The 137,537-nt window shown below is 57.0% G+C and overlaps 4 protein-coding genes and 1 non-coding gene across 20 annotated transcripts; 3 read left to right on the top strand and 2 right to left on the bottom strand.

The window, feature by feature from the left end:
* The first annotated feature begins 26,590 nt into the window (after nt 1–26,590).
* Nucleotides 26,591–46,826, top strand: RBFOX3 (RNA binding fox-1 homolog 3). 5 transcript variants are annotated; one of them, XM_068529978.1, is made up of 11 exons: nt 26,591–26,845; nt 33,759–33,896; nt 35,885–35,938; nt 36,755–36,847; nt 38,460–38,520; nt 41,783–41,902; nt 42,128–42,260; nt 42,876–42,915; nt 43,822–43,883; nt 44,851–44,929; nt 46,782–46,826. In XM_068529978.1, the coding sequence occupies exons 1-11, from the start codon at nt 26,630–26,632 to the stop codon at nt 46,824–46,826; spliced, it is 1,041 nt and encodes a 346-aa protein (XP_068386079.1). In that variant the 5' UTR covers nt 26,591–26,629. The 5 variants fall into 5 exon arrangements, with proteins under 5 accessions (XP_068386079.1, XP_068386078.1, XP_068386076.1 ...); XM_068529977.1 differs by having other exon boundaries at nt 26,630–26,851; nt 33,762–33,896; nt 41,783–41,836; XM_068529975.1 differs by having other exon boundaries at nt 26,630–26,851; nt 33,762–33,896; nt 41,783–41,836; nt 42,735–42,915.
* A 717-nt stretch (nt 46,827–47,543) lies between these two features.
* Nucleotides 47,544–66,289, bottom strand: ENGASE (endo-beta-N-acetylglucosaminidase). Of its 8 annotated transcripts, none has more exons than XM_068529966.1 (17): nt 66,145–66,289; nt 63,794–64,177; nt 61,084–61,641; nt 60,342–60,409; nt 59,996–60,197; nt 58,846–58,994; nt 58,102–58,259; nt 57,423–57,571; nt 56,963–57,128; nt 55,916–56,019; nt 55,487–55,595; nt 55,116–55,306; nt 54,599–54,747; nt 54,036–54,144; nt 53,648–53,762; nt 48,429–48,610; nt 47,544–47,964 (listed from the first exon to the last, which is right to left on the bottom strand). In XM_068529966.1, exons 3-17 carry the CDS (start codon nt 61,203–61,205, stop codon nt 47,616–47,618), a joined length of 2,322 nt encoding a protein of 773 aa, XP_068386067.1. In that variant the 5' UTR covers nt 61,206–61,641; nt 63,794–64,177; nt 66,145–66,289; the 3' UTR covers nt 47,544–47,615. The 8 variants fall into 8 exon arrangements, with proteins under 8 accessions (XP_068386067.1, XP_068386070.1, XP_068386068.1 ...); XM_068529969.1 differs by having other exon boundaries at nt 54,036–54,141; XM_068529967.1 differs by having other exon boundaries at nt 63,860–64,177.
* Nucleotides 66,290–73,327: 7,038 nt separating this feature from the next.
* Nucleotides 73,328–95,519, bottom strand: C1QTNF1 (C1q and TNF related 1). Of its 2 annotated transcripts, none has more exons than XM_068530242.1 (4): nt 95,304–95,519; nt 78,580–78,736; nt 76,121–76,260; nt 73,328–75,534 (listed from the first exon to the last, which is right to left on the bottom strand). In XM_068530242.1, the coding sequence occupies exons 2-4, from the start codon at nt 78,717–78,719 to the stop codon at nt 74,984–74,986; spliced, it is 831 nt and encodes a 276-aa protein (XP_068386343.1). In that variant the 5' UTR covers nt 78,720–78,736; nt 95,304–95,519; the 3' UTR covers nt 73,328–74,983. The 2 variants fall into 2 exon arrangements, with proteins under 2 accessions (XP_068386343.1, XP_068386344.1); XM_068530243.1 differs by having other exon boundaries at nt 78,580–78,733; nt 95,304–95,394.
* On the top strand, nt 88,276–88,382 carry LOC137755711 (U6 spliceosomal RNA). The gene has a single exon (XR_011072094.1). It is a non-coding gene; the product is annotated as a U6 spliceosomal RNA (small nuclear RNA).
* A 29-nt stretch (nt 95,520–95,548) lies between the features above and the next one.
* Nucleotides 95,549–137,129, top strand: LOC137754509 (soluble calcium-activated nucleotidase 1). 4 transcript variants are annotated; one of them, XM_068530241.1, is made up of 7 exons: nt 112,732–113,384; nt 113,429–113,433; nt 128,096–128,165; nt 129,237–129,428; nt 129,901–130,032; nt 132,312–132,564; nt 135,772–137,129. In XM_068530241.1, the coding sequence occupies exons 1-7, from the start codon at nt 112,754–112,756 to the stop codon at nt 136,802–136,804; spliced, it is 2,316 nt and encodes a 771-aa protein (XP_068386342.1). In that variant the 5' UTR covers nt 112,732–112,753; the 3' UTR covers nt 136,805–137,129. The 4 variants fall into 4 exon arrangements, with proteins under 4 accessions (XP_068386340.1, XP_068386341.1, XP_068386342.1 ...); XM_068530238.1 differs by lacking the exons at nt 112,732–113,384; nt 113,429–113,433 and adding an exon at nt 125,947–126,109 and having other exon boundaries at nt 128,090–128,165; XM_068530239.1 differs by lacking the exons at nt 113,429–113,433; nt 128,096–128,165; nt 129,237–129,428; ... (1 more) ...; nt 132,312–132,564; nt 135,772–137,129 and adding exons at nt 95,549–95,631; nt 115,219–115,422; nt 116,270–118,572.
* The last annotated feature ends 408 nt before the right edge of the window (nt 137,130–137,537 follow it).

The raw sequence follows: 137,537 nt of genomic DNA, 5'->3' as shown, positions 1-137,537 counted from the left end.
GAGAACGAGGCAAAGTCCAGAAATGGGACCTGTTCTCTTGCTCGGAAGCGGTTGGGATGAGCCCCCAGCGCCTCTGCCCCCTGTGCCTCGCTCCTCTCTCGTTACTGGATAGTTTCCGCTGCTCCTTCTGCAGTCCTCCCTGCCTCACCTCTGCTCTGGCGCACTCTCAATCCCTCTCCGTCTCTGGCTCGGATGTCCCACTTTTCCTTCCCCTTCCTCCCCCTCCATCTCCTTCCGGGGTCCCCCGGCCTCTCTATCTGGCGGTAGCTCCTCCTCATGACAGGCCTCACCCTGTCCCTTGTGTGCAGCCTGCCGCCCTGTGCAGGGGTGCAGGCCCTCCCTCCCAAGTTGGCGGTGGTCCCCTGCCCAGCTGGAAAGTGCCCTCTCTGCCTTGGCCACCCCTAAGAAAGTCACTTCCCCGCCATCTATCACTGGCCAGTGCCCCACTCCTGCAGCTTCCTGGGCCATCTCCTCCTCACTGGCCAGCTGTTGGCGCAGCACCTTGATTTATCTGGAGGCAGCGTCTGTATTTGCTGGACAGAATCAGCAGCTGCTCAGCTTCAGTGTGGCTGAAATGGGGGTGCCTGGGAGGAGTCTCCCCGGGGGTGTCCAGGCCCAGTGGGGCCCTGCAGGGACAGAGCCCTCTGGGTCTGGGGTCCCCACAGTCCCATGGCCCGCCACCCCGAACCCTGTGGGCACCCCCAGACTTCCAGCTGAGACCAGCTGTAGCCCGCCAGATGTTCGGGGGAAGATGCCCCAGATTCAGGGGCTGGTGGGTGCGAACCCCAGCTTCCAGCTTCCTCCCAGCTTCTCCACCCCCTCCACCCCTCTGCATCCCCGTTTCCGCATCAGCTCCGCTTGTTCTCGCCTCCCCTCTCCCCTCCTGGTGCCTGTGCTCTCTGCCAGGAAGACCCTCCCCCAACTTTCCGTGACTCTGAGTCCCACCTCTGCCCACCAGCCTTTTCTGACTGCCCGTCCCTCTGGGGTGGTGCCCCTGGTGGGCTTCCAGTGCCCCAGTCTTGTTACTCTCCCTGGGGTGCATGACTTGTCTATCTCCATGTCCCCCTGAGCCCTCCCAGGGCAGGAGGTGAGTGGGCAGCCCAGGGCTCTGCTGCCCCCAGTCTGCTCACCCCAGTTTCCTTGTCTGCGTTACTGGGAGAGCAAGGTCTGCCTATGTGGGGGCGGCGAGAGGAGCAGATCCAGACCCGTGCGGGGTGACCTCATGGTTGCCGCACCCCACTCCCCGTCAAGGCTGTATTTTTGTCCTGAGTATCCAGGTGCCCAGCCAAGCAGAGGGACGAGCGGGGCCACAAGGGGGTGGCAGTGAGTCCTGGCAGTGGCCAGGCACTTTGCAGGGACAGGTCTCCCTGGGGGGGGGGGGGGGGGGAGAGCGGGCCACATGGGAAGTGAGCCTTTGTTCTCCCCACTCTGCAGACGGGGACACTGAGACTCAGTGGGAGTGCTGTGCCCAAAGTCCCACAGCTACTCGGAGAGTCCATCCGTCTCCGGGGCTCTTCTCTGCCGTCACCTGTGCTCTGGAAGGTTGGGGGCTGGCTGAGAACGCCGGGCAGGTGGGGGATTGATGGGAAGTGAGGACGGGGAGGTGAGTCTCTGTTGCCCCAGGCTCCCATGGGTCCTGGTCCTGCCCCAGGAGGTGGCCAGCTGTCCTGAATTCATTGGTGGCTCTGGACCTCGCCAGCCCCACAGCCCTCAGCTGGCCTGGCCACCCCAGGGGTGTGAAGTCAGGAGGACCAGCTGCCTCCCGTCCCAGGCAGTGCACCTGACTCAAGGGTGTCATTGAGGCACTGCCGTCGGGCTGGGGGAGCCGACCTCGGGCTATGCGGGTGCAGATGGAGCAAGCTGGGGTTGGTGCCGTGTGGCCCAGTGGAGAGAGCCAGGCCCAGCAGGCATCATTTCTTCCTTAACCCACCCCCCTGCTCAGACCCCCCCCCCTCCGAGTTCTGAACCACTTCCTGCCTTGGAACAGCTGGGCTCCACTGCCTCCTCTCCCTGCCCCACCCCCAGGCTTCTCCTTCCCTCACATCCCCCCCTCTACCCCCGCCCCTAACCCCCTGGCTTGTGTCCTTGATACCCAGGTGTGTGGAGCCACAGCAGTTCATTCTGTCCGTCTGCAGACCTCGTGCCTCGGTGTCCCTGGTGTACGGCTGCTACTCCAAGTTATGTCCAGCAGACGGGGTGCCCGCTGCTTCCCACCGTGCTGCAGACTTCTTTATCCTGACCGTACGGGCTGGTCCTGGCCACCTCTGTTTTAGGTGACACCAGGCTTCCGAGAGCCCCTCCTTGTCTGCCCCCAAATAAATGCACCCTGTCCTCCACCCCCAGGACATAGTGTGAATCCCTAACACGGGTACGGACAGTCTGCGTGCAATGCCCGTCCATCCCGGTGAGGAGGGGGCTGGCTGCCCATCTCTGTCCACTAGCCCTGGCCTACGAAGATGCATAATGGAAGCTCAGTGCAGTGACAAAAGACGGCAGCCAGCCTGCCCCATTACCCTGCGGGACTGGCCTGTCCCGGAGGGCTGCAGGGCCCTTTGTCAGCATCCCAGGAGGGAGCTGGAGTTGGGGATGCAGCAAAGTGGGAGAAGGCTCAAGCGAGTACACAGGCCACGCCCAGCCCGCTGGAGTGCATTGGGGTGTCCAGCTTCCAGGCAGGTGGCCAGCAGGGAAGGAGGCCAGTGTGTGGTCCTGCAGGAGGAATTTTCCATAGACTCCCCCACGGCATGCTTCCCAGTGTCTCACACGCCTGGCTGCCTCGAGCTTCTCCGTGCAGCCAGCCTAAGTCCCTCTTACTGCCATCCAAGCCCTTGTCCTCTTGTCCAACCCCCTGCCTCCCCCAGGACAACTCCTCCCATCTCCAGACTGAACTAGCCCTCCATGTAGCCTCCGTGTAGCCACCAGGAGGGCGTCGGGGCCTGGGCTGGGGTCTGCTTCCTTCTCCCCTCCCATATCCCCCCACCAACCAAGCATCCTGGCTCCCTACAGCTGGTCAGTGCCAGGGGACGCGCCTCCCGTGCTCTACTAATCCCCAGATGGATGTCTCCACCTCCTCCCTGGCATTTGCTAATTTGGAAGCACTATCCCCAGCGTAACCCCGGCAATAATAACAGAGCCATCACATGCCCCAGCAGCCGGCTGGGGTCTCTCTCCGGGGGCTGCAGGAGCCTTGAGCCCCTAGAGGGTTTCTTTTGGCATCTTAAGCCTTAGGATGACCTGTCATCGGTTGGTGGCTTCAGGCTGGGTGTTTGGGCCCCACCCACCCAAAGCTCAGGGCAGGTTGGGGTTTATTGTTACTGTTTCTTGGGTGAATCCTTTTCCAGCCCCTTGACATTCCCGGGAAAAGCCCCAGACTGTTCTCCTCCACCCACCATGATCTTACAAACTCAGGAGCCGATTTAATGCCAAGAAGGGTGGTCCCAGCCTTTCCTATCCTCTGGAGAGTTCAACCTTAGCTGCCCTGGCCCAGCCCTGGTAGGCCCTCGGAGGGTGCCAGGATCACCCGTGGGGTCCTGAGTCTGAGCATCCAGAACAGTCTCCCATGAATAATTGCTTCCAGCTGGCTGACTCCTTGTTCACGTCGGGCACTGTGTTTAGATTTTGTGTCTTATTTCACCCTCAGCCATCTACCAGGTAGCCCTGGTTGTTAGCCTTGTTTTGGGACTAGGAAGCGATAGTCCAGAGAGGTTAAAAGCCTGAGGGAGGTGTCCAGCAGCCAAAGGGCAGAGGCAGGATTTGAACCACAGCCCTGCTGCGGGGTACACGCTCCTTTCCCCTCCCCTGGCTCGACGCCATCTTGACATTGGGTCTGTAGCGTTAGCCCTGCCCCCCTTCTCCCACCATCCCCCGGGCCATAGCACTGGAGAGCAGGGCAGCATGAACTTCTAGAAACATCTAGACCCAGACTCACCCAAGCCTGGGAAAGAACTTCTGAGTGAGGCCCAAGTGAGGCAGCTGTGAGGCTTGGGAGGGACGCTGGCCGGAAACTGGACTCCAGATCTGGAGCTGGGACGTTCAGGAGATGCCGGGTGGCCACTCCAGGCACACAGGGCAAAAAGTGTCGGCTGTCACCACTCCCCAGACCCAGAGCAGCTACGATGACTTCAAGTCCCGTCCTTGGGCCCCCATCTTTTTCGGTGCTCAGGATGAGCCCTGGGGTCTCGGGTGAGGAAGTGGATCTAGGTCACAGCCTGGAGGTGCAAGAGCCGGGCAGAGCGCTGAGCCCGGCGCCTCCCGGGCCCCAGACTCACGCCCAGGCCGGCCCCCGGTGTCCATGTCCACCCAGAGCCCGCCGAGCTCCTGGCTGTGCCGCAGCGGCGGCTGCTTTGTATGGATGGTGCAGCATTTTGGGTAATGAAATATTCACAGGTCAGTGATTCCGTGAGAAATGATGGGGATCAGTCAATTCCTTTTCAGGGAGTAATTTTCTTCCCCTTCACAGCCTCTGTTTCATGTTGACAGTCATTAGCATGAGAGAGAGGCCGGATCGAAGGGGTTTGTCAGAGCTCAGGATGAGCTGCCGCCTAGTCGAGGGTGGCCCGCCCGGATTCCTGGACGAGGGGGCACAGAGCCCAGCCAGGAGGAGCATGTGGGGTGGGAGGCAGGGCCAGGGGTATAGAGGGCTGGCTGGTGGCCCTGAGCGCCCTGCTCTCCTGGGTCTTGCCAGCCTTCCTCCCTCTTGGTCAGGGAGCACGGCGGCCCCCAGGATACTCAGCTTGGGGGTCTTCCTGCCTCTTACAGCCACTTCCAGCGCTTTGGGCTCAAATCCCAGCTCTGCCATTCCCAAGTTACTTATTGTCTCTGCACCTCGTTTTCCCCGTCTGTAAAATGGGCTGCACAGGCTGAGTAGGGCTGTGAATTCACTTAAAGCATCCGCAGAAGGGGCCACTGGACCGGTGTCCTTCTTTCCCTGGAAGGCCACGCACTGCCCTGCCCCTTGTGGCCCACAAAGCACTTCATTGTTTCCACCAAACCCACAGCCACCACCGCTGCCACCCCCTTCCCATGACCACAGCTCCTGCTGACGTGGGGCCTTCCTGCCTCTGAGGATGGAAACGTGGCCAGGGCCTTGGTTCAGGTTGGACGGGTGCCGGCACCAGTGTCCACAGTCACACAGCAGGCCAGAGCCCACCTCTGGGTGCTGGGCCCGTGGTGACCACACTCATGTGCCGGTTTTTATTTTGTCTTGTTTTCTCTGGAGGATCAGAAACAAAGGATCTGGCCCCCTGGGTGTGTCCAGCAACCAGGATTTTGACTGTGCTCTGCTTAAGCCAGAGGGGGCAGGGACAGGGCTGCTGACACCCTGCCCGATGGCTGGCAGCAGGGGGCTTCCAACTCTCCCGAGGCACTTGCCCACCTGCCCCCTTCCACGGGACGGGATTGAGCCTGAAGAGGGGGCAAGACAGCTGCCTCAGGGATGCATCCAGCAGGCTGACCCGCCTCACCAGCAGGCGGCAGGCCCCTTAGAACAAGTTTTCCCAGGCCTTAGGCAGGGACCGGGAGTGCCCCCTCAGATCCAAGGGGGCTGTGAACCTTCACCAGGAGGGGCTGGGATTTGGGGACGAGCTGTACCCGGCCCTGTTCACATGCTGAGGTGCCCCAGTGTGACACTGGATGCTGTCACACACAAGCCACCCCCAGGTGGAGTGAGAACGGGCACCCCGTGTGCAGCCCAGCCCAAGCAGTGGGCCAGTGCTGGGATTGCTGCCCCTCGTGACCAGGGGAGTGGGGCCTGAGGATAACAGTGACACGCTGGTGGGAGGGGGCGGGGAGAGCCCTCCGCTGCTTCCCCGGTTGGGCCAGAGACATGCCAGTCTGTCCTGCAAACACCTGGGAACCAAAGGGCTCTGCTCGGAAGCAGGCAGCCGTGTAAAGTCTCGTAGGGGCGTGGTTTTGGAGCCAGAACAACTTGGAGAAGAGAAGAGTAGGGGCTAAGCCTGAGCCTAAAGCAGGTCGGGGCACAGACCCTGGATCCTGAGTTTACGTCCGAGCAGTGCCAATGATGCCTGAGTCACTGGTGTCCCCAGATGCGGTTTGATGTGACTGAGATGGGGGGACTGACTCACCGGGTGCCTTAGCTGAGGGGTCGTGGAGAAAAGACTGCATTAGCCTGGAATCCACGTGCCTACCCAGTGCATCTCTCTTCCTACACTGAGCGGTTCCTGTCCAGAGAGAGCGCTCATCTCCTCACGGCCAGTGCTGGGCCCTGTCACTTAGATGTGTCCTTCTCTGCAGGGGGTATCATGGGCAGAGCTAGCCACAGGGAGCCTGCTGTCCTTCCCCCGGCGTGGGCCGAGCAGGCCCCGCACCTCGAGGGCTGCCTTGTGGTCCAGCCTCCCCTCATGGACCGTCCTTGAGTGGAACGATGGGGCAGGCAGGGGCTTTGCGTTTGCGCAGGTTGCTGGACAGTTAAACAAGGACGGGGTGCCGGCAGGAGCGTCCTCACAGTGAGCACGGGAGCCCTGTATCCGGGCTCCTTGTAGACTAAGAATAGAGAGGGGGTCTTCATAACAGCGCTTCCTGCAGGAGGGCCTCAGAGGGCCACTGCCTTCCAACCGAAAGCATGCCCAGCCCTTGGGTGCAAAACTGGCCATAGCTTTCAGGCCAGGGGGCTTCTGCTGGAGGGTGACTAGCCCCCATTTCCCATCCCTGGTGAGCCCCACACATGGGTTTGAGTCGGCTGACAGGCTAAGTGGGTCACCTGTGGGCCAGAGCAGAGGTCTCCCTGGTGGGAGGGAACCCTGGCTCTGGCAGCTGAGGCCCAGCCTGGGTCTGCAAACCACCCCACGTGGCCCAGGGTGGCGGCATGCCTGGCAGGAGACCCCCATGCTGTGGCTGAGCCTACCCGGGGGTGTTGGGGGCCTCAGGAAGTAGAGGGAAACATGTGAGGTAAAGAGGGTCGAAGGTGAGGGTCCCTGGGGGAGGTCAAGGAGACACCTGAAAGCCAATTTGTACCCACCCCCAGGACAACACAGCTGAAGGCCAGCATCCTGGTTACCCAGGTGCTGTACCCGCGAGCTGGGATGACCCCTGGGTAGCCTGTGCAGGAAGGAGGCCGGCGAGGGCAGAGAACAGGGTGAGCTTCCAGCGAGCTGACCCAGCAAAGGTCAGCACCGGTCCCCTCTCCCGGGTGTGCGACTCTCCAAGACGCAGGCACAGAGACCCACGTTCCTGGGGCTTGAGTCCATCTCAGATCCAGCCAGCTCCCCTACAAGAGAAAGATGAAAGGATCACATCCTGTCAGCCAGTCCTCAGAGGCACACGGGGAAGTGGCAGGCGGAGGTGCAGAGCCAAAGACCTTGGCTCCTGGTCTCCCCTTGGCCCCCGCCCAAGTCCCTCACCTTGTTTTCTTGTCCCAAGGCCTAGGACAAGGGTGTAGGGGAGAGGGCCTGCAGGGCTGGGGGAGGGAGCAGCGCTCCCTGGGACCCTCTTGTCCCCTGGCCTTGGCCTTGGCCTTGCCCCTTGGTAAGGATCCGGAGGCAGAACAGAACCCCACTTTGTGAAAGCCTTGCCCCTCTCCCCACTTTGTGAGAGCCCCAGGCTGGGTCAAGAAGCAGCAGCTCTTGGCCTGTTCAAAAGACCCCAGGCAAGCCTCCTGCCCACTACCGGCCGGTCTGCCCGGAGACAGCTGGCTCTCCACCAGCTCTCACCCCTTCCCACGCACACGAGCCTCAGAGGGGTGGTCTCGACCACCTTGCCCTCGGAAGCCCACGGGCTGAGTCAGGTTGCTGCCTCAGTCGGGGGTGATCCACGGGCTTGGTCAGTCCTGCAGGGGTCAGCAGGGTGAGGAGGGGGCGTCCACAGAGAAGGGGCAGCTTAGAATGGAAATTCCATTAGTGCTCAGCCATGGGCAACAGGGCTTGTTCAAAGAATACATTCAATTAAAAATTGATTTTTCAGTTTAATCTCAATCATAATGAACCACATTCAGACCCCTTCCACCTCCCCGGACAGTGTGGCTGTCACCTGCCCGGCCCAGCCCTGCAGGCTCCCTGGCCTCCTCCCCGTCCTTCGGGGGGAGATGATAGAGTGAGGGGCCGGGGCTGGGGGCCATCCTCCATCGAGTTTGGGAATAATTACAAATGAGGTGCACAGGGGGTTTTGTTAAATGAAAGCGTCATGGTGGTAAATCGTATTTTTATTTACTGCGAGGTTGTGTTTTCAGTGTGGCTCTAGTTAAAAGCTGCAATATTTAATTTCCCTTGATCCAGATGGTATTTCAAAAGCATCATAAAACGAAAACAGCTCCAACTTTTTCCCTCCCTCTCTTCCCACAAACTCAAAGACACCAGGCAAGAACCCCACACCTGGGCCTGCAAAGCCGGCTCCCTTCTCAGGAGTGCCTCCCCTTCTCACTCACCTGTTTCTCTTTCTTCCCCTGAGATCAGGTAGGGGAGGCCAGGTTCTCCAAAGCTCCCTGGGGTGTCTGGGCAGCAGAACTATTAGAAATACGCTCATTTTTGTCAGCATTGCTCAGTTTGGGGCACTTAACTGGGCATGGCTCTGCTATCCGCTTACCTGCATGAACACCTCCTGTCTCATACAGCCGCCCAAGTGGGCTCTGTTCTCATACCTGCCTTACAGATGAGAAAACAGAGCTGCGGTGAAGTGAGGGATTTGCCAAGGAACTCTCAGCTAAGCAGGAGTGGAGCTCAGACCTGCTTGTCCCGGGTACATGGCTGCGGTTCTGCTGTATTTGGACCTCAGAATGCCCAGCCCCACCCTACTCGCCTCCCGACCCTCACCTGCGGATTTGCTGTGTGACCTCAGGTCCCATAATCACCCTGTCTGCGTCTCTGTAAAAAAAGGAAGTCCAGCCCCGGCCGCTTGTGATATAACTGCAAGTTCAGAATCAGATGCTCAGGAGACACCCTCCGGCCCCCGAGACAGGTCCTTTGCCTTCTGCCTGCCAGCTCTGCGGTCCCCTCTGCTCTGGTCTCCAGGTGACTCCTAGTGGCAGATGGAGCTCCGCTGGCCATGAACACAGTTTTCCTGTACTCTAAGCATTCACTGGACCTGACTCCAGCTTCCTGTTTTTTGGGGTTTTTCACTGATTCCAGTTACACTAAGAGTACATCCATTCATTCTTATTTATTACAGAAAGGACAAGGTGTCTTTTGACCCCTCTCAGTCCCACCCCCAGCCTGCAGTGGTCAGCAGTCTGGGGACTCTCTCTTGTCCTCTCTGGCCTGGCATCCTGTTTTTGCTTGTGTTCACAGCTGCTTTGAACCATGCTGCTGGGCCCTGGGGTTCCCCCCGCACCCACCCCCAGTACAGAGCTTCGTCTCCAGTGGGTCCTTAGGAACTGGTCACTGCATGCAGTGTCCAGGACCTGACCCTGGGAAGCCAGCCACTCCAAAGCCTCTTCCTTCACTGCTTTGGTCCCCACCCTGTGCCCTCTTGGCCGTCAGCTCCCGGTCGGAGGTGCAGAGGAGGGGCAGCCCCCAGCTCCACTCCCGGGGACGTGAGACCTTTCAGCAAGGGCGCTCAGCATGGCGTCTCCCAGCAGCGGCCAACTGCCCCCGAACCCCCACCCAGCATGGTGTCTGCCTCTGTTTCCCAAAGATCTCAGCTTCTGGTAGACCTTAGACAGAAAAAAAAAAAAAAAGGAATTCTGGGTCTGAGAAGTTTGGGAAACAACATTAAACACATCTTTCCTGCAGAACTTCTCAGGGCCTTTTCTAGAACATTCCAGAAGACTAGAGTTCTACAGCACATGCCTTGGGAAGTGCTGGTCCAGGGAAAATGGCCTGGACTGCAGGTGGGCTGGGATCTAACTCACTGTGCCTCTCTGAGCTGTGGGACCTTAGCCCGATCTCTTTGAGCTTCAGTTTCCCCATCTGCAAAAACAAGGACTCATACTCCCAGGGCCGTCGTGTGCTTTGCAGCTAATGTAGGGGACAGTGCCAGGGCCTGGTAGGTGCTCAGCACACGTCAGGTCGCCATTCCACCCCGCTGGCCCACATGGGCATCCAGAGACGCACATGTGCATCTGGCACCCGGCTGGCAGTGGCACCTTGGCTCTGGGGCTCCCTGGAGCTGCCCTGGCAAGGGCTGGGCATTGCTGAGGCTTCACCCTCCAGGGCCAGCTCTTGGGGCGCAGATACTGGGAGCTCTGTCACGGACGAGCTGTGTGATTCCGGGCAAGTTCTCCGAGCCTGTTTCCTTCTCTGTAAAATGGAGACAACAGCACGTGCCTCTCAGGTGTGGGGAGGAGCCTATGAAGAGAAGGGGCAGGAAGCTTATGGTAAATGGACGTGTGGCCATCGGAGCTGGGTAAGCAGGGCTGCCCTCGGAGGTGGAGCAGCCCATCAGGGGCGTGGAACCAGGGAGGGTGGGCAGGGGAACCAGGCAGAGCTGTGCTCAGAGCCGGCCCCATCACTGGCTGGTAGCGAGACCACGAGACTCTTCCTCTGCTTCTCTCGGCCACAGTTTCCCCGTCGATACTATGGGGATAATGACAGCCACTTCATCCGACGGATGACAAGTTGGCGGGACGTCCCAGCGGGACACAGGCAGTGTGACTGTCCCTCCCTCTGGTGTCGTTACTGCAGAGCACTCCGTTGTGCCCTGGCCACGGCCTCTCCAGGCCGTCTCCTGCTGCCAGAAGGTCCCATTTCTGCCCTGCAGGAAGGAGGCTCTGCTTCTTTCACCTGGGTGTCAGGGCCAAGCCCTAGTCCTAAAGAATTGTCCCATCCTGTCCTACCCACAGGGGAGTCAAGAGGGCAGCTCGTCCCCCTCCTTGGCTGCAGAGCAGTGACCCCTGACTGCCCAGCCTCATGGGTACAGAGCCCCGTGTCCTCGTCAGCAGCAGAAGATAAATGTTTTTAATTCAGGGAGCTTTTCATGAGCCAATGAAAGGGAGTAAATCATCCTTCCAGGCCCTGGAGCCCAGAGCTGGCGCCCGGTCACAGCAGGGCGGGCAGCCACTGGAGCCGGGTGGCAGCCAAGCAGGGTCACTGGACTGCAGGGGGACCTGGGGACGGTGTGGCCTGGCGTGCCAGTGTCCCCTGCAAGCTCTTCTTCTGGGGCAGGGGTGGGCGGGCAGGCGGGCAGGGTCTGCCTGACTCTGGTTGTTTCCCAGGCACTCCCGGCCTAGACTGGCTCTGAGTGTCCCGGGGTGCGTGCACGTGCGAGGGCCGAGTGTGGACACGGGTGTGAGCGCGCGTGTGCCGGTGTGTCGCCTTGCACACGCTCTGCCCTGTGTACCTCTGGGCGCCCCGGCAATGCTCTGGGTGTACACAGAGCATGCATGTGCCCGGCTGGGACGGTGGCAGCAGGGGTGCCAGGGCCGTGCCCCTGTGTGTGTGCGCGAGCACGCATGGGCACGTGGCTTCTGGAGAAGAAATGTTTAAAAATGGAGTTGTCAGCCCCGAGTTGACAGGCGCAATCGGCAAAGTGCAGCGTCGGCAGGAACGGCCGCGGCTCCCTCAATTACCCGGGAGGAGACGGCCCGCTTTATGCTGAGGAGGCACAGTGTGACTGGAATAAAGCAAGTGGAGCAGACCCCAAAACTCCATTAATTAAAGAAACTCATTAATGAGGGACATTTACTCAGCTGAAGATTAGATCCACGCTTGCCTCTTCCAGGAGCCAGGCGCCGACCGGGGCCCGGAGCCGGCCTGCCCGCGCAGCCAGGCCAGGCGCCAGGGCCCCGGCAGGGAGAGGCGGTGCTCCCGGGCCAGCCGTGCGAGGCCACGTGGACGCACGTTCTGGTGACCAGGAAGGGTAGGGGCGTCTGGGTCAAAGGTGCTCGACTGAGGCTGATTCTGTCCCCGCCTGGGGACACGTGGCAGTGTCAGGAGACATTGCTCGTCATCACACCTCGGGAGGGTGTTGCTGTTGGCATCCAGTGGGCAGGGCCCAGGGACGCTGCCGCACACCCTACGGCGCCCAGGACGGCCCCACGGGAGAACGAGCGGCCCCAAACGTCATTAGTGCCGGGGCTGAGATACCTGCACCAGGCTGTGTGTGTGAACGCTCCTGGGGGATGGGGTGAGTGCGTGGCATGTGAATAAAGTGTGTGTGTGCACAGGGGAGTGTGTGTGCGTGGGGAATGCATGTGCGTGAGCCTGTGTGCACGCGGAGTGTGTGTGTGACCGTGGGCGTGTGTCAGGGTGCCTCCCCGTGGGCTGACCGCTGGGCGTTGAGAGCAGAACACAGAGCACCTCTGGTGAGGTGTGGGGAGACCCCGTTAGAGGAGGCCCGACAGGCGAGCTCAGAGGCCTGTTGCTGCGTGTGCCATCCCTGGGCCCCTGGGAGGACCCCGCTTTTATGTGTGCTTAGAGAATTGTCCGTGTGGGGTTTAAGGCTGTGAGGAGAAGGGCCCCCGCCCAGGACAGGCTGTCTGAGGGCACACCCGTCGCGTGGGCCACCGCCCCACACCCGTGGTCCTCACTGCACGTGCAGGGCCCCGGCTGGGGGTGCCGCCCTCAGGCCACGGCGCTGTGGGGTCCACCAGGCTGCCTGGCACCTTCCCTGCCTTCTGCTGCCTGGGCAGTGCTCTGCCTGGCTGCCCCAGTGGACAGAGCTTGGGTGAGAGACGGAGGCCTGAGTGCCTGGAAAGTTCGGTCACGGTGGCACAGGGTGGGCCCGTCTCCTCGGTGCAGGTCGTGCCCCTCTGACCGAGAGGTCTGCCAGCCGGGGGCTCCCCTCCCACCCTGCCCTCCTCCCTCCAGCCCCTCCCAGTGCAGGGGTGCAGTGGACTCCCCCGCTGTGCCAAGACGGCTCCCCACCAGGGAGAGTCAGGGGACTCTCCTGGAGACACTGCCCCCAGCTCACAAATGTCCCCACAAAAGAAGGGCCACCCAACCAACGAATTAATTAACAGTTCTCAACCCAGATCCCCCAGCAGGTGTTTGACTGTGGGGCGCATTATGTAATCTTTGTTGCCAGGAAATTTACCTTCCTAATTACATTTCGCGAATTTTCATTTGAGTCTGCCTTCCCAGGGCTCACAGTAACAAGGAGAAGGGCACCGTGGTGGTGGCGGTGGTGGGGACATCTGGGAGCTGAGGCTGCTGGGCGCAGATGTCGGGCTGCACCCAAGGGTGGGTCCAGCCTACCCCCCGCCCGCCATTCCCACCCCCGCCTGCCCATGTCATGTCGTGCTAATATTTCTTAATGAATATGCAGGAAACACATACGAGGTTGCCAGTGTGGACGCAAGGGGGCTCATCCTGGGGATGCAGAGGCAGCTGCCCCAGACCCTTGGGGGAGAGTGGCCTGCACGCTGCTCTCTAATATTTGTGGTCGGAATGAGTGGGTTCTGTGTGGCGCTCCTCCTTGTGGGATCACCTTGACGCTGTCCTGTAGCTTTGTTCTCACGCCCTGGGAGGGAGCTTCCTCTCCATCCCACTGAGTAGGAGGAGCCTGGTGTCCGCTGGTCCACTCTCAGGTGTACACAAAGATGCCACATGTGCTCGCCCACTTATAAATTCACAGCAGCATCTCAGCAAGCATCTCAGGGAAGGATAGAGGAGGGACTGAGCAAAATAGAGGTCACAGGGGGTGGGAATAACCTGGAAGGCTTCCCAGAGGAGGTGTCTGAACATTTCCAGGGCAGGGATAAGGTTGCAGGAGGGAAGAGGCCTGGGTCACAGCAGAGAATCTCTGCACAAAGCCTGTCCTTGAGCACAGCACTGGGGTGGTGTTTTTCACTTTGGCATCTCCAGACCTAGGAGGTGCTCAGCAAACTTAGGAAGTGCTCAGCAAACAGTTATCGACTGAGTGAGTTGGGCGGTGAAGGTACGGGTCAGAATGAGCTGTGTGGGAGCTGCAGTGGGCGCTGCTAGGAGTTGGCAAGTGACTGTGGTTGGCAGGCTGGGCCGGGGCCCTCCTCAGGGACCCTACCCTCTTGCCTTCTCCCTCCTCCCTAAGGCTTCCCCAACAGTGTCCTCTGGCTTCTCCCTCCAACCTTGCCCTTGGTAGCCTACAGGCATCTCAGAACCTTTGCTCCCCAGCCCCCAGGGCCCGGGCAGATGGCTCAGCTGTCCCGAGCTTCCTTCTGGTTGAGCCCAGGGCTCCTGGGGGCAGGGGTACAAGACCGCCATGAGCTCCTCCTCTTCCCAGAGGCAGACGGGCTACGAGGGTGAGAAGGGGGCCTTGGGTTGCCCACGCTGGGGCCGGAGCCCTACCTGCGAGGCCCCAGGCAAGGTGCTCGACCCCCAGGAGCTTCACTGTACTCATCTGTGAGGTGGGGGAAGCAGGTGGATGGGCTTGTCCCCGGACACAGCACCTCCGAGGGGCCAGCACGCTGCCTCCCAGCCCTTCTTGCTCTCACTTCCCACCTGGTTTGAAGAGGGTCCAGAAGGGGTTTGCTTTCCCAAGCACCTCCCTTGCCTCTCGGAGCTGAGGATGTCTCCTCCCAGCGCTCCTGACTTCCCTTGTCAGGAGGCCTGCGAGCAGCAGTTGAGAGACGCTTGGGGGCAACTGGGCAGCCACTGACTCCCCCCACCCAGTGCTCCAGCGGGGAGCAGGGAGAAGAGGGTGTGGCCTCCAGACTCGGCGAAGGGGCCCATCAGGTGACAGACAGTGTCCCACCCCCAGTTCTGACCCCACCGGCTCCCACATCCCTGGACAGCCACCGTTTCCTGTTAACCGCGGCCCCATCTGTCCCCAGAGGGGAGCAGCCCAGGGCCTGGTGCTGGGTCTTCATGGTGCCTGCACACACATGTGTGGACACACACGTACACACACACAGGGCTACAGATTCAGGGCCGGGCAGCACCCAAGGGGGTTTGTGGAGTGGGGTGAGGACCCCACTCATCGAGGGGCAGCGACCGGCCCCAGCTCCCTCAGCTCCCCTGTGACACCCAGCGCCGTGCTTGTCCCCCTACCTCCCGCCCTCCTGCAGAGACGCGGCCCCGGGGGTCCCTGCCTGGCCCAGCAGCCTCAAGCTCGGCAGGGCCCCCGGGAGTCGGGACCTGTTGGGGGTCTTGATTGACAGCACCCTCACCCCACCCCTGCTTTCCTGGACCCTCACCTGCCAGATGGCGGCTGCCGGCTCCTCGCTGATTTCCCCAGGCAGGACGGACGGCGGGGTGGAGGTGAAGCTGATGGGAGAAGGAGATTTATGGGGCCACGCTGTTTATGATTTGTATGCAGTGAGCTTGGAGGGAATTATGGTTTAATCTTGCAAAAATCCGTCCCCTCCCCTGAGGCTTTTCAGCTGAGATCTGGGCCCAACTTGATGCAGGAAGAGGATGAGCCTGGGCTGAGGGACCAGCGGTGGGCTCTGGCGGATGGCCGGGCTCCATTCTGGGGGATGGGGTGGCACCTCAGTCAGTAGAGCGGGAGGGCCCCTGGGGTCCATTGGGTGGAGGTTCTTACCCTTTCTTGTGCCTTGAACCCCCTTAGCATCTGTTGAAGCACATGGACCCCTTCTCAAAAAATGATCTTCAATGCATAAAATACATAGGATTACAAAAGAAACCATTTTATTGAAATACACTTTCCGAAAGAGAGAGAACATTTAAAATCGTAAGCTGTGGCTTCTTTACAAACGTGTGAAAGAGCCAGGCGCAGGGTCGGGTCTGCTCACACCCTAGTTTTGGAGTTGGGGTGAGTGTAAAGCACAGCACGGTAGGAAGGACCTGCAGTTTGTGTTGGTGACGGGGTCTCGGGTGGTACTCATGCCCTGGGTTTGTGGCCACGTTCATGGGTGCTGACATTTCAGTTGGAGGATGATAAGATGGAGATGTAGGGTGTTTTTCGGTCCAGGACCACAGGTGCCCTGAGTTCTTTCCCCAAATAGCACAGAAGCACACACGAAGTACACAGAGCACACGTAGAGCACGACCGCGCTGCTTCCAGGCTCTGGGCCAAGTCGGTGCATTTTGTTCTGGAGCCACGGTGGCTCTGGGTCGGCACTGTCGGCCTTCGTGGTGCAGATGGTGGAAACCAGGCCCACCGGCAGGGAGACTCGAGAGAGAGTGTGGCAGGGCTCCCCCACCCTTGTGCCAAGCCTGGGCGGAGGGCTGGGTGACCAGGGCACCCCAGAGAGCCGTGTCAGGAGACTGGCCCCAGTGCTGGGGGCTAAGTGGGAGGCCAGGCTCGGGCCCCACGTGTGCTCCGTGTGGAGGGGCTCCACCATCAGGACTCGCTGTTTGCCAGGATGACCCGGCCCATTACCCACCCGGCAGCCGCCAGGAGGGGCATGAGGCCCTACTGGAAAATGAGGGTCTTTGGACCAGAGGGAAAGGAGACATAAAGCATGAGAGACCCAGGATTCTGGAGGGAAGGTGGCAGGGGCAGTGGGAACCCAGCCCGGGCCCGCCCGTCTTTGCCATTGCTGCCAGGAACGGCAGAACACAGGGCCGCAGCGTCAGATTATAAACTTACCGAGCGATGCAGGGTCTTAGGGGCTTACCTCTAGGGGCTCTGCTTGGATTTCTCCTGAAGTCCCTCTAGGTCTCAGGGGTGGGAGCAGACATGCAAGGCACCCTGTGCTCTCTGGAGTATCCCGTCTGCCAGACTCTCCCACATCACCCCGCCCGGAGAAGGAGGGAGGGAGAGAGCCGGCGGCTGCAGAATACACAACCCAGTGGGTCCTGAATGAAGCAGTACAGGGTGTGATGGGCCTTCCCACAGCCCTAATTAATAAAAGATATTAAACTGGCTGCCGGGGGACAGAATGGGCTGGATGGGGCAGAAGGAGTGATCGCTCAGGTGGATTCTCACCCCCGGCCTTGGAGCCTCTGCATCTCCCTCCCAGCAAGCCCTCCCGGCTGTCTTCTGGGGGTCCCTGGTCTCCCCTCCATCCCCGTGCAGCCCTGCCCCAGCCTCCCCCAGAGTCCCCTCACGCCTACCACCGGCATTGCTGGCCTTCCCTGACCTCCAGTTGCCTGGATGAGGAAAGGTGAATTGGAACCCGGCTGGGGCCGGCGCCCCCTCTCCCCAGGGGTGTGCTGGAGTCCTTCATATGAGCCCTGGATTGTGTACATCCCTTCCCAGCTCCACGTTCAGTGACTCCGAGCTGGTAGCTTGAAATCAGCGGAGTGGGCGTATTTACACCACGGAAATCTGCAGCCACCACAAGGCAGGACTTTCCCCCAACAGAACCCTAGTCAGACATTTAACTCTCTCCCCCTCTGGTGGGGAGGGGAGGGGAGCCCAGGTCAGCCTGTCTTCTGAACACTGGAGGAGAGCGTCAGGCCCAGAGGTGGGCATCTATGGGCTCAGGAAACCCTGGTTGGCCGCCGGGTTAGAAGGAATTCTGTGAAGCCGGGAGACCCTGCTCAGCAGAGCCCTGGGGTCTTTGGGAAGGGGAGTGAGGGCGTGGGGCTGCCGCTGACCCTCCCCCTGGGGCCGTGGGTGGAGGCCCACCCTCTTCTACTCCCATTTGGACAAGAGTCCATAGCCGTCACGCAGCATCCGCTGGTTCCAGAGTCAGACAAGTGTGGGTTCACGTCCCAGGACTGCCATGTGCCGGCTGTGTGCTCAAGGGCAAGTGACTTCTTGCTCTGAGTTTCTCTCCTCACACAGAGAACGCCAGTTCACGGGTTGTTTGACGATTACGTGAACTAACACCTTTTTATTGCTTAACACAGTGGTGAGCTCTGAAAAGCCCTCAACCAATGGCTGTCACTCCTGCAGTCAGCATTATTCAGCATATACTGAGCACCCGCTATATCCCTGGGCTGTGTCAGGTGTTGGGGACTCAGTGGTGAGCCCTCACCCTCGGGGGTCTCCACCCTCCACTATTGAGGTTCTGAAATGTTCCGGTGGCCTCAGGTGCTAAGGCATTGCCCTTCCCACTCGAGTTCCCTGCACCATGATGGCAGCCCTGCTCTGCCCTGAGGCATTTGTACCAGCGCTCCGGCTTGCAAAGACCATGCCCCAAAGTCTCTGCCTTGAAGTACTGGCCTGCAGGGATCCACCCACCCTGCACGCCTCTGGAACGACATCTTGAAGCACTCTAGGAAGGGAGGTGTGAGATTCCAGGAGGGGGATATTCCTGCCGTGCATCTGGGGTGGCAGGCTGGAAGGGGCAGGAGGGGTCTCGAAAGGAGATGGGCACTGGGCCTCCGGGTCTCACCCTCCACAGGCTAGGACCTGGCTTTCTTCGGGTGCCTGGGCTGTTTGGGCCCTCTGTTCCTGTCTGGCAGGGCCACTCTCCCACGAAATTTGGGGGCAGGAGCCCGTGAGCCATGGAGGTGGCCTGTTTCTGGGCTGAGGAAGCAACTGAGTCCGAGGCAAGAAAGAACCTGGTGAGGGAGAGGGCTGTGGCCAGGCCGTGTGCTGTGGCTGCCCCGGCCCCCCTGCTGCCCTCTCACGTGTGACATCTATCCCAGGGCAGCCCCAGCTGAATCCTGGATCCGCCCTTCCTTTCGCTCTGGGTCTTGGCAGGTCCTGGAAATCTCAGTTGTAACTGTTTATTTCCGTATCGGTGCTCCCAGCAAAACGAGCTCCCTCCCCTCCATGAGTTACACAGGAAACACTCAGAGGCAACGGAGGTGCCCAGCCCGCGCACGCTTCCGCCAGGCCCCTGCTGTCACTTGGCCGCCCAGGAAATTGGAATGTTAGCGTGAGCCAAACACAGTGGCGAGGTTAATTGGTTGTCCCCCGAAAGTCACGTCGTGCATTTCAGATTTAGCTGATGCTCACGGGGCCTCCCCGGGGTGTCCACTCCCAGAAGCAGGGCACACCCCAGCACCTAGAACCTGGCCTAGTGGGTGCTTGGTGTGTATTCAGCGAGCGAGTTCACGCACTCCCGCTGGCGTGGATGTGGGAACACCAGCCCTGCCTGCGCTCAGCAGCAGGTGACCCTGGACAAATCAGCCTCCCAGGGTGCTGATTCCTCCTCAACTGAGTGGACAGAACCTTCTCGGTCTCGGAGGTCCCTCTCTGGGATCCCGGTTGTCCTGGGTCTCCTTGGAGAAAGTCAGAGGACCCATGCTATTTCTGCTCGCGCGCCTTGAGTCACAGCGGGACATCTTGCCAAAACCAGCCAAACTCACCCACACGTGTCAGCAGGAATGTGAGCAGGCCCTGATGTGTGGGCCAGCACGGACAGGAGTCAGGGGGTCTCTGGCCCCTTCCCTTGATATCGTCATGTGTCCCAGCTTCATCTTCACTCCTTTTCGATAATCTCATCATCTCTTTTTCCCCAAAACTTCACTTTCCTGTGATCAGCACATTAAGAAAATAGGAATATCACCTCCAAGAAAACAACCAAATGTGTTAGTCTCGTGACTCCCCTTCTCTCCTGTTCCTCGTATTCTCCCCCTCCCCCCGGCCCTTTCCCCTTTCCCCTCTGTGAGCACCGATCCGCCCCTCTGTTACCATCACGTTATCGCCGGTGGCCCTCTCGCTCCACGAAACTCCGTCCCTCTGCTCCTGAACCAACCTCCCTGGGCAGCCACAGCCAGAGGGAGCCTCCCTCTGAGCAGGTGGGTGTCGACCAGGCCCTCGGCCCCTGGGAAAGGAAAGGTGCGGCGGTCGCGGGGACAAGCGGAACGCAGCCTGGATTCGGATTCACACGGAGCCGTGGACCTGCGTTTCCTCACCTGTAAGATGGGAACAACCATCCCACGTATTCCTGGAGCTGCACCAAGGAACAACCAAGACGGGTACAGTGTTGTGGATTCTTCGTGCCCTCAGAGGGTCAGCGAGTGGAGGACAGGTCCACAGACTGCAGTAGTACAGACATGGGGTGGAAGTTTCCAGAAGGCAGATTTCAGCTCTGCGTGTGGAAGAGCTTCCCAGCAGAGCTGCTCTGAGAGGGAAGGAGCCGCCACACTGGTAGTGAATGTGCATCGCTAGGCTCGCTCAAGCAGAGCCAGGCGGGATGCCGGTGAGAGCACAGAGATGAAAGTCACTTTGTCTGGCAGGCCGGGTCTGGTGTCACCTGCAGTCACCTCCTGTCTGAGACTCGGGGATTGAAGGAGTCTCGGGTTTGCTCGGGTTGCAGACTCCCCAGTGTTCAGAGATCTGGGGCAAGGCCTCACTCGTGCATGCCCTGGGATGGGGAGGGCAGGACCATCCTGCTTCCAGGCTGAGAGGTCAGAGCCGTGAGGTCCCCTGGCTCAGCCATCACTGGGGACTTGAACCCACACGTCCTGCCTGCCAGCAGTCAGCCCCTAGGTCAGCTGCCTCCCCTTCCGACACTGATCGGCACGGAACAGGGGAGGCCTAGAGGCCAGGCCAGGGTTGCTCACAGAGGGCCCTCTGAACCAGCCTCTTCTGGAAACTGACCCGCCCATTCTCCTGGTCCTGTGAATTGTCACACATGGCATGAAGGCTCTGGCCTGGCCCCTGCTCCAGGCTTAGGAAGTTGACATCTGTCCCTCCTGTCCTGGGAGCATGGGCGGTGCATCTCCAAGACCCAGTCCCAGGTCCCTCCTCCCCACAGCCCTCCACCATGGCTGTGTAAGGACCCTGTCCGTGCTGTGAACATAGCGGGGTGTGGTCAGGAATACCCTGGGGGCGGCTTTCCTGCTCACTCTCCGCATGGCCATGGCCTCCGTACCCCCTCCGTGAAATGCAGCTCGTGACACCTGCCTCTTCAAGTCACCCGGAGGATTAAGTGGCCAAGTTCGCAGAGTACCGATGGCAGGCCCTGCTCACACGGGCACTGTGTAAATCCAGCCTGTTCACCTCCTGTGTGTCCCCGGTGCCAGGCAGCAGAGGCTCAACAGACGCCAATGACTTGGGTACAGCTCAGTATTTGCGGGGTGGCTGTGAGGGTGGAGGTCTGCTCCCCTCTCAGGGCAGGTGAGCCTTGTCCAGAGCGAAACAGGCAGATCACACACCTAACAGCTTGGTCCTCAGGCCTGGTGGTCATGCTGTGCTCCCCTCCTCCACCCTGTCTAGAAGCTGGCTTTGCCCAGAGGGGGTGGAGAAATGGCTTGGTGCCCAGCCTTTGCCGCCAGCCTCCCTTCCCTCTGCAGCCTGGCCTGCGGACCAGGGGCCTACGGTGCCCTCCCTCCTCGGGTGAGGAGTCTGGGAAGCAATTAGCCTAATTGTCGTGGCGGGGCTGTGCGCAGAGGGATCCCCAGGGGACTGCACAGCGAGGGGCTGGGAGGGGCGCTGTCTGCTGCCACTTCCGCTCTTCCCTTCCCCCCAGCACCCTGCCCCCTGAGCATCCCGCCCAGCACACCACACACACAGGGGACCCTCACCCCGAAAGATGGGAGCTCACTGGCCGAGGCCTGAGTGTAGGAATTTCCATTGGGCGAGTGATGTGGGCAGAGACACTTGGGAGGCTCTTAGCTCTAGATCTTGAAGGTGGAAGGTCCTCCCGCCCAGCCTCTGCCTCTAGGCGGATGGGTCACCGTCCCCTTTCCACGGGCTAAGAGGTTGGGCTGTGCCCAGGGCCACCTAGAAGTGGACGCATTGAGTCTGCGCTCAGGGTCTGGTACCAAAGGCAATGCCACCCCAGATGCAGGAGCAGAGACAAGGCCGTTAGCCACAGGGCCTCCCTGAGAGGCTGGCCGGGCCCTCCCTGGTCAGAGCCCCTCCCTACCCGTACCTCGGGCTAGACAAGCCCTCCCATCCCACGTCGCCACGTCATCAGGATCCAGCAGGGAGCAGGTGGCTCGCTGGCTCTAGGATAACATGAGATTATTTACAAGGAGACTCTTTGCAGAGGTGTCTGGAGGATGGGCAGAGGGGCACCACCAGGAACAGTGCAGGACCCCAGAGCTGGTGGTGACAGACCTGTTACCACCCCAGGCCTAACGGTCAGAGGAGGAAGCAGCAACTGGAACTGAGAAGGAGGGAGGGTCCTGGAGCAGCCCCTCGAGAGGGGGTCTAGGTCCCCCTTGGTCTGGGACAGAGATGGCCTCCCAGGGAGAGAGTAGGGGAATAAATACCCCAGACTCACTCCCCTGCTCTGGAAGCCAGAGGACAGAGCCCTAGCCCCACCCTCACGGCCAGCCACACACCCTCCCCCGACATCTTCTTTCCTCCCGAATCGGTCCACCCTCTGGGTCCGTTGCCCTCAGTTCCCCTTTGCCAGATGAAAAAACTTTGATCTCTCTAGAACTTACTGCCTTCCAACCACCGTTACTGTCGGCTTAGAGTGGTCAGTTCCTGCTGGGCCAGAAACTCCTCCAGGGCAATAAAGAGAGTGGTGAGTAGGGACCAAGAAAAGAGAGCGCGTCTGGAGAGAGACTAGGGAGTCGGCACAGTTAGCGCAGCTGAGGGGTCAAGTCGGATAAGGAGTGGGCGCTGACCATTAGACTGTCAGACGGCAGAGGTGGGAAACTTGCCCAAGGCAGTTTCAGGGGATGGTGCCGGGGAGAACCGGCTTGGGGTGGGATTACGAGGGAACGGGAATAAAGGAGTTGCAGCTGCAGGTCTAGGCAACTCATTCAAGAGACTTTGCTCTGTCGGGAAGCAGTGCACGGGCTTTGTAGTTGACAGAGCCGTGTGGTCAAGGAAGGTTTTCTCTTCCTATCGTGGCAGAGAGTCAACGAATTGCCAGAGCTGTGAGCACGTGCTGGTGAGAAAGACTGGATACCAGTGTGCACTGAAGTGATTGGTCATAGACAGGAGCGGGGACGGGAGGGAAGGCCGAGGGTAGGACCACGGGCAGGGAGGTGAGCAGGTGGGCATGGGTGTCATCTTCCATTTGCCACAGGAAATAAGAAGCAGGGTCATCGCAGAGAGTGAGACTAGTGGAGCGTGGTTGGCGGGTTGAGGAGGGAGAGTGAAACGGTCATGGAGAGTGAGGGGCAGTGCCAGGCAGAGGGAAGTGATCTAAGGAAATCAGGGTGATTTGGTGCTTTTCTCCAGTTGTGGGCCACGGAGTGGAGTGGGCAGAGGTGATCTTACTGGTTTGCCAGGCCAATGTGATGACAGGAGAGAGGAACAGATTTGCAGAGGGAGTGGGGATAAGTGACCTGACCGTAGTCTTTAAGCTTTAACGCGTCTGTCCATCTACTCATCCATTCACTCTTCATCCGTCTTTCCATCCATCCTTTTATCCATCCATCTATCCACCCATCCACCCCTCTGTCCATCCATCATTCCATTCATCCATCCATCCACTCATCCTTCCATCCATCCACCCACCCAGTGTGCATTGAAACTCTTCCGAGTACCGCAGTGTTGTGCTGAGTACAGGGATGTGGGGATGGAGGTTGAGTGAGTGGCCCCCATTCTCTGGGAATTCACGATCCCCTGGGGAGCCAGACAAGTTCACAAGCTGCTCTGAGATCATCTGAAACCATGAGGCTATCTGAGATGAGCCCCATGGCCTGGCAGGGGGACTCTGTGCAGCTCATGCCGCCAAGCCCAACCCCTCCCTCATTGTGGCCCCAACAGACCAGGGAAGAAGGAAGAAAAGGAAAGTGACAAACACTCACTGTTGCGACCCTCTGTGTGCCAGGCAACTAGACAGCCTCTCAGGATGAACCTGATTACTCACTGCCTTTCCATCCTAGTCTGGTCTGGCGGCTCTCAGCCCAGGCTACACTTCAGAACCTCATGGGAAAGTTTGGTTGTAAAGTTTGGCTGCCCTGGGGTGGGGCCCAGGCATGCGTGTGCAGCCAAGGTGAAGGCCACTCATGGACGACAGCCACCATGCCTGGGCGTGGAGGACACCCAGGGCGGGGGTATCGAGAATTGCCCAGGACCCACCGAATCACGCCAGAGATGACAAACGGTGACCTGGGGCCACTCGGTGGCCAAGAGGGGGGATTGGAGCCCTCCCTGTGCTGTTGAGGGTCTAGACTGTCACTAGGATGTGGAACCTCACCTCCCTCCAGCCCCCGCCGCCCCAGGAAGGGCCACAGTTCTGCACGAGGAGCAGAGGGCCAGGTTTTGGAGCCGGTGGCCAGTGCCAAGTCACTTTGCCCCGTACCTCCACTTTATTAGCTGTGACATGGGGAGATAATGTCTACCTTGTAGGCTGGAGGGAATTCGATGAGTTCATGTCCGCAGAGCAGGGAACACCATGTGCTCAGATGTGCTGACTTCATTATGTCGCAAATGTCCCTCGATGTCCCCGTCCCACAGCTGCTTCCTGCCCACCCCAGACCCCTCCAGACCCTGGCACTCAGGACCCCAAACACACCTCCCAGCGTCCCCACTGGGTCGAAGCTTCCCCTGACAGTCTGGGCTCCGGGCTCCTGCCCGGGAACCATGCAGTGGGAGTGATCGGTGGCTGGCCCTCTGCCAGGACGGGACCCGGGGAAGAGGGCACTGGGGAGAGTTATGGGTGGGGTGGTAAGGACGCAGACGGGAGAGGAGCCCGCCTTTCCTGGAGCCTTGGAGGAGGTGGGGAAGAGGGGGCACTGGGAAGATGTAAGTTAGTGAAGGTTCTAATCAAATATTTATCAGTTAATTGATATCCGGAGGCTGCTGACAGCACCCTCTCCCTCACCCTGGCCTGTCCACACTCCTCCCCTGGCTCTCCGGCCTCCCGCTTCCCTTGGCTCCTTGCCCTCGCCCCCCTCCCTCCCAGTCCTCACCATCCTGGAGCCTGGGTGCTCCTCCGCCTCTGCCAGCCTCCCTCCTGCCTTGCTGGCCCCCTCCTCCCTCATCCTGAACCCACCCCTTCTCCCTCGGGCCGGGAGCCGGGGACGTTGCCAGCACATTGGCCGACTGGGTAATGGGGCTTTTCGGCTACTTGGGATCAATGAGGTGGGACCCGCCAGTGAGGAGCGGGCCCTCATGGGTGTGTGCACGTGTGTACACGCGTGTTTCCCTCCACTTGTAAGGGGCGTGATCTCTGCCCCAGTTTCTGCAGAGAGAGGGGAGGGACGTGGGGGCTTCACCAAGGAGGACGAAGAGGACGGGACTTCTCATTAGGCGTCGGGTCACCCCAGAAGTGAGGGGTGTCGGCTGCGAGGCAGTGAAGGCTGGCACTGGGGCCTGGGGAGCAGGGCAGGGCTGGGCCCCGGGCAGAGAGTTGGGGGCCTCAGGCCTCCGGCTAGAAGGGAGGTGAGCAGGCAGACAGTGGAGGGGCAGGGCTCTAGCCTGAAGGCAGAACTCCAGGTCTCATGCTCAATCTCCATTGCCCTCGTGTGGCCCGTCCCCTCAGGCCACCTCCCACCCTAACAATTGATTCAGCATCTGGGTAGTTGGATTTACTCTCCCACTGGATAGCAGACCCCACCAGGGCAGGGGCTGCCCATCCTGCTCCCCACCGGAGCCACAAGCCTGGCACCCCCAGCTGCCCACTGAACAGTTTTGGGTGAATAAATAGTCACCAATTGAATAGCATCGAGCAAGCCGGCCTGCTCGCTGGAAGAAGCACCTGTCTCGCGGGGGAGATGGACACGGAGACAGACACTGAAACTGAGGTCAAAACACGCAGAGGTTGATGGGGGAGCGCGGGAGCACGCACGAGGTCCCAGGGCATCGGGAAAGCAGTCACAAGCGTCAGCCGTCCCCGTGTGTGCAAGGGTCCTTCCACGCTGGGAGGCTACTCCAGTGAGAGGTGGCCCCTGTCCTTCCAGGTGGTGAGGCACCCTCTTCCCTGGAGACACCCTCAGAAGGCCAGGGGCCGCCTCCCCTGCTCCCCAGTGTGTGTCACAGCAAGGGACAGCCGGAACCCTGCTCCACCCCTACCTCCCCTGGCACCACGAGGGACCCTAGTCCCTTCTCTGGGGCTGAGGCACCTTCTACCAGGGCTGCTCTTTATGCCTGATGTCAGTGGCTCTCACAAGCCCCCCCAGTTGCAGGAGGAGGTCTGGGGTGGGGCCGAGAATCTGCCTTGCTACCTGCTCCCAGGTGATGCCCTTGCTGCAGGTCCTGGCACCCCATTTGGAGAACCACTGCCCTGGGGTGTTTCCGGGCCCTGCTAAGGGTCAGGGCTTCTAAGAGCCCCCGCACGGCTGGGGTCAACGTCGAGGGAGCACTTTCCCTCCTGGGGCAGCAGGCCTTCAAGAGGGTGGGAGAGGTCTTTGGGACATCTCCGGGATCCTCAAGACAGAGGCGGGGACCCTACTTGCCCCCCTGATAGCACCTCACCCGGTGGCCACCGTGAGGCCGAGCTGTACCAGGCTCCATGTCTGCACGATCAACTCCAGTCCTCTTCCCTGCAGGCTGTGAATCGTGTTCCCTCACGCCTGCTTTACTGATGAGAAAACCGAGACTTAAAAGCCTTTCTAAGGTGGGAGGGAGAGGGTGTGGCTATCAAGGGCCACAAGAGGGATTCTGGTGCTGCTGGGATGTTTTGTATCTTGACTGGACCCATGTCACTCTCCTAGTGGGGAAGGTTTCACAAGATGTCACCACTGGGGAACACTGGGTAGAGAGTACACAGGATCACGTTGAGATATTTCTTACAACTGTTGTGTCTACAGTTATCTCAAAATATTTATTTTTTTTAAATTAGGTGGATTAAAAAAAAAAAAATCTTCAGTGTACTCAGGCCTGACGAGTTTGCACAAGCGGCCTCAAACACAAAGGTGTCTCACCCCAGACGTGGGCTCCCCAGAATTCCCCCTGCAGCCCGGCTCTGAGCTGGTGCCCCATGCTGGGAGAGCCCCCCTCCTAGGGGGCATGGAAGATGCTGCGGAAAGTACAGCAGTTGGAGACCACAGGGCCTTCTGGAGAGGGGGCAGTGAAAGGGGGCAGTGTCCAGGCCGCACGGAGGTCTAACCAGCCTTGCTCTCTCCTTCCCCAGGGCAATCAGGACGCCACGGCTCCGCCTGAAGCGATGGCCCAGTCCTACCCCCCGGCCCAGTACCCGCCTCCACCACAGAACGGCATCCCCGCCGAGTACGCCCCGCCGCCACCGCACCCCACGCCGGACTACTCGGGCCAGACCCCGGTCCCCCCGGAGCACGGCATGACCCTGTACACACCAGCACAGACCCACCCGGAGCAGCCGAGCAGTGAGACCAGCACACAGCCCATTGCAGGGGCCCAGACAGTGCCGGTAAGGGCCCCCCACCTTCAGAACTTCAGGGGGAGTGCCGGTGGGGAAGGGGCCTGGGGGCCTGTCTGGCCCATAGCAGGGCTCCCCGCCCCCAGGAAGGAGCTCCTAGCCTCCAAGCTCATCGCCATCCGACCCCAAGGATCTTTCTGGTGGGCAGGTGCCACGGCGGGGCAGCCAGGCCCACCGCCTCTAGCTGCCCCCCACCCTGGTCTCCCCGAGCCGCAACTTCAGGCCAACTCTCACCTCATCTGGGAGACGGAGCGTGTCCTCAGCGGTCAGTGACCTGTTAATGGGAAGTGAGAGAAATGGGCGAGGCCGGTGGCCTGGGCTTGCTCGGCCCAGCGGCATCACGGGGGCAAGCAGGGGGCGGTGGCGGGGGTGGGGGCGGCTGGCGGCAGCAAGGAGAGGCCCAGGGCCCCTCAGGGCTGTCTCGGGTTGCAGGCACTCCTATCATTGCTAATCACTTGTAATCTACCTGCTTGGCTGCCCTCCAATCAGATAGCTTCAATTATGTGGTTGTAATGCAACCCCAAGGAGAAAGTGCTGAGCCTGGCACTTCTCGGAGATTTCCTGATAGCAAGGATCACATCCAGGAGTGGCCGCCGCCCCTGGCCAACCTGGGGTGGGCGCCCTGTGAAGGTAGCCCCTCTGGAGACCAGGCTGCTGCATCCCCCTCCCTGACCTCCTCCGCTGCATTCTCCATGGGCCTACGCCCCGCCGAGCTCTGGGGCTTTGCGCTCATCCAGTTGGCCCTGCTGCCTCTGTCCCATTGCTGGCTGGCGGGGCCTGGCAGGAGGCCGGCACGCCCTGTGCTGACTGGGAGCTGCACCACCCATCTGATGGGTGCCCCCCTCTGTGTGCTCCCTCTGCGCCCTAACCCAACCTGGCTCCCACGGTGTTCCCCTGGATCCAAATATCACCTACCCTCCCTGTGTAGGCAACATCATCCAAGCTCTGGGGAGACAGCACCCCAAGCTGCCCCCTGGGCTGGACCAGACCCCAGCCAGTGCCCTTCCTGCCTGCTGGAAGCACTGCCCAGCCTGAGTCAGCACCAAAGCCACCAGGCTTTTCCATTATCCCAGTGTCTCTGGTACAGGGTGTCTGCCATAGACGCCCCCAGGGTTCCACGGATGAGAAGGGCAGCGCCCACGGGCCTTAGAATGGGGAGCCAAACCATACTTCCCTGGTTTAGCTTTTCCACCTCAGAAAAGAGAGGTGAGCACGGGAGCCAGAGGGGCTCCCTGTGAACAGGTCACTGCCGGCCAACTGGTCTCTTTCTGACGGACAACAGCAGACGGGGTGTATCTGGAAAAACCTCTCACAACCTCCTTGTGAACAAATACTGACCCCCAGAGGTTTGCCCTGGGAGCAAACCTGGGAGACAAGAGGATCAGACTTGCAGCTGACACAGAGGGGGCCGAGACCGACAGCTAACACCCTCTAACACCTCGACGGCACACACAGAGGCCTCCTGGACCCCCTGACACAGCCTCACCATGACAAATTCAAAGTCGTCCTCCTTCGGGGCTTCCCTGGTGGCGCAGTGGTTAAGAATCTGCCTGCCAACGCAGGGCATACGGGTTTGAGCCCTGGTCCAGGAGGATCCCACATGCCGCGGAGCAACTAAGCCCTTGCGCCACAACTACTGAGCCTGCGCTCTAGAGCCCGCGAGCCACAACTACTGAGCCCACGTGCCACAACTACTGAAGCCTGCACGCCTAGAGCCCGTGCTCCGCAACAAGAGAAGCCCCCGCTCGCCACAACCAGAGAAAGCCCATGCACAGCAACAAAGATCCAACACAGCCAAAAATAAATAAATAATTAATTTTTTTAAAAAAAGTCGTCTTCCTTCGGCAGACATCTGCGGGGACCTGCTTGTGCCAGGCGCTGAGCCAGCACTGGCGACACACGGGAGAAATGACCGGCCCTGCCCCGCGGGAGCCGTCGCTTCCCACCAATCAGGGACATAAAGTGGAAGGGGGCCAGTGTTGACCTCCGTGCCTGTGAGAATCCACGGCCCCGGAGAGGACCCAGGAGTCTCGGAGAGAAGCCAACTAAGACATGAGAGTCTCCCTGCTCAGCTGAGCACCTCCCCAGGAAAGTGCCTGGGCCAGAGAGGGAGCCACTGAGCCCGTGAACGGGCAGCCTCGACCTTCCTTTCTTTACCTGAGGCTCTTCAGGTCCTGCAAGGGGGTCGGAGTCTGCTGCTCGACCATCGGGATCCGGAGACGGAGGCCCCACGGGTGAAAGTTGCTGGATTAGCAGGTGACCTCGAAGACACCCAGAGCTGCCCGGCAAAGATTTTGGCGTGAGTGCTCTGACTGGGAGTGTTTCTTCAAGCAGGGGCTTCCCACCTTGGGAGGAGCTGGGGAGGGTGGCCGCCGGCCGTCCTGCGCTAAGATTCCAGGAGCCACTTCTACTAAAGTAACTGCTGGCACTCCCAGCCCTGCTGCCCAGATGTCTTACGTCCCTCCTGTGTCAGGCCTCCGTCACTCCTCTGACTCTCCTCTTGGCCTTCCCCGGGCAGCCTGACGTTAGAATCAGGAGGTGCGGGGCAGCAGGTGGTGCGGGCTCCAGCTTTTGTCCAGACCTGCCCTCTCCTGTCTGTGGATTCCGTTTGTCATCACGGTGTCACCTACATTCTTTTGCCAAAAGGCAGCAGGGGGAGCAGAGCGATTGGGGCTGTGGATGGAGCAGGCCCACCTCACTACCCTGCAGGGCCCCCCAGGGGTGCGAGTTGGGGACCACCTCCCTGGAGCACTCATTCACTCAAGGTCATGCGGGTCCCCTGCAGGTGTCCTCCCCACCCACCCTCCATCGTGGGACAGCCAGAGGGACCTCCTCTCAGAAGCTCCTCCCCTTCTCCCAAATCTTCCTCTGGGGGGCCACCTCACCTTTGCACCATGGGCCTCACACGGCCTGCCGCATGGCTGTCTCTCCTCCCCCACCAGCAAGCGCTGCAGCAGCAGAAACTCCACCTGGAGTTTGGTCGGCGGCCTTTGGTCCCCTGTGCTCTTGGCTCTCGGGGCTTAAGAAAAGGGAAAGGGGCAGCCCGTGGTGGGAGTGCACCACCGCAGGGTGAGACTCAGCCGCGTGCCGCCTCCACGCAGGCATGGTGCGAGCAGACGGCACCATCAGCGCCAATGCAACAAGCGCAGCGGCCGGCAGAGAGTTCCTGGAGCGTGGCATCATTCACAGAGTCCAAAGCGGACACACAGCTCCACTCAAGGGTCTGAAGAAGACTTCATGAGTGAACGGCTTGAGGCCACACGCGGAGAACGCCTCCTCCAAGGCTGGCTCACCGCCCGCCAGGGGCGAGCCATGTCTGGCAGGCAGCTGACAGTCACTGCACGAGTGCCCAGGAGGTCTTGGAGGACCAAAGATGAGGAGAGATGGGGCTGTAGAGAAAGGGCATTTCCAAGAGTCTCCTGTGCGGCGTCAGCAAGCCTTGACTCCATCCCAGTGACGGCCACCAGGTCCTGGCCTGCTGCCTGTGGCCCTGCCAGACCTAATGACCCCTGCCCAGGGCCCTCTTGGCCTCTCCCTGTGCTGGGCTTGGGGAGGCCCAGGGGAAGAGAGCTGCAGGCTCCTCGGAGGGTGCGAGGGTGGGAGATATGCTGTCCCACCCAGAGGGGCCGGCTGCTGCCTTGAAAGGTGGAGGGGGACCCATGACGGCTAAGGTGACACAGAGATGGGGAGGACGCAGAAGCAAAGCGGCCGAGAGCAGTTGTGGGAGGGAAGGGAGCGTTGCTGTGGCTGTTTCTCTTTTCCCTGCATTTGAGAATCAAAGGCAAAGATTGCTTTAAAAAAGAAAAAGGAAGTAAACTCCCTTGGAAGGCGGTGCAGGCTGCCTGGACCGCTGTGATAAATGGTGGGAAGGCCTCCATCTCGCCTCGGGGCAGCCAGTGTGCTGTTACACTCGGAGGTTTCTCTGCACATCTTACAATTTCACAGTCATTGAACCCATTTATCTGCCTCTGTCTGCAGCTGCGCTTGGGGTCAAGGGGGGCTCTTTTCTTACTTGTGTCCTGCCCCCATCACCCCATTTCTCCCACCTGACCCTCAGCTGCTCCCCTAAGGGCCTCTGGGGTGGGATGCAGAGGCAGGAGGACCCTGGATCTTGGAGACACACAGTGGGCTCAGTTCTGCTATTAGGAGGGGCCCAAGGCGGGGCAGAAAGGACAGCCCAGCCCAGCCCCAGATGCCCCAGCTTTGTCAGCACCCTCCCGTGGTGCCCCCACAACCCCTGCCCCGCCCAGGGCTCCCCATCTCCTGTGAGCGCGAGCTGGGCCTTTCCTGTGGCCCTGGCCGCTAGGTCGCGCTGACCGCTGCCCTCTGCTGGCCCAGAGTCAGCATTGCACGCCCCTCTCCCACTAGTTTTCCAAGTCTGGGGTGAGTCCATTAGTCACCTGTACCCAGCAGCAGCTGAGGGCACAGGTCTGTGGGAGGCACGGGGTGGAGGGGGGGTGACAGGGGGCACCGGGCCCACCCTTACCACTGCACGGAAGAGCCACAGCTTGTTGTAGCCAGAGGGCGGGACTCAGACTTAAGAAGAATCAGCAGATGCACTGCCGGTTCTGCCTTGATTCAGGGGCACAGACGGGCCCTCTGAAGGTGAGGCACAGGCTTATTTTCTGCAAGGAAGAGTGGGACCAAGGGAGGAGGAGGACAGCAGGACAGCTGGGGAGGGGGCTGAGCTGTTGGGCATCTCCAGGTCCCGGGCTTGGGGGGAGGAGCCCACAAGTGTCCCCAAAAAGCCCAAAGGCAGCTGCCCCATGTTGCCCATCAGGAATGAGGTCATGTGCAGGCCAGACCAGGATTCTCAGAGACTTGCTACCTCACTCCCACCCCACCAGCTGTTCCTCCTCAGACGCCTCCCTGCTAAAGGTGGGCTCCTGGGAGCGGGGGGGTCGGTACTTGTTGGCAAACCCCCAGGAACAGGCTCAGGACCCACACTTGGGCTCAGAGAACACACGCTCGTCAGAACTGGGCCTGCCACGCATGGGATGGCCAACCTGCTGAGCCCCAGGTCACGCATGTCCCCAGGCACACGAGACGATGGTAGCTTCAAACCCACAAATGGGTTCTGACACCCTGTGCTTCCTCTCAACACAGGAACAGAGCTGAGTCTAAGGGGCCTTTGAACAAGATGCTCCCGTGCTCCTGCAGCCCTCCCCAGGCCCCCTGCCAGCTCACCACCTGGAAGTGTGCCCAGGAGCTGGTGACATCCTTTCCCCTCCCCTATGGCATCCGCTGAGCGCAGGAGTTGGGGGAGCGGCCCTTTCCTTCCAGAAAGGATGACGAGGGTGGCCATCAAGGGCAGGCACTCAGGAGTCCAGAGACATCTCCAGCCACTGGCCTTGGTGAGGCTCTGCTCCTCGGGGTCCACTCCTCAGCCGCAGCACGAGGCCTCGGTCACAGTGACCTCGCCCTGCTCACTGCCCTGGCTCCAGGAGGCTTGTGGTACTGGTCAGCACTCCTCTGGTGGACAGAACCCACCAGAAGCAAATGGGCAGTTCCTGGGGACCCATGGAAAGTGCTCTCCGGCAGCTCTCCTCTCAGCTGTCCTCGTAGCATGTCTCTGCGGCCCAGCCTCTCGCCGCCGGCCAGCTGCCTCTGCACCTCCAGCCACGTGGGAGACCACAGCCACTGGGACTTCCATTTGTGCAAAGTCTAACCCAGGCCTCGAGGACCCTGCCCTCCCCGCTTCACTCTCTGTAGGCCCCCAGGCCGTCGTCTGGAGTCCTGTCCCGGAAGCAGACCCCCAGACAAAGATTCAAATTCAAGCAGTGTATTGGGCTGGTGATCCCAGAAGACCCGGGAGGAGAGCCGGGACTTGAGACAGGAAAAGGAAAGAAGCAATAAAAGGTGTTTCTCGGCCCGTTATGCCCACAAGGGGCAGAGGCACGAGGGGTCAGAGGAGCCCCACGGGAGGGAGCCGGCGTCTGTCCACCCACCCCATCCGTCACTGGCTCTGCTCTTGGATACTAATGCTGAGCAGCACGCAGAGGGCCATGGGTGCCAGCCCCCAGGTCACGATGAGCCCACCAGGCCCCTCGGTCAGTCCTCCCCGCACTCACCACGCCCAGCCTGCCTTTGGCTCCGGGGATTCAGCAGGGACCAACCAGGCTGAAGGGCAGCCTGGCTGTGAGCTGGTGGCCCGTCCCTGTTGAAGTCCCCAGGGAGGAACCTCGCGCACGCCACCAGCCCAACCTGCTTGTTGCACTGCACCACCTCGGGGCCTCTTCACGGCCTTGACCTCTTGGGCAGCTGGTGGGAGAGGGGGGTCCTTGCTTTGTGGCAGCTTTGTTCCCTGAGACCCGAGTCTTTCAGAGTCCTTCTGTTGACCAACATTTGGGTCCAAAATAAGGACCAGCTCTGAAGCACTGGACGTGGCCACCCCTGAGCCTTGGAAGATGCAGAGCCCCAGAGCAGGGTTAGAAGAAGAGGCAGGCAGCCCCGGGGTGGCCTCCCTGGGGGGCAGCACCGCCATGGGTATGTGTGCCACGGTGGCTTCTGAAACTTCTCCACTTTCCCATCAGGCTGGAAACCCCAAATGGCGCCCGTGGTCCCAGAACTCGGGCTGTCAGGGAAGCTGTGCGCTCATGACCTCAAGGACCGTGTTAGCCAAGGGACCGCTGAGGTCAGGCCTCAGTGGACAGGCCGAGCCACGGTGGGAGGACGCACCGGGCCAGGGAGACCTGGCCCTGTGACGATGTTGCAGACACAGCCCGGGGAAAGGCCCAGAAGTGGGACCTGAGGCTGAGGTTCTGCTGTGCCACGTCTCCTGCGAGTCCCAGGATGGGGACGTCCAAGGGGCTTGGGGAAGACCTGGCGCTTAGATCGTCCCCTGCTGTGGGATGGGAGCTGAAGGGGGCACCTCCCAGCCCGGGTCCTCTTCCCGCAGCAGACAGACGAGGCGGCACAGACGGACAGCCAGCCGCTCCATCCCTCCGACCCCACAGAGAAGCAGCAGCCCAAGCGGCTACACGTCTCCAACATCCCCTTCCGGTTCAGGGACCCCGACCTGCGGCAAATGTTCGGGGTGAGTGTGTGTGGCCCCCCCATCTGCGCTCCCACCCCCAGCGCACAGCCCAGGTGTCAGAGAGGCCCCCTGGGTTTCCTGACTCCCCTTGCCCTCTGGGTCCAGCCCTGCTCTGACCCGAGCCTGTGGGGTAGGAGGGAGGAGGAGGGATGCAGGCTTGGGGTAGAGAGACCTGCGTGGCTGCCACCTCCACCACCTGCCCCTCAGGCCCAGGCCAGTGCCAGTCAGGTTATCACTCTGCTGGCCCCTCCTTCTGATGAGGGCTCCAGGGACCCCTGTGCCCCCAGAGGGCACCCAGAGTGGCAGCCCAGCCTCCTGGCCTCACACCCAGCAGCCCTGCCTGTCCTGTGTGCCTGGGGCCCAGGCACTCAACCTCTCTGGGCATCCTCCAGGCCCCAGGGGTGGGGCGACAGGAGAGCACACGATGGGAAGCACGTGCGCGTTCCGTTCCTGGATTCTCCCTGTCTGTTCCTAGACTTTGCTCTGTAGGATTTCAGCCAGTTGCAGGGTTACTGTGAGATCCTGCAGGGAGGCCCCTAAGTCCCGTGGTGACTTTATTCTGTCACTTGATTTGAACACCTAGCAGGTGCTGACACCCACCGGGTGCCAGGGCTGCCCCGTGGGCAGGTGAGGGGGCAGCAGCCAGGGTTCAGCCCCGGCCACAGAGGACACATGCGCCTGGCCCGTGTTCCCTCCCTTTCTTCCCTCTCCCACCCCAAACTCTCCTCCCCCGCCTGCCCTGTGCCCACTCCCCACTTCTGCCGCAAGTCAGGCAGGCTCTGGGCCCTGAACCCCAGCCCTCCCCTCATGCCACCCACCACCCCAGATGGGATTTGTCAGGCAAACAGGAGGTGGCCTCGGGATGGACTCAGCACCCACATTTGCCCTTGCCCCAGATATCCACTTCCCTTCCTGGGGCCCAGGCCCCATTGGATTTGGGGTTACACCCAGTAGGGTGCAGGCAGGATTTAGAATCATCAGAAGATGAGAATTCTGCCCCCTCTTGGCCCTGGGCCTGGGCAGCTGCCAAACCTCTCTGAGCCCGGGGCCCCCACTCAAAGCGGCTGGTATTACGATGTTATTAGGTCAGTTCACTTGGACGCCCTTCCAGTCCCTACAGGCCGCCCAGGGGCACCCATGGTCCCTGCAGGATGCCCATGAGCTCACTCGCCCCTGCAGCACAGCAGCACCACCCTCCCTCTCCAGTACTTGGCAGGGTTGGCATTGCCTCACTGTCTGGTTCCACGTCCCTCCTGGCCCACGTGACACCCACCTCCCGAATGTTACAGGGTGAAGGGGAAACTCATCAATTGTATGCACTGGAGACCTCAGGACAGGCCCCTCGGGACCTCAGCTGGGATTTTAGGGGACCTGGTTCACAGGTTCCTGGTCTCACGTGCCAGTGAGGGAGACAAGGCTGTCCCTTGGGAGTTCCAGGCCAGCGATGGGGCAGGAAGGGGGCAGCCAGAGCATCTGGGCCCAGCTGACTGGTATGTCCTGGTCAGGCAGAGGGGCCTGGGGTCACTGCACCCTGCCCCACACACAGCCCAGCCCCAAACAGCACAGGCAGCAGGCAGTGTAGGGTCCCTCCCTAGCGCTTTGTCTCTTCCAGGGGCTCCTCTCCCCGCCAGCACCCCACCTTTTGGGAAGGACTTACCCAGAACCCATGTGTGTGAATTAGGGCTGGCTGTCAGCAACTTGTGGCAAAGTCCCAGCAGGGAGAGGAGAGGAATGCTGATGATACCGCAGATGGGACCAGTGTCCTGGCAGGAAAAGCTCTCTGCACGGGAAGGTGGGGAGGGATGCGCCCCCCCCGCGCCAGGCTACCCAAGAGTACCTTCATGTCCCTGCAGGAGGCGGAAAGGGGGCCGGGGGCAGAGGACCAGACGCAGGCAGTGGGCAAGGGTCCCATGGGGAGCAGGCGAGCCGGGCCAGCAGTCTTAACACACCCTCTCCTGTCTCCCCCACCCCCATCTCTGTCTCTGCAGCAATTCGGAAAAATTTTAGACGTGGAGATCATTTTTAACGAGCGGGGCTCCAAGGTGGGTGCCGCCCAGAGGCCGCCACCATTACAGCGCCCGGCTGTAGGTCCCGCCAGGCTAACGTGTGAAATGTGCGTTTCCTTCCTGGAGAGCTCCGAGCCTGAGGACCCCTGAGCGACACGGGTGCTTGTACTCCCCGCTCCTCCGCCCGCCCCACCCTCCCCACCCCGCTGTCTGTGTTGTCGCCGCTGCTGAGGCTTCCTTCTCTCTAAGTCGCCAGGACCTCTCTGTCTGCACTCGGAGCCCCGGCCCCTGGGCCTGGGTCCCCAGCCTTCGAGCCGCTCCCCCGGGGCCACCGGCCTTCCTGGAGCTGCCCGGAGACTCAGTGGAGGGCCTGCAGGGGGCAGGCGGGAGGGTGCCCGCTCCTGGACGGGAAGACACCCCCCCCCCGCACTTGGGGCTCCTGGGGTGACGATGGGTGAGGCTGCCCCCACTCTGGGTCCAGAAGCCCAGCCTTGGCCCCCCAGGTGGGGTGAGGGCAACAGTCCTGGCCCCTGCTCAGGTCAGCATCTCTCTTATAGCTCTGGCCTGTCCCCTCAAGTGCCAGGCGGTCAGCTCAGGTCAGGCTCAGGCCAGGCCAGCAGCTGCCCCACCCCCGGGGCCGTACGTCTCCCGGGCGACCTGCCAGTGGCACCAGGACAGACCTCTGGGCTGCCCGAGTCTCTCCTTCAAGTCACCTGACTCAACCCCTCTCTCTCTCTCTCTCTCTCCCCGCCCCCCATTGCCCTGCCCCCCCCCCCACTCCCCACGCCTCCTTTGTTTTCCTTTTTCTCATCCTATGTCTTTCTCTCCATGTCTGTCCTTCTCCGCTCACAGGGTTTTGGGTTTGTAACTTTTGAAACTAGCTCAGATGCTGACCGAGCCCGGGAGAAGCTGAATGGGACGATCGTAGAGGGACGGAAAATTGAGGTGCTCAGATAAGTGTGTTGCGGCAGGGACGCCCTTGAGAGCCGCCTCCGGTCACCCTGGGCCCCCGACCCAGCCCCGCTGCTGCCATGCAGAGAGCCGGGCCAGGGCCCCATGGCAGGGCCAAGCTGAGACCGGAGCTGAGCCCACCACCTGCCACCTCTTTTGGGTCTAGACCTCAGGCTCACCCAAGGGCCCCCCACCCTGCCCCCTCCCTCTCATTCCTGGAAAAGGTCCCCAGCTGTGGGGCTCAGCCAGACACTGGGAGGACCCCAGACGTCACGTCTCTGAGGCTTGGCGGCTCCAAGGACCTCAACCAGCCCAGTCTGCCCGTAGTTGGGAGGAGGTCATTAATCTCACCAAGGAGCGGCAGCTGCCCCGTTCCCCCCTCCCCATGCTGCTGCATCCTGCAGTTTGCCCCTTGCCTTTATCCCCCAGAGGGTGGGCAGCAGTACGCGGCCAGAGCCGAGAAAGGGATCCAGCCCAGAGGCGCAGAGGGGAGAGAAGGCGAGGGGTCCCCCGACACTCCCCCCTCCACCACCCCTTCCCGGGGGGCTGCGTGTGCCCTGCTCAGTGCTGAGGCTCTGGTGTCTGGGAGCTGGGCTTCCCCAGCAGGGCGGGCAGCGAGGGTGGCCAGGGAGGGAGGGGTCAACGGCTGGTGCAGAGCCCCTGGAAGAGCGGTGGAAGGACCTGAGGGAGGGTTTCCAGAAGCAGGAGTGCCAGAGGCACCGACCTCAGCCAGGCTCCAGCCCAGCCTCCAGCAGCACAGGCTGCGGCCCCAGGCCCCAGGGGCTCACACTGACAGGGGGGGAGGCAGTACAGCCCAGACCCCTCCCTCGAGGTCCACACCTGCCCTGTTTTCTGCTCCCTCCGCCGAGGCCCTCCTCCTTCCTACACCCCAGCCCAGTCCTCTGGGCAGCCTGACCACGGCCTTAGATGTCTGCACAGTAGGACCCACTCCCCTGGCACCCACCTGCTCCTCCCCCATCGGCCTTGCCCCACCACCACGGGCACGTGTGCTCCCCGCCCCCACAGAAAGCTCTCTGCTGGCCTCAAGGGAAAGGGGTGCTGCCCCCACGGGGAGGGGTGACCATCCTGGTGCCCACAACCAGGAGGGCCTCAGCAGCCACCCACGGCAGAGAAGTCTTGGGGGCCATTCTGTTAGCTGCGCTGAGAGCACTTTGGGGAAAGTCCACCAGCCAGCTGCTCCAGTGGCCTTGGGTCGCCAGAGAGAGGCTGGGCTCGGTTTGTGGGAACAATCCTGTGAACGGCAAGAGCCAGTGGGACTGGACACAATGCTTCAGCCGAGGGCCCGGGGCCTGGGCCAGGCTGGGCACCAGCCAGTTCTGGGAACAGTGATGGCCCAGGTTCTCAGCCGGCGGGTGAGGGGGCGGGCAGCACTCGGAGACAGGAGGCCAGGGAGGAGGGCAGGCCATGGTGGGGGGCCAGGCGAGCAGTGGAGGCGGTCCTGTGCCTCGCCTGGGTGTCCCAGGGCCTCCTCCCCAGCCCCCAGCCCCCTCCGAGGCGGCCACGGAGAAGTTCAGAGCAGGACCAGGCAGCCCGTGGCCTACAGGCTAATGTTCCCCTCAGCCTCTCCCTCCCTCTCTCTGGGCAGGTCAATAACGCCACAGCCCGAGTCATGACCAACAAGAAGACTGCCAACCCCTATACCAACGGTAAGCGGCCCAAGACCCCAGGGAGGCTTCAGGGGCCACCAGTGGGGACAGGGTCCAGGAGGAGCCCAGGCTGCTGGAGGCCAGCCTCCCTGGATGCTGAGTGCCCCCTCATGTCCCGGCTCTGCCGCGGTCAGAAGGGGGTGGGTCAGTGAGGCAGGAGGAGACCTGGGGCCACCCGCCTCCACCCACACAGCTGGTGAGACCCCCGTGCTTTCCCAAGCGTGGCCGCACCCAGTGGCCGAGGACAGGCTTCAGGCGCAGGGGGAAAGTGGCCACTTCTGGATCATTCCTTATTTTCTGAGTGCCGAGGCTAGAGGCGCTCAGTATTTAATGAGTACGATGACAGTTAGAGGGACAGCCCCCCGCCGCCCACCCCTGGGCCTTGGAAACACGGAAAGGTTGAGGGCCCGCTGGCCATAGTGTGCGTCAGCTGAGCAGTGTGCCCGTGTGCACCTGGACCTGGCTGTAAGCAGAGGTGGCCAGTCTTCTCTGCAACAAAACTGCTGACGCTAAATGCTGGCTGCAGGGAGGAGCGGAGGGACGGCTCTCAGCCGCTGTGTGACTTGACTCCACCAGGCAAGGATTGGTGCGGGGACTGGTTTGAGTGTAGCTGGGAACTCTTTGGGGCCTTTTTGACTTTGTTCCTCTAGCCAGGAAGCAGCAGCCCTGCTCCATCAGGACAAGCCTCCTGGCGGGGCGTGGGCTTTGCTTCCCACCCCCCCTAGCAGGGAAGAGTGGACTGAGCCACCCCCAGACTCTCTTGTCCCGGTCTGATCAGATATACATGGAGTCAGGGGACCGGCCAGCACAGAAAACCTAGGGCAGGACAGTGGGCGGATCTGCCGCCTGACTCACCAGCCGGACCCCCCAATCTGTCCTCCTGGGGCAGGGCTGGGGCACTGGCCAGACCCCATTTAGACTAGATTATTGTCGCTCCCATCCTGCTTTTTCGAGGACTATCAAAGCTCAAATTCTTTCTAAAAATCTGGGGGCTCCCCGGCTTTGCGCCTGTCCTGAGCACACGCTGTGTATGACTTCAGTGGCCTGGCGCTCAGCACAGGAAGGGAAGAGGTAGACGTTTTTACAGGGCCAGGGTGATCCTGGGGGCTGCACAGCCTCTCCCGAGAGCCACACGCCCCTGCTTTCTGGGCAGACCTGAGGATGTTGAGGAACATGGGATTCAGAAGAGAATCCATCCCTGAACAACTGCACCCTTGGCTCGGAATGGGCACAGAACCGAGGCCGGTTGAACGACGGGGAGTGGAGAGAGGGAGAAACCTCTGCCCACTTCGGTGGCAAACATGGTTTCATTTAAACATCTTAGTTGGCCTGGGCAAGAGTGACAAGGGCTGCAGTGGGCCGGCCCTGGGTTCCCTGCAGGTGGCAGTGAAGCCCAGTTCATGGGCTCTGTTGACTGAGGCTTGACTCTGCTCAACGCTCCAGAGGACTCAAATTCATCAGTCAGTCAGAGGGGCAGAAATTTCCGCTTCAGGAAACAGACTCACCAGGTTTGACCAGGTGTTACTATTTGCAGAAGAAACAAAGGATCTACCCAGGTGGGTCTCAGACTGCCTCTGTAATCTGGGGTCCCAGACAGTGAATTGGGGCCAGAGCAACAGGTGGAGGCACCCAGGATTCCAGAATTGGCAGAGGGAGGTGCCAGGGCCATCCGAAGCAGAAGTGCAGCCTCTCAGACTGCACCCAGAAGAGCTGCCAGATGGGACCTAAGGGAGGTGGGCTTGGGTCACTGGCTCAGGACTCTGCTCCATCGTGGATTTTTACTAAGAAGACTCAGTTCTTGGGACTGGAGGTCTTCCCAGAAGATGAAGCGTTTCTTCCCTCCTGACCTGGTATTTATAGAAGATTCCAGAGGCCTAGCAGTAACGTTCAGATGCAAACGTCTGTGCTGGTCGTGTGACGGTGGACCAGGGATGGAAGGCGACCCACAGTCTCATGGAGAGTGTGGAGAACAGGCCCCCAGGAGGAACAAGGCCCCAGAAACTCTGTCCTGGACACCTCCCGGCCAACCCAGCAGTGGGGCTGTTAGAATCTGGGCTTGAGACGTGGAGCTGGGCTGGGGGTGTGCTGCAAAGATAAGACCCTGATAAGCTGAGGGGCCAGGGGCTGGGCCTGGTCAGGTGAGCTGACCCCACTCTCACTTCCTGACCACCTGGAGCTGGTACAGGCTCAGCTGGTTGGTTTCTACCCCCAGAGCCTCAGGTGGGAGCAGGCCTTCACCCGTGCACCTGGGTCTCTGGTGGGAGAGGATGACCAGCCTGCCCACCTGCAGAGAGGGAGAGGCCGGGGGCCAGGGAGTGGCCAGGAACGTGGGTCTGGCATCCCACAGCTGGTCTGGCTCTGCCACTCTCCAGCCCTGTGATTCAAGGCTGCCGCCCCTCCCTGAGCCTCCATTTGCTCATCTGTAAGATGGGAGGGCGTGACACCTTCCTCGTTGGATGGGTCTAGGACAGTGTGGCATATGGTAAAGTGGTCAGGGGATGCTAGCTGTCCTTCTCATTATCCCTAATCCCAAGGCCCCTCCTCCCCACCTCCTCCCCCGGCAGCCCTCCCACCGGCTGCTTTGGGGGAAAACAGACACAGGATGGCAAAAGCAGGACTCAGCACTGAGAAAGGGAGCCCCTCGGGAGCCCCGACCCAGGACAGAGACGGGCAGGAGGTGAAGGAGGTCGCCGTGGCTGAGGCCAAGCACCTTTACGGCAGCCTCTGACCCTCCTGGAAGGCAGCCAGGTGCCCACATGAGACAGCTCCCATGAGATTGGGCTGTCAGGGACTAAAGTACCCAGGCCACCAGCAGCCCCCATCCCAGCTGGGGGCCTACAGACGTTGCATAATAATGCGTTCCACTTTCCCTCCTAATGCTCTTCTGCAGACACTGCAGACCCCAAGCTGCTGGGGCCCGTGCCCCAGGACAGGGAGGGCCTGGGGCAGGCTGGGGAAGGCCGAAATGTGAAAAGAATCAGGACACCAGGCGGATCGTCCGGAGTGACTGGGTCTCTGTTAGGAAGCAGAAGGCACTCAGCCAGTGAGGCTGCAGCATCCCACGAGGGGCCCAGGGACTGTGCCCCGCCTAATCCATCTACCCCGACTGCAGAGGGAGGGGTCCCGCCCGTCCTCTGCAGTGGCCACGGCCTCGGAATGTCCCAGTGGGGCTCATCCTGGAGTCTCTGGGGTTCCCAAGCATAGTGTGAGGTGGGGAGACAATGGGGAAGACAATGATTGGGTTTCTTTGCTTCTCTTCTAGGCTGGAAGCTAAACCCGGTGGTAGGGGCAGTCTACGGACCAGAATTCTATGCAGGTAAAGGCTGGAGCTGCGGCGCGGGGCTGGGGCGGGCCTGGCCGGGTATTGGGCGGTCATTGGCCAGTCGTCCTGGGTGGGAGGACGTGGCCAGGGGCGTGGCTAGGCGGGGACGGGTTTTTCGGGGGGCGTGGCCAGGCCGAGGCGTGGTGGGGCGTGGCCATGTGGGTGCGGCCAGGCGGGATGTGTGGCCAGATGCGGCCGTGGTCAGGCCCCCTAGCCCTCCTGCCTCCCCTCCTTCCCTTAGCCTTCCCTCTCACACTGTCTCCTCTCCGACGCCCTTTCCTGCAGTGACGGGGTTCCCGTACCCCACCACCGGCACAGCCGTTGCCTACAGGGGCGCGCACCTACGGGGCCGGGGCCGGGCTGTGTACAACACGTTTCGGGCTGCGCCGCCCCCGCCCCCCATCCCTACTTACGGAGCGTGAGTACCTGGGGCGCACGGGGAGGGAGGCTTGGAGAACGGCCCCGGGGGCGTGGGGAGGGGAGCGTGGTGCAGCCAGAGGGGCTAGGCAGCCTTTCCAGCACTGTGGCGCGGGGGTGGGGGGCGGTGGGAACTCCAACCTTCACACTGCAGTCGCTTCCGTATCAATACACCCACCTCCGCCCTGCCACCGAATCTCAGGGTCGCTGGCATGTGAGGGACGCTTAGAGCCCCAGCACCTTGCCCAATGTTTTAATGGGTGGTGGTCGGCCCTGGGGCTCAGTGGGCCTTCGCTAAGCCCTCCCTGGTCCGTTCCCCGGGGCCCGGTGCCCTCCAACCCTAATGGGGGGGGGGGATACAGCTGCCTGGGGTGGAGCAGGGGAAGGGTAAGCAAGGTGGGCCGATGGGTCCCTGGGTTTGTGGGAGAAAGGAGCTGACCAGCAAGGGTGTTACTCTATTGTTATACCAAAACAGGGCACTGGAGCAAACGCTTGTTAAAATGCCAGTCCCATGGGCAGGGCTGGCACCCTGCCCCCTCCCTCCTCAGCAGACACCGGAGCCGGCCTACCCCACCTCTCCAGCGTTCCCACCACTTTCTTGTCCGTTTGCTTCCAGGGTCGTGTATCAGGATGGCTTTTATGGTGCTGAGATTTATGTAAGTGCAGCCCCGGGGGAGGGAGGGTGGAATCTGGCATTTCATATGTCTCAGTGAACAGTGTCTCCCACTCCCTGCCCCGCTCCCCCCACCCCCTCCCGTCCTGGGAGCCCAGGGGGCGACCTCAGCACAGGTAAACCTGGGTTATCTGTGCTCAGGGTGTGAGTAGCAATGGATCCCCCAGCAGCCCGATGAGCCAGGCATGTCTTTTCCGTTTCGCAAGGTGTCAGTTGTATGATGGGGGCAGTGGGTGAATCTTCCATATCCCTAACAGCATTGGGGTCACTGAGTGAGCCCGCATAGGCACCCTGTGTCCATTGCAGAGGCCAGAGAGAGACCAGGAGGTAGAGGTTCCAGGGCAGACCCCTTGATGGGGTCCTGTCTCCTCTCTTCTTTCATGGGGCTGCACTTACTGCTTCCTCTAGCTCGGAGCCCTTGCTGACGACCCCCACCCCCCACCCCACACAAGACCTCATTTCCATCCTGGGTGGTCGCCTGTAATTCAGCAATCCATTGGTCAGGGCTAAGACGTGGTCTGAGTTAATGCCCTTTGCCCTTGTCCCATCCCAGTGTCCAGGATAGCACCGAGTCTCTATACCCGTCAGCATCAAAGTCAGGGTCACGCTGGCCTGGTGGCAACTCTGTGAGCACCTACCGTGTGCCAAAGCTTTGAACACAGCCAGACATAGCATTGATGCTCAGCCGTGTGTGTTGAACGCACAAATGGACGCATCAATGAATGAATGAATGAGGTGAACAGAAACCCCACCTTGAACCATGCCACGAAACCAGAAGCCAGGTGCCCCCAGGCCTGCACCAGCTACCCCTCACCTGGCCAAGATGAAGGTTGAAATGCTGTGTCCAGCCCACTAAGCCCGTGTGCCGTGTCCTCCCCTTACCCCGCAGGGAGGCTATGCCGCCTACAGATACGCTCAGCCCGCAGCAGCCGCGGCCGCCTACAGCGACAGGTACCCGCGGTGGGCGGGGGCGGGGAGAAGATGGATGGGCCGTCAGGCCGGGCTGGGACAGACAGGAGCCTTCACCCACAACACTCAGGGCCTGGGGGTGCCTCCCCTTGGTGGACACAGGGTCTGGACAAAGGAGACTAGCAGGTCCACGTGAGCTTGGAGACCCCAAGCCAGCAAGCCCCAAACTTCTGTAATCACTTCCTGCCTGCACTAGAGGGGAGCCTTGGGACCCCCCCGGTTCTCGGGTAGCGGACAGCTCCTCTGATGCCCAGCCCTGGAGGCCTAACCCCCGTCCCCAAGCTCTGGAGGCCCGAGTGAGAAAGGTAATTAGGAGCCTTTGCTTCTGCTCAGGCACGCCTCTGACGCCTCTCAGCGCTCCCAGGCCTGAAACCCTTCAACCCCGAGACGGAGAGGCAGAGCGTGTGCACCTTGGGAGCAGAGGTCTCTGCGCACCTGAGAGCACACCCAGGGGCCCAGGGGGGGTTCTCTTTTGTTTTGAGGGCAGGTCTTTGGGGGGGTGGGCTGGCCTGTCACCTTTCCCTGTGGGCACTCGGCCTGTTGGCTGCAGAGCTGCAGGTTGGGGAAGCGTGCGGGCTCCAGTACCGGCCAGGCGGTGGGCACTTCGTGGAGGGCAGCCATTGCGTGCCGGCTCTGGCCTGGGAACTGCCCAGCCCTCCCTCTCAGGGGCAGGCGGCACCCTTGGACCCACACCTTCCTCGCAGCCTCACACTGCGTCTCGGCCCGTGGGTCTTGTCGGGGGCACAGCAGGCCAGCGCTCGGGGTCAGCGCTCGCTGGACGTGTTCAGAGGGGGACCAGCTGTGTTCCCTCCAAACAGGCAGGAAGAAGAAGGGGGCGTGCAGGGGAGGGAGGGGCCTTGGGGCACCGTCTGGGAGGAGGCAGGAGACCTGCTGCCTCCCCTCACCTGCCCCGTTGCCCACACCCCACTCCCTGTGCTCACCTCCCCAGTTATGGCAGAGTCTACGCAGCTGCTGACCCCTACCATCACACCATCGGCCCCGCGGCGACCTACAGCATCGGAACCATGGTAAGGAGGCTGGGGCCCGGCTGCCCTGAGCCGGGACGAGACGGCTGGCGCCGCAGCCGGGTTGGGGGGCGAGCGGGCAGGCCCTTAGGGGAATGACCCAGCCCTCGGCCTGGTGCCTGGAAGACAGAGGCCTGGATTTGAGTTGGGGGAGGACTTGCCCCTTTGTGCCCTCGTGGTATTAGAGGGAGGCAGGTCTGCCCAGACAGTCGGCTGCCCGGTAATGACGTCTGGTCGTCTGGGAAGCATTCTGGTGTGGCCCAGTTTTCTGAGCCCTGTAACAAAAGTCCCGTCCGGGCCTTCCATTCCCCTCACCAGGAAAACCAAACAAAACCCTCCGGCAGAGGCTCCAGAGGCAGGCAGGGCCTCCACTTCCCCTCATGTGGGTGTGTCTGTGCAATGGTCCCTCTGTGTTCTGTCACCCCCTTTGCTGTACCTTTTCGCACATCGAGGTGGGGAACAAGGGCTACCTTCTGTTTCTCACCCAAGTCCCTGCTCCGTGGACCCTCCGTGGCTCCGGCTGAGTCTGCAGGCCCTGTCCTGGGGAGAGGGGGCCTCTGACCACAGGCCTGGGGTGGGGCGGAAGGGGCGCACTCCTGATGGGCTTGCTGAGGCCGGAGGTGTGTGGGCCGGTGTGTCCGTGTGTGTGTGTATGTATGGCCAGCTGTCGACACATACAGCCCAGCTCACTCTGTACCCCCAGATCTGCTTGCAGTGGACACCTACCTCCCAGGCCCATCCCACCCCCAACCCCAGGGGGTGTTAATGTCGGTTTTTAGCTAGCTTGGCATCCAGCATCAAAGATGAAAACATTTTTGCGGGGCTAAAGAGGGACGAGGTCCAGAGACAATATGGAATTTTTTTCATCTCCCTTGTTTTTGATTACTCCCTCCCAATTTTTGTTTTGTCTTTTTTGATTTTTAACGAGCCTCAGACATCCCAAGCAGCCTGCAGTGGCTGCTGGCAGCCATGGGGCCCTGGCCTCTGGGTGGGGGGCCCACACCCACTCCTGGATGGAGGCCCCGAAACCGTGGCTTGCAGGCCCCTTGGCTCCAGGATCGCCCGGCCCTCTGCAAAGCTGCTAGCTAAAAGGGTTAGTTAATTCACAGAGGGTTCCCTCTTACATTTTCTTTTATTGATTTTTTTTTTAAGATTTTCTGTTTTTTCCCCCAACTTTTCTTCTCTGGCACTTGCCATTTTCTTCCTTTTTCTGGGGAAACTGATGGGTAGGGCAGGAGGTTCCTGTGCAGGCCTCCCTGACCCAGGGGAGCCCAGGGGCACCGGAGAGCAAGAGTGCCAAAGGCCTGCCCTCCCAGCAGGATGGAGGAGGCGCAGGGACCCCAGAAGGCCCCACGGAGCTGGGTGAGCAGACGCAGCCCCTCCTGGTAGAGCCAAGGCCCTGGGAACCCTGACAAGAGGTCCCTCCACCCTCCCGTGCCTGGAGGGGCTGAGTCCTGCCCCCGGCAGCCCCGATGGGCGCTGAGGAGGTGGGGCTCTTGCTCAGACCTGCCCCCCAGATTACAGATGACAGAGAAAGCGGGCAGGGAAGGGCCAGGCCTGAGCCAAGAGAGTGGCCGAAAGACATCTCAAGCCTCGTTATCCAGAAGCACTGTGGCTGGTCACCCCAGCACCTCCCTGACCCCAAGACCACCACATCGGAAATAGGCCCAGGGCCCCTCCTGCTGCCATGACAACCAGCGCCCATTCTCCCCAAGGCAGACCATAAGGGGGGCAGAAAACGGGATTTAGCTATTTCTCTTTTTGTTTTTCCTTATTTTTTTTTTTTCTTTTTGCTTTTTCCCCCCTCTCCCGAAAGGCGGTACTGATTGGCTGTTTTTCATCTTTGATGTTGCAGGCTAGCCTCTGCCGAGGAGGGTACAGCCGCTTCACCCCCTACTAGCAAGAGGCCCAGCCCCTAACAGCATTCACACTGACTGCCTAGTACACACCAAACCCAGCAGTCCAAAACCAGGCACAGCCACCAGGAGGACAGTGCGCCCCTCCCGGTCAGCGACACGCGCCGCTGACCTCTGCGACTCTAAGTCCATAGGTTTTACCTCCGGCCAACTGGTCTCCCCCCCCACGATGGCGTGTGTGTCTTTGACCCTGGTCACCCCCGTATGTCTGAAACCTTGGTTCCTATTTTGACTCTGTTGACGTTGTGCCCCCCCAAGCCATTTCAGGTACAGTATACACACAGTGGGAGGGGCTAGGCCGGCAGAAGACCCCTCCCCGAGAACTAGCAATAGAGCCCGAGAGGGCCATGCCCACTCCCCATTCCCCCCGGGCTACAGAGCCACGGAAGACGCCAGCCCGGCCTCCCCTGGAAGCCACCCCAACCAGTCTGGGCCAGAGCCCCGGCCCCTCCCCTGGGGTTCAGGAAGCAGGGGGCTCCCGTCTGTCTGCCCCAGTTGGTGGGTTCCTAGCCTCGACAGCACTCCTCCCCGTCGTCACCCAGCTAATCACAGGAGTAGCTGTCTCTGCCCTCCTCGTCCCCATCCAGCTAAACTCACATTTCTGATTAAATTTTATTGACGTTTCCTGCTGAAGTTGTCACAAGTCGTGCGGGAGCCCCACCAGCCTCAGGGGTTCCTTAGCCTCTGTTATAAGAAGGGAGAGCGTAGGGGGAAATTTCCCTGCCCCAGAGCCCAAAAGCGGTCCAGCCCTGCAGCCCCCGAGGGCCCACCCCTCAGCCCGTCTGCCTCACCGGCCCACAGTCTGTCCTCTCCAGCCAAGTCTTGAGATGGGGTCCCTGCCAGCCTGGCACCTGGGTCTGTGCAGCGCCAGAGTGCAGCACCACCTCCCTTTCCGCCACCTGAAACGTTCTTATCCAGGTGCATTTCCGGAGGGGGAGTGTGAGTGAGAGAGCAGGGAGGGTGGTGCCCGTCCTCCGGACGTCCTGGCGGAACAGCGCTCTGCATCCACCTCCCGTCCCGAGAGGCCTGGGGCTTAGCTCTGCTGCAGGGCTCTGGGGCCTGCAGGTGAAGCTGAGACAGCCGGGGGAGCGTTTGGAAGTTTCATATGCGGCCCTGGTACCTCTGTGACAGGAAACAGTGGCAAGGACCAAGGAGGCCCAGGTCTCCTATGTGCCAGAGCTGGGCCTCCAGGCGTGTGGACGGCCAGCTAGAGGGTGCGGGTCCCCGCCAGCCAGGGCATGAGCCTCCGCCGACTCCACCAGCACATCTGTCCTGGCTGGTGGAGTGGGCAGGTCACACGCAGGGTGCCCAGCCAGCTCACCACCACTGCCCAGAGCACCTTCTCAGCAGCCTCATTCCAGACCCCCACGTGGCCCAAGCAGCGTCATCCACCCACCACGCCCTGACCTCTGCCCTCGTCTGCGCTGAGCAGCCAGACCCTGCCCACCCAGGTCTTAGCGGAGTCCACCAGCTGCGTCTGCCAGCCGCGCTCACTGCGGCGCTTCCATCCCCGCGGCCCTGTTCTTCCCCCACCGGCCGCGCCCTCTCTGCCCTGGAGGCCGGAGGTCTGCATTAAATTCCCTTACGCAAGATGAGGGGGCTCCTGAAGCTGGGAGTGGGGCCGGTTTGGGGGCGCCTCCTCTCTTGCCCTCCTGGCACCCAGGGTCCCGGGTCCCGCTGCCCCGGCAGCACGCCTGGCAGGTGCTCCTGTGAACTGCAAGTCGCGCCTTTCTGTTTCTGTTGTAGTGAAAGCTTCCACCGTTTCCTTCTTGGACCGTGAAGGGCAAAAACAAAAAAACACAAAAAAAATCACAAAACAAAAAACAAAACAAAAAAAGATGTTCAGATCCAAGCAACAAAACAACCAACCAAACCGAGAAGCACCCACCACGTCCGAGTCCGCGAGCCCGCGAGCCGTCGCAGCGCAGCGAGGGAGCAGGTCCGCGGCCCCCGGCCGCCGGCAGCGCGCTGGCAGGAGGGAGGCGGGAGGGGAGGGACTCCGTTTTCTACCAAGTCTTCCTTCCGGGCCCCACTCGAGGCAGCGTGGGCCAGTGGCGAGCGGCTGCAGGCCCAAGCGGGAAGAGTGGCCAGCAGGACTCGACCTTAGCTGCCGACTGTGCCAGCGGAGGGACGGCTGGGCGGGCGCGGGGACGGGGGCTGCTTTTCATCTCGGGGCTTCGGCTGTGCCCAGTCACCCTGTGTCTTGCGCTCTGGGCCCCGGCTACCCCTCCTGCCGCGCCGCCAACACCTGTGTCCTGCGAACCTGGGGAGGAGTTTGCAGCCACTGGAGGCTGTCCAACCAGCAGCCCTGGGGTCCGACCTCAACACCAAGGGCTGATATGTTTCCAGAACTACAGGGCACCCAGGCCCCCTCCCTCCACACGAGGGGGCTCTGGCTGCCCAGCAAGGGGTGAGGGCCTTGAGGCCGAGGTCTTGTTCCGACTGGTCATTTCCGGTCCCCTTTCTGGAGGAGGCCCTGGGCCTGGTCTAGGAGAGGGAAGGCCAGCCTCACGCTGCAGCTGGGTCAAGCCCTCTGGCCCCTGCCCTGCAGGGCCCCGTCCTGCAGAGGAACAGAGGGACGGGCCGGCACCTGGGCGCACGGCGAGGGTTCGGGTCACGGTGCTACGGGTCTGGACGGCACGTCCAAGCAGGGAGAGCCAGGGGTGGGGGAAGGGCTGGGCGGTCCGCGGCCCCCTCCCCTGCTCCCGGCTCAGGTCCCAGAGTCGCGGGGGCGGCAGACGGCAGGCAGCAGGGAGGAGCCGCTGGCCAGGCAGGGAGAGCTGGAGTCGGGGGAGCAGCAAAAAAGAGCAAAAGATGTAGGCTCCCCACATGGCTCCACTGTCTCATGAAACTTAAAAAGTAAAAGAAATACACCTCACTTTATATTCAGCATCAGCTCCTGAAGCTACTGAGATGAGGCTCCTTTTCTATTCCCGGTGTAAATAGCCCCGCCCTGCCTCCGGCTTCATCCTCTGTACAGGCCCCTCCACCCTCTGCTGTTCTGGACCCTTTTCCTGCAGCAGCTCCACCCCCGGCCCTGCGCCCTCCCACCCCTCTCACCCCCGGGACTGCAGCCAGGCCCCAGGCTTCCTTTCTTACCATTCTGTATGCTTCCAAGGTGTGACCATTCAAATCAACCGCATTATTATTATTAAGATTATTAATAAAGATTTTTCTTCAAACCAGGACAACTCTTTTTGATTTGCCAGCTCCCGGGCACAGAGGGTAGAGGGCACAGAGGACCAGGACGCCCACTGTGGGTGGCCCCAGGACGGGCAGCTCCTCCCAGGAAGCCAGATGGCCAGAGGGGAGTCAGAAGACCCTCTGGGAGAGAGTCTAGAGCCCTGCATGCTCTCCTCCAGACTGCCGTCTCCCCATCCCGTCCCAGGAGTCTGGAGGCAGGGCTCACACGTGCTCCCCGCAGCCTTGCCCTGTCTACCCTGCGGGCAAGGTCTGTGGCGTTACCGGCAGAGTCTGGGGCAGGAGGGCCCCCCCGGCCCCACCGGCTGCTGAGTGGGGGCTGCTCCACAGGTGTGCCCGATGACCGGTGGGGCAGACATCTGAATACAAGAGGGCCGGCCGGGCAGTTGAGGCTGGTGCTCTCAGGGATCCTGCCCACACCACTGGCTCTGCCTGTGCGCTGGGGCCCAGCCGTGGTCCCAAGGAAAGGAGCTGCCTGAAGGTAAGCCCACTGCTTCACCCCCGGTGTGAGTCCCCAGCCCCGGCGCAGTGGGGTGGAGGAGAGTGGCCGCCATCCTCAACCCCCAGCCAGAAGAGGAGGGAGAGCTGGGAAGGGAAGCAGCAGAATCCAAACCAAGAGCTTGAAAGCCTTGGGCTGGGGGCTGCGATGGGGACAGCTTCCAAACCCGAGACACGCTGTCCGCCCCACGTCTCACCAAGACCTGCGTTCTTGATTTTTCACAGCGTCGGATCATTTATTTCGGAGCGATTACACACGCCAGAGGGGCACAGGCTTAAACGCCGACATATTATTTTCCTGCATACGAGCCTTTACCGTCAGTGGGACTGGGGACCGTGCTCTTGGGAAGCTGGGGCTGTGCGATCCCGCAGCACGCCATGCTCTGCTAAACCCCCTTTTTTCTAATTGCTTGCTCACCAGACCGTGAGAAAATAATTGCCACTATAAATTTTCCCTCCTTCTCTGCATAAAATATTCGGGAAACCAGCACTTTGAAAAAAAAAAAAAGCCTCCTGAAATAAGAGCAGCGGGGCATTACAGCTGTGCTGCCCACTTCCGGGTGCCCGGTCCTGCCCCCCCCCACCCAACCGCCACCTCTGGGAACTGGGGTGGGAGGAGCCAGGAGCCCCCACCCCAGTTCCCCCCAGTTCCAAATGGGGGGGGACTCAAAGCATTCCAGGGGGAGTCAAGGGAGCGGTTCCCCGACCCCGACAGTCTCCTGACGCTCCAGATTCACAGGGAGAATCGGGGGTGCTGGGAGACCTGTTCAGGGTCAGCCAGTGGAGGTGTCTTTCTGGCCCGCAGGAACCCTCTTCCCCCCTCTCAGACAAACCTATTCCCGGCCTGGGACTGAGCTGGGCCACACGTGTTGGGCACGAAGAGTAAAACGTTCCCAATTAGGAAAGACGTAGAACCAGAGGTCCTGCGTCGGGCTGGGAAAGGGGCATGTGGGCACCCGGGAAGCAGGGCAGGTGGAGACGGAGGCGAACGTCGGCCCCGGAAGGAGAACCCCTCCGTGTCCTGCGGTCCTCTCCGAATTCCGAGGACCAGGATGGATGCTGTGTGGCTGCACTGCCGCCTGGCGGCCTCTTCCTTCACTGCGGCGTAAAATCAACTCTGCTGAGCCTGCGTGGCACAGGAGGCCAACCCTCCAGCTGGGAGGTCACCCCAGAGGGTCCTGGCCCTCGGCATCGTCCACATCAAGTAGCACAGGGGGAGGACAAGAGGAACAGGAAAGTAACCCCCATCGTTGGCCTATGAGGCCTGGGGGTGAGAGACCCCAAGAACGAGGGGCTGACGGCCTTCATCAAAGGGTCAGGGCACAGCCCACTCAGGCCTGGAGAGGGCAGGGCAGCAGGGTTACCCAAGGCTGAGGGGTCAAGAGACCCCTCCCGGGAAGCCACTGCAGCGGCCCAGGTGTCAACAAGGGAGCTGTGTGGCTGGAGAAGCCATCTCTGGCTCGCCTACCCCCCTCCTCCCCGTGCAGAGCGCTGGGCAGAGGAAGGAGGGAGGTGCTGGGAGAGAGAAGGAAGCGGGAGGAAGGGACCACAGTGGGGAGGGCCGCTGTCCCGATGCCCTGATGCTCCGGACTAACACCTGCTCAAGGGAGTGGCGGAGCCGGAGGGTGTGACGGAGGCGGCCCGGAGCCCGCACACAGGACTGGGGGGCTGCTGGGTGCCCCCCGAGGGCCTCCCCGGCCCCTGCCCAGCCTCCTGCTGCCCGAGCTCACTGGGCTCACTAGCTTGCACCTGCAACCCAGAAGAGACGAAGCAGGACACAGGGCCGATGGGAATGCTCCAGAAGTGGCTCTGGCTCAGGGGGACGGTAAACTGGGAAAGCCAGGACACGAGGTGGTCTGGCCCGGGTGCCTGCCCTGCCTGGGGCTGGTGTGACCTGGCGCAGCCTGGCCTGGGGCTCCCATTCCTGGGGAAGAGGTCCCCCGGGACACCCTCTCAGCACTTGCAGGGGCCACTGTTCCTGAGCTACTGGCCCCCCCCCACCCCGCTGCTCTGCTCCCCCATCGGGGCCCCTCTATCATTCCCACCCTTGGAAGCGTCTCAAGGCCCTACTCCGAGGCCCTCTCGCCACAATTAAGCTCGTTCCTAATTGTCCCAACTGCAGGAATAAAAGGTCACCATTGTCAGCATAAGCGTCTTTCAGCCTATTAGGCAACACCCTTTATGGAACTTTCTAGACTAAATTTTCCCAAATCTTTTCACTTGTACCCGGAAACTGTATACTACAGAGAGGGATTAGACAAAAAGGCGGGGGTGGGGGGGGGTCCATTCACCCCTGGAATTATCAACTCAGCAAAGTGACTTCTCAGTTTTCCTATCCCAGTGCCCCAACGAAGAGCCACAGCTCACAGCCTTCCGGGGCCCATGATCTGGCCCAGCCCTCGGGACCCGGGCCTTCCCCGCACACGTGTGAGGCCCCAGTGCGGAAGAAGCCTTATCCCTGAGGTGGGAGACTATGCTTTAATGGTCGCTCATGTGCGGGGCGTGGAGTACAACATGGCCGCCCTGCCCCACTCGGCCCGCGGCACCAGAAACCCCTCCTTGGGGATGGGCTCCACCAGGAACTCCACACGGCCATCCCGGCCAGGCTCTGCGGCTGCCACTGCCAGGTCCACTATCCGATACCGGTTGACAAAAGCCAGGCCCAGGAGTGTGGGCCCCTCTGGCTCCGACGGCCCCCTGCAAGGAGAGTCACCTCCTGACCCTCGGCAGCAGTGGATCCGGAAGCATCGGACGTGAGGGAGGAGGTAGGCCCAGTGCAGGGTACAGCTGAGCCGGAGCCCAGCGGCGCCGCTCCCCCCCTCGGAGGCGGCCGGCTGCCAGCGCACCTGCGAGACAGTCACGGCCTGCACCTGAGGCAGAGGGCTCAGCAGGCTACTGGCATCCACCACCTGCCAGAAGAGAGAAGGCTCAGCACGGCCCGAGAGCCCAGGGCTGGTTGGAGGGCGCCTGGCCCTGCAAGGTCCATGCCCCGCACCTCTGTGCCAATCCCCCCGGGCCAGCGGAGGCAGCAGGGGGCTGCTCGGCCTCATCTGCAGCCGGACAGATGCCCCAGCCGAGCCCCAGCCAGCCCCCAGAGATACCTCACCTGGATCTCTCCAAGGCGACAGATGAAGTTCTCCTCCTCCTGGCTGCCCGGAGGCCGGGAGAAATTAACGAAGAGGGCCTGCAGGAGGCAGCCCCGCAGATTCACTTCGTAGCAGCTGGGAGAGGCAAACAGAGGTTGGTCCCAAGGGGCCTCAGCTCGGCACCTTCAGACTGGCTGCTCAGAGGGCCCGAGCCACGGGGAGCTCCATCCCAAAGTGGACCCTGTGGTCTTGTGTCACTGAGCTGCCTGAAATCCAAGGGGTCGGCCCAGGGCCCCTCCATCCCCGCCAGTTCTGGGGTTTCTCAGTGGACGGCCCCTCACTCTTCAATCCCCACCCCAGCGTGGCCATCCCCACGCCGGGGATTCAACAGGAAGGGGAGGGACTCACCGCTGGACCCAGCCCCCGCTGAGCTGCTGGCTGCAGCGGCCCACCCATTTGGCCAGCTTGGTTGGGGGCACCCGGAGGGGTCGGGGACTGCGCCTTGAGCTCGTTTCTGCTGGGGCAGGAGACACGAGACTTTAACAAGGAGAGTCCAAAGGAAACCGCACTGGGAGGTGTCACTGAATCGGGAGCCGGGGGCCCAGCAAGACTCCCTGGTGGCCCCAGGTGCTCTCGGCCCGATGGGCTGAAGCCTCAGAAGGAGAATAGGGAGGAGAGGAGGAAAACTCAGGGATGGATGACCATGACTGGCCCGTGGACATCCTCCCTCTCAGGGCGCAGCTGGCAGGAGACCCACCGTGGGAGCACACCTCCAACCCCGCACCGCAGGGCCACAGCCCAGAGGTTCCAGCTGAAAGGCACACCTCCCCGTCCTGGCCTGGACCACGGCAGTGCCCCCAACCCCAGCTGCCCCCGCACCCCGTGCAGCTCTCTAGCTTCCTCCTCCCCGAGACGTCCCCTGAGAAGGCAGAGGTCTGTAAGGAAGGAAGGAGCCAACCGCGTCCCCTCACCGCTCAGCGCCGAGATGCCTCCCACATGACAGCTGCCTGCGTCCCCCGTGGTGAGCTCCAAAGCCACCCCCACAGCCGAAGGCCCTTCTAGCTTGTACACCATGGACAGGAAAATCTTGGGCGGCACTGGCACCTGCAGGGAGAATAACCTGGAGGAGGGAGGTCCTGTGATGAGAGGCCACAGGGAAACCGCTGGGAAGCGGGACTGTTCTGGGTCCCGTCCGCCAACTTCTCCCTCCAGGACAGGGAGGGGGAGCGGGCTGCCCGGCGAGGCCAGCCTCAGGTCTGCGAACGGAAAATGCACACAAGAGCGTGCAGGTAGCTGACACTACTCTCCTGGACACTCAGAAGCGGTGAAGATGGTAAACTGTGTGTTGCGTGTTCTTCACACAATAAAACAAAATCCCGGCTCTGTCCCCACTCTGGCCTCTGCTGCCCACCTGCCCAGTTAGGCGACTGACATGGATGATGGGGGAAGCTGACGGGCCCTACGTCTCAGCCCGACTCACTCACCTACCTCACAGCCACGTTTCCAACCTCGGGCGGAATCAGCCCCCGGATAACCAGAGAGCTGCCCCCGTTCCAGGCGTCCGCCAGGCAGCAGTGCATCTTCACCCAGCCCCGTCCGTCCCCTTGCAGCCTGTGCTCTCCAAACAGGGGCTGGATTTCCTGGGCGCTCAGGTGGTACCAGGGCCCCACGGCCTCCTCCTGAAGAAAGAGACTGAAGTGGAGGGAGGGCAGGGGGCAGACGGAGCCATCACGCCCGAGGCCCCCTCCCACCAGTCCCAGGTGAGGACCAAAGACGAGAGAGAAGGCAGCCCCTTCACCAAGATGCAGCACATCCAGGAAGCCCCTCGCCCCCGGCCACCCGGCAGGGGACCCACGCACCTGGCCATAGCAGACTCTTCGAGTCCCCATGCCCAGGCAGAAGGAAGTGACAAAGGGCAAGGAGCAGATACTGTGCGTGGGCAGATAGCGTTCCAGCAAACTCCAGAACCTGCGGAGGAACGCATGGAGGCTCAGGTCCACAGAGGGCTCCGTGACGCCCTGAAGACTCCAGTCTTTCCGGCACCCCTTCCCGAGTGACTGCAGCCCCCCACTGCAAGTCTGCAGGAAGTGGTCCCTCGGGGTCCCCAACCTTTGTCCTTCCTGCGTAACTAACTGGTCTCCACGACCCCCAGGAGCAGCCAGGGCAGCTGAACCCCTTGCCCCGCCTTAACCCCCACCCCCAGGGGAGCAAGGCCAAAAGCTGGGGAAATCACCTGAGACCCTCCCTGCCATGGGCCACACTCAGGACCCGGGACGCGCAAGACTCACTTGTCCTGGTTCTGGAAGAAATCCCCCTTCTCCAAACACTCGTACACCCAGCCAGGTGCGAAAAGAGCCGCTGAGAACCCGTGCTTCCGGATCAGCTCCAGTGACTAGGGAGACAGTAGTCAGGGAGATGCCCCCGTCCCAGCAACCAGCGTCCACGCATGGGGATGGGGGGTTTGGGGAAGCAGGGAGCCTGGAAAGGGAGGCAGGAGCCCCAGCTCCACTCTGGGCGTTTAGGGCTCATCCCTGCAGTTCTGCAGCCTCCCAGAAGAGGGCGCAGGCGGCGGGGAGGCGCAGAGGGGAATGTCCGAGGGGCCGGGGCCAGCACGCGGGGCGCCCACGGGATACACGCACGTCTCTCTCTCTCACTACACTTCACACTATATTATCAGCCTCACAGGGGGCGGAGAGAATCTTCAGTTATTGGATTAATTTATTCACTTAAAACTTAATTAATGAGTTGAGAACGTCCCCACGGCACCTGGGAAGGGCAGGATTGACAGCCCCGGGACAGGCTGATTCCCCACTTATCGCACACCAGGTGCAGCAGCCCCCCGCGGGCCCCTCTTCTCTTCTCTCACTGCTGACACCTCCTGCCTTGCCAGAAAAACCTCACTAGTTATCAAACCAGCAGTTCCCGGAACGGTGGGTGTTTCACCTCAGTCCTTCGCCCTGGGCTAAGGAAACACCAAAATGTGCCCTCCGGCTTTCCTCTGAGTCCCTGTCTTGCTTTACAATGCTAGCTCAGTGCCCTGCAAAGCACGTAGTCCAAAAGGAAGTAAAGCTACAGATGAGACCAGCGGTCGGAAGAGGTGCTTTGGACATTAACACCTAGCTAAAAATGGTACCATCTGACTGTAGAAATGGGCTGGAAGTTAGGATTTTAGGGCAGAGCTTGTTTCTCGGTGCCTCAGTTTCCCCACTCTGGGGAGGATCACTGCTGCCTCTCTTTCCCTTAAGGTGCAGATTGCAATGAAAGGTCCACAAGAACACCAGGCACCCAGGCCACTGCCACCACCCCCCCCCCCGGCCTCAAAGGCCACCACCCACCTTGTCCGTGTCGAACCGGCCCCCGACGACACTGACCCGGGCGAACACATCCACTCCCACGTACACGTCGGCCAGGCGCTCCCCCGCCTGCCCCAGCATCCGCTCCAGATGCTCCTCTCGCCAGTTATAGTTGGTGAAGAAGCCATCGCAGGAATCGAAGAAGACCCTGGGGGCGGCAAGGGTGGGCTGTAAAGCCCGGGCCTTCTCCCCTCAAGCACCTGCATCCGCTCAGCCCACAGACTGCGGGCTGCCTCCAGGACCCAGCCCACAGACTGTGGCCCATAAAGCTGGGCACGGCCGGGCTGACCAGGCGCTCATTCTCTCTGGTGGTGCTCGGGGTATCAGACAACTCTGCCCGTCCCTCACCTTCCCCAAGGCACCCATGCCGGCAACACCTCCGGAAGGCAGAGGGAGCTCCTGCCCCTGTCCAGGGGCCCAGGCCGCCCTCCTGCAGGCTCACCTGTTGTGCTCGTTGAGCTCATCCTGCCACGTGAGTTGCCCGCTGCTCACCACGCTGTCGTACCAGAGCACCAGGCCCCTGGGGACCTGTTGATGCAGCTGAGTGGTCAGGTACCGGAGGAAGTGGGGCACGTTCCCCACGGCGGCCAGCTGGAGACAGGGAAGGAGACAGACCTTCCGTGAGGCCCAGAGAGGTCTGTCGTGAGAAGCGCCTGGCACAGGACAGACAGGAGGACACTTAACCCCAGGAGCAAACGGGTCCTGGTCCCGGAAGCCCCTCAGCCCCACGGCTGCCGAGCAGAGGGTCCAGCCAGAGGTCCCACTTTCCGTTCTTTCTGAAGCAGGGAGGACACGGACTCAGCAATCAGGAAAAGATAAAATGCAATGAAAGGGGAGGGCAGCGTGAAGAGGAAGCCACACGTGCGGCCCAAGCAAAGCAGAGACCGAGGAGGAATAAAGGGCCGCCTTGAAGGAGACAGAGAAGCAAAGCTCAGCGGGCAAGGTTTCTGGACACATCCATCTCCGTGTGAAGTGGCAGAGGCGCAGGAGCCAGCTCTAACTGAGACGCAGGAAGTGCTGCCGTGGCAGGGACCCGGCCTGGTGAGGCCGAGGAGTGCGATGGAGGGTCCCCGCGGGGTACAGGGGCACGCGGGCCAGGCGCCAGGGGCAGGCGTGCTCACACTCAGAGAGTTCTCGATGTTGATCAGCCAGCCATCGAATCGGAAAAACTGGGCAATCAGGACCAGCTGATGGGCCACTGCCCGGTATGAGCGCTCGTCCCCAGCCAGGAAGGCCTCACAGAGCCGCTCCCCTTCTTTCCATTCGGTGATGAAAGTCCCTGTGGGACGGGAGAGAAACGAGGTCGGGCCCGGGGATCATTTCCCCTCTGACCCAGCAGTTCCCAAGGTGTGGTTCCTACACCAGCAGCTTCACTGTCGCCTGCAGACTTATTAGAATTTCAAATTCCCAGCGTCCGCAGATATCAAATGAACCGGATACCCTGGGGGCGGGGCCCCAAAATCAGTGTTAGACAAGCCAGTAAATGATTTGGATGCAGGAGAAAGCTTGAGGAGCACCGCTCTCCCCAGGGGTGGACCACCTACGGCCTGTATCCAGCCCCCCACCTCTTCTTGTAAAAATGGTTTTACTGGCTCACAGCCCAGCCCATTTGTTTGTCTATTGTCTGTGGGGGCTATTGTCTCTCTGGCAGTTCCAATAGTGACCCAGTGGCCTGGAAAGCTGAAAATATTTCCTATCTGGTCCTTTCCAGAAAAAGCTTGCCTTTGCTTGTCCTAACCCATCAAGGCAGGTAAGGAGCTCTACCCACTAAGCAGCAGCCGAAGCCCAAGCCCTTTCATCACTGGGTCACCTGGCAGGTGTGCCAACGAGTCTGGCAGGGTTGGAGGCGGGTCCTTGGCTCTTACCCAGCACACAGACCCCATGCCTGTGGGCAGCGTTGGTCCAGCCTACCGGGGGGATGGTGACCGTGTGATGGCTGAAGTACACAAAGATGTCGATGTACTGCCAGTGGTAGAAGGAATAGGGGCTCTGCGCGGCTGAGCCCTGAATAAACCTGGGTGAAGAAAGAGAACAAAGTCAGGACCCAGAAACAGACAAGGACACGACGACCCTACGGTGAAAAGAGAGGGCAATGGCGAGTGAGTGAAGATTCTCTTCAGTTCCATCCAGTCGGCACTAACGGCAAGCCTGCTGTGAGCCAGGCCCTGCCTCATGACCGGGCTGAGGAACAGGATCAGCCCACAGCCCGGATGTTGACAGGGTTCGTCTCAAGGGAAACGTTTGCACCAGGCCGTGCAGCTACCCCCCATGGGACCCGATGGACTGAGCGTGTTTAGCCTCAACAAGCAGACAAACACAGGACAGAAGGAAAGAGACGGGGAGGGGCTCACGCAGAGCTCCCAGTGCCTGGGGTCCCACTCTATTCTGAGGTCAGCAGTTCCCCAGGACACAGCCTGCCTGCAGGTAAGGTTGGGGTTGACAACCACGTGAGCTACACCCGAGGTTACATCACCCGCCTCTGTCTGTACCTTGACGGCCAGCTCTGACTCAAGCCTTCCCGACTAATCGTCATGTCCAAGATTATTTTATGGACGTTTAAGATCTCTAAACTTTCTCCGCAGCAACCCGGAGGAAGTACCCCCGGCTGCGGGGGGAGGGGGTGGAACGACTCCAGAGCCAGTGGGCCAAGATGGAAGGGAGCTCGAGTGAGGAGGATGAGGAAAAGAAATCAGCTGAAGAACCAAGTTTCCGGGCCAGGCCATCTGAAGAGGGTCCCGGCTGTGGTGCCCTCTCCAGCCTCCCAGACTTCAGGTGCAGGTAGTCCCCAGAATCAAACAGTTTCAGAGCTGAAAGAGGCATCAGCTATTGCCTAATCCAGTGCCCTCTTCTTACAGATGAAACAAAGAGGCCTGAGTTCCTCTCCCAGGTGGTGGCAGTGTGGGCTGATGCCCCATCTCCTGACTCCCCATCCAGTGCTCCTTCTGCCACATGGCACGCTCCCTCCCCTCCGTCCCCTCCCGCCAGGCGATGCCCTTGCCCTCGCAGTGTCCTCACTTGTCATCCAGGTACCCGCCCATCATGTCATGGCACATCAAAGTCCGGGGCCTCCTGCTGCTCAGAGGGGGCTGCCGACACTCGGGGGGCCCTAAGGCCACGTTAAAGCTGTCCTCCACGTCGGGCGTCCACGCCAAGAGTTCCTCCAGGGAAGACAAGTAAAAGCTGATGGGTTTGGTGGTGTCCTTGTCATAATATCGAACTGGTCAGAGTAGGGAAACAGCGAGGAATCAGTGGAAATTATGGGATTAATAACAGAAAACTTGAGACAGGGAGGGGGCAGCCCTGTCCAGAAGCTCCAAGAGTGAACACGGACACAAGTGTTCAGAGCCTCGGTCCTTCTCACCTGGCAAAGGGTCTGGGGTAAAACTGACCACTTCTCGAAAGACTGCTTCTTCTTGATCCTCTTCAGTTCTAAGCAAAGAAAGAGTTAAACTTTTTAAAAATAAAGGGTAAAGAAAAAGAGCACTTTGAAGCAAACAGACCAGCCCGCACTTAGACATGCAGGGGGAGATGTCCTCTGGCTTACATTTTTTAATGCAAACTATGGAAACGTGCCTTTGCCCATCCTGTTCCCTCAAACTGGAACACCCTTCTGTCCATTCTCCACCTAATGAAATCCTCCACCTCCTCAAAGACCAGTTCAGATGTCCCCGCTCCAGGCACCAACCCCCTTCTTGGCCAGCATGGGCACGAATAATCCTAATTACACACGCTGGCCTGCCCTGAGCAATTAAAAATGCCACGCTCGGATCCTCTGCGCAGATCCACCGCCAGGGGTGGGAGGCACGATCAACGCATTTCGCAGATGAGGATGTCGAAGCTTCCCGCCAGGGCGCCAGGATTCCCAGCCTGGCCCGCTGCTGAGGTCGCATCCCGGTTCCGAGACTCTGTCCGTGCCTGCTGCTGTGCGGACTGGGGCGGCGGGCAGCACCCGCGGACAGGGGGCTTGGGGGCCGAAGATTGCTGTGCTGCGCCCGGAGCTCCCAGCGCGCCTCCCGGGGCCTGGGTCGGGCGCCCATCGACTCTGGCCCCACTGCCCGGCCGCGGGACGGGCCGCAGGATTCGCCCACCGGTCTCTTACCCACCTCCTCTGCGGCAGCCGCACGCCTGGCTGGGGATCCCGCTGCTCCTTCAGGGTCGGCGGCGCCCGCAGCCGCCGGTCCCGCCGCCGCGCAGCCGCCCGCGTCCGGGCGCCCGCGGCCTCCATGACTTTGCCCCGCTCACGCCGCCAGGCAGCCCGGCTGCCGGCCAAATCGCAGGCTGGAACCCGCCCCTGACACCGCCAGCCGGCCAATGGGGACTTCTCGGCGCGTCTGCCCCGCCCCTACTGGGCTCCGGACGGACTCCCGGCTCGCGCTACGGGCTGGCCCACCTGCCGCCGGGCCTTTGTAGCGGAGGAAGGTCTGGGGACGGGGCCTGTGGCGGGGCGGGGCGGGGCCGAGACGAGGGGCGGGGAGGGGGCGGAGCGGGGCGGGCGGAGCGGGGCGGAGCGGGGAGGGGGCGGGGTCTGAGCCCAGGGCTCCGGAAAGCACCTTCGTACCAGTTCTGGCCTCGTCAGCCTCCTATTTCAGATGAGCGATCTCCCGAAGGTCACAAAGTCAGTAAATTGTAGAAGCGATATCTGAACTCAATTCGTCTAATCCCTATTCAAAGATAATTTTCAGAAAAAGGTGAAATAATAATTCTCATTCAGGTATAAATATAGACAAATGTTAAAGACTGTCCTATTCGTTAATCAGCGAAGGAACCAGACAGGTATTATAACGAGTTCAAAAGCCAATCAAAAAAGAGAGCCTTGGGCTTCCCTGATGGCGCAGTGGTTGAGAATCTGCCTGCCAATGCAGGGGACACGGGTTCGAGCCCTGGTCTAGGAAAATTCCGCATGCCGCGGAGCAACTAGGCCCGTGAGCCACAATTACTGAGCCTGCGCGTCTGGAGCCTGTGCTCCGCAACAAGAGAGGCCGCGATGGTGAAAGGCCCGCGCACCGCGATGAAGAGCGGCCCCCGCTCTCCGCAACTAGAGAAAGCCCTCGCACAGAAACGAAGACCCAACACAGCCAAAAATAAATAAATTAATTAATTAAAAAAAAAAAAAAAAGAGAGAGCCTTTTATAGGTCAGGAATATTGAAATGAGAACGTTAATAGAGGCAGAATGAGTTTTTCCGCAGGAGTGGGGGGTGGGCAAGATCACTGAACATCTGGACAAGACAATTTACACGTTGTAAAGAAGATGATATAAAGCTAGAATCAGATTAAGTGGTACAGCTACTGTGTATGTATAAAATAAATAAGCTGCAAGGATATAGTGTACAACACAGGGAATATAGCCACTATTTTATAATAACTATAAATGGAGCATAACCTTTAAAAACTATGTTTTAAAAAACTATGCTCAGTACTATGTTGTACTGAAACTTATATAATATTGTACATCAACTATACCTCAACTTTTAAAAAAAGCTAGGATCAGATAACAGCAGGATGTGCAGTATGTAGACAATGCATAGTTTCCACTGAAGCACAGATTTTTTTCTACACCCCCAAATCTGCAGGGCCCCAAGCCCACAGGGCCTGGAGGTATCTCAGAGGTGGCCCCTCCCCAGCATCTTGGGCACAGAGGGGTTCCCAGCGTGTGGAGTGTGAGGAGAAGCTCCTGGACTCAAGGCTGGGCCCCGCAGGGCTGAGTTTGGGCCCACCCAAGGCGCCCCTCACCCAGCCCCCAACACCCCTTCGTACAGCTGGGAGTGTCCCGCTGCCCAAGCCAAGTTGAGTGGGCCTCTTTATTATCACTGCAGACTTTGAACTTTATGAGGCCGCAAGCTTCCATAAACCCTGAGAGTGGGGAAAAGGACTAGGCTGGAATATGGTGGAATATGCATCCCAGCCATGCTGCAAGGGAACACAGGGCCCTCGGGAGCAGGCAGCAGTGACCACAGGGAGGAGAGGGACTGCAAAGCCCTGGGAAGTCTGCCTTGAGAAGGGGCAGCAGGAGCCCCCTCTGGCTGTGCTCAGGTGAGCGCAGAAGATGTGGAGTCTATATTTGATCTGCATTTAAGCCGCTTACCTGCAGCTTAGCGGTAAAAATAAACTTTCCATCCTCAGAACTAAAACATAGTTCTTAGAGATTCTTTAGGGTAATGCTCAGTCTCTGGGGGAAAAAAAATACTCGGGCCTCCCTTCTCTGCTCCTCTGGGCAGTGTTGCCCTCTGGTCTGGGGGAGCAGGGAAGTTTAAGTCACCCTGCACACCCTCCCCAGAGCAGGGAAGACTCTGGTCTGTGGCCTCTGCACTGGCCCCTGCTTTGCCGCCTGCCCTGCAGGTCCCTGTGGCTCCGGGTCTCAAGATCCTTGTCCTGGATCAGGACGAGCCTGGAGGTCCCCATGTTTGCCTTTAGCTCACGCTGGTCCCGCTGGGACTCCACACCCCTCCAAAGCCTGGATAGACCCCCTAAAACCCTCACCTTGTAGCGTTTCCAGATAAAGTACAGGACACCTAATTAAATTTGATTTCCAGATAACGAATGGAAACGGAACATGATTATACTATGCAATTCTTTCTCATTTATCTGAAATTCAAAGTAAACTGGGATCCTGAGTTTGCTAAATCTGGCAGCCCTACCTGTGAATCTTCGCTGCAGCCTTGCTGCAGAGCCCCCTTGCCCCGCCGTGGGGGCCCCACCGACACCTCCTGGCTCTGTCCATGCCAGCACAGGAAACCAGGTTGGCTCGGAAACCTGAGCCTGGGGACCTCCCCTGCCTGACCGACCGACTGTGCCACCGGCTTGGTGCTGCGCACCTCGTGTTTCCTGCACTGGCTGCCACATCTGCCCCTCGGCTGGGCCCAGCGGAGACCTGGACTCACATCTGCTTGCTTTGCCTTCCTCCACTCTCTCCCTTCCGGCCTCCACAATTTCCCAGGGCCAGGAGCGAGAACCAGGTGAGTGGACGTCACCTGCTCCACAGGCTTCGTTGTTCATATGCTGAAGGGTGTGGCAGCAACAAGTTGTCCCCAGTATCCCTCCTCTCCTTGTACTTTAGGGAGAGAAGCCCATGTTTTAGCTGGCAGCTGGCTGCTGGCTTCCCAGATGAAGACAACATCCCCAGCAGTTTAGAGGGGCCTGGCGAGCATGTTCTGGTTTCCAGACGAGAATGGAAGTCACACTTGCAATTCTGGCTGTGCCTGCAAAACAAAGGAACACGTCCCCCACTTTTTCTTCCATGCTTTCGGCTGGTGGCCAGGTGGGTGTGAGATGTGATGGTAGGCACTGCAGCAGCCGTCTGAGACCGTAAGACAGAATCCACATTGGGAGGGCATGGAGCAACCAGAGAGAAGGGGCCTGGCTCCCCCAGTGGCACGGACCACAGTATTGCCCTGGACTGCTGGTGTTTGAATTCCTATGTAAGGAAAATAAACTACGTTCTGATTTAAGCCAATATTTTGGTAGCTGAATCTAACTACGACAGGGGGAGAACACAAGAATTTAGGAAAACCTCTCAAAATAATAGCCTGCCTTGCAAGGCTGTTATCGGTTTTTGTTTGTTTGGTTTTTCTTTTGGGGGGGGGGTTTCTTCAAAATCGTATTCTTTTTATTGTTCCTCAGTGCATTCCTTCTGCAGTAAATCCCACTTTCCCTTCACTCAGAGCGCTACCTCAGACCAGCTGGGGTGAGAGCAAAAATCACATTCAAGACTACTTCTGAACTATGGCTCTGTATGGTCAGGCCCCTCAAGGTGGCTGTTCTCTTGCTCTCTTACACCCCCTGCTCAGCCAGTGACTGTTTCACCTGCACGCTACTCACCTGACTGACCTCCCTACATACTTTCCCCTGGCCCAGGCTAGATTGTTCTAGCTTTAGATCTGAACATCAACACGATAGCTTATCAAAGGGGTGGTAAGGAATGTGCCCCTCTGCTTGTTCCCCTGGTAACTGATGAGCCCACCTGATGTCAATTCCCCCTATAACTGGTAACCAGCCCCTCCCCCCGGGAGCAAAGACACCGCCACGTCCTGCCCGCCGTCGACTGCACACAAAATGGGGGGTTGTCACTCCAGGACCTTGCTTCCGACGTGTAAGCTCCCCCATCCATTAAACCGTTGATGCGTCTGTCACTGACTCCAGGCTCTTTGGTCTTGAAGCTGGGCCAGCACGGGGCTTGCAGGCCTGCATGGTGCAGCTCAACACGCGCCCTTTTACAGAGTTCTCCTGGGTGCCCAGCAAAGGCTTAAGGAATGAAAGGATGCTGGGCCCAGCTCCTGGCTCTAGCCACCCGCCTCACCTTTACACCCGCTCGAGGCTGTGCCCAGGCACCTGCTTGAACGTCCTGCACAACGAATATTGAGCCCCTCCTGGTTCACGTCTGCGTGTGCACCTCCATCTGTGAGCACACAGTCCTCGACAATCATGGCAAACCTGGGGCGCCTGCCCTTGCTGGGTCCCTGTATCATTATACCTGCGCAACAGTTACATTCATTTTCTCCTTCTAAAAATTTAAAGCACTGCAGATGCAATGAATGTTCCCTTTAATCCACCTCCCTCTTGATTTCCTTGCCGCCCCTGTCCTCCTGAGACCGCTCAATATTCCCCCAATTCTATTGGTTTGACCTGTATCCTTCCAGATGTCTTTAAATACTTTTACACACCTGTATATATCTGGAGCCATATAACATTGTTTGTGTTTCATAAAAACGGTATCCAAAAAAATGGTATCATATTGTACACATTATTCTGTATCTTGTTTTTTTTCACTCAGCAATATTTTTGAAATCAAGCCACATTGATTGAAATAGCTCTAATTTGTTTGTTTTGACTTGTTTACTCTGCTATCATTTGGACACATCAGTCTACTTACCTATCTACCCATCGGTGGACATTTAAATAGTAAACATTTGTTTGCTATTATTTTTTACATGTCAAAATGAACATATTTCTATAGACCGTTTGAGGTATACGTATGTTTTTTTCTTTTTCAGATAAAACAGGATTAGAGTTGCTGAGAGTGACAGCACGCATGTTTTCAGTTTTAAGTCACTAACAAACTGCCATCCGAGTGCTCCGTCACCAACATCCTCCCCAGTGCGGGGTAAATACAGGTTATTCCACAACCTCTCAAACACTGATATTATCGAACTTGAAGATTTTTGCTCACCTGGTGGGTGCCCGTAGGTGTTTGGCTGTTGTTTTAAATTGAAGTTGCAGCTTTTCGTGTCGGTCAGCCATTTGGAAATGAGTTTTCTTCTGTGTCATACCTGTTGTGGCGGGGGGGGTTGCCCATTACTACTGTGTTGTCTTTTCTTCCTGATGTGTAGGAGTCGCATATATTCTAAATACTAATATTTTGCCTCTTACATACATAAATGGAACAAATATATGTCTGCTTATCTTGTACTATAGGTCTTTTAGATTCCCATATGGTCAAGGTTATTAATACTGTCCTTTGTGGCTTTGCTGTTTTCTTCTATTTAGGAGGGCTGTCCCGACTTTAAGGTCATGAAGATGCTTTCCTGCATTTTTAGTTAATAATTGTGAAGTTTAGTTCTTTGTTTTTTATGTCTACAACTTCCAGATGCCTTTTGAGGGTAGGTCTTTAATATTTCATCTTCCTTTCTGGTTACTGACTTATTCAGATTTTTCTCTTTCTTCCTGGGCCAATTTTATGCTAATAATTGTTTTCTTATAAAAGTGTCCATTTCATTGAGGTTTTCAAATGTAGGGTATTAAGTCATTTCTCATCATATTTTTTGATCTCTTGGTTATGCCCTCTCTTTAATTTCCAGTGTTGTTTATTTGAGTATTCTTTCTTTTTTTTCCTGATGCTTTTTTTTTTTTGAAGGACTGTCTATTTTATCAGTCCTTTCAAAACACAAGCTCTTCATTTTGTTCTATTTTTTGTTTGTTTTCTATTTCACTCATTTCTGCTTTTATTTTCTTTCCTGTTATTTCCTTTGGATTTATTTTGTTGTTCTTTTTCTGGTTTCAAAAGTAGACAGTGTGGTTCACTTACTTTTTTTTTTTTTTTTTAATTTATTTATTTATTTATGGCTGTGTTGGGTCTTCGTTTCTGTGCGAGGGCTTTCTCTAGTTGCGGCGAGCGGGGGCCACTCTTCATCGCGGTGCACAGGCCTCTCACTATCGCGGCCTCTCTTGTTGCAGAGCACAGGCTCCAGACGCGCAGGCTCAGTAATTGTGGCTCACGGGCCCAGTTGCTCCACGGCATGTGGGATCTTCCCAGACCAGGGCTCGAACCCGTGTCCCCTGCATTGGCAGGCAGATTCTCAACCACTGCGCCACCAGGGAAGCCCGGTTCACTTACTTTTAAATCTTTCTTGTTTTCCTATAAATGCAGTTGAGGGAATACATTTCCCTCTGAGAATGACTTTCACTGTATCCCACAGGTTTTGATAGCAACAGCTTTCACTTTCAGTAAGTTCTAGATGCTTTGTAATTTCTGTTAGTGCCCCACTAACTCATCCAAAACAATCCTTAATTTTGTTGCAGTAGAATTCATCAGACTTTTCTGTTACAATTAGTACTTTTGTGTCTTTTTCAAAATGTATTTCCCTACCCCCAACTCATGAGAATATGGAATACTCCATCCTCTGTTATTTTCTAGAAGCTTTATTGTTTTGTCGTCCCCCTTCAGGTCTACAGGCCACCTGGAATTATTTTTGTTTATAATATGAGGGAGGAGGTCACATTTTATTTTATTTTATTTTTTAATTGAAGTATAGTTGATGTACAATGTTGTGTTAGTTTCAGGTGTACAGCAAAGTGATTCAGTTACATATATATATATATTTCTTTTTCAGATTCTTTTCCATTATAGGTTATTACAAGATATTGAATATAGTTCCCTGTGCTATACAGTAGAACCTTGTTGTTTGTCTATTCTGTATATGTTTTATTTTTTATCTATGTTTTATTTTTTATCATATGAACCCTCAGTCATTCATGATTTTTGGAAAGACCATCCTTTACCCCATGCTTTGCACTGTTCCCTTCTGGAAAATCAAGTGCCCACACATGATTGAGTCTGTTTTGGGCTCTGTGATATTGTGATTTATAATAAGAAATGTATGTTTGATCTTCATTTCTGGCACAGAACTCCCAAAACCGTTGGAATTTCCTAAATGATAAGAACCATAAAGGTGTCTTTTGTTAGTTATAACAAGCCCCTTTCAACCACAACAGAGTTCATGTTAGTGAGGTGACTTTTGGGGAGCCCCGCCACCACGTGATGGAGGCTGGTTGCTAGGGAACCAACCTTGCTTAGAGAGGTGGCACTTTCAGTATGCACACCTCCACCTCCAGGGACGGGAGAGGGACTGGAGATTGAATTAATCACCGATGGCCAATCAATGTAATGAAGCCTCCTTCAAAACCCCTGAACTATAGGGTTTGGGGAGCTTCTGGCTTGGTGAACCCATGGAGGTGCTGGGAGGGTAGCACCCTCCCAAAAGAGCATGGAAGCTCCCAGGCCCTCCCTCCCTACTTTCCCCTATGCCTCTCTCCCATCTGGCTGTTTCTGAGTTATATCCTTTTATAATTACAAATCTCGTGTATCTCCAATCCTGTCTTGGCATCTGCCTCTGAGAGGGCAAGAACCAACATACCGTCCATAGATTTAGATTTTTTTTTTCTTAATAATATTTTGTTCTCTATGTAGAGGTCTTACATATCTACTGTTAGATTGACTCCGAGGCAAATGACATTTTGTAAGTGGCATCTCTGATGGATTAGACATGGCTGCAAATTCTTTTTGTCTCCTCCCAACCAAAGATAGAGGCTTTTACCCATCCCTTCTCCGGGCTGACCACTGGAATATGGCCAAAGTGGCTGTGGTGTGTCTTCTGAGCCTAGGCGTCAGGAGGTCTTTCTCAGTGTCGCCTCTGTAGAGATATCGCCTCTATTCTGTCCTTTGCTTCTTTTGTCTCTCCATGCTTCTTACTGGATATTTTCTTCAGGTTTATCTTCTAATTCACTGATATTTCTATTTAGCTCTGTATAATATGCTGGCATACTCATCCACTGAGTTCTTCATTTCACTCGTTTTATTTTCCACTTCTAGAGTTTCCATGTGGCTCTTCCTTTTTCTCATTAGTTTCAAGTTCTTTGCCACAATTCTCAATCTTGTCTTTCATCTCCTCAAATGTAGCAAGCATCGTTATTTTAATTTTTGATCGTGATAATTCTGCTGTGAGTTTTTCCCGCACATGGTAAGCATTTAATACATACTTGTTGGATATTTTTAGTAGGTAGGCTCTCAACTGAATGGACAACTAACTTAGTGGCTATCTCAATTGAACAGTTGGAAGAGTTTCTCTATCTTTAGGCAGGGATGTTTTCAAATTATCTAGAGCGTGTGGACTTCTAATCTTACTTGTGAAAATCTCTAAGGTAGAAATTTCTTGTCCTCGCCTGGTCATCTACCTAAGGAGAAAAGGGCTGTGCTCTATTCTGCCCTGGGGGGAGGTGGTTGCCAGGGCCAGGTGAAGTAGGGGCATCTGAGGTCACTGTGCCTTTCTAGTCCCTACTCCAGCTGTGTGGGGACTTCAGAGAGAAAGGCATGGTCCTCAATTAGCTGTTCCTTCTGGAATGCTTCGCTTGGCACCTGAGTCAGCCTCCTGTGTTTGCGTGATCTCATCCATCATTTGATTCCAAAATGTTTGCTCGTTAATGCTCTTGGAAGAACTAACCCTGACACTCCCATCCCACCTCATCGGACCCTGGACCCTAGCCCCATGCTAAGCCAAGCCTGGGGTAATGAGACTGGCTCTGCAGTGTGTGTGTGTGTGTGTGTGTGTGTGTGTGTGTGTGTGTGTGTGTTTTGTTTGCTTTTTATAACTACTTTATTGAAAATATGATTTATATACCATTCAATTCACCCATTTAAATTGTGCAACTCATTTGTTTTTAGTATAGTCACAGAGTTGTGCAACTACAACTGCTATCAATGTTAGGACATTTCCATCACTACAAAAAGAAAGTTCATACCTGTCAGCAGTCACTCCCCCTACTCCCCGCCAGCCCCTGGAAACCGCTAACCTACTTTCTCTCTCTATGGAGTTGCCTATTCTGGAATTTCATATAAATGGAATCATACAATATGTGGTCTTTCGTGACTGGCTTCTTTCACTCAGCATAATGTTTTTGAGGTTCATCCATGTTGTAGCCTGTGTCAGTGCTTTATTCCTTTTTATGGCTGAGTAATATTCCATTGAATGGATATGCCACATTTTATGCATCCATTCATCCACTGATGGACATTTGGGTTGTTTCTGCTTTTCTGTTTATTACAAGTAATGCTGCTAAGAACATTCATCCACAAGTTTGTGTGTAGACATATTTTTTCATTTCTTTTGGGTACATACGTAGGAGTGGAACGGTTGGTTTATCTGTAACTCTATGTTTAACAGTTTGAGGAAGTGCCAGACCATTTTCCAAAGCAGCTGCACCATTTTACATTCCTGCCAGCAGTGTACAAGGGTCCCAATTTCTTTACATTCTTGCCAACTTTTGTCATTTTGATTACAACCATCCTATTGGTTGTGAGGTTGTAGCTCCCTGTGGTTTTGACTTGCATTTCCCTGGTAGCTAATGATGTTGAGCATCTTTTCATGTGCTTCCTGGTCATTTGTTTATCTTCTTTAGAGAAATGTTTATTGAGACCCTTTGCCGTTTTTAACTGGGTTGTCATTTATTATTGGGTTGCAAGAGTTCTTTATATATTCTAGATACAAGTCCCTTATCAGATACAGTTTGCAAATATTTTCTTCCATTCTGTGTTGTTTTTTCACTGTCTTAACAGTGTCCTTTGATGCAAAATTTTTATTTTATTTATTTTTGTTTTTATTTTATTTTATTATTTTTTTGGCACGCTGTGTGGCATATGGGATCCTAGTTCCCTGACCAGGAATCAAACCCATGCTCCCGGCAGTGGAAGCATGGAGTCTTAACCATTGCACAGCCAGGGAAGTCCCTACTGCAGAAAATTTTAAATTTTTATGATGTCCAATTTCCTTGTGTTACTTGTGTTTCTGGTGTCATATGTAGGAAACTATTGCCTAATACAAGGTCATGATGATTTACACCTAAGCTTTTTTTCCCTAAGGCTATTACTTTAGCTCTTCTATTTAGGTCATTGATCCATTTTGAGTTAATGTTTGTATATGGTATGAGGTAGAGAGACTACTCTTTTGCGTATGGAGGCATCTTGTTTTATTTATTATTTTCTGTAACCTTCTGTTTTTTTTCATGATTTGTGCAAGGAAGTCTCATTTTATCCCAGTCTCATTACTGTGGCCCAATAAAACTAGCTTTGCCACCATGCCATTGTGTTCCCATAGTGAACCCCACAGAAAATTATCTTTGAGCACGCACACACACACACACGCGCGCACACACACACACACACACACACCCCATGGGATTGGGCGTGCCCTCCTCACTGCTCCTGCCCCTGGCTACAAAGACTCCTGAAAGCTCTAACATAAGCAATTCTTTCCTTTGGCTGAGTCATCAGCCGTTTCTAAGTCCTTTTGCTAAAACACAAATATTTGTATTGCAACTGAGTTTATCAGAACTTTTCCAGGGATGGTTAGCCATTCCTCAATAGCCGGGGTCAGGACGTGGGCAAAGGAGCCAATGCAAGGTAGACTGCTTTGGCCAGGGGTCAGGTGGAGCAGATAACTAGGGGCCACGCGTGCTGTTCTTCTGAGAAGGTGGCATCCATGTCACACTGCAGTTAAAGTCCTAGAAAAGTCCTCTAGACACGGCAAGTATCATGTCTTATTTGTCATTGTGCCCCCAGCACCTAGCACCTGGGCTAGCACAAAGCAGGAGCAAGAAAGAGCAGAGTGGAAATGTCAGCAGGAAGGGAGTGGAAGATTGGGTGTGGAAGAGCTTAAAGAGTGAGGGACACTGAAAGGGGATTGGGTGGGCTCCAGAGCAAAGGCTGCCTCCTCTTGCATGCTGGCTTGGCCGGCAGTGGGACAGGTGATACACGCTCCACACCACGTGACTGTCCCTGGAGAGAGGGCGCGCGGTGAGCACCTGGATGAAGCTGATTCATTCTTTCCATGCACCTTTGGGAAATGCACTCAGCCCCTGTTCCCAGCTGCATCCTCTGCCCGGTGGCCTCAGCTGCGTGGTGGTGGGGTCCAATCTTTGTCCTGCAGGGAGCAGGATTGCAGTGTCCGCCTGCTCCGGTCTGGCCCCAGCCCAAGGCCGAGCACGGCCACACTGGCTCACCCCAAAACCAGGCAAAGGGAGGACAGCAGCTGTTTGCCAGCCTGCTGGCACCAGCGGGACCAAGGCAGCTTCTGCACTGCCTGCTGGCAGTCTGATAAGGGCCCTGGCCACTAACCCAGTTGGCAAATGATGGAGAGAAGAAGAAACATCTGCTCTTCACCACTTGGTCATAAAGGGGGCTGTTGGTGGGTGTATTCAAGGCTGCAAGTTGCTGTAGTGGGTTGAATTGTGTCCATCCATGGGCCGAAAGATTGGTCCAGGTCCTGACCCCTGCTAATTGTGAATGTAACCTTACTTGGAAATAGGGTCTTTGCAGATATAATAAAGTCAAGGAGGGCTTCCCTGGTAGCGCAGTGGTTGAGAATCTGCCTGCCAATGCAGGGGACACAGGTTCGAGCCCTGGTCTGGGAAGATCCCACATGCCGCGGAGCAACTGGGCCCGTGAGCCACAACTACTGAGCCTGCGCGTCTGGAGCCTGTGCTCCGCAACAAGAGAGGCTGCGATAGTGAGAGGCCCACGCACCGCAATGAAGAGTGGCCCCCGCTTGCCGCAACTAGAGAAAGTCCTCGCACAGAAACGAAGACCCAACACAGCCAAAAATAAATAAATAAATAAATAAAGAAATAAATAAATAAATAAATTTTTAAAAATAATAAAGTCAAGGATCCTGAGAGGAGATCATCCTGGATTTAGGGTGGGCCCTAATTCCAAAACCTGGGAAAGAAGGGAGGGGGAGATTTAAGAGATCCAGGAAAGAAGGCCACATGAAGACAGAGATAGGCAGGGATTGGAGTGATGCAGCCACAAGCCAGGGAACAGCTGGGGCCACCGGAAGCCGGAAGAAGCAAGGAAGGCTCCTCCCCTACAGGGCATCCAAAGGGGCCATGTCCAACTGTGAAATGCATTCCTGTGACGAATGAAGCAGTTCAAGGCCCAGCCTGTGCCTGCTGGGTACCAATGTCCCCAGGTACCAAGCTGAGGGCCCCCAGGCCTCCAACAGGCAGTAGGCGGGGTTCCGGCGGCGGGGTGGGGTGGATAGAAAGGAGGAGGATTTGGTTCAACACCCAAACTGAGGCCACGATGCTGAAACACACAATTCCAAGTTTAATGTTTTCTGGAAGAGCACTGGGGCAGCACAAAGCAGGAGGCGGGCGCCCTGCTCCCCAGCTCACCCACAGATATGCACAGTTTTTAAAGTCTGACCAGCAGAAGTCCTTCAGAGGGAAGGATGTGCAGACCCCAAACCCAATAGCCAGGCTCAGGGAGGGCAGAGGGATCGGTCAAGATCAGGGGTTAGCAGGCAGTGGGAAGGAAGGCTCCTGTAGGGGCTTAGGGCCCAAGGAGGCAGGGTGACCCTGGCCCTGGGCGTTGATGTAGAGAAGTGGGGAAGGGCTGCCGGGCCAAAGTCAGCCACGGGCCAGAGCACCAATCCAGGCAGCTCCCCACTCCAGGCATCCCCCCAGCCCCCCTCAGAGTGGAGGTTCTGGCCCCGGTGGTTGGGACGTGCCCTCTCTCCCCTCTCAGAGGCTGAGCCGTGCCGGAGCTCCTGAGACAGGCAGCGGGGAGCTTTCCGGTCCCTTCCAGCTCTCCCCTGCTCTGGGGCCCAGGAAAGCCCCTTCTGCATTGTTCTTAGGCTGCTGGTCAAAGAGGCCTCAGGGGAGGGTGCTGGGGCGCTGAATGGTGAACTCTCCGGGAAGCAGGACTCCGAGATGGTGTGTGAAGAGTTTCTACTGGAAAAGTTGTATAAGCAAGACAGCTGCTACAAAACCAAAGGCCCTGGTTCCTTCCACAGCTGACCCGTGGGAGAGAAGGGACAGAAAGCCAATGCCAGCATGCAGGCGTGGAGGCCCCGTCCAGGACGCAAGGGTGGGGTGGGGGAGTGGGCAGAGCCATACCGGGATGCAGGGCTCTGCTGGGTTGTACTGAGCTTGGCTCCTCACAGAAGCCTCTGCCGCCAGGAGCCTGCGGGCTCCGGTGAGCAAGCTGCTCAGCAGCGCAGAGACCACGGCCGAGGGCTTGGCTGTCCCTCTCAGGAGCCGACACTGGCTGCCCAGTTCGAACCCCCTCACCGTTGTGGCTCAGAAAGACCAGCTGAGCCCTCGGGCAAGGCCACAGGAATGTCCACGGGATGTGGACGTCAGTCCAGCTGTCCCCCAAGAAGCTTCCTACGTGGCCTAAAATATTAAGCCAGACATGGTTTTCCGGTCCCCACGCCCCCCACCCCCTTCCCCTGTCACCCTTGGCATCCACTTTAGATCTTCTCTTACAGGAAGTCTCCTGCAGCGTTGAGGGGAGACAGCCCTCCTGCCTGGAGCCAGCGAGGCTGGCAGAAAGGCAAAACTAATAATGCCTCCCTTTCTTTTCCATGGTTTACTTTGCTCCTTTCACAACCTTGAGAATTGGCTTAATTATTCCCAGCAATGGGAGCAAGGGTGGCTTACTCTGGGACACCCTGGCGCGTCGTGGCACGCGTGCAGGGGTCACTCGAGGACGTGCACACAGAGGGGAGCTCTCGCGGGCACCCGCCTGGTGATTTCATGTGCGGACACGGCAAGGCCTGGGACCACACAGCCGATGTTGCTTCCCACTTCCGCGAGGGGCGTCATGTCGAATGCCAAAGCTGGGGACGTGTGGGCCGGGGAAACCCGGGTCGGGGAGGGGGTCTGGCGGAGCAGGGCGGGGCATGGGGACAACGGGAGGTTAGCCTGCGGCGATGGAGCAGGAGGTCTGCGGGCGGCTAGGGCTCAGTGGCGGGCTTGACCAGGTAGCCACTGAAGGTGATGTAGGTGTCAAACTCATCGCTGAAGATGGCGTTTTCGCGTTCGCCCTTGAAGAGGCGCACCCACACCTCGTCTTGGTCCTGCAGCTCCAGCATCAGGCTCTGGCTCTGCATGATGCTGCGGTCGCTCACCTGGGCGTACAGGATCACCACCTCCTCCCCGTTCTTCATGATGTGCAGGTATGTCTCCTTCTGGTTCCAGGTGTGTACGTTGAGGCTGAAGAAGTAGATGCCGGGGACATAGCAGTAGAATTTTCCCGTGAACATGTTGAAGTGGCCGTAGAGGTTCACGAACTCCGTGTCGAAAATCACCGTCTGGTAGTAGTCGTTGCTATGCAGGGGCTTCTTCCTGCCCACCGAAAAGGCGGCGTAGTGGTTCTTGCACCGGTCCCCGGGGGCCCCCATGGACCCTTTCTGCCCTTTGGGTCCCGTGTGGCCCCTGGCGCCCACGGAGCCTGTTTTGCCATATTTGCCTTGCAGGCCCCGATCTCCTCGGTCGCCCTTCTCACCTAAATGGGACGGGAAAACACGTGGCGTCAAGCAACCTCAAGGATTATTCTATTTTCATCCGGAAGCAATCTTTTTTTTTTTTTTTTTTCCTTCTTGAAAGTCCTGGCGAAGAAAAGGGAATGTATGGGTTTATCCAAAAGCAACAGGAGCAGCAGCCGGGCCCACGGCTCCCTCCGAACAAATGACTTACAGACGCAGGGGCTGGGCCTGAGGATCTGGGACCCGGGCCGCTTGGCTTCCCGATTCAATTGTCCCAGACTGTGCAAGGTTATCTGCTGCTCACAGGACCGTGACTCTGAGGTTTGCGGTGCAAAGGCAGGTGGGGTGAGACCCCCAGCTGCCCTGAGGTTCCTTCCCCTGTGGATCCCTCCCCCAAGCCCTCCTCTTGGAAAGGGGCCAGAGCCTCAGAGACGGAATTTCCTTCTCCCCGATAGATGACAGCATGCCTCTGCTCGGTGCCCTGAGGGAGCCATTCTGCTCCTGCCCCCTCCTCCCTGACTCCATCTTCTGCCCTGCCCTCCAGTCAGGACAGAGCAGTGCCCCCTCCCCAGGGGACGGTCCCCCCTGCTGGTCTCTGTGCCTGACCTTTCAGGATGGTGATGTTGATCTGGGGCACCGGGATGGCCTGGTACATGGGAGTACCAGGGTCACAGCAGCGAAAGCACCGGGATGCGGGGGGCTCCTCTTCCTGCCTGGAGTTGTATGTTTCATGCTTTTCTTCCTCCCTAAGGGAGTAAAGACATCACCGTGAAAGCCAAGAGCTCTCAGAGCCAGGAACTCTTCTCTCTTCTGCCACCAGAGGGCCTAGGGTCCCTGTCTCGCCTTCTCTCACCTGGATGTGTGAGGCTGTGTTAATTTTCCCTCCACAGAGACTGCGTTGGCTCTTGGCAAATTCTGAGGCTTTTAGTGAAGGTTCAGAAAGAGCCCCCTGCCCTCTGTTGACAGCAATGACAGTCGTGGAAACAACGATAACAAAAACGGCAATAATCTGAGGAGCTTGGCAAGATAGAGGCTACATGGGAGAAATCTGGCACGTGACATGCCAGTGGGGTGACTGGACATCCCCTTCATGTATCTAGGATTCTAGAAGATGCTATGTTAAGCTGACTCGTTTGCAAATGAGAGGGCTCAACCAGATCTGCTCCTGGGGGCAGGGGGCGGGGGCAGCGACAGCTCCATGCTGCTACCTCGAGGTGTCACACTGCACTGCACCGTGCTCTCTGCTTGCAGCTCTTTGGCTGTGACACGACCATCTTGGAGGTGGCACAGTCCCTCTTGAAGGGTCAGCTCTTTGTCTCACTCTGCTCCCATATTCAGACCACAGACAGTCCAGGAAATGGATCTATACACCCTAAACTCAGCCACCTACAAGCCCTAGACTCCCAGATGGACACCCCCCCAACCTCTCACCAGAAGTCTCCATTTAGAGATTCAACAAGCCCCACATATGAGATGTGTCCCAAACTGATGGCCCATCACTGCCACTCATCCCTAGAATCTTCTCTTTCCAAACCCTGTTCACAGCAGCAGCAGCACCACCAGTCGCCCAGAATGGAACCCTCAGCCTCACTGCAGATGCTTCTCTGGCCTCACAAATCCATTCTGAGGATCATGGAGTCCTGAGGAGTCAGCCCACCCCACCATCAAAGTACCTCCAGGAGCTGGGCCCTCGGCTCTCCTCACCTCTAGGGACCACTGCTGTTCTGAATGCCCTCCTGGAATTCATCTCTCCCTTGCCAATTCATCCTCTGTTCCGCCACCCTCCAGCATTCTTTCTAGGACACCATGAAATTTAAACCTCTCCATGACTCCCCTATAGATGAAGTTCCAGAGAGACCCTTTCCCACCAGGCTCATCTTCCCTCCCATCCTCCACCCTCCGGCATCCAACCCCCCTACCCAAACGACCTACCAGCCCTTACACTGCCAGACACTGGAATGGCCACACTTCACATGTGCCATCCTGGCTGCCAGGCAGCTTTCCCCTTCTGTGCCTGGGATGCTCCTCAGGTGTCCTTCAAGACACAGTCACTTCTCCTCCTAGCCTTCCCCAACTCCCCGCCCCCCCCCCCACCGCCCTGCCACGTCCACACCGTGGACACACTGAACTGGATCGTGTGTGTCTGTCCCCCCATAGCTTTGGAGTTCCTGGATGCCAGTGACTGTGTCATTCACGTGTGTGTCCCCAGTGCCTAGAGGATGGCCAGACCAATAACGTCCCTCAATCAATGTTTGTTGAATGAAAAGAAGGAGGAAGAAGAGGAGAAGGAGAAGAAAGGACAAAGAAGAAGAATGATGTTACTTTGCCCCAAATCCTATGCAATTCCATTGTACTCCAAGATAGCCCGAAGCCTCAGGTATCAAGTCAGCCCAAAGCTCAAAGTGATAAAGAAACTCAAAGTCAGCATCAGGTGTCTAGAACCTCACGTTTGATGAATGACATTTTCATGAGTAATCCTAAACATTTTATGTATCCCTACAAAATATCCCAAATAGCCTGGAGTCTATATATCATCGAAGCTCATATATATGAAGACAGAGCCATTTGGAAGAAATTCATAACTTTTCAAGGAAAGCCACCACTTCTTGTGCCAGTCTTCGGCCACCATCGCCCATCTTGCAATGTGATCAGACATCAGGGTGGTGGAGATCAGCTCTCAGCCCAGCACCATCCCTGTCTCCTACTTCCAGGTGGGACTTAGAACCCTAGCAGATATTCTCAAAGGACAGGCGAGGATGCAAAGAAACCGAGAGCTGGGGGTTGGGGTTTGGTGTGTTCTTTTTCTAAGGACGCGTCTGCAGAACCTCACGCAGACCCACATTCCCCTGGGGCTGGAATGAGGCTGGGTTACTGTCCGCAGTTTCAGATAACGGGCCCGGGTCACCGACAGGAGAAATGGCGCCTCTGTCCCCCAGCAGCGGCTCCTCGGCCTCGGCCTCTGCTCCTTCCCCTCTAGCTGCCAGTGAGCTCCCTGGGGCACCTGAACCCCAGGCTCACCCCCGCCGCTGAGCCGGCGCTCCTGCATCCACACCGCACAGCCTCACCTCTCAGCGTGGTCCAGCGGTGGCTCCCTGGTCCCCTCCTGCTCCTGCTGCCCAAGGGGCACGCGGCCCAGCACCGGGCCACAGGCGAAGGCCAGCAGCAGGCAGCACGCCAGCGCGAGTCCCAGCCCACGGGGGCCCATCTTCCCGCTGAGCCCTGCTGGGGAGACACACGGGGAGGACACGGGTTGGAAGGGCCCTGCAGGGAAACAAGCCTGCAGTGCTTGCCCGGCCCACTAAGCGCTTCAGCTGCCGCTCTTCCTGGGACGGCGATCACACACTCACACTCACACACACACTCACACAAGCTCAACATACATACTCACAAACCCCGGTGCACATTCCTGCACATATACACGTGCCCTCACACACGCACATACTCACACCCGTTCTCACACACTCAATACACACTCATACACAAATACACTCTGTACACACTCAAGACACTCGGTACACTTACACACACTCAGACTCACACTCTCTTGTGTTTACACTTGCACACTCAACACACTCACGTGTACTCTGGTGCACTCACGTGCATGTACATACGCTCACATGCACACATGCATGCCCACACCTGGCCTTCACACTCTCAGCACACTCACAGACTTATACGCACAGACTCGCACATCCTCACGCACACACCCTGGGGCTGGGCTGGCGTTGGAGCACCAGGCCACCTGCTGCCGCTGAGCATGGCTCTGCCTGGCCCCCCACGCCTCCCAGGAAGGAGACCCCTCAACCCTGAGCTCTGCAGATGATCGTGTCTCGGCCCTGTTAGGACAATGAGCAAAATCCCTAATAAATTTGGGGGTTCCACTGTCCAGGGACTTTGCCCCAGCCTGCACTGTGGGGCCTGGTGGGCAGGCAGGTGCTGACACGTCGCTCTCTGGCCACCAGGGGGCGCAAGAGCGTGTCCTCGAGCATCTGATGTCGGGCTGGGGGCAGCCAGCCACAGAGGGCATTTATTGTCATCGAAGCCAGCCCCATGTCTCTCCAAAAAGCTCTGGACCGGACCCTCTTTGTCCAGGATTGAGATAGTCCTTCCAGAAAGAACTGTCCACTGGGGGTTCCCAGTGAGCCCACAAGGGGGCAGTGCTTGGGCTTAAAACAGACAAAACATCCCACCGGTTTCTCACCGTCAGAGGTATCACCCTGGCTAACCCCAGCTGTAGGATTTACACGCGTGCCTCAGCCGTTTCTGGTGTGTGGAGTCAGAAGTCACACGTGCCTCGACTGTTTCTGGTGGCTGGGAAACCTCCCCATCACGGAGGGGGCGACGGTGGTCAATCCCAGCCCATTTTGTTCACCGAATCATACAATTTAACACCAAAAGGGCTGACAAGGACACCTAATTGGACCCTCTGGCCTGCACAGTGAAAGAACTGAGGCCGGGGGAGTAAGAACGCCTCCACCCTACCCCTGCAGCTGGGCTGGGGCCGGGGACCAGGCATCGTGGGGTGGGGGGGCAAAGCATCAAAGCAAGGGAACAGCCTCAGAAGGTCCTGTCTGATTCGTCTTTAATTCCTCTCTCATGTCTAAGGAAAACTAAAACTGAGACGGATTTCTGTTTTTGTCGGTAATCGTCTACCCAGATGAATGCTCCTTTCACGCATCTCGGGCCGCCATGGACCTCCTTCAACTCCATGGCTCAGAGGTCTTGCAGCCGGTGAGGGCACGACCCTCTCCGCGGGGCCGACTCTTTGGCTTTGTTCTTTATTCTGCGTGTTAGTAGGCTCGCTGTTTTAGCTCTGAAGGCAGAATGCTCTGGCCACCCTCACTGCTGGAGCCGCGTGCCAAGTCAGGAGAACCTGGGGGAGGCAGAGGACTGGGAACCAGAGCCGAGGCTCTCCCGATGGATCCTCAGTGATGTGCTATGAGACTCTGAGCCAGGAAGCCTGGCCTCCCCAGGAATCCCCCCACCCCCTGAACCCACACTTCTGCCCGCTCTCCAATTCTCTGCACAACCCCCATCCCCTGCAGTGGATTAGCTGGGCCCCCCACCTCCACGCCCTCTACCTGCCAAGGGTCAGGACCCAGAGACCTTCCAAATGACAGAGAGACTGCTTGGACCAGCTCCCCTACTCAAAATGTCCACTACCTCCCCTCCACTTGGCAAAGAAAATTTGTACATGTAAATGTAATTTATAAAATACATATTAAAAGAACCTCTCCCTCTCTCTCCTCGCCCCCTCTACCCATCTATCATTTCTCCAGGCTCCTTGCCAGGGTGGGCACCACCCTCCCCAGTCTGCTCCCACCCTTCGCCTGCATTGCCCAGCACCCCTCATCCCGTGTTCAAGCTCCCTGCTTCACGTACTGCAACGTACATACACATCACCTGGGAAATCTTGTGAAAATGCAGATTCTGATTGGGCAGATCTGGGACAGACATTTTCCAAAAGCCCCCAGGTGCTGCCAAGGCACCACACTTTGAGCACCAGGTTCCAGCCCCACCCCCAAACTCCTGGCACCTGCCCACCTGCCCGCATCCTTCTCCCCTGGCCAGGAGCACCCTTTGTCCTCTTCTCTTCTGCTAATAACCAGGCTAACAAGACTGACAACTGCCCCAGGCCCGGTGCTGGGCATCCCTGCATCATTTCCACTCATCCTTACAACCCTAAATGTTAGGGTTCCTTCCGAGAACACTTCTTCATTAATAGTTTTTACCCCATCACAGGTCTCGTATGGACCTGCGGTGAATCTTTTAAGGAGACAATACTCAGTCATTATTAGACTGAATTTACCAATGAAGAAACCGTGACGAGAAGTCGATTAGCCTAAAGCTGCCCACTTTTTAAGCCATGGGGGCTGGATTTGAATTCAACAGGCTGCCCTCAGATCACATCAAAATCCTACCCAAGGGACCTCCCTGGTGGCGCAGTGGTTAAGAATCCGCCTGCCAACGCAGGGGACACGGGTTCAATCCCTGGTCCGGGAAGATCCCACATGCCGCGGAGCAACTAAGCCTGTGCACCACAACTACTGAAGCCCGCCGGCTCTAGGGCGTGTGCTCCACAACAAAAGAAGCCACCGCAACAAAGAGTAGCCCCTGCTCTCCGCAACTAGAGAAAGCCCGCACACAGCAACAAAGACCCAACGCAGCCAAAAAAATAAAAATAAAATCCTACCCAAGACCAAACTCAGGTGCTTCATGTTCCTTCTGAAGGCCTCCCAGACCCTCAACTGGAACAAACTCTCCCTGCTCTTTTTTGCTTGCGTTTCTCATATTGTCTCATTCTGCAGAGAGTTTTTCTTGGCCTAGAAGATTCTGCACAGCAGACCCGTGACCTCCTCTGGGCTTGGGATATGGTCTTGTTCATCTTGGACCCACCAAGCATCCTGCAGCACCCTGAACTCAACAAATATTTGTCAGATTGAATTCTCCAAATTTGTTTATTGCCCTATTTCTGTATTTCCTCTGTTTCTCCTTGGCACCTTGACAATTACTCTCCTTTTCCTTTTCAATGCCAAGCTTGCATCCCTTGAAAGGAAAAGAGGTTTTCCTTTCTTCAAACATTTTTTTTTTCCTGAATCCAAAGTAATATATATTCATTTGGGAAAAGCTAGAAAATAACAGCAAAAGAAAGTAAAGAGCTATCTTGGACTCCTTTGTCCCCAGGGTTCCTCAGCCTCGGCACCATTGGCATATGGGCTGGATCAGCCTTTGTCGTGGGAGGCTGTCCTGTGCATTGTAGGATGTTTAGCAGCGTCTCTGGACTCCACCCACTAGATTCCATCAGCACAGCCCCACCCCCAGCTGTGACAATCAAAAACATCTCCAGACTTTGCCACGTATCCCCTGAGAGGCAGAAATCCTCCCAGCTGAGAATCAGTCCTCTACCCTCAATGGAAGTACACTTTTGCACGTTGGTACGTCTCTTTCTAAGTCTGGAAAAGGGATTTTCTGTACCTAGATAGAAGAGATGGGGACCAGGATGCAGCCGGTGCAGGGGTGATGATATCAGTGGGGGTGGGGCCCGTGATGACCCAGCAAAGAGTCGGAGGTGCCAGGAGGACTGAGTGAGGGCAGCAGAGGCTGGTGGTTCTCCTCAAGGACCTCCTCTTTGGAGTCAAAGCAAACCCAGATTGAAAGCTTTCCCTCTTCGAAACTATGTTCAGAACGCTTTTACCAAGTCCCACAGCAAAGTCAACATCATGAAATTATGATCATTTTACTCACTTTTGGGCAAAAACAGTATTGCCCAACATCTAACCAAACTTGGCTCCAGCCCTCTTTAGCAATTTCCAGTGAAACGAAGTGCCCTGCAAGGGGGGAGGTATGCCCCCAGAAAGGTGACCCAAAGAACATGCTGTGCTCAGTGAGGCAGGTCCGGGGAGCAGCCCCCAGGACTCCTTGGCCAGTGGTGTGTAACCCTTGTGAATCTGGACCCGAGTGGTCCAGTCTCCTGGCTGCCTTGCGGTCAAGACATCTGAGGTTAATTCCAACATGACTCAGAACTGGACTTGCCTACCCCAAACCCTGTGAAGACATTCATTTTCCAAATTCCATAGCAATTCCATGAACATCTTTATCTCCCACCCACTCCCTTCAGGACCCGCAGCTCCTCCACTCCCCTCTCCTCAACCCTCCCCATCTCCCTGCATCTAAACTTCCCCCAGCAAGGAAGAACCCCCCTCTACATTAGGTGGGAGGGGAAAAGGAGGAATTGGGTCAATGACAGGGTCCGGAGGAAGGCAGGAAGTCTGAGAACACTTCCTGGTTAATGATTTTTATCCTCCCAGCCCTCGAATGGATCTGTGGTGAATCCTTTAAGGAGACAATATTCATACACAAGTTCAAGTTTCCTTATATCCGTTTAAAATCGGTCCTGTCATTTTGGGGGGCCCGCCCACCTCCATGGTGTCATGCCTGTGTTCTGACAGTGAACTCCTAGCCCTCAGGCTCCACATGTTTGCCTTCTGTCTTGTTGCCAACCCCGCCCAGTGCCCTTTGACAAAAGCATTTTATAAACCTGGTTTTCCCTCTTCCTTAATCCTCATCGGGTAACCAGCTGTTCTGAGAGGCCAGAAGCCTAGGATCTCCCTGGATTAGAAGGAGTTTAGAAGACAAGTCGAAATGCCCATGTAGCTCAGGAATTCCCTCTCAGCAGAAAACTGAACACAGGGGCTTCCCTGGTGGTGCAGTGGTTGAGAATCTGCCTGCCAATGCAGGGGATATGGGTTTGAGCCCTGGTCTGGGAAGATCCCACATGCCGTGGAGCAACTGGGCCCGTGAGCCACAATTACTGAGCCTGCGCGTCTGGAGCCTGTGCTCCGCAACAAGAGAGGCCGCGATAGTGAGAGGCCTGTGCACCGCGATGAAGAGTGGCCCCCGCTTGCCGCAACTAGAGAAAGCCCTCGCACAGAAACGAAGACCCAACACAGCCATAAATAAATAAATAAATTTTAAAAAAAAATTGCAGCCTCCCTTTAAAAAAAAAAAAAAAAAAAAAAAAGAAAACTGAACACAGGCATGGTTTACTGGATGCCCGTGATTTGCACAGCATCGGGTAAGAGCTTGGGAGACAGTGATTCCACCGCAGATTAAATATACTCCCTGACCTCAAGATTACCATCCATGGGGACTTCCCTGGTGGTCCAGTGGTTAAGGATCCGCTTTCCAATGCAGGGGACGCTGGTTCGATCCCTGGTCGGGGAACTAAGATCTCACATGCCACAGGACAACTAAGCCCACGGGACAACTAAGCCCACGCCCTGCGACTAGAGAGAAGCCCATGTGCCGCCACGAAGATCCCGAGTGCCAAAACTAAGCTCCGACACAGCCAAATAGATACAAATAAATAAGTATTAAAAAAAAAAGATTACTGTCCAGTGAAGGAGACAGATATGTACACAATCACAGCTCAAAGCAGAGCAGCAGATGTTGACTCAAAATGTGACATTCTAGGCCTGTGCTGTCCACTGCGGTGGCCGCTAGCCACCTGTGGCTATTTCATTTTAAACCAATTAAAATTAAAGAACATTCTAGGGACTTCCCTGGAGGTCCAGTGGTTAAGACTCCGCACCTCCACTGCAGGGGGCACGGATTAGATTCCTGGTCGGGGAACTGAGATCCCGCATGCCGCACAGCATGGCCAAAAAAATAAATTAATTAAATTAAAATAAATTAAAGACCATCCTAAATTCTATTCCTCAGTCACGATAGCCACATTCCAGGGGCTCAACGGCTACAGGGAGGTGGGAGCTACCTTATTGGACTGCACAGAACATTTCAATCACTGCAGAAAGCTCTGTTGGGCGGCTCTGTTCTATTAAGATGAAGTTGGGGGGTGGGGGAGTAGGAACTATGAACAAACAGCGGGCCAGAAATCTGGGAGTCATTTAGACGCCTTCCTCTCACATATCTGCCACATCGAGTCAGTCATCAAGCCTCTTTAATACCTCCTGAAGGTCTCTGCTCCTCCGTACCATTTGATGCTTTCCAGGAGCTCTGGCTGTGTCCCAGACCTCAATTCACCCAAAACAAATATCTTTGTCTGGCTTGTCTAGGGCCTGGGCACCACCCCCAAATTTTACATGCTTCTCCCGAGGAAACTTGGCATAAGATAGGACTGTCTCCCACACCTAAGGTCTTCTAGGTCAAGAAGGTGACGTGGACCAGCATCCAATCCGTCCCTGTTTCAACACAGCATCAACCATCCCTCAGCCACCAGCAATCCTTCCGCACATCTGCTCCTGCCACCCTCCCCTCCCCGGTATCTTCTCTACCAGAAAGGAAGCCCTGGGGCTGCCCCTCTGTGCTTCGACATCTGGCGGAAATTCTCCTGTTGAGACACTCAGAGCTCTCCAGTTGCTGCAGGAGGTTCCCTGGACTCAGATCCTGGGGTGCCCAGAAAAGAGAAAGCCCCATGTTGGGGTGTCCCTCTGGCCCTGATGACCATCAGGATTGTCTAACACATGACGTCTGCTTTCCTTCCCCAGAAGCCATTCATCACACTCATTTTCCACTTACCAGACTCCTCTGGTGATGGGCAGGAGAGAGGTAGGGTGGCTTCCACTTGATAAATGACGTTTGTTCGCCAATCCCAGGAAGACATTTCATATCTAATTTTCCCTTCTGTAATGGGGCAGCCCCAGCCGGTCTCGGACCCTCTCCTGCTTCCTCCCAAACTTGCAGAGGAAGCAGCAGTGGGGGCTGTGCATCCTTTATTAGAGGAGCTCTGGTCCACTGGAGGTGAGCTGTGCCTTTCCCAAAAGATGAGGGCATCCTGGCGCCCAGTTCACTTGCTGAATCTCCCTCTTTCCCTTTTTCCAAGAAGCTGTTCTCTGGCTTAGAGGAAGAGAGTTTATTTTTTTTAAGGTTTGGGGGTTTATTTGGTTACCTCCAAAGCCCAAGGCCAGCGATAGAGATGGGGTCTTCCAGGGCTACTTGCTAATTAATAAGCGAGGGCTTCCTTTGTGCTGACTTGGGATAAAACAGTGAAGGAAAGAGGGGCCAGGCATCCTCCCCATCCTGAAACATCTCCATCCTCTCCTGAGGCAATTCACTGCGCCTAGACCAGGGGAGGCTTACCTGGAGCTGAGAGAAGACACTGCCTAAGTTTCTGCCCAGGCCCTGCAAACTAGGAGACCACGTGGGCTGCAGGCGGCGGGCCTTCGGGGGCACCTGTCCAGCCCAGCCTCCCCAGTGCAAACAAAGATTTCCTTGACTAGAGCCCTGTCCTTAGGTCACCTCCCAGCTGTGAGGCCTCAGGCGGCAGGCTTGCCCCCTGCTTTGAGAACCGTGGGAGAGAGAAGAGCTGCTGACAGCTCGTGCCTTGCCGTGAGCCCGCGCCGCAGGTGGCCTGGCCCACGTCCCACTGCCCCGCAGCGGTGACACCCTCGGGGGCTGGCCGTTCCCAAGACGGAGGGAGGAAAACAGCTGGGAATTCCACGGCCTGTGCCCCGACCTCACCATCCCTTTTACAAGCACCACACCGTTTTTCGTCTTCTAGGGCCTGGAAATCACTGCCGCGTTTTACAGCCATCTCCGGGGAAAGCTTGGCAAAAGGTAGAACTTGTCGCACATCTAACAGCTTCTAAGTCAAGAGTACAATTTAGCTCAGCATCCAGTCGGTCCTGCCACTGCCTGCTCCAGCCCAGACTGCTCTGGCTGAGATCACCGATGTCCAGCTCCTGCACGCTGCAGGGCGCCTGCCGGCGATGACCACCCACCACCCCACCCCCGATCCCGCCCATGCTGTCTCCCTGTGTTTACCCTCCATGACCTCCCCCTTAGCGACAGGTGTTTTCCAGACCGTGTCCTCAGCCCTCAGCCCCTCTCACTCCAAACACTTTCCGCCCATCGTTTCCTGTGTGATAGCTTCAGCGGACAGCTCCTTGATCCTTGTCCCCAGCAGGCGTCCCTGGCCACCAAGCTCTAGGCCTGCGCTCTCCAGAACATTGGCCTCTGGCCTCTGGGGCCAGTTGAATTCTTTACAACTAAACATAGTGAAAAATTCCATTCTCGGCCACTCGAGCACATTTTAAATGGCTACCCTCTTGGACGGCACAGCTGGGAGGACACCTCCATCATCACAAAGTCCTACTGCACAGTGCTGGTCCGGACCCAGATAATCCAGCTGTCTTCAGATCATGTCCTCTTCGCTCTGTCGTAAGATGCTCAAGCCCCCAGTTAGTTCACTGTCTTCTTCCCCAGCCCCCTCCATCCCTGCTCCTCCCCCTGCGCTTACAGCTGTTCACACAGGGCCCCCAGGCCGGCATCTCGGAGCTCTACAGACTTTGGCCTCTCTTGCACCGTAACCAGGCCTCCTGGCAGTCTCCCCTCTCCCTCCTCTCGGGCGCTGTCACTGCTTCTTTCTCAGCCCTGCGCTGGTCTCCCCGTCTCTCCTCTACCTTCCAAACTGCTGGCCAGAGGCAGCTTTCAAACCTGCAGATCTGAATGCCCCCCCTTGGCTCAAAAGGCTTCCATGAAAATAAAGGAAACATTTAAGCCCTGCGCTTCACCATCTGCCTCCCGCCTCATCTCTGGCCCCCTCGTGCCCACCCCTGCACGTGTATCCTTCACTCCAGCCAACTGGAGCCACCGGAAGTCCCAGGTCACACTACGGTCTCGTCCTCTGTCTCTTTCTCCTGCCACCTTCCTCGTCGCTGTGTCCTTCAGAGCCCGGCCTGATGCCACCTCCTCCAGGAAGTTTCCTCCCCCAGTATCTAGCACAGACCAGCTTCCTTGTCTGGTGCCCCCACAGACCAGGAGGTCCTCATACACAGGAGATGTGTCTCAGTGCACACGTGTCTCCAGTGCCTGGGGTCTGACTTTCAGTATTGACCGAACTCCACAGTCCCTTTCAGCCCTTCCCAAGTAGCAGAGCCATCGTCCAAAGAGGACTCAAGCCAGTGTGTTCAAATCTCTAATTCAGGTTGGGGGTGGTTTGGGGTGGGGGGAGAAGGGAGATGGGGAGAGTGACCCAGGGCACACTTTTATTTTATTTATTTATTTTATTTTTGGCCACACCATGCACTATGCAGCATCTTAGTTCCCCGACCAGGGATCGAACCCATGCCCCCTGCAGTGCGAGCGTGAAGTCTTAACCACTGGACCGCCAGGGAATTCCCAGGTCACACTATTAAGTGTCATCAGAACGCTGAATCCCGATGTGACCAGGTAGCCATCTTTTCCTCAAGTGCTCCTCTTATCAGCACTCAGAAAGCCTCCTGCTTCAAAAAGAGTTACAAGCGCTCGCTTCGGCAGCACATATACTAAAACTAGAACGATACAGAGGAGATTCGCATGGCCCCTGAGCAAGGATGACACGCAAATTCGTGAAGCGTTCCATATTTTTAGACGTAGAGAACGGACTTGAGGACATGGGGAGGGGGAAGGGTAAGCTGGGACAAAGAGAGAGAGTGGCATGGACATGTATACACTACCAAATGTAGAATAGATAGCTAGTGGGAAGCAGCTGAATAGCACAGGGAGATCAGCTCAGTGCTTTGTGACCACCTAGAGGGGTGGGATAGGGAGGGTGGGAGGGAGATGCAAGAGGGAGGAGATAAGGGGATATATGTATATGTATAGCTGATTCACTTTGTTATACAGCAGAAACTAACACACCATTGTAAAGCAATTATACTCCAATAAAGATGTTAAAAAATAAATAAATAAAGAGAGTGAGTTGCAAAATAATTAATTAATTCATTTTTAAAAAAGAGTTACAACCCATTGCTTCCATCAGCCAAAGTTACAAACCACCTCAATGTCCTGCAAAAGCAGTCTAATCAAACAAATGATGGTGCAGCCACACAATGGAAAACTGAAGACAAGGTGGTTGGTCAGGCTGGCAAACTCAAATGCCTTCAGCCATTGACCATGGGCTGGGTGTAATGTGACAGGGAGGGGTGGAGATTGCTTCGAACCCAGAAACACATGCTCCATTTAAAGACATTTAAATAAATAAATAAATGATGCTGGGAGGGGGAGGGGCAACTTCAGCTGGTAGCACCAAGGGCTGACCTCTGTAAACAGACGAATATTTACTGGCGTGGAAAGATGTTCGTAAAATGCTGATGAGTGAAAATGCAGGTTGAAAACATACATACATAAAAACACATCCACACATGCACGTACATTAGCCCAGAGATTTGAAGCCCACCCACCTGGCTGCTAACAGCGATTATCTCTGAGTGATGAAAATATGGACGTTTGCCATTTTCTTATTTTGTGGTCTCTGGGGTTTTCCCCTATAACCGCCACATATTTTTTCACATTAAGTACACATCATTTTCCACTTCGACAAATGATAAGTAAGCCCCACCCTGGGGACTAAGAGAGCATTTTGTTTATTCCGGGGAATTTGAGTCTCTGCCTAGAAAAGGAGAATGGGGGAGGGGCTTGAGGATGGTGTGGCAAGTTTGTGGCTCAGGCGGGACTGTGGGGGATATACACTGCCCTCGTGCTGAAGTCCCACCTTCTTCTTTTTTTTTTTTTTTTTTAGAGAATTTTTTATGTATTTATTTTTGGCTGCATTGGGTCTTCGTTGCTGCACGCGGGCTTTCTCTCATTTCGGTGAGCGGGGGCTACTCTTCATTGTGGTGTGCGGGCTTCTCATTGCGGTGGCTTCTCTTGTTGTGGAGCGTGGGCTCTAGGCGCGCGGGCTTCAGTAGTTGCAGCACGCGGGCTCAGTAGTTGTGGCTCGTGGGCTCTAGAGCGCGGGCTCAGTAGTTGTGGCTCACGGGCTTAGCTGCTCTGCGGCATGTTGGATTTTCCCAGACCAGGGCTCGAACCTGTGTCCCCTGCATTGGCAGGCGGATTTTTAACCACTGTGCCACCAGGGAAGCCCAGAAGTCCCACGTTCTTTCGCAAGTGTTTGTTGAGTGTCTACTGCCCACTGGGAAGAGGGCTGGATTCTAGGGACACGGTGGAACAAGAGGAAGATAAGGCCCTCCCCTGGGGCAGCTGAACCCTGGAGTTACCGTGGGTACTGATTACGCCGGGAAAGGCACCCAAGTGGGGCTAGAATCAGGCCAGCCCGAGAGAACACGTTTTCTAGAAGCAGGGGATTTGTTCTGCCTTTGACACACCAGTCACTGGTGTACTTGCCACTGAAGGAAGCTGCCTGCAGCCACAAAACAGGAGAAAATGGAGCCAAATCTTTGAGGCCATCATCAGGACTTCTGCTCAACAGCCAGGCGAGTTAACGGGCCCAGGAGCAGCCCCGTCATTTAGCAGAGATTCCTTCTAACAAAGCTCTGGTTAAGCACCTGCTACCTGCCGGGCTCTGGGCACGTGCTTTATGGAGGCTACTGAACTTGTCCCCTACAGTCACCTCGATTTCTCAGAGGAACAAATGGGCTCAGAGGGAGGGAGTCACTCACCCCAGGCCCTGCCGTGGCAGGGGCTGCAGCTCAGGTGAGACCCAGGTGTGTCTGACAGCAGAGTCCCTGCCACTTCGCCTCGAGGGGGCCTCCAGGAAGATGCCGGGTAGGTAGGATAGGCTGGTCCTGACAAACCACCGTCCTGAGGGCACTCCCGCCTGCCGGGCGGTGTCCACCTGCTAAGCTCACTCGGTTACGGTGGGAACAGCGGCAGCAGCCCCAGGCCCTGGGGAACTTAGCCCCCAGCTGAGACCTCGCATTCATCCCTTCAGCAGATTGCTGAGGGCCTGCTCCATGCCTGGCACCAGGCGGGGCACCAGGGATCCGTGATAACCGTCCTCATCCAAGCAATGTGCTAAGACCTCCCGGCGCCAGCATCTTAACATCCACCACTGGAGCTCAGTTCCTTTGGGTTGAGGCACAGAATCACCAGGAACCTCCCTCACACCTCAGAATGGAAGGGGCATGGGGGCTGTGGCCCACTGAATGTGCATTTTGAAGGCACTGCTTTTGCAGGGTAGAGAGAAAACAGTGCATGGGTGAGCTCTGCAGGGGAGGGGAGGGGGAAGCCCACATCTCACAGGGATGGTAAACGGTTCCACCCTGACCCCCATGCCCTCTGATACTCAGAAGCAAAGGGGACTGAGGCCGAGTGCAGCTGGCAGGAGGGAACGATGTAAAGAATTGACATTCTTTACAGGGCGTGCAGTGAGCGTGCCCTGTGTCTGCCCATCCCTGGGGGCCGCCAGGGGTCAGGTGTGGGAGGGGCCCCGCAGGAGACATCCCTGCAGAGAGGGAACCGGGAGCAGAACGGAACAGAAGGGGGAAGGGCAGGTATCAGACTCCAGCCCAGCGCCCCAGCTGCCCGGCCCTGGTTCTGCTTGCTCTGCAGGGCCCGTTCTCAGGGTCTCCTCCTTGTAGGTCCAGCCAGTTTACAGAACCACGGGTCTTGCTCTCATAGCTATACCTTAAGGGGTCGGGGGTAGATGTCCTGAATGCTGGAAGACCTGAGTGCCACGGCCACCCCAAACCCCACCCAGAGCCACCCATCTCTCACCAGAACTCACTGTAGACTCTTCACAAGCAGAAAGGGCCCAAGTGTTTCCAAGCGCAACCCAGTCCCCCACGCTGACCACCAGCCTCAGAACCTGCAGGGCAGAGCTGCAGGCCCCAGCCCAGCCGACGTCTGGCCTGCATCCACCCGCAGCTCCCCCAGGGCTGGCAGCCTTCTCAGGCAAGGTCCTTTTCCTTCGCTGGTCCCCAGGGCAGAGGGCTGCTGGTAACCAGATGTCCCCACTTGGGGACGGGGTGCAACGGAGGCGAAAGGTTTGGGGCCTCCCCCCAAGTGTGGATTCACCAGCGGCAGGCAGCAACGTCTGACCCAGCACAAGGCACCAAGCACCTGGCATCCGCATGCTCCCCACCGCCCCCACTGCCCGCCCCACCTGCCTGCGTCTTTTCCCCCCTGTCTGCCTCTTTTCCCTCCTGTCTGCCTCTTTTCCCGCCTGCCTGCCTCTTTTCCCGCGCTCCCTTCCCATCCTGCCTCCTGCCCGCAGTCTCCTGCTCTGCTCCATCTCATTTCAAGGAAACTTCCTACAGGAGCCAGGGAGGTGGTCAGTCAGGGAGGTGGTCGGACACGGAGGCGCAGGATGGGACAGGATGCCCCAGGAGGACTGTGCCAGTGCCGCCCACAGCTGGAGAGGGTTTGACTCCAAAGGCCTCTGGGCAGGCCAGGGACACCCCGGTGGGCAGTGGGGGGCCTCCGGCGCTTCTGCCCACACCATTCCTGCTTTGAGCCCAATTCTGGGAAGCAAGCGTGGGCAAGGACGAGCGGCTTCCCGGCGTCCGGGCGCCGCTCCCACCTCCAGCTGCTCAGGCCCCTCTCAGCTGCAACCTTGACGAGGAGCCAGAGCTAAAGCTGCCCCCAATGAGCTCAAGAGCTCCCACTCCTGCTCACAGCATCGAGCCCCTCCCCGAGAGGCAGGAAGACAAGGGTCAGAGGTCACAGGCTGCAGTGGCAGAAGTTTCGCTGCGGGGCTTGGGGAGGAGGAAAAGCGCCAGCGTGCTCGCTTCTGCATGTCCGTGGTTAAGAGCAGAACTGGTCCTGCCAGGCTGAGGATGCCTGGGCGGGGCCCCAAGAATCCTGAATCCTGGGCCCCGTGGAACCGGCTCACTGGGCTGCCCCTAGAGCACGGAAGGAAGCTTTGTTCAGGCTTTGATGGTCCTTTTCCAAATCCTTCTCCAAGTGGGCAGATGTTCCCTCGTACTGTGTGAGGGGTCAGGGAGGTGTCTGGGGTCCTGTCCAGGGAGCTGCCTTGTCTCATTTGCCTTTACGAGAAGGCAGATTTCAGCAGGTAAAAATAGGAAGAAAATAATAAACCTCTGCCCACACGGTCGTTACACCACCAAGATGAAGTGCCCCAGGAGACCATCGCCCCCACTTAAGATCTCTGGACTCTCAGGGCAGGGAGATGAGGCTGCTTCCGAAACACTCCCATCTCTCTCCAGGGGATGGGCAGGCAGAGTTACCTTAAGTAGTCAGCAGAGTGTGGGGACCGTAACAGAAAGGAAACTTTTTATTCTTCCTTTCCTTTGCAAGCTATCACCACCACCTCTCCCCTAGGGCCCTGGAGCCTCAGCCACCAGAGCTCCAGGAACAGGGACCCGTGCAAAGGTCCGGCCCCTGAAGACAAAAACACAATGGCAAGCTCCTGTCCGGTGAGGGCGCCCAGCAGCACGACTGTATCTACAAAATTCTTTTCATCTTTGTTTTGATGGGTGAAGTTCAATGCCAGAATATTTGGTTTATGAGTCACGCTAATTACAGCTGGGGGGGTGGGGGCGGCGGGTAGGGCGGGAGGCACCAGGAAGAATAACAGAAAGAAGCATGTTCCAAAAAAATTATGCTGTGCTGGTTGCCCTAAATAGGGAGGTTACCTCCCAGGAATGAGGAGGGAGTTGCCTGCACCCTTCCTGGGGCCATGTCGGCCTTCTCGGCTCCCACCTGTGAACGTGCCCCTCACTGGATGGCTGCCCCTGCCCCAGACAGGCAGCGGTGTCCTCTGGCAGAAAGAGGGCCCATCCAAGGCCTCTGGCACCTACATTTGTCTGTCGCCCTGACCTGCTGCTCACCCAGCAGCATGTTCCTTGGCATCCCAAGAGACTCAAGATGGGAGAAGGAAGACAGAGAGAGCCAGAGGAGAGGGCTAGAGTCCCTGGGACGCAGACCCTGGCTGTCCTTCTGGCCCCAGGGAACTTTCTCTGTGGGCAGCTGGGAAGTGGAAATTTGGAAACTTGAGAAGCTTGGGTTCCAGCTTTGGCTTGGAAAGTTGTGCATCCTTGAGCAAGTCACATGCCTTCTCTGGGCACAGAGATGCAGGCCTCGGGTTCTCCATCTACTGCCTCTGGGCAAGTCATAGCCTCTCTGAGCTTTTCAGGGGTGAGAGTGCCATTGATAGAATTGTTGAGAATCAGCATTTGCTCATTGCTTGCTGTGTGGGAAACATACACACACACACACACACACATCCATGGCTGCCATTATTTATATTGCCACTGTTGTTGTTGGGTCATCTCTAAGCCCCACCTCAGCTCTCAGGTCAAGAGGGAGAGCGGAGAAGGGGGACCAGAAAGGGCAGCTCAACCCTCTGCACCCCTCACCTCCCCTTCACCTGTATTTTTCCCGCCTCTCTAGTTGGCAAAGACAGTGAGCAGGCCTCCTGGAGAATGTACTTCCCATAGCAGGCCTCTCCCTGCAGTACGCACGGGCAAGTGCCTCTATTTGTGAACTTGCGCGTGGGGCTGTCCGCCTGCTTCCCTGAACTATAAAAAGCAAAGGCCTAGCGTCTCTGAGGACCTCACATCCTCCCCCAGGGACCCAGGATGTAGCTAGTGGTTGAGAAAACTCAGTTTCTCAGGACACTCCCCATTTTCAAAGCTTGGAAAGAGGAAGCTCCAAGTGTGCCAAACTGCCTCCCTTCTTAGAAACCAAGCGAGATAGAGGAGACAGGAGCAAGTCACAGAGAGAAGCAGCTTCCTCCCTTCCTCCCAAGTGGATCAGGAGGGCCCGTGAGCACCTAAAGCACGTTGGGGTCCCACGGAAGACACAGCAGCTGTCCAGGAATCGGCACGGTGGGGCCCAGGCTAACACAACGTGGGTGCCCAGGACAGGTGGGGATCACACCTGTGCCGTGGAGATGCTTGGTACTTGGTAGTGCACAGAGAGGCATGCACAGTCCAGAGGCTCAAGGGCAGCTCAGTGACCCGGGCCCAGACAAGGGCCACATTCAGTGGTGTGGGCAGACCAGAGGGTCCCCCGAGAGGGACATTATTTTTTCCTGTCCAGGCTGGATCCCCTCCAGGAACACCAAAGCCATTAGATGCAGGGGCCAAAGCCGGCATTCCCTGTTCTGTGTAGGGTCCAAGTTGCGCACAGGCAGGGCTGGCTCTCAGACAGTCCAGGCGCTATTGGGGTGGGGTCTCCCCACCAGGTGCAGAGGTGACTTGGGTATCACTCCTTTCCCTTTCACACCCAGGGAAGAGTGAAGCAAGATAAACACGCCACAAAAATCGGGGGAGGTAACAATCATTCCTGACAGCATCTGTCTGCCACAGAAGCCCCCTGCTCCCTGGTCAACAGAGGGAAACCACGGCCACGGCTCTCCACGGCACCTCGGCTCCGAAGGGAGTATCAGGAAGCGGCCCTTCTCCGCCAACTCCTGGTCTTTCTGCCCCTTTGCCGCAACTGCCCTCTGGCCCCTCCCACCCCGCTCCTCGCCCCATATAGGTGTCTGCTCCGCGACCAGGCTGAAGCCAGGAAAAGGAGCACTGGGTCCCCCTCCTTCCCGCCACCCCCGCCACGGCCACGTCCCGTCCGCCAGGCCACCTACCTCCAGCCACCAGCGTCCGGGAGCGAGCGGGGCGCCCGCGTCCTCCCCGCGGCCTCTCTTAGAGCATCTCCCAGCGGCGGAGCCACCTCCCAGCCAGGTCGGGGGAAGACCAGACTTGTCGAAGGAGAGAGCAGGCAGGAAGGAAAAAGTCCTCCGGGAAGAGGGCGCAGAAAGTTGTCGGGGTGCCGGACAGCCGGCCGCTCCCCGGCACCTGGATCTCCTCGGCTACAAGGTCTCTTTGGCCAGAAGCGGAAACGCGGTTTCTCGAAAGTAGAGGAAGAACCGAAGAAAGCGGGACAGACGCGTAAAGAGCAAACCCGGGCCAGATGTGAGTGTCCGCGGAGCCTCGAACGCTCCCAGCGCATTTTATCCAAACAGCAGCCGCCGAGGATTAACTGTGTGTGTGCCCGGGGGGGGGGAGGGGAGCCCAGCGCAGCCCTCCTCCTGGCTACCCTGGGAGCTGGCGGGGGCCGGGGACTGGGGACTGGGGGCGGGGCTCTGAGAGTCCGGAAGTCCCTCCAGGTGCGGGAGTGGCCGGGGGTCCAGGACTAGGAAGGCTGGGAACTCCGAGTTGCTGGGTGGCAGGGGGATGGGCTCCAAGGAGCTCCTGGCGCGCTTGCAGCCAAGCCCCTGGAATCCGTCCCCAGATGGTGGCAGACCTGAGACATCCACCTGGGGTCCGGGGACCATGGACAGGTCTGGGGGAATCTGTGAACCCCCGAAACAGAACGCAAACTTGCATGTGTGCCCGTGTGTGTACACACACGTGCGTTGTTGGACGCTGATGGTCTAATACTTTGATCAGATTCTTGGAGGAGTCTGCGATCCGGAGGTTAAGAACCCTGGCTGGGGGTGCAGACTTCCCAGGGGACGTGAGAGCCAGGGCAGGGCGGGCGGGGCCAGCAGGAAAGTCAGCATTTCTCAGTCTCCAGCAGGCCTTTTATTCCTTGATATGAAAAACAGACATTTTTCTCCATCTTAAACAACTTCCTTGGCCCCTCCTCGCATCCTGATAAGCTGCCCTAGGCTTCTCAAGAGCTGCCCCTGGTCAGGCTGGTCTCCATCCCCAAAGTCTGAGTCCGCATAGTTCTAGAATCTTATCAAATCAAGAGAAGAGGAAGTATCTGGCCTGAGGAACACAACTTTGCTGTAATGATAACGGTTTTCTTTCTGTTGTGTTTCTCCCCCTCTCCCATGGTCTCTCCAATCTGTTTGGATGCCCTCCCTGCACTTTTTGTTTTGTCATCACTCCTCCCAGGGCCTCTCCCTCTGGCTACACCTGGACAGGAGATGTAGAAGCAGGGGTGCCGGATTGGGATACTCGGGGCAAAGCAGACTGAGTCTCACTCTTGCTTGCCTTGGAATTTCTTCTCCACCTCTCCTCCCCATGCGTCTGCCTGGAAGGCTAAGAAATCAAAACAGGAGGACGAGGGGTGTGCATTTCTGACATCCACCTGACACACCTTCTCGCCGGGGCAAGCTGAGAATGATGGAGATGAAAGAAGACGGAGGGCTCCAGGCACGGGAAAGACCCTGGCCACCAACCTGCTCCTGTGGGAGCAGAAGGGCAAGTGGTCCTGATGCTCCGTGACCCTGGAGAACTTCAAGGGCACCGTGGCAAGATTAAGTACAGGCATCTCCCCTGGAGATGTGGTTTCATTTCAGCTGGCATTAAAAGACTCAGAACTGCTCATGATCTTTGGCGTGTGTCTGAGACTTGGCAAACCCTACATCCCCGGTTGCTGATCCACACAGGAAAACCCAGTGATAAACTCATCTTCGTTCCCACGCATAACCCAAGGACGTGTCCTGGTAAACAAGACCCGGGCCCAGCACACCCACTGACCTTCCTCTAGTTGCTCTGTCCTCAAATAACCTTCGCAGCAGGGTGACAGCAACACTAGAGAAGAGGCAAGTAGGCTACATCTTCATGAAGCCTCTGTGGGACCTTCGTCTGGGACGTTAGAGGATTTGGGTCTTTCTCAGAACTCCTAGGAACGGGGAACCCCCTGAGTGCAATGGGAAAACTCCCTGTTGCCCTACCCAGGAGACTCAGACCTGGGAAAGTCCTGGACCAATACCAGAATTCAATGCACACAAAGTTGGGCATGCAGCTTGGAAGAGAAAGAGATGCGAAGTTGGAAGATTTGTCCCCCTCTTGCCCCCCCATGCAAGACGGCTTTGGTGTTGAAAAACTAAAAGATAGTCACCTTTAAGATCCTTCCAAGACATGAACTCAGAGGCCCAATATAGAGCAGAGCTCTAGAAATACAGCCAGACAATGACCATCTCTTCCTGCAGCAGCTGGCTTGTTCTAACAGGAGTCTTTGAGTCCTCAGCCAAGGGATGCTGCCCTACCTTGGCGAGCCTTAGTCCCCCTGCCTGTAAAGCAGAGCCAGGTCCAGGGTGTCTTACTGGAACCCGTGAGGACAGATGTGCCTAGAATAGGCCACAACTATCACTAGAGCATCTTACCCAGTAGGCTTTGGGCAGGGCCCCCTCATCAGACACTTACATAGTCCTAAGTGGGACAAATAAAGGGCATGCGTAGTCTCCCAACAGTTCAAGTCACATTGTTCTGTGAAATTTGTTTTGTGCCAAATTTAGGGGAACACTAAGCTTTCAGAGTTTTTTGTACTGGGGGATTTGGGGTAAACCATGAGAACGTTTGTTATAACTATCAGTGTTACAGGTATAATATTCTTCCCTCTCTCCTCTTGGGTTGAGTCCCCACATCTTCCAAGAGTTAGGAAGAGATGAGTCATTTTTTTGAGGCAGAAACTGGGGGTTAGGGGGTGTTGATATTAAATGTGGCAACAAGAGCCTGGGGTTTCCCAAGATATTCATGAGAAAGAGAAGTCTCAGAGGTGAGGGAAGTTCCAGAGAATGGGAACTGAAGTCTGAGTACATGTTGGGTAGTGCCACCAGGGCCCACGACTCAAGCCAACAGGCAACTGGACAAAGATTCGCAAGGCTAGGCTCCCAAAGAAAGCAAAGTCAGCTCTCGGTAAAAGAAATATTATGTCACGCAAATGGAGCTGGCCAGGGCCCTGATGCCCTTTGTCAGGTACTTCCTTACTGCTTTAAAATGGTAAGTAGGAAAGATTTGGCAATGCTTGATTCTCTCCATCGTGGCCAAAGCCACCCGCCCCCAGCAACCAGGGCGGAATGTTCTCAGTTCAGCAAATATCTTCCCGTCAGCCAGTCTGGGTCAGCTCTAGGACAAGAGTCATGGTGAAAAACCAAAATTAACGAATTAGAACCCATAAGCCAGCAGCAGCGACTGGGGGAGATTTCGTCAGCCCTGTGATGGGTCAGAGGCCAAGGCCAACCAGAATGATGAGCCATCCCACCCCAAAGAGGTCTCTTAAGTTCCCAGAAGAGCCGTAGGCCACACCCACCCTGGAATTCCCTAGGAGCTCACACCTCCTGCACAAGGATGTCTGAGCCAAACTCCTAAAGTCTTCCTGAACATTCATTCCCAAGTGGCTCCACGTTCTCAGACAAGGGCAGCTCATGGGATGTAAAACCCAGCGGCTCATGGTGCTGGGAGGGGGGCACATTCCCTGGAATCCCTGCCCAGACGCAGCACATTCTGTGCACTCCCTGGTTTGGCAATTCCTTCTCTCTCCCTGGGCATGTCACTGTGCTCACTCTGCTTGTTTTCTCATCCTCGGAAAAAACTACATGACCTCGGTTAACGTCGGCAAGGCGCTCGGTTCCAGATAAGCACAGCCTGTCATTAGCGGCGCTGTGATTTTTCCCCCTGAGGCCCTAACATTCTGTCTCTCCCGGCTATTTTGGGCCAGGCTGCCCAGCCATCCCACTCTCAAGGGCAGAGACTGGTATTGCAAACTTCTGAATTCCCTTCCAAAGGGTAGCGACAGGCAGGCTCGGATGGTGGCGTCCCACTGCCAAGGGATGGGGGTGGAGAGCCTCCATGGAGAGTTGGAAAAGGAGCTGAGATGGAAACTTGGCAGCCAGACCCAGCCTCCCTGGCCGCTGGCCCGCCCTCATTGCTCCTGGATGGCGCTGCTGGTGTTCTGGAAGGGTTGGGGGCAGGTGGGAATCAGACTGGCAGCTGCAAGGATGGAACAGGCTAATCTGCTATGATCCTCACACCTGGAGAAGATACTCTCACTATAAGGAAGACTGCCCTCTGGACTCCAGGCCAAGATGGGAGGTCGGGGATCGGAAAATACACTCACCGTCTTACTTTTGCCCTTTATATGCTTTCCGACTCTAATCAAGCCATTAAATGCCCCATGCCTCGGTTTCTCCATCTCTCAACATTTACTCCCCTATTTTGGGAATTCCTTTCCAGCACTTTCAGTTACACAGAGATAGTCCTAGACGGACCGGTTAGGTAATACTACTTTACTGGATGTACAAAATAGGAGGGCCCCCTGGTGGACTGCACGATTCTAGGCATTTCACTCTGAAATGAATGAGTGAATGAGTAAGTAGACACATGAATGAACAATTAAAGTGAAGAATTTTTAGTCTTTTATGCAGAAACAAAAGGAGGAGAGAATTTCCAGGAGAAGGTCACGGTGAAGTCTCCTAGGATGCAAAGAAGACAAGGACAATGAAACTCAGAAGGAAAACCTGGTTGTACATGATTGTAGACTGGGAGGAAGGCAATTCCATGCCACAGCCTCCCGGGAAGGCAGGGTCTATTCACCAGAGGATACAAGGCCCCTTTGATCTAATCATTTTTCTTCTAGGAATTTATCCTACAGATATACTTATAATTGTGCTCAAATAAGTAAGTTCTGGGATATGCCCGGGAGCATCACTGTAATGTAGAAAGATCATAGATAGCCTAAAAGGACATCATTAGGGGTCTGGTAAAAGAAATTACAGGACATCCACACAGTGGAATACCACGCGGCTCTTTAGGGAATGAAGCAGCTCTCTATATAATGATATGGAACAAGCATTAACGTGAAGTGAAAAATTACAAACCTTATTGAAAGACATTAAAGAAGACCTCGGTAAATGGAAAGGCAAACCATGCTCGTGGGTAGAAGACTCATCACCATAAAAATCTCAATTCTCTCCCAATTAATCTACAGATTCAAAGCAATCCCATTCAAAATCCTAAAAGGCTGGGGTGGGTGGGATGTAGTGGGAGGGAGTGGGGAATTGTCCTGCAACATATGAAGGCTTATTATAAAGAGGTAATGATGAGGACAGTGATATTGGAGCTACTATGAGAAATTATACCAGTACAACAGAAAGCCCCCAGACAGACCCATGTGTATATGGAAACTTGATGTATGACAAAACTGGCATTGCATACATATCAATGGGGGAAGATGGATTACTTCCTAAAAGGAGCACAGAGATATTGGGGCATCTCCAGAAGAAGAAATAGAAACGACCAAAAAATATAAGAAAGAGACACAAACTCTCAATAATCAGGCAATGAAAAGACATTTAATGCCATCAGTGGGCAAAATTAATACACCTGATAATATCTCTGGAGCGACATGATCTTTCATCCACTGCATAGAGTTTTATTTCATTGTTGTAAAAGTTATAATAGGTATATATGTTGTTTAGGGATACATACCTATTTGCTAAAATTATAAAATAAAGCAGGAGAATGATTATTAACACAACATTCAAGATTGTGGTTACCTGTTGGGGTGGGAGGGAATTGGGAAGAGGGAGGAGTACCAAAAGAGCTTTCAGGATAACAGGGCTAAGGTTTTATTTCTTAAGCTGGGAGGCATATATAGATTTAGATATCTTAATAAATAAAAGATTTGAAGAATTTACAATAATAACAGTATATATGGTGTATGGAACAAATGAATTCAAGAAGGTTCCCCCCCCAAAAAAATGCAGAACCATGTTCAGCACATTTCCATTTTTTTTATAAGGTAATTTAATATATGTGTTTATGATTAGTTTGTGTGTCATAAAATACCTCTAGGAATAACCACAAGAAACTAGTAATAGTGATTGCCTCTGGTCAGGGAATGCAGAACGGGACCGGGGGTTATTTTTCACTGTGCACCATTTATATAATTTACATTTTCCCCTTGTGCATCTGTAAGCTCTCGGGGGACACGAGGCTCTTTGCAGGCACCGAAAGGCTGAATCAGGTGCAGACCTGCAGAGCACTGAGGCACCCTCCTAGCCAAGCTCTTGGGTGACGCGCCACTGCTACCAGGTTTTGTCAGGATTTCTAAAATAGGCACATTTCAGGACTTGGGGGGTGAAGGGCCAGGATACCTTTTAACACTTCCATTAAAACAGCTCGGGGGCTGGGGAGGAGACTGGCAAAACGAGATGAATCAGAGACCCTGATTTGGGAGAGGATTCGTTGATTGCCAACCAGTGGCAGCGAAACCTCCACCCCATCCCCAGGACCCTCCACCTCCCAGGACAGTACAGCCTGTAGATCTGATCTTTGCTTTGGAAACGGATCAACATTCCGATGTGGCCGATTAGAAGAGCCAAGGAGAGGGGCTCTCTGAGAATGAGGGTGGCACAAAGGGGCCCACGCTTCTCTGCCTCCAAGCGAGGGGTCCTATAATCTCAGCTCGAGGAATGATAACCCCTTCCTCATAGCCTTCATCCCACTCCCTTCCCATTTTGCCTTGGCCAACGTTCCGGAATAACGCGGCGGAGATGGCCAGCGGGTGGGCAGCGCAGACTCCAGCGCCCCTCTCTCCGGCCTATCCCCTGGCCGGCGGCTCCTCCTCCCGGACCCCCTCGCTGAGCAGCAAAAACTACAACTCCCAGCAGGCGGCTCGGCGTCCGGCGCGCAGCCGCAGAGCAGAGGCTGCCGGGAGCGTGTTGCCCGGAGGCGGGGCGAGCGCGCCGGGCGGAAGTCGGCCGCTCGCTAGGTCCCGGCACTGCCAGCAGCGAGGCCCCGCCGCCCGCGGGCCCCGGAGCCAGCCCGCACCGGGTGAGTGACCGCCTGCCCGCGGCCGCCGGCGCCCGCCGCCGCCTCCGACCCCGGCCCCGCAGGCTCCCTCCCCATCTGACTGAGCGGGGCCTCTGCGCCCTGACTGGGGTGGGACGCCTCCCTCTGACTCTGAGAAACTGTCCTCTTCTCCCGACTGGTGGCGGACACCTCCTCCCTCTGACTTGTAAGACTCTTATTTCCTCTGACTTGCGGGACACCGCCCGCCTCTGACTTATGAGATACCTACCCCGTCTGACGGCAGCACTCCAACCCCTTCTGACCTGGGGGACTCCTGCTCCCTCTGACTGCAGGACTCCTACCCTTTCTGACTGCAGGACTCCTACCCTTTCTGACTGCAGGAATCCTCCCTCTCAGATTTGCAAGACTCCCCCCCCCCCCGCCCCAACCCCCGACTTGGGGACACCTCCCCGCTCTGACTAGGGTGGGACATCACCCCCTCTGACCCTGAACGATGCATTCCCGTCCTGACGCTTAACTATCCTTGAGAACAACCCTCTCCTGCCCCCTGTGATTTCATTGCTGCTCCTCTGACCTATGCAGGGCCTCTCCTAACCGGTTAGGGAGCCCTCCCTTCTCTGACTGGCACTTTGTCACACCTGCAGCAGGCCAGCCTTCCCCACCCCAGCAGGCCTTCCTCTCCTTCCCTTCAGCACTTTTCTTCCTTTTGCACCCAAACTGTGCGTCCTCCCCTCTCCCCTCCTCCCAGCCTCCATCTGGCCTGGATGGGCACCATCCCTGGGACAGGCACCTCTTGCCCATCCTTGTCGCTTGGTGCCTTTCCCTTGCCCTCATGTCCCTAGGCTTGGCAGGCACCTACACCTGCACTCACCCTTCTGTCTGCCAGGCACATCTTTTCCCAGGCACCTGAGTGTCCCCCAGGAGACCAGTGTCCCTCAGCACTCTTGCTCCATTTTGCCTGCCTGTCTCGGGGTATGTGCTTGACGTCTTTTCCTACCACGTTCTCAACAGAGTGTAGGTTTGGGAGCGCGCATCTCCTGATGTCGACTGAATCTTGCTGGCTCTTCAGTGTAAGGACCAAAACTTGACCCAAAGCGTGGGGTCACAGGGGGTCCATGAAAAGGAAGCCAGTGCTGCAGTCCTTCAGGAGCCGGGGGGTGGGGGGGCGGGTCTCTGCAGCCTCTCCCTCTTCTCCCTTTGAGGAGCTTGATTGAGAAAGATCTTCCTGGATTAGGCTGTGGGCCCTCCTCCAGCCCCCAGCCGCACCCCACAGGCCTCTCAGTGGAACAGCCCAGCCTGAGCCTGTGGGCATGGTGGGGGGCCTCCCAGAGCAGCCAGCAGCCTCCCCGGGGGACCCTCCCTGCCGGCCTCAATGAGCCCTCTATTCGGCCTGAGAGGCACACTGACTGGCCAGCCCCTCCCTCTGCACTTGGTAGGGGCTGCGTCCTGAGAGCGTCTTCGGGAGAGGACTCAGGGGAAGTGTAGATTTGTTCAGGAGCTGTCACGAGGCCACTGCAGTGGTCTGGGGACAGGATTCTCTGTCTTCTCACTCTTTTTCTCATCCAGATTTCTCATCTGCTCACAGAAGGCACTGTGACGTCACAGGGTGGTGGAGGAAATCCCGTGCGTGCAAGTACACTTTGTGCCACCATATGATCTGATCGTTTGATACCTTCTGTTAGCTGAAAGTCTCCTATCTTCCCCCTAAAGATGTTCACCAAATGTAGTACACACCTTTTTTTCATAGCCCACAGCAGCGTCATAGACTTTAAGCCGTTGGTACTTGAGGGATTTTTTACATGCCAGTCTGATGGCACCCTGTGCATGTGCCAGGCATTCCCGAGCCACAGAGGCAGGGAGGAGGGACCCAGGGTGTAGGCGGAGCAGCTGTGTCCACCCCACTCCCTGAACGTGGCCTTTGAGGTGAGCACTTGCAGGCTGCCGCGGACACACACCCCTTTCATCTGAGTCTCGGGACTTCCCAGGCAGCGACGTGGCCATCCTCATGGCAGCTGTGTGGGGGGTAGGTGGATAAATGCCCTAGTGTTTTCTCCTTGAAAAACAAGAGTATCTCAGCTCTGGGAATGTGGTCCAGAGTCCTGAAATGACTCTGCACTATGATAAGGAAGTCATTTCTTTATTGTTCAGACGTTTGTGGAGTGGTACCTAGGACACTGGAAAAAAAAAAAAAAAAATGACAGTGATTATTCTTTCCCCTCCAGTAACACTCTGGACTGTGGAGATTCCTGGAAAGATCTTATTAAATGCCAACATTAGGGGAATCTAAAACTTTCATCTTGATCTTTAAGGACTTTTATGTTGATTTCCCTTTTCATTAGACCAAGGTGATCAATTAGGAAAAAATCCTGCTAATAGAGAAATCTGTTTGGGAAGATGTTCGGTTTTCTCTTTTTCTACACTTTTTTTTTTTGAATCCTACTTGTTTCTCTGTAGTAAGTCCAGTCATTAAGTGGAACTCACAGCTCCAGGTTCTGAAGCAGAGCCCTACTTCGATTCGTGCTCTGCCGGCAGAATGGGTCGTGGGGAATGAGGCCGGAGTAGGGCTCCAGACGGCAGTGTGCAGACGGGGCCAGACCAGATACAGCTACGGTTACTGGCGGTGTGAGAGTGAGGGTGAGGTTGGAGCCCGCCCAGAAGGGCTCCAAGGGGTCCCAAGGGTTGAATGAATCCCAGTGACGCTGGCCACTGAGAAGAGTGGGGGAGAAGATGGGTTCTTGCAGGTGCACCTCCACTGTGGGAGCAAGCCCTGATTCAGGTCGATCGTGGGGTGATTGTGTCCCCATATTTGTGGGCTCTCTGGGAAGCAACCCCAATGATGTGTGGTTTTGTTTGGGACCTCACTTCCAACTGGGAAGATAACTTTTTGCTAAAAATCCTCCAAGTATGACATTAACGATACAACTGAAGCTCACGCAGCCCTACTGTGATGGGATAACTGCAAACTGTGGATGATCTTGACACTGCCGCCTGCCCCAGAGACAGAGCCGTGTGTGAATGGCCCTGCCCCTTGGGAAAAGCCGGAGGTTCTTTCCCTGTCTCCCTCCTTGTGGTTGGCAGAATAATGCCCCCCCCCAAGGTGTCCACATCCTGACCCCCCCAGAATCTACAAATATATCACGTGACGAAGGGAGATTAGGGTAGCAGATAGAATTAAGCTTGTTAACCGGCAACCTTTAAATAGGGAAATCATCCTGGATTATTCAGGTGGTCCCAGTGTAATCACAGGGTCTTTAAAAGTGGAAGAGGGAGACAGGAGAACTTCAGAGGGAAATGATGGCAGGAAGGCTAGAGAGATGCAGTATTGCTGGCTTTGAAGGTGGAGGAGGGGGCCATGAAATGTGGACGGCCGTGAGAAGCTGGAAAAGGCCAGGAAGCAGATTCTCCACCAGCCCCTCAGGAGGGGACACAGCCCTTGATTTTAGTGAGACCCACGTCAGACTTCTGTCCTGCAAGACTGTAAGATAAGTTTGTGGTGTTTAAGCTGCTGAGTCTGCGGTGATTTGTTACAGCAGCAGCAGAAAACACATTCACTCCTCTTGGGTAGTGACTTCAAAGCAAGACAGAGGGCTGAAAACTATGTTATCTCAAAGTGTATTTAACTGGATTCAGTAAGCAGTTGTGAATGCCTGTTTGCAGAGAAAGAGAGGAGTCAGGGGAGGTGCAGAGTTAGGTAGCACCCAGAGTCAGCCCTGACCTCAGGAGTCCCTAAAGGACATATTGGACTACTGGGACCTTTTCCTTCCTCCCTGGTTTCCTTCTGCTGCCCACCCTGTCCAAATTTGAAATGGACTTTTTAAGTACAAAATAGTAAGCCTTGGCGAGTCCAGAACAGAAGAATGCCATGAATCAGGTCACATTCTCAGGGAGCTGAGACACATCATCTGCGTCCTTTGAGACGCTGTCTCGCTGCGGCTTTGAAGCCCTTGGCCTCTGTCTTGGCCGCCCTGAAGAGTCAGTGATGTCGATGGGATTAGCTCTTTTTTTTTTTTTTTAGCATCTTTGTTGGAGTATAATTGCTTTACAGTGGTGTGTTAGTTTCTGCTTTATAACAAAGTGAATCAGTTATACATGTACATATGTTCCCATATCTCTTCCCTCTTGCATCTCCCTCCCTCCCACCCTCCCTATCCCACCCCTCTAGGTGGTCACAAAGCACCGAGCTGATCTCCCGCTGCTATGCGGTTGCTTCCCACTAGTTCTCTATTTTACGTTTGGTAGAGTATATATGTCCATGCCACTCTCTCACTTTGTCCCAGCTTACCCTTCCCCCTCCCCATATCCTCAAGTCCATTCTCTAGTAGGTCTGTGTCTTTATTCCCATCTTACCACTAGGTTCTTCATGACCTTTTTTTTTTTTTTTTTTTTTTCCCTTAGATTCCGTATATATGTGTTAGCTTTCTAACCAGGAAGTGCCCTTGGGCAGTGAGCAGAGCGGGAACTCTGAGGCCCGCCTGCTGTCTGGATGCCTCTGCGCTCTCCGGGGTCATTCAGATCAGAGACCCAGGCAGGGAAGGGAAGGCAGCTGCTCTGCAGGAGTGAGAGGCTGGGAGGAGAGTGGCCGCTGCTCTGGGCGACAGGGAGCTGGGAGGGGCCTCCTGTCCTTCCTGCCTCCCTAGATCCTGAAGGGGAGGAGTTTTGCCCTGGCAGCTGTCGTTAAACCTATTTGCCCTGCCACCTGTCACACCCCTGTTCCTAAAGGAAGCTACAGAAAGAGGCCCTCAGCTGTGTCCAGAGTTGCCGCCCGCTTTTGTCTAAGCCCTGCTAAGTCCAGTGGCGAAAGGCCCAAGGATGGCCCGTGGAGGTAGGGGTGTCGGAGCCCGTCCTCGTTCTTAACCGTAACCAGACCTCGGAGGGGCTCCTGCTTCTGGGGTGGGGAGGTGGCGTCACCCTGGATGGACATGCAGGAAGAGGTCGTACCGCCTTCCTTGGGCCTGGGAACCCACTGGCAAGTGGACAGACCCCAGTGCCACACCTGGCTGTTTCAGGCCTGTTTTCTAAGGAAGTTTTGGTTCGACAGAAACCGGAAAAGCGTGAGTGTCAGTGAGCCGTTCTTGGTACCCGCCCTAAAGAGAGGGGACTGGGGAGGAAATTAGGACTCGAGCCTCCTGGGTGGTTGTTGCCCCTTGACAACCAGCGACTCCTTTCTGTGGATGTTGCAGTGGGGCTGGCGATGGAGAAGGAAGCCAGCAGGGGTGCAGTCCCCTGGGGTTTCTGAGCAGGAGAGGACTTGGCTGCAGGCCCCCTGGACAGGCGAGCCTGGCTGGTCAAAGAGCCTGTGACTTTTTACTGCAGCAACTTGGTTCCAGTTTCCCGGGTTATATAAAATCAGCCCATTATGCTGCACGTGGTGGGACTGACAAACTTCTTGTTACACTAAAGCAGACATTTGAACTGCTTAGTGTTTGGAGGCGCGTGGGCAGGGGGAGAAGCCTCAGCCGGGCCCTACTGGGAACGGCTTTGTCCATTTCACCTCTCACCTGCAGTGGCTCGTTTCTCTTGGTTCTTGTGGTTTGGTTTGGTTTGGTTTTTTAATGAGAATGCAAGCTCTCGCTTGGCACCAGACCTCCAGCAGCAAGACACCACAGGCAGCTCACCATCAGTTTTAGGTGATAAACCAGCAGACCTTGGCATGGCGTGAAAACTCATGTGATTGTAAACTTTCTTTTCCACAAAATAAAAGTAATTCCTTGGAATCCTAAAGGAGGGATGGAGACCAGGGTTGGGCTTTGATCCAGTGGTGAAGCTAAAGGGATTTTCTGGAAGGCAGCCTGAGTTCTTCTGTCACTGAGAGCAGTTGAATGATTGTTTATTTAACGAAAGGTGATCGAACCCCAGGTGTCCTTAGGTCTTGAGAGCCAACCTGACTGAGCAGAGCCCCTTCGCTCCTGGGCTCAGAGTCGAGTCGGGGGGCTGTGGACCGGATCGCAGCCAGACAGATGGCAGAGCCCCTGCCCAGAGAGAGGCCTCACACAGAGGCGCAGCAGGCACGTCGGGGGTGCGTTGGTTTCTAGGGCTGCCCTGAGAGATCACCACAAACTTGTTGGCTGAAAACAACACATGTGCCCTTGTAGTTCTGGAGGCCAGAAGTCCATTTGAATGTCATTTCACTGGGCTGAAATCATGGTGTGGGCAAGGCCACGCTCCCGCCGAAGGCGCCAGGGGGCAATCCGTCCTCTCCTCTTTCCAGCTTCTGGGGGTCCCCCGCATTTCTTGGCTGTGGTCCTCTTCTTAGTCATCGAATCTCCCTCTGTCTCCCTTCCGTGAGGACACATCGCATTTGTGGCCCACCTGGATGATCTCCCCATCGCAAGGTCCTTGACTTGCTCTCATCTGTAGAGTCTCTGTTGCCGTAGAAGGGGACAGTCACAGGTTCTTGGATTCGGCCTGGGTGCCTCTGGGACCAGTGTCAGCCCCCCCCCCCCCCCCCACCGCAGGAGGGACGCTTACTGGTGGGGGAAGGGCACTTCACCATAGACGCAGGGCAGGAGGGGGAAGGGACAGCGGAGGCATGACTCTCATGGGACAGCCAGGGACTTCTAGGTGGTTCCGTGTGGCCGGGTGGAGAAGGCATCCCGTGCAGGGGTTCGGCAGCTGGATCGTGGGATCGCAGACAACATGCTGTGCGTGGGGAGCACACGCGAGGCGATGAGGCTTTCCCTGCAGGCCTAGGAGCTTGTCCTTTAGCAGGAAGGCGTTGGGGGCTAGTAAAGTTTCACTTTTTAGGAAAATCTTTCTGTCAGTTGTGTGGAGGATGGATTGGGGAGGGTCTAGCCTGGGGATCTGTTCCTGGGGGGGAAAGAGCGTGGATATTCTCAGCTTTGCAGGCTGTCCAGGTCACCGACTCTGCAGCCATGCCTGGTGCTTACAGGGGTGGGCCGGCACCTATGCCAGCTTTGCCTGCAAAGCCGCACCCCCCCAGCAGGTGGGCGAAGGTGCTAGTAAAGTGAGGAACAGAGCAGCCAGCCAGCGGCAGGCAGTCAGCGCCAAGGCCTACCGCATCTGAGCCAGCGGCCGTGGCGCTGGGAAGCCAGCACGTGACATACGCATTCCACACGTGGAGAGATGGGGGCCCAGAGAAGCCAGGGCACTTGTCTGGGGTCATGCGGCCGGTAAGTGGCAGAACTCAGGTTGGACCCGGATGGCCTGGGTCATCAGGAGGCCAAGGTGAGACAGAACCAGGGCAGAGGCCGTGGGGGCGGGAATCCAGAGCTGGGGTACTGACGGGCGAGGGGGCCTGGCACCTGCCTGGATGTGAGGAAGCGAGTGATTTCGACTGAGGGTGGCCCCTGAGCGCTGGGAGTGCCCTCAGCCAGCAGTACGCTTCGGAGGGGAACCTGATCCGGGCACAGGAAGCTCGGCAGCTGGGCTCCTAGCCTGGATTCTGGGGGAAGATTCAGGCTCGGAAGGTGTGGATTCAGGAGAAGAGCTGGCTGGCAGGGAAGGAGCCAGCCTTGGCGGCAGAGAAGAGACAGGCAGGAGGAGGACCACAGATGGGTCACAACCCACATCCCCGTGCCTGCCGGCAGGAGGCGCAACAAGACACCCCACGGGCTGGGATCTCGGGGCTGGGCCCCAGGAGCAGGCCTGTCGGTGGGTCATCCCCGGGGGCACGGGCAGACCCTGGCGTGGACGGGAGAGCGAACGCCGTCCCAGGATGGTGAGGTGGGGAGGAGCAGAGGTGTCACAGGGTGGGGGCGGGCTCTCCATTCATTCGTAGATTCATGGATTCACCGTTGTTCATCCATTAACATACTGAGCGCTTTCAGCGTACCTGAGAGTGTAATCTGGAGATGGAACGGTGACTCGGATAGGAGATCTGGACAAGTACAGACTGTGAGAAGGAACCAGAAGGGCAGGCGTGGCTGAACTGAGCCTGAACAGCAGGAGGAGGCCCTCCGCCCGGACCAGGGCTGGGCGGCCGGGCGGGCTCCACCGGCCCCTGGCTGCTGACGGTGGCCTCAGATTCTCTGCTGGGAGCCAGTGGGCAGGAGATGGGACAAGCTCACTGGTGACAGTGAGGATAGTGACTCAGGAATGGAGAGAGAGTTGACCGGGGGCAGTGAGGACGCCACACCACAGTGGTGACACACCTTCACTGGCAGACACTGTGTCCACTGCGCCGGCAGCTCTGTGACCAGGGGGCAGCTCGACCATCAGGGGCTGGATCCAGGGCCGTGGGCTTGCGTGTAACCAAGGTGGGGCTCAGGGGCAAGGCGCTGAGGGGCTGCTCAGGAAGTGGGTGTATTTTTCACTCCTTCAGCACTGGATGCTGTGGGGTAGAGGGTGGGCAGGGAAGTCCTTCTGAGGAGGTGAAAGCGAGACGGCCAAGAGCCAGGAGCCGGGGCGGGACGACGGCAAGCCCTGTCTGGGGGACGAGGGCTGGTGCGTCGGGGCAGAAGGGAGGCTGGCGTGGCCAGTCGCTGGGGAGGGTTGAGGGCTGGCAGGGGTCGTGTGAGTAGCGAGGGTTTGCTCACGAAGCAGGGAATGACGTGGCCGGAGGGACTGGCTTGAATAGCAGGTGTCGCTGGCCGGCCGCGGGGCACCAGTGGCTGTCAGGGAGGGGAGTGGCAGCAGGGGCTGGAGGGCGGCCTGTGTGGTTGCGGTGAGAAGGGGCCGTGAGAGCAGATGGGAGCCGAAGGGGAGGAGACGGGTGGCCGGATTGCTAGGGCCTGCTGGCGGAGCAGGTGCTGCGGAGGGGAACCAGGGCTGTGCCTAGGCTTTTCGAGGTGGTGGTGGTTCATAACTTACTGTCAAAGTATGTTCAGGTGGAAAGTTCCATCTCCCAAGGTTTCAGTGAAGGTTTTGACCAGGGCAACTGCAATTATGGCCGTCCTCCATCACCACCTCTGTTCCTGGGGGGGAGGATTTGTGAGCGAATGCATGTTAGAAATCCAGGCAGAATTCTGACTAGGAGGTGAGATGCCGGAGTTGAGAGCTCAGTGGTGACACTGGGCTGGACGTGGACACAGGGCAGCTTTGGCCTGGCTGTGCTTTTGAAGCCTGGGTTTGGCGAGACCAGAGGAGGGGCTGGGACTCCTGTTTCTCCCGCGGAGTCCTCAGCGACCAGCTTGTGGCTCCATGGCAACTTGGGGGGCTGCTTCCTGGGGGAGGAGGGAGCCCTCTCCCAGGAGGGGAGCCGGGGGCCAGTGCCCAGGGAAGGAGAGGAAGACTCCGAGGCCGTTCTGCAGGGCCCCACGCGTCTTGCTTCCTCCTTAGAAGTCACTTTTCTGCACTTGACCCTGTGGTCGAAACCTAAGAGTGTCCAAAAAGCAAGGGAAGGGGAAGGCCTGGTTTCCATGTGGACCTGTTGCCGTGATTTTCCATCCTAGGAGCGGGGCCGCATGCTCTGCATTTGGGGGCAAAGGGTGGGGGGTGGCACAGAGCCACCAAATCCCCGTGAGTCCCCACACCCTTCCCAGCTGCTGCCTGGTGGAGGGAGGAGCATCTGCACGGAAAGTCACACCGATGGTTGTTTTGGGGGCCAAGGCAAAAATGCTCCATGGCCCGAGGGAAGTTTCTCAGGCTGAGACCTACTGAGTTACAGCTGAAGGCCGAGACTGAGAGCGGCCGAGGGCTGGCGTTCTGCTGATTCCGCCCCGGAGACAGCGCCGGCCTGGTGCCGCTGTGGCCTCGCTGAGCTGCGTGGTCTGTGCTGGCGACAAGAGCTGCTGTTCCTGGCCGCTACAACCAGCTCTGGAGCTGTGCCTCGAGCTGCGACCAGGGAATGGGCTGTGGCGAGCCACGCTGTCCTCGGAGCTGACTCGCTGACACGCTGGGCTCCAGGCGGCGAGGGCCCGTCAGACTCTGGTCCCTCGACCATTTGCATTACAGAAAGATGCCAGGGGACGGAGGTTGCCAAAACCAGAACTATTTTTGTTTGGATTGAGTGTGTTTTATACTTACATTTGAATATTACAGAAACCTAACCCGGGAGGAAGTAAAAGGTCACTCAGTTAGCACGCGTCTGCACTGTGCACTGTTCTAGGAGCTGGGGACACAGGTGAACAAACTGATAACTATAACATGATGTCAGGTGGTGACAGATGCCAAGGAAGGGGATGGAGGGTGCCGTCGGGAGCAGAGCCGTCAGGGAGGGCTTCTCGGCTGAGGTGACCTTGGATTAAAATACAGACCTGTACTCTCTCTGTTACCCTGTCCTGCCCGACCCCCACCCCACCCCCCAGCACGTGCTGCCCCTCCCGCAAGATTGCAAAGCACCAGCCTACACGGAACCTTCTCTCACCGAGCTTTCTGTCTTGCCAGCTGGGGTAGAGGAGATGGAATAACATTGCTTTGGAAAGACTTTTCTTCTTGCTGAATAAGAGTAAACACAGGTACTGCTAGAGTCGGGGTTTACTTAAGCCAAGGAAGTAGTAATGGCGCAGAGTCGCGGCAGTGCTGTTTACCCTGGTTGAGGCGGCCCCAGACCGTGTGCCCTCACGTAAGTGGGAAGCGCTGTGCCTGGCAGGTCGCTGACCTCTCTCCTTTCCCCCTGGGTTGCAGGTCCCGCCTGCCCTTCAGTCTGATGCCCGTCCAGCCCTCCGACCCCCTGGAATGGAATGAGTCTATGCACTCCCTCCGGATCAGCGTGGGGGGCCTTCCCGTGCTGGCGTCCATGACCAAGGCCGCAGACCCCCGCTTCCGCCCCCGCTGGAAGGTGATCCTGCCCTCCTTCGTGGGTGCCGCCGTCCTCTGGCTGCTCTACGCCCACCGCCCTCCTCCTGGCCGGCCCCCCGTGCCCAATGCCCACAACTGGAGGCTCGGCCAGACACCCGCTGACCGGTACAATGACACCTACCCCCTGTCAGCCCCCCAGAGGACACCGGGCGGGACTCGGTACAGAATCGCTGTCATTGCCGACCTGGACACGGAGTCAAGGGCCCAAGAGGAAAACACCTGGGTCAGTTACCTGAAGAAGGGCTACCTGACCCTGTCGGACAGTGGGGATAGGGTGGCCGTGGAGTGGGACCAAGGCCGTGAGGTCCTGGAGTCCCACCTGGCGGAAAAGGGGCGGGGCATGGAGCTGTCGGATCTGATTGTCTTCAATGGGAAGCTCTACTCCGTGGATGACCGGACGGGCGTTGTCTACCAGATTGAAGGCTCCAAGGCTGTGCCCTGGGTGATCCTGTCCGACGGCGACGGAACCGTGGGGAAAGGTCAGTCGGGCCATCTGTCCTCTGGGCTCGTTGCGGTGCTAGAGGACAGGTCCTGGGTCACCCTCAGCTGGCTTGGTTTGCACACGTGTGCAGTGAAGCAGTCACGGGTCCGGAGGGAGGGGACGTCAGGGAGATCTAGTCTCCTCCCTGCCTCTGACCTGCGGCCCCCAGGGCGTGAGCGGAAGCCTCCGAGACCTCAGACCAAAGCTGCGTCCAGGAGTGCGAGCTTCTGCTGGGGGCCTGCGGGGGGGGCGGGGCCTCTCAGGAGGAGGGCTGGGCTCCGCCGCTGCTGCTCTCACTGCCCCCAGGAACCAGCTCCTTTCTGCGTCCTAAACGGCATCTTGAGAGCACGCTGGGACTGCACCCTCCACATGCCTCACCTTTAAAGCTGGGGCATCAGATTTTCTCATTTTGAACCGAGACTTTATTAAAAAGCAAACGTCTCCTTTCTGAAAACCCAGCAGAAGGAAGGTCTGTGTGAGCAGCAGTGACCGCCCCCCACCCCTTGAGTGGCATCTGACCTCTGGCATCGGCTGTGCCCCACTGCTCTGCTGTTTGCCAGCAGGCGGATAGGAGAGCTGCGAGAGGGAGCCTGCGTGCCCAGAGCCTTCGGACAGGGCGGCAGGAGAGTTGACACCAACTTCTGCGCGTGCCTGTGCCCTCGGGTGGGATCGCACCTTCTAGAAAGCCAAACTCCACGGCAGGCACCTGAGGTCAGAGGGGGAATCACATTAACTCACTGGGCCCGCTGCCAGGCCCTCCCCCTCCCCCTCTTCCTCCCCCTCTCCTGGTGATAAAAATCTCTCCCATGTTTGCCCAGGGCTGGGCAGGTTGGCAGGACTGTCTCAGCCACCGTTTTATTGAAAACGTTTGTTGTCCGCTTCCTGCCTCAGGCTGTCAGGGCGTGTAGGGCACCATCCAGTAGTTCTGTTTGTCCCTTGGATCGATCGGGAGGAAAACGGGATAAAGGGAGCTCAGGGTTGCCCTGTGGTCCGTCATCCAGAGCTGCCTGCAGAGAAGCATCTAGCAGGGAGGGTTGCAGCCCCCGCTCCTCGGGCTGGCAGGAAGTTTGCAAAACATTTGGGAAGCAAGCACAGTTTAGAACACGGTGTAGGAACAGGTGAGAATATGCTAGAAGAACAAAGCACCCACACAGCCTTCAAAACTAGGCTCATAGTAAGTAAATCCGTCTAAGGAAACAAAACACCCTGTTTGGCGTGGCTACCGTGAGCCCCCATGCCAAGCCCCACTTAGCTCTGGCCGCTGGCACGTAGTTGACTCAGGGATGTGTCAGGTGTGGCCTCAAGGACCGCAGGCGCGTTCTGTGTGACTGACACTTCCCTACACTTTCCTAGGATTGGGTGTAGTCTGAGTCGGGGCTGACAGCTCGAGAAACGGGGAGCTTGGGGTCCGCGGAGATCTGTGAGTGGAAGGTGGGCCTTTCTGGCTGTGCAGGGCGCAGGAGGGTTCACGTGGGTTGTGAGGCAGGTGGTCCCAGCAGGGTTTCTGGGGTGAGTTTGGGAGGAAGATGCGGGGGCTCTGGAGGGCCGGGAGAGAGAAGGGGGAGGCAGCAGGCAGAGGTGGCGCCCGTCTGCGCCCCGTGAACGCCGTGGAGTCAGCGCTAAGGAGAGGATCCCAACCGCCTACCCTCTGGGGTGGAGCTCCCAGCAGGCTGGCCTGGCCTCTGCTCTCTTGTCGCCGCCCCGAGTGACCTCTGACACCCAAGGCTGCGGACCCAGAGGGCTCTCTGCTCTTGCCTGACGAGACACACGGAGCCAGGCCAGCAGAGGGCTGGCCGTCGCCTCAGGCCCGCCCCCTGTCTCCCTGTCCCCAGGCTTCAAAGCCGAGTGGCTGGCTGTGAAGGACGAGCATCTGTATGTGGGCGGCCTGGGCAAGGAGTGGACCACCGCCACGGGGGAGGTGCTGAACGAGAACCCGGAGTGGGTGAAGGTGGTGGGCTGCAGGGGCAGCGTGGACCACGAGAACTGGGTGTCCAGCTACAACGCCCTGCGGGCTGCTGCTGGGATCCGGCCGCCAGGTGAGAGCCGGGCCCGCAAGCGGGCGCTGCGCAGACGGGTGGCTGCGAGCATGCGTGTTGCTTGCCGAGCATGGGCTTCGCTTCCTGCTTGTTTGACGGTTCGGCTGTCTCTGACGGTTGCTCCCACCAGGCCACTGGGCTCAGGGGCCAATGAGACATTTTTTCTCTCACCCCGACTCACCCAGACAGACGGCCCGGCCGGCTCAGACAGCAGCCCCGTCTACAGCGTCCTCCCGGCCGCCACCCTGGGGTCAGGCCTCGCATCTGACGTGGTGGGAGCAGGTGCACAGAGCTTTGCTTCTTTGCCCTCGTTTCCAAGAGTCCTGGTTTGTAGTGGGGAGTGGTGGTGCTTAGAGCGGCCCGGTCACCTCTAGGCCTGGGGCATGTGGCTGAGGACGTGGCTTCACGCCCCGATAGGCCCACTTCCCATACTTTTCTGCTTCGAGGCAGCCTCTCCCCACCCACCCTGATCCGTCTTCACAGATCGGACCTGCGTGTTCCTCGTGCCTCTTCCCCTGGCGCTCTCCTTTGCGCCACTTGAGTAGCACCAAGGAGGCGAAATACAGACAGACCTCGCAGCCACGGCTACTCGGCAGCGCTGGGGGAGCCGGCGAGGAAGGGTGGCCAGAGAGGTGGCGCAGCCGAGACTCAGCGCGGCCCCGCGGGCTCTGTCCTGCTGTCCCGGGCTCAATCACTCTGGACAGATGGGAACAAAAGCACCTGGAAACCTAAAGAAAAGATGACGGAGACGCTGCTCTGGCACTGGGCCGCTCGCGGGTCTGCGTGCAGGGGCGAGGCCGCCCTGGCTCTGGGGAGCGCGGGCGGTGACCGGTCTGTGTGTCCCCAGGCTACCTCATCCACGAGTCTGCCTGCTGGAGCGACACACTGCAGCGCTGGTTCTTCCTGCCGCGCCGCGCCAGCCACGAGCGCTACAGCGAGAAGGACGACGAGCGCAGGGGCACCAACCTGCTGCTGAGTGCCGCCCAGGACTTCGGCGACATCTCCGTCCGGCACGTGGGGGAGGTGGTCCCCACGCACGGCTTCTCCTCCTTCAAGTTCATCCCCAACACCGATGACCAGATCATCGTGGCCCTCAAGTCCGAGGAGGACAGCGGCCAGATCGCCACCTACGTCATGGCCTTCACGCTCGACGGACGCTTCCTCCTGCCCGAGACCAAGATCGGGAGTGTGAAGTATGAGGGCATAGAGTTCATTTAAACTGGGAAAAATCAAGACGATGAGCAAGGCTGGGGGGGTGGATGGTTTTCAGCTACGTCAGGACTCAAATTTTATAAAAACCCGAGGACTGCACTTTTATGTGATGTTTAGTTTTGCTTTTTTTTTTTTTCTTTCCTCGGAACTCTGAGGTGTATGCCTGGTTTAGAGATTTCCAGAATTGGGAGCTCAGTCCCAGCCTGAGATGTGGCTTCTCAGAGGGGAAGGGGCGGGCGTCCTGGGACTGCCGGCTGGACATTTCCCTGCACTGCCATCTGGTGGTATAAGCTAGTCATTGCAGGCATCTTAATTTGGGGCCCATCCTCTGATTCAGCCCTTTCTCCCATCTGACCTACCTTTCTTTTCTCTCCATTTCTTCTTTTGTTCAATAAATATTTCTTGAGCTCCTACTGTGTGTCAAGCACGGTGCCCCCTCTGGGAACACAGCAGTGAGTCTGAAGCAGGCCTGCCAGTTAGGTGCTCCTGGGCCGCCCCCTTCTCTTCCTTCCTCGTGAACCTCAGGCATTAAACCCACACCTCCAGACCCCTGGAAAAGAACCTGTCCTGCTACAGGACATCACAGGGCTGTGAGCGCGAGGGCAGGCCTCCGGGAACGCTGCAGGTGCCCAAAGTGCTGCAAGAGGGGACGCAGGCCCACCATCTGCCCCCCCATCAAACTTCTCCATTCAAGTGACCGACCCCGTTTTCTGCCTTCAGGAAAATTCTGCAGCTGTGTAGCACTTTGAAGTTTTCACTATTAACTTATATTAATTAAAGTAATTTCCTTTCTTATAAAATGGAATTGGCAAATCTTACCAGAACAAAGTCTTGTAGTTAACAAATTCATTCCCAGCAGTGAAGGAAATGGTAATTAAGCAGTTACAAGTTGGTCAGGCAAGTTTTCAAGCGTTTCTAAGTCCTTGGTCAAAGGATACAAAGATAAGGATAAGGATATATTGCTGTTTTCTAGCAATTATCAGAAATTGCCATTCCTTTTAAAGACTTCCATGAATGACTTGAATTTGTATTTCCTGAGTCAAGTGGGGCCCTGGGTTCTGGCGAGCCTACACCCTGCCCTAGGCACTGGGGCTCCCTTACCCTGGAGGCTGTGGACGAGGCCTGCCTGGCCCTGTGGTTTCTGTCCTAGCCTTTTATTTCTCCTCAGCCTCTTCTTCCTGGAAACTCTTCACAGAAACCTTGCTGTGTCTCAGTACCTGTGGCCTCTTCTCCACGCTCCAGGGTAAAGGCGGAGGGTTTGGGACAGAGGTCAGCCAGAACCAGAGCCTAGAAGGGCCGTTGCCATCAGCCCACGGCGCCCCTCGCCCAGAAGCTACCTCACCGGTGCCTCAGGAGAATGTAGGGTTCGTGATGGCCGGGAAGGGCTGTGTTTTAGGCTCTGGCTGTTACTGTGTGGACCCCCTGTCTCACAGACTTTTCCCACTTTGAAACTTTAATACAGATACTTGGAGGGAACCCAGGAAGGATCCCTCATTCTTGTGCCGGTTGTCTGTTTCTTCCACTGTAAAACAAATAGCAAAAGAACAGAAAACAAATCTTGGAACGTGACATGTTTCTCTAGAACCTAGCTCCCACTGGACACAGTCTGAAGGCCCAAGTCTTTTCTGACTGCCCAGCTGGGCTCCCTGACACACCTCCTTGATAAACATCCATGAATGACATCAGGGCTGTGTGATATTAAAAATACAAAGATGGAATTAGGAAGATTGGAGGACTGGGGACAGTCACTGAGTTGAGATCCAAGACTCAGGTGCCCAGAAGCACCATTTTCACACAGTGATTTTCAAATATTTTAAAGCTAGCCTTCCCCCCCACCCCCCCCCCCTCCCCCCCGTATTCGCTGCTGTAAGCATAATGATTGTGTTCCTTCCTACTGGAGCCATTGTTTTGGAAACAATAAAGTGTATTCTCTTTGTCTCCTGGTCTGTGTTGGCTTTTGGCGCTGCCCCAGGGGATATGAGAGCTGATTCACACAGGGGCTCAGTGAAGGGTGCGCTCCCTGTGGGGGTGAAGAGGGGGGTCCTGGCAAGGAACAAGCCAGAAGCCTTCTTGACCCAGGACGGCTGATGTGCTGTGGGAGTTCACAGGATAGGGACCCATGGACCTTTGCAGACGAGGAGACCTTTTGGAAACCGAATCATCCAGTCCAACTTTTCCCCAAGTCTGAAGATGCTCTTTTGGTCAGAGTGGTTAAGAATATAGGCTCTGGGACTTCCCTGGTGGTCCAGTGCTTAAGACTCTACGCTCCCAATGCAGGGGGCCCAGGTTCGATCCCTGGTCAGGGAACTAGATCCCACATAACGCAACTAAGATCCTGCACTCAGCAACAAAGATGCTGCGTGCCGCAACTAAGACCCAGCACAGCCAAAGAAATGAATAAATAAATACTAAAAAAAAGGAAAAAGAATATAGGCTCTGAGCCTACTCTCGCCTTCTGAAATGGCCCGCACTCTGTTTGTGGGGTGTGCTCCTCTCTGAATAAATCCACTTCTTACCTAAAGAAACAATATATAGGCTCTGAGTCACTCCCAGCTTCCAGTCCTGGCTCTGAACTTCCCAGTGGTATGACCGTGGGTAGATAATCTAACCTCTCTGTCCTTCGACTTCCTCAACTGTGAAAGGACGATGATAATGGAGCTACTTCACAGAGCTGTCGTGAACAGTAAGTGAATCCATTCACAGAGGGGAGTAGAAAATTACCTGTCTCTTCCTTAGCACCTGCTCACCCATTTTGTTGGAGGTGCTGGAAGACTGGTAGTGAGGTGGGCCCCGGCGAGAGGTCTAGACTGGTCCAGGTGTCATCAGGGTGTCTGATGAGTCTGCAGGAAAGAATAAGATCATTCTGCAGGACACGCGGGGCCCTAAGAAGTCCTAAGAAGAAGCCTCAGGCGCGCGGAAGGAAGGGACTGGTGAGGAAGGGAGGCCTACACTGGTGGAGGACACCAGGGGAGCATGGGGTCAAGGGGCAGTGTGCCCATCCTCCTTCGTCCCTTCTGTCAGACTCCGCAGGAGGTCAAGTAAGAAGGTTGAGCGTGTCCACGGGCCGAGCAACAAGGAAGATGTGTTCTTGGCGATCCTGTGAGAACAGTTCCGGGGGGGGTTGGGGGGGAGCCAGAGCGCATGGGGCTGAGGCGGGAACAGGATGAGGAGCTAGCTGCACACAGAGCAGGAAGGCACGGAAAATCGGCTCTTGACTGTGTCTTTAAGTAACCGCTGTACACTGGACTCGCAGTGACTCGTGCCTGCCTGCCACTCACGCCTGCGATTCACTAGCAAAAGGAAATTTCCCAAAGTCGTCTCAGAACTGCGTGAAAGAAAATGAGATCAGTTTCTTTACAAATGTTAATCCTGTCTTCTTGTGCACTTTAAATTGGTAAATTCCAAGGTAAATTATACCTTAATAAAATTGTTAAAAGATTTGGGTAAAATGGAAATAAAATACCTTCACACAAAGAAAATTCCAAGGGCAACTGGCTTTACTGGTAAATTGCGCCAAACATTTAAGGAAGAAATCATAACGAGCCAACACAAAATCTTCCATGATTTTGGGAATTGGGAACACTTCCCAACTCATTCTGTGAGAGCGCCATTACCCTGATACCAAAACCAGACAAATATAAGGAAAGAAAAATATAGACCAGTGTCGCTCATGAACATAGAGGCAAAAATCCTGGGCAAAAATTTAGCCAGTTGAATACAGCATCATATAAAAATGAAAATACTTCATGACAAAGTGTGATTTATTCCCGGAATGCAAGGTTGGTTTAATATTCTAAAATCCACATAATACACCATATTAACAGACAAAAAAGGAAAAAAAACGTATGATAATCTCAAAAGATACAGAAAAAACATTTGACAAAATCCGGTACCCGTTCACGATTTAAAAACAAATAAGCAAAGAAACCCTTAGCAAACTAGAAATAAAAGGAACTTCTTTAAGCTGGTAAATGTCATCTGTGGAAAAACCTGCAGCTAACATCATACTTCATGGTGAGAGACTTTCCTTCAAAGGCTGGGAACAAGGTAAGAAAGTCAGCTTTCACCACTTTTTCCCCCCACCGCTTAACTTTTTATTTTAAAGTCATTTTAAACCACAAAGAAGTTGCCAAACTAGAATAGTGTTGCTGCGTTCCCTTCATGTAGTTTTGTCCAGTGACAGCCTCTCACATAACCACAGCTCAGTGATCAAACCAGGGAACCGGCACTGTGCTCATTACTTTCATTCACCCGCTGTCCTATGCGAGGTCCCAGACAGTGCAATCAGGCAAGAAAAAGAAAAGTCTTTAGATTGGAGAAGAAAGAGTAAAACCGTCTTTATTCACCAAGAACAAGATCAACTAAATAGGAAAACCCTAAGGACTCTTCAAAAAAGAACTAACAGCTGAGTTTAGCAGAGCTGAAGGATACACGGTTCACATACAGAAATTAATTTTGTTTCTGTGCAGCTGCAGTGAACAGCTGGAAATGGAAAAATTTTAAAACAGCATCATTTATAGTAGCACCGGAAAACATGAAATAGTTAGATATAAATCTAACAAAATATGTGCAAGATCTATATGCTGAAACTAAAACACTGATGAAAGATATCAAAGAAGACCCAAATAAATCAAAGAATATGCTGTCTTCATGGGTGGAAAGACTCAAATTTTGAGGAAGGGAAACAAAGTTGAAGGACTGATACTATCTGACTTTGAGCCTTAATGTAAGGCTGTAAGTCATCAAAATGTATTAGTGCCATAAGAAGAATAGATATATAAAGTTAGTAGAACAGAAGAGAGTCCAGAAATAAACCCATATGTGTGTGGTCAATTGATTTTTGACAAAGCTGCCAGGGTAATTCAGTGGGAAAAAGATTGTCTTTCCATAAGTAGCGGTGGGACAACTCTATTCTACATGGAAATAAATGACTGAAACCCTTATCTCCCACCATACACAAAATTAACTCACATTAGATAATAGACCTACATATAAGAGCTAAAACTACAAAATTCTATAAATTTCTATGCAGTAGAAAATCTTTGCGCGTTTAGGTTAAGCAAAGATTTCTTAGATGTGACACCAAAAGAATGGAAAATTGAGCTTTTTCCAAACTCAAAATCTTTGCTTTTCAGAAGACACTGTTAAGGAAATGAAAAGGCAAGTTTTTCATTCCAAACAATTTGCAAGTCGTGTATCCGCTAAAGGACTCGTAGCCAGAATATATAAAGAATTTATACGACTCAGTGATAAGACAACCCAATTTAAAATGTGTTTAAGATTTAAATAGACACTTCACCTCACCAAAGAGGAGGAATAAATGACAAGCATGTGAAAAGATGCTCCGGGCTTCCCTGGTGGCGCAGCGGTTGAGAATCCGCCTGCCAGTGCAGGGGACACGGGTTCGAGCCCCGGTCTGGGAGGATCCCACATGCCGCGGAGCAACTAGGCCCGTGAGCCACAACTACCGAGCCTGCGCGTCTGGAGCCTGTGCTCCGCAACAAGAGAGGCCGCGATAGTGAGAGGCCCGCGCACCGCGATGAGGAGTGGTCCCCGCTCGCCGCAACTAGAGAAAGCCCTCGCGTGGAAATGAAGACCCAACACAGCCAAAAAGAAATATAAAAATAAATTAAAAAAAAAAAAGAGAAAGATGCTCCACATCATGAGTCATTAAAACCACAGTAAGATTCCACTACACACCCACCAGAATGGATAAAACTGAAAAGACTGGCAATACCAAGTAGTGGTGAGGATTTAAAGCTACCGGAACCATCATAGAAATTGCTAGTAGGGTTGCAAAATGGTTCAGCCACTTTGGAAAACAGTCTGACAGTTTCTTACAAAGTTAAACATTTACCTACCATACGACCCAGTAATCTTATCCCTACACAAAAGAAATAAAAACTTATGTTCACACAAAGACTTCTCTCCAAATGTTCCTAACAGCTTTATTTGTAATACAGCAGCCCCGCCTTTTTCTGCAGGGGATACTCTCCAACACCCCCAGTGGACGCCTGAAACTGTGGATAGTGTCAAACCCCATATATACTGTCTTTTCCTATATATACCTACCTATGATTAAGTTTAATTTATAAATTAGGCACAGTAAGAGAATATCCGAGCTGCCAGCATACTACTCTTGTGCTCTGGGACCATTATTAAGTAAAATAAGAGTTGCTTGAACACAAGCACTGTGATATCTGGACGGTCGATCTGATAACGACGCCGGCTACTAACTAACAGGCGGGATACACTGGATGAAGGGATGATGCACGTCCCAGGCGGGACGGCGCAAGATTTCATCACGCTACTCAGAACAGTGCACAATTTAAAACTCACGGATTGTTAATTTCTGGAATTTTCCATGTAATATTTTTGGACTGCAGTTTACCACGGATAACTGAAACTGCAGAAAGCAAAGCCTCGGGTAAGGGGGCGGTGGGGAGGTGAGTGTAGTCCAAAACTGGGAGTGACCCAAATGTCCATCAATGCATAAGTGCAGAAACAGATTGAGGTCTGTCCACACAGTGGGCTACTACTCGCGAGAAAAGAACCAATTACCGATATTCTCAGTGACATCTCAAAAGCATGTGCTAAGTTAAAGGTTATATGTTGTGTGTTTCCATTTATATGAAATTCTAGGACACGCAGAGCTGCAGTGGCAGTAAGCAGATCCCCGGCTGCCAAGGTTGGGGGCTGGCAGAGGGGATTGTCAGCAAAGGCATAAGAGAACGTTTGGGGATGATGAGAATGTCTTCTATATTATGATTGTCATGGTTACCATCTGTATACATTTGACAAAACTCATTAAATCGATGCACTTTATTGTGTGTAAATTATTAGATCTCAAGCCAACTTTTCTTTCTATAAATTTATTTATTTTTGGCTGCGTTGGGTCTTCGTTGCGGCGAGCGGGCTTCCTCTAGTTGCGGCGAGCGGGGGCTACTTCTCGTTGTGGTGCACGGGCCTCTCATTGCGGCGGCCCCTCTCGCCGCGGAGCACGGGCTCCAGGTGCGCGGGCTTCAGCAGCCGCAGCACGCAGGCTCAGGAGTTGTGGCTCACGGGCTCCAGAGGGCAGGCCCAGGAGCTGTAGCGCACGGGCCCAGCCGCTGCGCGGCATGGGGGAGCCTCCCGGACCAGGGACCGAACCCGTGTTGCCTGCGTGGGCAAGAGGACTCCCAACCACTGCGCCAACAGGGAAGTCCCTCAAGCCAATTTTTTAAAAAAGAAAGAAAAGTGTGGGTCGGAATCCCAGCTCTCCCGCTCCCAGCTGTGTAGCTGGTTGGGATTCCCCTCTCTGCACTTCCGTTTTCTCATCTATTAAAGAGTTAATAAGAGCAGCTACTTCCCGTAGAGGTTGGGAGGATTGAATGGGTCCTGTCTGAAGTTTACAGCAGTGCCGGCTACCTCGAGGTTAGCGTTACAGGCAGCATTCCGTGTTTGGTGGGGGGGCGGGAGAGGAGGCACAAAGAATGTCTTACAGGCGTCGTAAGGGCTCTGGTCTCTGACAGCCCCCAGGACGCTCGCCACCACGTCTCGGCTGTGGCTTCCTGTTTACAGCAGCGGGGTCTACAATGTCACCACTGGCTCGATTATCCACAGTGTCGGGGCTTTCAGTTGGTCTCCTTATCAGAGCTGAGCCACTCCTCTCTGGAGCAGATGGTCTCAGTTCCTGTTCTTGTTCCCTTTGTGGGCCGGAGAGACCCTGAGAGCCGGAGGGGAACAGACACCCGTGCTTTGGTTCCATGTCTGGAACATCCTCAGTCTGACATTTTACCACCTGCACACAAAGGACTTTCCAGCAGGAAAGGACTCAGGGGCTAAAGATTCGGCAACTTGGGTTTTTTGACGTTGCCACCAGTGCCTCCCAAAGGACTTCCTATGCACTCCTGACCTTGACTGGCCACTTATTGCTGCAAGTACCGATGGACGCTAGAAGTGACAGTGCTGGGGTTTCTGTGTCAGCCAGCACTGAGGCTCCTTCAGCTGGATGGCCTGTTAAAACTCCCCTGTCTCTTCTGCCACTTCTGTTTCTGCTGGTCTCCCCACTGCTCTTTACGGTTCCTTGGGAGGGGATTAGATGAGCCGGTAGCCCGCCTCAGACCTCACATCTCGGGCAAATAGTCATTGAATGGTTGACCTGGGGGCTCACTCTCTTGGACGCAGGGCTGCCAGGGAAACTCTGTCTCCCCCAGTGGTTCTCAACCCCGGCTGCACATGGGAACCACCTGCAAGGCTTTAATGCCAATGCCTGTCCCCACCCCAGAGATAGTGATTTAATGGGTCTGGGCCTTAGGAGTTTGTGAAACTCCTGGGTGATTCCCATGTGCCGACCAGGTCGACAGCCACTGGGTTAGAGAGACCTGGGGACATTCCAAGGGGACAACTCTTGTCCAGAACCTGGGATGCAAGTGACAGAAATAGGAGAGATCGATTGCCTCATTTTACCTTGAAGCCAGGGCTTGGCCTTGACTTCAGGCCAGCTGGACGCAGGTGCTCAAGCCGTAGCATCAGGACCGACCGAGGTTCCTCCGTCTCTCAGCTCTTCCCTCACCTGCATCCTCAGCTGGGCTTTCCTCAAGGCACAGTCTGGGGCACCACGGACACCAGCATCCCCAGGCCGCCTGCTCCCTGCAGGGTCCCGTTCCAGGAGTCTGAAGCTGACTCCCTGGGCCGGCTGGGATCACGGCGCCTCCCTGACACCATCTGTCTCCCACCCGCCAGGCCCAGGTCAGCCCCAGAGGAGCCACACAACCTGGAGGGAGAGACGGGGGTGCTTCCCCAGGGGAAAACCGAGGTGCTGGCTCTCTGTCAGAGGAAAGGCAAGGGAGTGGGCGTGAGGTGGGCAGAACAATTTACATCCACTCCAGAGGTTCTGACCCCGCCCCAGCAGGGTGCAACATTCAGGTCAGGCTTGTCAAGTGCTTAGAGCAGAGCGAGCAGACCCCTGGGCGGTGTCCCCCTCTGCTGGCAACGTGTGAGACCCAGGAAACGGCTCAGGGTGTGCGGGGAAAGAGCCCACAGTCCCCGGATGCACACCCTGCCGGTCCATGCCCACCCTCTGCTCTTCGGACCTTTGTCCGCTGCTGCCCCTCCTTTCCCCTCCCGCAGCGCCCGGGCCTGGCACTGGTCCAGCTCGGAAGAGTGTTGATATTCAAATGTGGCTGTCAGCCGCCTTGCTCTGGTTACAAAATCAGCCAGACTGCCGCCTTGGGCCGCTGCCATCCCCACCGCCCCAGTCAGCACCGAGGGGGGTTGGGGTGGTGCAGGAAGCCTTGGCGGCAACCAACCCCAGAAGAAAACTGTGTCAGGTGGTTTCTAGAAATCGAAACTAGACTGAGCTTTCTGAAGCATTTCCTGAGACCAGCCTGACCACGCTCTGTACTGGAAGGGTTTTCTGGGTTGAAGATTGGCCTGCAGAGGGATCCTGCAGGTGGGAGGCTTTAGGACAACCATCAGTAGTTGTCTCGGGCAGGTAAGCTTGTGCCTCTTGCTCTCAGGTGGGTGTCCCTCTCTCTATACCATGTAATCTCATGGGGGCCAAGTCTCCCTGCTTGTACCCAGATGGGGATCTGGTGCTTCTCCTGAATCCAGGGACCATCACTGCTGCTCCCATGTCCAAAGGGTCTCTGTGTACAGTTGGGCAGGTTGTTCACTGGCACACAAGGACACCAGCCCAAGGGGCAAGCAGGCTCGGCATTCAGCCAAGGTGCTCTCTCTGATCAGTGCTTTTCAGCCCAGGCTAAACCTGCCCAAAGGAAGAGCACCTTTTTCCAGTCTGCATAAGCTCTGTCCCACTTCCCAAATGAGTCAGGCAAAAACGGGTGGTCACGGCCACCTGAAGTACTGTGACATTTGGCATACCACGTGCCAAGTGCCTAAATGGCCATTTGTCTGGGGCCCTGAGTTCCTGCTTCAGGATGAGCAAAGCTGGTGGCTGCCACTGTCCGGGGAGCGCAGAGAGTGACCAGCCATCCCCGTGTGCCTGGGACCGAGGGCATGTCCCAGGACACAGGACTTCCCGTGCTAAAGCCGGGACAGGCCCCAGTGCACTGGGCAGTTGGTCATCCTAGCCCCTTGGCCATCTGCTGAGGTCAGTGTAATGAAGAGAGGGCACACCACCCCCCCACACACCACCCACGGCTCCCCAGCTGTGTGAGCTGAGCCGGCTACCCCTCTGGGCTTCAGCCCCCTCGCTTGTAAGGTGGGGTCAATGAAGCATTTCTCAGGCTCGTGGTCAGGATCCCACGAGCCGGTGGTGTGAGCGGTCCTGGTCCCGGGATGCCGTTCGGTGATGGCTAACAGGCCTTCCTGGTCCCGGGATGCCGTTCAATGATGGCTAACAGGCCTTCCTGGTCCCGGGATGCTGTTCAATGATGGTTAACAGGCCTTCGTGCCTGCGAGCCCCAGGGGGTCTGGTTAATGCAGGCCCGGGGCGCCGCCCCGAGGTCACCAGGCCCTGACTCGAGGGGCAGCCGCAAGAGAGGCCACATCCCTGGGCCCCGGGGGTGAGTGTGGGTGTTGCAGTGACCACCCCGTTGTGCGGACAGGAGGGGAGGGAGGCAAGTGAGGGGCAGGATGGGGGTGAAGGGGAAAAGTGAGCAGTGACAATTGCATGGAGCCAAGACGTCCAGGCAAAGTGGGGAGACCTGGGGCCCCCCTGCCTGCCTGCCCAGGGCTGGCTGTGTGGCCTCGGTGGTCCCCTGCCTCTTCGAGCCTCTGCTCCCTGGGGACACTGACCTCAGAGGTCCTCTCATCCTGTGCCCCTCCCCCCAGCCTCTCCCCACCCACACCCGGCTGCACAGAGGCCTGGGCCTCAGCCCTGACCCCTCTCCTCCCCACCCGACGCGCCCGGCCCAAGCTCTCTCACTGCTGGCTGTCCCTCTGTCACTCCTGCCCGGATTTCTGGGGCCTCCTCCTGATGCGTCCCCCTGCCCTGCTCTTGCCACCCCCTCCCTTCCTGGGCTCACTGGGTCCAGAGCCCACAGAATGTTCTTCGTCTGCTGCAGACCTCAGGGCACCCCCTCAGGAGTCCATTGACTGAAGATAAAGCCCCATCCTGAGCAAGGCTCCCCAGGCCCTCCCAATCTGGGCCCCGCACCCCCTGCCTTCTCCCTCCCCACCCTCCCCACCCATCTCCCCGACAGCCACGCCCAGGGCCTAGCTTTCTGAGATGGGCTCCTGTTCCCACTGTCCTCGCTGCCCAGAGACGCCCCCCTTCCTCTGGGCAGGTCTTCCTCGTCCTCGGAGGACCACCTTCAGATGAGGTAAGGGGCCCCCGCCGAGGCACCCAGAGCACCGGGCGCTCCCCGGGCTCCCGGCTCTGAGGGTGCAGGCCCTGCACCCGCCGGCCGCCCTCCGTGAGCAGGGTCCGAAGGGTGGGTGGACACACCGGCCCTGGTCCCGGGGGCTGTCCAGCTCCGCCGTCTCACTCGGCTGCCTCCTTTCGCTGCAGGACAAGGGGCTCCCAGGCAAGGCCATGGCCCCCCTGCGGCTCCTGTGGCTGTGGCTGCTGGTCGCGGGCACTCAAGGTGAGCGGGGCCCCGGAGGTTTGGAGAGCGGCGTCTGTGAAGCGGATGCTCCCTTGCTCTGCGGGGTCAGCCCCGTCCTTGCAGAAATCAGGGCAACGTTCTGCCCGGTGCCTGGGCGACGGGAGTCAGCCCGGGTCTTCTCTCCTGCTTGAAGCCCCGGGCGTCCCAAGTCATGGCTTGTATGTTTTGGTGGCGGGATGCCAAGGGAGTCACCATTTCATCCAGTGGGAACCAGAGGGACCAGGCAGGAGGGGCCCGCAGATTGGCCAAACCCTGGGCGACACGAGGCCAGTGCCCTTCGGACACAGTCAGACTTCCAGAGTCCTGGACGGCCGTCCTCACCCTTCACACTTCGAGGCCCTTCCTCGTCCTGGTGACCACACAGAGGCCTGTTGCTCCCCCATCTGAGAAGTGCCCTTTGACACGGCGCCCAGCTCCTGCCTGACCCTGTCGGCTCCGGCGGGGGCTGAGGTGGGGCTGGGCAGGGGAGGTCAGCGGGCCGAGTCCCAGAAGAACAGGTGTAGGGCCAGGACCCCGCTTCCTCTCCTTGCCTGGCACGCTCTGCCTGAGTTCCGGGGCGCCCTGGGCCTGCTTGTCCCTGGTGTTCCCACACGCCCCTTCCGGCAGTCCTCGCTGTGGTGCCCGGACTGCACCCCAAGCCCCAGACACCCTCAGGTGGGGTCAGTGTGGGCCTCCGCCCCATCCCCTATTCTTTCCTTGGGGTCCTGCCACCCTACTCTCAGGTGGCACCGGGCGCCCCTCTGCCCCTCCTCTATCAATGAAGGGTTCAGACCTCAGAGACAAGAAAGGTGGAGCCTACCCTCACTGTGTGTATGGGGGGCGGTCTATGTGTATTTTCCACTCCTCCCCGGGGGGTGATCCCCTCGAGGATGGATGGGGTCTTCAAAGCTAACGATCCAGGGGTCACCCCCTACTGGGGGTACTTTACTGCCCCCATGAAAGCACATGACCCCCGAGGAGGGTGGGGCGGCCATGCTGCCGCCCTGGGATGGAGGCCCAGCACCCGGCCTTCATCCTGGCTGACCTCTGCTCTCCCTCGGGAGCTTGCAGGCGTGAAAGACGGTGACATGCGGCTGGCCGACGGGGACACCGCCAACGAGGGCCGCGTGGAGATCTACTACAGCGGCCAGTGGGGGACGGTGTGTGACAACCTGTGGGACCTGACGGATGCCAGCGTTGTCTGCCGAGCCCTGGGCTTCAAGAATGCCACCGAGGCTCTGGGCAGAGCCACCTTCGGGCCAGGTAACCTGCGGGTCCCCAGGTCCTCCAAAGCTGGACGCGCCGCTAAGTAACCAGGCCCAGGAAGGGATCGTACCTAAGGCGGGCCAGTGGCATTCCCGCCAGCCCAGTGCTGGCAGAGGTTTCAAAGAGATCAAAGCCCTGCGCTGGCTGAGCGCTGGCGGCCCGGCGGCGCACTCACGCTTGGCCGGCGGCCGTTCCCTCCAGCCCAGTGGCTCCACTCCTGGGAATTTACCTTCTTGAAACAGTTTCCCCCCAAAAGAAAAGTCTGTGTGCAGTGCCTGTGATTCAAAAAAAGGGAAATCATCCAAATATTCAGCGACAGGGGTAGATGCATAAATTACAGTATAATAATTTGATATCTACGAGGCAGACAGACCTTGTGAGAACAAGACTAGTTCATGGTGTGACGTTACAAGAGCCCCGAGAGCCCCAGCTCCCCCTCCAGGCCCTGTCGTCCTTGCTGTGCCACCAGGAAGGGGCCCTATCATGCTGGACGAGGTGCAGTGCACAGGGACTGAGCCCTCGCTGGCCAACTGCACATCCCTGGGCTGGATGAAGAGCAACTGTAGACACGACAAGGACGCCGGCGTGATCTGCACCAACGGTGAGCGGTGGGGCGGGGGGGGGGGGGTGCCCCATCCTGAGCCCCAGGGCCCTCTCTGTCCCCCCGCCCAAGAGCTGCCACGGAGGCCAGAGCCCTGGATCCCAGGGACGGTGGTCACGCCGGCTCCCACCCCTCCACGTGGATCACACACCTCCCCATGCAAAGGTTAGCGGGTGGTGCCTGCTTTCCAGGAGGGGCAGGAAAGCCCGCATTTCCCACAACCTCACAGCAACAGATCCCCACTTCCTTACCGCCCCCCCCAGCCGGAGCCGCTCAGAAATGCTCCATTTAACCCGATTCTCGGACAATGAGCCACATTCCAAACACAGACACACCTCGGAGATGTCTCAGGTTCGGTTCCAAACCACTGAAAGCGAGTATCACAGTAAAGCGAGTCACAGGAATTTTTTGGTTTCCCAGTGCCTTTAAAAGTTATGTTTACACTATACCGTAGTCTACTGAGTGTGCAATAGTATTATGTCTAAAGAAACAATGAACATACTAAAATATTGAATCACTATATTGTACACCTGAAGTTAATATATTGTAAACCAACTATACTTCAATTAAATAAATAAGCAAGCACACTTAGTTGGAAGCAGAGCTAGAACTGGAACAAAGATTTTCTGACCCTAGTCCGGAGTTCTAGGTCACTCCTGTGAGAGAGAAAGCAGCTGTCACCGGGTGCAGGCTCCTGGCCCAGCAGCGCCCCCTCCCTGTGATGGGGGGAGGTGCGGGGAGACGGACACCCATGCTCAGCTGTACACGGGCAAGGCCTTGTCGCATTAAGAGAGGATTGAAGCTGAAGACTTTCAGATAAAATAAATATGCATATTTTCTCTCTTTTTTTTGTAGAGAACAAATTTAAAGACTAGCCAGTTCTAAATATAATAGATCGATGGCGTAAAATCAGTGAACCAGAAAAGCTATCGATGAAAATAAACCACTCTACACACCTTAATTTTTAAAAGAATAATGTACATACCTTAACTAAACAATACTTTATTGCTAAAAAATGCTAACCACCATCTGAGCCTTCAGCAAGTCATAATCTTTTTCCAATAGTAACATCAAAGGTGACTGAGAATTACCAAAATGTGACACAGAGACGCAAAGTGAGCAAATGCCGTTGGGAAAAAAAAAATGGTGTAGCTCAAGGCACAGTTGCCACAACTTTCAGTTTCAGAGAAACGCGGCATCTGTGAAGCACATTAAAACAAGGTGCCTGTGCACCCCGTGTCTACACACTGCAGGCTTGTCTCTCGAAACGCCAGCCTTTTGTTTCTGTTAGTTCTCATTCCAAAACATATTACAGCACACCCCCTGAACCCGGGCTTAGACAGCGTGCTGAACGTGCTTTAGACATTTCTTGGGGGCAAAAAGGCCTGATTGCAAACAGCCCCAGCCCTGCCCTCTCCCCAGCGCCATCAGATATTCTAAATGGACCGAGGCTGCCCCGCAGTTTTGAATCCTCGGGTCCCAGTTTTATCTTGTCTCTCATGACCACTTGTCCTTCTCCCTGGGCTCGCACAGGGAGCGCGGGGGCACGTGCGGGAGACACACCTGGGCTGTGGGGCCGGGGTGCAAGGCAGGAAGCAGCCCTGGCCTGGTGGGGACCCCCGGGGTGAGAGTAAAGGAGAGTCTGGGGTGCAGGGAGGAATTGGGGGGTGCTGAACCCACCTGGTTTAATTGTCAGAATTGATTCAAACCTGTTTGTGGCAAAGAAAAAACAGATGGAATTTAATTCCCTGCTAAGCTTTGGGAGGGGCCAGGAGAGGGGTACATCACCCCCAAACCACCCTGGGGGCTTCAAGTAGCTTCTCTAGGCCTCAGTCCCCTGAAGGAGGCTGCTGAGAACCTCAAAACTCTAAATAGGGTTGCCATGAGACCCTCCCTCTTCAGACCAAACCAGGCAGGAGGTTTGGGTTTTAGAAGGTCATATCTGGGTGAGTGATTGATTGGGATGGGGCCCCAGGCTCTGGAAGTCAGCGCCTCCAAAACACCCACCTGGATGTGCTGCCTGAATCTGGGGGAGGCAGATGAGCTAAGTAGGGGTGTTTAATGGAGCAGGGGCTCTGGGCCACAGAGGGCAACAGCACCCTGTCTTCCAGGGCTGTTCTTTCCTTGCCTCCCCGGGAGCCTTTCTGAGTAGATAAGGCAGGACCGGGGCCACGATTTAAGGGAAGAAACTGACTCCAGGGAGCAAAAGTGTTTTCAGATCACAAAGGAAGCAAGTGCCGGGACCCCTCCTAACACGGCACGTTCCCTTCTACTCTTAGAAACCAGAGGCATCCACACCTTCGACCTGTCCAGCGAGCTCCCCGCAGCTCTAGAGCAGATCTTTGAGAGCCAAAAGGGCTGTGACCTGTTCATCAAGGTGAAGACGAAGGAGGAGGACGAGCTGGGCATCTGTGCCCACAAGCTGATCCTGTCCACCAACCCCGAGGCACACGGCCTGTGGAAGGAGCCGAGCAGCAGGGTCACCATGGAGGTGGACACCGAGTGTGTGCCTGTCGTCAGAGACTTTATCAAGTGAGTGTCCTCGGGGCCGGGGGCTGGGGACTGGGCAGCCTCCCCTCCAAGGCAAACCGCAGGGACAAGGGATGCGGCACCGACTGCAGCCATGCTTGCGTGAACACACTTGTTCACACTTGTGTGCACACACACTCACACATTCACACATTTGCCTTCACAGCCACGCATCCTCACATTCACATGCACATTCTTTTTTTTTTTTTAAAGAGATTGGAGTTTGTTTGTTTGTTTATTTATTTATTTATTTTTGGTTGTGTTGGGTCTTCGTTTCTGTGCGAGGGCTTTCTCCAGTTGCGGCAAGCGGGGGCCACTCTTCATCGCGGTGTGCGGGCCTCTCACTATCGTGGCCTCTCTTGTTGTGGAGCGCAGGCTCAGTAGTTGTGGCTCACGGGCCCAGTTGCTCCGCGGCATGTGGGATCTTCCCAGACCAGGGCTCGAACCCGTGTCCCCTGCATTGGCAGGCAGGTTCTCAACCACTGCGCCACCAGGGAAGCCCCACATGCACATTCTTATGCATTCTTTCTGCAGGGGCTATGAGAGATGGGGCAGCACACACACACACACACACGCACACACACACACCCCTGTCTCTCAGGTGTCGTAAGCATCCGAAAAACAAATATCAAAGGATTTTCCCTCTTCTCACCTGACTGATCTACTCCCTCGAAAATTTTTTTTAAAAACCCGAATCCAAATCTTTTGCTGGAGAAAAGTGGGGGGAAAGCCCTCAGGCGGGGCCGCCCAGGCCTCGGGTCTAACCAGCGGGCTGGCCATGCTCAGGAGCCGGTCTCCCAGATGAGGAGAGTGGGCCCCGAGGGGCGGCCCCTTCCCCCCTGACCGCCCTGCTGGGGGCCACTCTGTCACCACCCAAGGGGCCTTCCAGGGGGCTGGTGTTCTGAGAGCATCGATTTGAAAAAAGAACCACGTCTATGAAAGCTGTTCTCTCTTGTGACCCAAAGCTGTAGGTAGCTAAAAGTGACGTTTAAGAGAAAACAACAAATGGCAGTTAAAACAGATTAAAGTGGTTTCTTTTCAGCCAAGTACAATATAAGAACCTGGCAGTCATCCTGTGCCCCTCCTAGCGGGACTGATTTCTGTAATGCGTTTGCACCTGTCCCCAGCTTCCTGGCCCCAACTGGAGTCACCGACCTTGGTCAGAGTTCAGTGATTTTCTTTTTTTTTGAAATTCACGTTCTTTTATTTATTTATTTATTTATTTATTTATTTATTTATTTATTTATTTATTTATGACTGTGTTGGGTCTTCGTTTCTGTGCGAGGGCTTTCTCCAGTTGTGGCAAGCGGGGGCCACTCTTCATCGTGGTGCGCGGGCCTCTCACCATCGCGGCCTCTCTTGTTGCGGAGCACAGGCTCCAGACGCGCAGGCTCAGTAATTGTGGCTCATGGGCCCAGTTGCTCCGCGGCATGTGGGATCTTCCCAGACCAGGGCTCGAACCCGCGTCCCCTGCATTGGCAGGCAGACCCTCAACCACTGCGCCACCAGGGAAGCCCCTCAGTGATTTTCTGGACTGTCTGCCCATGTGCTCTGGCTCTCTCTCCCTGTCTCTCCCTGTCTCTTTCTGTCTCTCTGTCTCCCTGTGTCTCTCTCTGTCTCTGTCTCTCCCTCCCTCTCTCTCTCTTCCTTTCTCTCTGCCCCTGTCTCTCTCCCTCCCCTAAGGCAGAGAGGCTGCAGTGAGCCCCGTCCAGACCCCAGAAGGCCTCAGAAGACCCCTGCTCACTGCGGCTGCCCCGCACGCTCCCCTTCCCTCTGCCCAGTGGTCCCCACGCGGCACCTGCTGTTCAGAGCCTTCTGTCAGTAATCCAGCTTCTCACCAGTTTCTGGGGTCTCTGGGGGTCACTAACACCCCAGGGTCTTTGGTCTTTTTTCTACCTTTCAGGACGTTTTCTTCCCTGATGGTGGGGCAGGGCCGAAGGGCTGATTGCGATCCCCTGTCCCCAGCCACTCGGGTGCCCGCCTGAGGCTGAGGGTGGACAGTGTGCCCAGACCGGGGAGAGCCAGCCGGGCTGGGGCGTCACCGGGTGGGAGCTGCACAGCTCCCAGTGGCTGGGAACCATCCCTCGCTGGCCCCAAAGCGGGATTAAGAGGTGGTGACAGAAACATTCTGCGGTTTCCTCGCTCCCTTTGTCAATGGCCATCTGCGGGGCCCTCGGTGGCACCCCTTGCCTATGAGAGAGGCAGTGCCCCGTCCGCTGTCCGGGTGCTGCCCAGGGCGGAGGTTCCTGGGCTCAGGCCACCACCAGACAGATACCCAGCTATGGGCGACGGGCCAGAGGGTGCAGATGCCCTTTTTCTCCCCAGAGTTCACGGTCATCAGCAGGATCACGTGATGTGTCGAGTGCACGAGGGCAGAGAGGGTGGGAGGAGGGCGGGCCCGCCTCTGCCACCGGCACTGGACACTGCGGGGCCCCAGCTCCGCTCTGGGCGCCCCCAGCTCCATGCTCAGGTGACAGGGTAGCCACCAGGTCCGCTGCTCCCTGGAAGGCTCAGCGTTCGAGAGAGGCCGTGGGGAGAGTTTGGCTCTTCCCAAAGCAGGACCCCACTCACCATGTCCCAGGAGACAGCAGCCGCAGCCTATCGTTTCCCCTCCCAGCAGGCTCCCTCCGCACGCGTCCTCAGGCAGCAAAGGGCTTCCTGGTGGCTCACTGAGTTACATGGCAGATGGCACAGACTGGGTGCCGCCCGCGGGGCTCACGGCTGGTGGGGAAGGCAGATAGGAGGTGGCCAGCGGCGATGCCCATGTCACGGGAACACCAGACAGGTGCTGGGGGCAGAGGGGCGCCCACGGGCACCCAGTGGGGGTCCGAAGGGGTCTGGCCAGGTGCGTGACGGTGGGAAGGGAAGGGCAGGGCAACGCTGATGCCCGGGTTGGCCGGCAGGTCCTGGCGCCCAGGGTCCGGCCCGTGAGGACGATGGTGATGGTGGAGGAGGTGGTGGGACCACCTCCCTCACGGATGAGGAAGAAGCAACATCCTCAAGGAGCCTGGGATCCGCCCACACCTGGCTCTAAGCAAACGGGAGCTTGGAATGTGGGTTGACCCAGGAGATAAATCAGGGGGCTCTGAATGCCCCTTGGAATAGCTAGCACCGTGGGTGTCAGCGGTCAATAGCACACGTGCACCAGGGCACACCTGTTCTCCTGCGGGGAACGAGTATCACCAGGCATCAGCCCTCGTCTCCCCCCAGGTACCTCTACTCCCGGAGGATCGACGTCTCTCTGTCGTCAGTGAAGTGCTTGCACAAGCTCGCCTCTGCCTCCGGGGCCAAGCGGCTGCAGAGCTACTGCGGGTACCTCTTTGCCATCCTCCTCCCCCAGGACCCTTCTTTCCGGACGCCCCTGGACCTCTATGCCTATGCCCTGGCCACCCGGGACCCCGTGCTGGAGGAGATCTGCGTGCAGTTCCTGGCCTGGAACTTCGGGGCCCTGACGCAGGCTGAGGCCTGGCCGAGCGTCCCCACGGCCCTGCTCCGAGACCTGCTGTCCAGGAGTGAGCTGGTCACGCCCAGCGAGCTGGCCGTGCTGCTGGCCTTGGATGAATGGAGCCAGGAGAGGCGCATCTCCCACGGGGAGGTGGAGGGCTTGGTGGAGAGGGTGCGGTTCCCCATGATACCGCCCAGGGACCTCTTCACGCTGCAGTTTAACCTGTCCCTGTACTGGAGTCACGAGGCGCTCTTCCAGAAGAAGATGCTGCAGGCCCTGGAGTTCCACACCGTGCCCTTCGAGCTGCTGGCTCAGTACAGGGGCCTGAACCTCACCGAGGACACCTACCAGCCCCGGCTTTACACCTCGCCCACCTGGAGCGCCTCCGTGACGGGTTCCGGTTACAACCCCTACCGGTCCTTCCAGACGCCCCAGCACCCCAGCTTCCTCTTCCAGGCCCGCTCAGTCTCCTGGACTTTAGTCTACCTCCCCACCGTCCAGAGCTGCTGGAACTACGGGTTCTCGTGCTCCTCTGACGACCCCCCGCTCCTGGCCCTCTCCAAGTCTAGCTACTCCAATCCCACCATCGGTTATGAAAACAAGGCCCTGATGCTCTGTGGGGGGAACTTCGTGGCGGACGTCACCAACTTCGAGGGCTGGAAGGCCCTGATCCCCAGCGCCTTGGGCACCAACAGCTCCAGGAGTGCTTCCTTCTTCCCCTGCCCGGCAGGGTCCTTCAGCAGCTTCCAAGTCGCCATCCGTCCCTTCTACCTGACCAACTCCACGGGTGTGGACTAGACCCGAGGCTGGGGGAGCCAGGGTGGCAGGAGCGCCCAGAGGCTGGGCACCTCCCATCCTTCACCTCCTCTCTGCAACCATCTCCAACCACCGGCCACCAGATGGCCCCCCTGCTTCCGTTGATCTCTCCGAGCTTAAAGAAATCACTGGAAGGTTTCAACTAGTGCAGTCCACAAACCGAGAACTCCCACTTCCCACTGCCCAGCTGGTTTGTCGGGAAGCAACAAGATGTGAACGAGGAGCTGTTGGGTCTCCTACCCTGCCTTTCACTCCGCCCTCTGCTGTCCCTTATCTGAGATCATTAAAATTGCACTGTGGTTCCCAAGTTCTCTTATTCACGCAGAAAGAGTTGTTGAGTCCACTGGGTGTTCGGACATTGGGTGTGCTGGGCCCTGGGGTCCAGTGAACGAGCAGACCCAGTCCTTTCCTTGTGAAGCTGCAGTCTTGTGGATGAGACAGGCGATCACAAGTAAACAAACACTTGGGGTAAATACAAGCTGGAACAACGGGTGATGGAAACCAGAGGGTGGCAGGGGGGAGGCACAGGCCGGAGCTACTTTAGTGGCTCTCAGTGGAGAAATGAAGAGTGAGGGGCAGCAGATGTGGGGGAAATGGGAGGAGGGTGTGTTCCAGGTAGAAAGAACAGCACACGCTTGGAATCTTTTCTCCATCAATCCTTGCACATGTGCACAGGGATGGGGGCAGAGATTCTCATCTCAGCGTTGTTTGTAAA

The sequence above is a fragment of the Eschrichtius robustus genome, chromosome 20 (genome assembly GCF_028021215.1).
Source record: "Eschrichtius robustus isolate mEscRob2 chromosome 20, mEscRob2.pri, whole genome shotgun sequence".
NCBI lineage: Eukaryota > Metazoa > Chordata > Mammalia > Artiodactyla > Eschrichtiidae > Eschrichtius > Eschrichtius robustus.
The sequence above is the reverse complement of the archived record's forward strand: the minus strand, read 5'-3'. Positions and strand labels throughout refer to the sequence as shown.

Bases quoted from the DNA above. Each gene is read 5' to 3' on its own strand.
- RBFOX3 (XM_068529974.1), top strand. From the start codon at position 26,630: ATGGCCCAGTCCTACCCCCCGGCCCAGTACCCGCCTCCACCACAGAAC. The intron at 36,848-38,459 runs GTGCTCAGATAA...CTCTCTGGGCAG, and splicing joins TAGAGGGACGGAAAATTGAG to GTCAATAACGCCACAGCCCG. The intron at 42,261-42,734 runs GTGAGTACCTGG...ATACCAAAACAG, and splicing joins CCCATCCCTACTTACGGAGC to GGCACTGGAGCAAACGCTTG.
- ENGASE (XM_068529966.1), bottom strand. From the start codon at position 61,205: ATGGAGGCCGCGGGCGCCCGGACGCGGGCGGCTGCGCGGCGGCGGGAC. The intron at 58,995-59,995 runs GTGAGGACACTG...TTCTTCACCCAG, and splicing joins GGCGGGTACCTGGATGACAA to GTTTATTCAGGGCTCAGCCG. The intron at 47,965-48,428 runs GTAAGGGAATTT...TTCCTGTCACAG, and splicing joins CAGGAGCCCCCTCATCTTGC to AGGTACCAGGGCCGCATATG.
- C1QTNF1 (XM_068530242.1), bottom strand. From the start codon at position 78,719: ATGGGCCCCCGTGGGCTGGGACTCGCGCTGGCGTGCTGCCTGCTGCTG. The intron at 76,261-78,579 runs GTGAGGCTGTGC...TTACTCCCTTAG, and splicing joins CCGCTGGACCACGCTGAGAG to GGAGGAAGAAAAGCATGAAA. The intron at 75,535-76,120 runs GTCAGGCACAGA...CGTCCCATTTAG, and splicing joins CAACATCACCATCCTGAAAG to GTGAGAAGGGCGACCGAGGA.
- LOC137754509 (XM_068530241.1), top strand. From the start codon at position 112,754: ATGCCCGTCCAGCCCTCCGACCCCCTGGAATGGAATGAGTCTATGCAC. The intron at 129,429-129,900 runs GTAACCTGCGGG...CTGTGCCACCAG, and splicing joins CAGAGCCACCTTCGGGCCAG to GAAGGGGCCCTATCATGCTG. The intron at 132,565-135,771 runs GTGAGTGTCCTC...GTCTCCCCCCAG, and splicing joins GTCGTCAGAGACTTTATCAA to GTACCTCTACTCCCGGAGGA.